Below are 144,179 nucleotides of genomic sequence, written 5' to 3'. Positions count from 1 at the left end.
CTGCTTGAGCCCAGGAGTTTGAGGTTGCTGTGAGCTAGGCTGACCCCACAGCACTCTAGCCCAGGCAACAGAGCGAGACTCTGTCTCAAAAAGATAAAATAAAATAAATAATAATAATAATTCTTATCAGAAAGTTTGAGAGCAGGTATTTCTCCCTCTATATTTTAGACTTGATTTTCTTTAGTATAAGTTTCAAAAGGATTTCATATGCGCCATGTAGAAACTACTACCATCCCTCTCATAAAATGTAGAGTAACTTACCTTATCTTGACAAAAATAAAACCAGTATATTTTATTCCCCTTCAATCTTGGCCAGAATTGTAAGAATACAATTTTATTTGTCTCTAAATAATAATATACTTTGTTATGTTAAATCATCCTTGCATTACTGATGTAAGACATCTTTTTTTTTTTTTTTTTAAAGAGCCGGGATCTCACTATGTTGCCCAGGCTGGCCTGGAACTCTTTGGCTCACGCAATCTTCCCATGTCAGCTCCTAAGTAGTTGGGACTATATGTGCCACTGCACCCAGCTAAGACATCATTTTTTTTTTTCCTTTTCTGGATTTAGTTTGCTAAAATTCAGGTATTTTACATTTCTACTTCTAAGTGAGACTGGCCTGTACTTTTCTTGTGTTCACTTTTTTGTTTCTTTATGTTCTCTTCAAAAATGAATTGGAAAAAATTATTTGGGGAACTTTCCCTCTTACTCTAGTCTCTGGAATAGCTTGTATAGGATATGGATTATCTGTTTCTTAAAGGCTTGTTAAAACTTGTTAGAAATATCTGTATAATAAATAATGTTGTATGTGCCTTGACTACTAAGTCAATATATTTAATAACATGATCTCTTCAGATTTCCTAGTTCTGATTGAATTATAGTACTTTTGTTTACTTTATTTAGAAAAGTGTTCCCATTATAAAGTTGTTTTTAGCATTCTCTTATTATTTTTAATCTCTTCTGCATTTTCTTTTTTATTCCTAATATTATTTGTGCTGTGTTTTTCTTGATCTTGCCAGAAGTTTATCTATTTTATGTCTTTTCAAAGTATCTGTTTTTTTCCCTTTTGTTAACTTTTTCATTAATTTTCACCCTTATTCTTTCTTCTTTCTGCTTTTTAGGGGGTAAGTCTTTGTTTTGTTTTTTTAACGTCCTGAGTAGAAAAGTTAGCTTTTTTTTTTTTTTTTTTGAGACAGAATCCTGCTCTGTTGCCTGGGCTAGAGTGCTGTGGCATCAGCCTGGCTCACGGCAACCTCAAACTCCTGGGCTCTAGCCATCCTCCTGCCTCAGCCACCACGTCCCGCCCCCCCACCTTATGTTTTAGGTATATCTCTTATAAACAGTATTTAAGTGGATCATTTTTGTTTTTCTTTAAATTTAATCTCTGCTGTTTAGCAGGGATATTTAATCTGCCTATATTTGTTGTGATCACTAATGTAATCAAATTTATTTTTGCCACCTTATTTTTGCTTTTTATTTGCTATATTTTCCCTCTTTTCCTGCTTTTCATTGTATTTACTTGATTTTATTTATTCCTTCTATTTTAATTATTTCTTCATATTGATTTGGAAGTAATATATTCTATTTTTTTCTTTCAGTGATTACGTTTATAATTTTAATATGCATATTTGATTTAACAAAGTCTAAAGTTAACTGATATATCTCTCTTCTCCTTCTGACCAAAATGTCTTAGAATATTTTAGCCCCGATATCCAATCCCAGTGTTTCATGTTGTCTGTCTAGTATGTTATCAGAATCTACCACTTAATTCTTTTTCTTGTTGTTTTTTTTTTAGTACTTTGTTTTAAATGAGACAATATCGTTATTGCTGCTGCTTTTTTATAGTAAAGGCTTATAGAGAGAGATTTATTTACATGTTTTCAATCTCTCTGCTCACCATTGCTCCTTGCATCCCGTTCCTTTCTTCTGGATTTAGTTTCTTTTATCTTGAAATATATCTTTGGTCACTTCTCTCAGTAAAGGTCTGACAGTAGTAACTTCTTTCAGCCTTTGTCTGGAAGATGTATTTATTTTGCCTCTTCTCTTGAGTGATAACTTAGTTGAATTCAAGGCTAAAGGCTATTTTCTCTCAATACTTTGAAAATATTATTCTATTATTTTTTAGTTTATTTTGCCTTAGAAACACTGTACTGTGCAACAAAATTATTTTTTTTTGTATGGGTAATCTGTATTTTCTCTCTGGTTGCTTTTTTTGTTTGTTTTAATGATGTGTTCTGTAGCTTCACTATTGTATCTTTAGGTGTTGATTTGTGATTATTTATCCAGCTCATGACTGTGCTTCGATCTGAGAACTTAAATGTTTCTTTCAGTTCTGAAAAAGCCCCAGTCATCAATCCTCCCTCTTCCTATTCTGCCCTTGACTTTGTTGTATCATAACATCTCATGTTGCCCTTCCTGTTTATCTTCACGTCTTCTGTCTCCTGCCCCTCTGTGCCATGTTCTGTGTGATTTCCCTGCATCCATCCTGTAGATCCCTAAGTCTTTTATTGGCCATGTCTAATCTGCTGGTTTACTTATTAATTTGAGTGACTTTGTGTTTTCCTTCTAAAACTGCTCTTTGGTTCTCTTTCAAATGAATTTTTATTTTCAACAATGTCATATTCATCCAATGGTTGCTAGTCCTTCTCTTATCACTTTAGTAACTCTTAACATCTATATATCAGATTCTTTTTTAGGTTTTCACCTATTCCTAGTTCCTGGTACCCGCTGGCCCTTAGATTGTAGTCGCTGACACTTAGGCATGCATGGTGGTTTCTTTCCTCACGTGGTGGGAACTCTATTTTGAGCTCATCTTTAGCAGGGGTTGTTTTTGCCTCTGGGAGTCCATGTATCTTGGATTGTGGATACATTTTTGGAGCACTGCTTTGCAGTTTCTTTCTGCTGACCAAGGCTTAGTTGTTTTAGGATCTTGAATGAGTTTTAATTTTAATTTCTCTATTTGTAACTTCCAAACTATTTAGGTGGTATAAACTTAATCCCTGCACTTGCTTTTAGCACAGGCTCATTGTTTTGATCGCTCACACACAAGGTTTTAGTTATTTTCACAGAGCCCAAGCCAGACCTCAGGCTACCTTGCTGTTTCTTTGGTGAGCATAGTTCCTCCTGTCCCCTTTCCGTGGACTGGGCAGCTTCTTACAGGGTCCAGTTTGGTTCACTTCCCTCCTCACTTGCAGAGGCCCAAGTGGTGTCTTCTGTCCCAGGTGGGTGTTGACAGTCTGACCCCTAGTTATTATTTCAAGGGCTGACAGCCCTCAGTGGGCACAACATCAACTGGAGGTTTCTTCCCAACCCTGGAGATTCTGCTTTGTTTCTGGCACTTGGGGGTTTCCCTTTCCTCTTCTTGTCAAGCTCAGCTGTGCATGAAACCTTTTTAAAAATTTTTTGCTTTAGATTATTCCATCTTTGTGTGTCTTGTAAACAGGAGCAGGTCTGCATCAACTCAGCCTGCTACAACCTTTATTCTGTACTCGCCAGCCCAGAATAGTAACTGGTCCATACCAGATGCTGGATGAATGAATGAATGAATGAATGTTTCATTTCCACAAGCAGATGGAAGCCTCCTATCCCTTTGGGAGCAAGTAGAATTTCCTTTTCTATGGGGACACACGTGAAGAGAGTTCCCACTGAAAAAAATGAAGAGAGAATAAGACTTCTTATGTGCTTTTTCTTTAAGTCCTGGAACAATAGAAACAGTTAGCTGCCTTGCACTGCTTGATAATACGAAGGTGTACTGACAACTGAGTTCCCATACTGTTTGCTGGTGGCTTCATGTACCATCATTACCAGGAGGAAAGATGAAAGGATCGCAGAAAACAGGACACTAGGCCTGTTTACTTCCCCCTTTCTTCCCTGTTTTAAGAAAAGCGTGCCTTTGATAAGATATAGCCGCAGGCTCTTGTTTTACATTTTACGTCAACTGCTGTTGTCAGAGGCTGGTTATTGATGCCATGCCCTGTTTTAATTCACACCTCTCTGCTAATCAATTACAGCGTTTATCCATTAATCAGGAGTTCTGACAGGGTCAATAACTGCTTTTGGCTCTCGTGCAGGGCTGCACGTTATCAAGCAAGGAGTAAGGCACAGGAGCTTACTTTAAAACACGGTGTGACTTTCCCAGGCTGGTGGACTTCCGGAGCAATAAACATCTAGTGGGGATTTCATATGGTGGGTTTTTAATATATTTGGTCGATGGGGTTTTCTCACTGAACACTTCATTAGCAGGGCTCAATGTTAGTGAAGTGTGGACAGGTGTGCCTGTGTTTAAGAAAAACAGAAACATCAAAAGGTAATTATTCCCATCACATACCAACGACTGCATTTACCTAAAAGTAACATTAAATCATGAGCTTCCTTCATTCCTATTAAATGTTTACAAATAATATCTTCTTGGCAATAGGGTTCAAGAACAAAGAAACTTAAAGCCAAAATGTTTGGAGCTGCTGCTAGATGAAAATCTGAAATTTAGATTAAATATTGCTGTAATGTGAGTCAAGAGGAAAATATGTTATAAGCAAAAGCTGAGTTTCTCTCTATAAATTTTTTTAGGCCCATCTTTGACATAGAGTGTTTTAATGCTTCATGTTCGTGTTCCCATACACACATATAATTGGTTACAACAGATGTTGTAAATTGTCACAGAAATGAAAAGTTTTCATTTTAGAAGGGTAAGGAAGTAACAGAGGTGACGTGGTTTAATTGGAGAGTTACAGTTTGGGTAGTTAAGTTACCATACATAATGATGGTTACAGGTTTCAGTGATCTTTTTTATGACAGATGTACCAACATTTAATTGTTTTTCATCAAGGGTGGAGAGAAAAGACACTTGTGTAGATTTTTCAATTCTGCTACGTGTCACTTAGCTGTCCTCACCATTGTCTGAGCTCCTTTCTCTTATCCTTTTCGCCGCAATGAGTTGTGTCATTCCCTCATGGTCAGCACTTTTGTTGTCTTTGTTTTTTGCTGTACCTCAGAAGTCCATCTTTTCTTTCATCTCCTTCCCATTCATGCATGAGGGAACAGTTGTGCCCTGTTGTGGGGATGTTCCGCTGGGTTTCAAACAGTAGGGTTTCTTTTTATTCTCTTCTAAGTAGTACAATGGGGCTGAATGTCTGTTGCAGAATGCACACACTAATATGCCAGGTTATTTGGTTTCTAAGAAGTCAATAAAAATACTACATTTAGGCTCGGTCCTTGGCTTGCTTTTTCTCTGCTTGCCTTTCAAGTCTTCAGTTATAAATCTGTTTGTTTGTTTCTTGATTGTAAAATATAATCTTCCATATTAAATCGAAGCATGGGATCAACAAACACTTAGAGAAAAATATTCCTGGCGGTGGAGTATTTTCACACCAGGCAGGGTTGGCAGCCGGCACCCTCCCTTGCTAGGAGTCTGGAAACAGCCCCCAGGACTAATTAATGGCAGCTACTACTCAGAGAAGATGAAAAAAAGAATGGATTCCAAGTTGGTCTTGGCAAAACTTTCCAGTGTAAGAAACTAGCACATCTCTGCATTTACAGGGGTGCAACTGTGATTGTTTTCATTCAGACCATCTCACCTGATTCCTGTTTTGGGGGGAGAGGCAAATGTAAGTAGAGTATAACCGAGTTATAAACACAGACTCAAAGGCCATCGCAGCAGCAAAAGGCTAAAGACAATAAAAAGTTAGAGATGTCTTAGGACACTTTGTTCTCATATTCAGGAACAGTCTTCAAAATCCTCCTTAATGAGGTCATAAAAGAAAAAAATGGAACAAGTGTTCCTTGTATACCTTGCTGGGGCATGTCGTCAGGGTCACTTGCCACCAGTATCCTATTTAAAAAGGGATTGGGGTAGTTCAATCAAGCATTGCATTAAGAGAGAGACTTTGATTAATTCCTTCTCTTTTCTTTTGTGCTACCAATAATTTCAGTAAATTTGTGATACTTTCTTCTTAGCCATTGCTGAGGCTTAAAGTTCTTGATGCATCCTGCTGAGTATTAGCATTTATCGGGCCTACTTGGTTATGGGGAAGAGGAGCGTATGTTGCAGACAGCTCTGTAATCCTTGACAAGCCAGGCTGGTCTCTAAACATGACCGTCATCTGGGATCTTGCCTTGGAAAGAACCTGCTTTCACGTTGGTGGCAGAAACAAAATCTTGATGTAAAAGAAGGAAAGACTCAACAGTAAGTAAGATGGTGATTTTCCGTGGTTAACTTCTTTGAGATCCTGGACCTGCCTGTTACTCAGAAACTCAAAGCCTGGGCAAGTTTCAGGGATGGCTGTCAAGGGGAACAAAAGCAAGAAAAGGAAAAGTGAGGGCCAACAATGTGAGCTTTCCCTCGGGCTGTTGTGGGAAAGTTGAAGATCCTGGTCAGGATCAGGTAGGAAACCAGATTCCATTGTCATTTGTTTTCTTTTATTTACCAGCTTTTCTTGTTTTTGAGAGGCCTTCAGAGCCATGAAGGGACATTTTAGTACCTCGCTGAAGAAACCCAGTGGGGAATGTTAATTCTTTTGGTTGTTTTGGTATAGAGGCAGGTTAGGGTATATTTAAAGTGTGTAGTTTAAAAAGTCAGTCATATACTGTTGTATTTTATAAGCTGATTTTGGAAATGTATGTGATATTTATTTATTATAAATGCAAGATGTAATCAGTATCTATACATGTCAGTGCCATCAAAAAGTTGGATTTGGGTTCTGATGGACTGGAACGGCTCCCAGTGAGGCATTGTGGTGGTTGTATAAATCCTCCTTCATTTTTGGATTACTTATTTGATACACTGGTCGGTTCTTAGGGCTGTTGCTTTCTGTCCTGTTAATCCAGCCACTGCACATGCGCATGAAGGCAACAGGTTGATAATCCTGACTTAAGAAGATAGTTTTGGGTATGGATAGATAGAATCTCTTCTTTTCCAGTCGAAGCATCTGTTTTTCAGTTGAAAGTAGTGTAGGTGGGTTTATTTTCATGAACTTATACATCAGATATGTTTATGTAAACAAGGCAAGATATCAGAATTAATTTTAGAGTATGTTTCCTGATAATTACTACTAAAAGTTTAATAGCCAATCATAAGAGTTTTTTTAAATTATTGTTTTGAAGTTAATAAGATGTTATAATAGATTTCTCATTGATTCTTTTTTGGTAGTGTTTCCAAATTAAGAACCCATTCGTTCATTGACTATTACTTGTTAAACTCCTACTTTATGCCTGGCTCATGGTATTATAACACCATTGTTATAATTATCAATGTAATTTGTTTTTAACTTAATTTATAATGATTATTGTAAATGAAACCCCTAAGTATCCTAGTTTTTGATAATCAGCTTGAATTCTCCATGGGGGTGAACATGTTCTTTCTGATGCATATCTCTGAATGGATTACTCGGGCCTTAACCTAGTTCTTGGAATGCTAACTGAAGTTGTGTGATTGATAGATTTCTCAAGATTTAAAACTGGAGAAGTCCATAGAGGCAGAAAAGGTGTCATGGAAAGGACACATTCTGTCATGTACTTTTCCTCCCCTGAAAAGGGAAGAGCCAGCAGCTCAGGACTTGGTGTGAGAATTAAATTCCGAATATGGTAAAGCCACAGCAGCGCAGGCCTGGCCCAGGTGCATTCTCCATGGATGCCCCTCGCCCACCCCAATTCCTAAGAAATTGATATCGATGGGGCATCAAGCAGTTCTCATTTGCATTACGCATGCTGAGGGGCAGGGAAGTTGTCTGGTCCTTCCTTTCTCTGTGCCACAGAAAAGGAGTATATTCATAACCTCATTCCTGTAGAAAATACCCCAAAGACTTTTTAGGTCTGGGGATATACCTGCCTCATTTGCTTGTTTGCAGCCTAATTGCAGATGTTTTTAATACTTCCTACGGTAGATTTCCCTCCTCTTCTGAATGCTGCATTTTTACAAAACCCGCATGGTAATTGCTGAGAAAAAAGAACTTCCTTAACAAAATCAAGCCTGCCTCCACATTTCTTCCAGGATTGCAGGTTCTTTTTCAAAGGTCTCAGCGGGCAGGCAGGGTGGAAATTCTTCTCATAAAATCTGAGGATCTTGGTCCTCAGGGTACCTCATCTCCTGAAACCAAGTAGAAAAAAGGAATAAACACAAACACATCTCACCCTCCCTCAAACAAACCTCCTTTGGGTCATATCTAGGATCCAGGAAGTGGCAAAAGAGGCTACCTGGCAAAGGAGCCGTTTCCTCTGAAAGATAGACAAGCAAGAGATCTGGGTTTGTGCTCTCCCATGGCCAACTTGTAGTAAACATGAGCTGAAGAAAATTGTCCTTTTTATCTTAGGATAGATCGATCCTACAGGGAATGATACCTTTGGTCTTCTGTACTTAAAGAGGACATTAGTATTAATATTACAGATCCCATTATACCATTATACTTCTTTTAATGAGTTTTGTGATGGGTATTCCCCAAAGTCTAATCAATATAAATTGGGTCCTTTGGAATATTTAATTTAAACACACTAGTTTTCGAAATATTCAAGACAGTTGTCGTTCTGCTTTGGCATGCTGAGGACTTCTTTCTACATAACTGTGTTCCGGAGGTTTGACAGGGCCTTGCCATGAGAGCCGCGAAAGCAGAATGTTAAGGCCCATGGAATTGTTGTCTTCCCGTAGATCTGGATGAAGGGCTGCTTTAAAAGGCCTCTCTCATCTTAAGCTGGAAACAAATAGCACTGAAAAGAATGCTCTGGACTGTTTTCTCTTGTCTTTTAAAAGTGTAAACCCTAAAGGGGGGAGAGGGCTTCTTTGTATTGCTGTGGTATGCCTGACACATTGTTGGTGACCAGCAAATGTACTCGGCCATTTATATGGAGATAATGTACATGTGATCTTAGCCAAAAGGCCCTCCGCTTATAGGTCAATTACTAAAGCTTTCTTCAGCAGCCTTTTAGATGGGGCTCCTTTGTCAGCCATCTGCTTGAGTATCAGTTATGCATAAGGAAAAGTCGCAGGGAGTGGTGGTTGGTAGTGGTGGCAACAGGAGATGAACGTATCTCTGAGGTGTGGTTTCCTCTGCTCAGTAAGATGTGTGCCTTTGGAACATGGATCTGTTTGGGGCTGAATATCTTCAGAGTTTGATGGGCTTTACAAATGCATATAAGTGGGAGGAGGGGCAAGAGAGGCCAGAAGAAACATCCTCTGCCTCCCTTACCCTCCAGAGTGGATGACGGAGGCAGGGACGGCCTTGGGCTCATTGGTGAGGAACTCAGGAGTCATTGAGAGGACTCTTTTCCTTTCTCTGTCAGTTAGAGAAACGTGATTTTCTTCTGCTGCTAAAGTTTAGGAAGCCGGGAGAAAAAGGAGCAGAGAATCCTGGACCACTTTAGCCTGTCCTTGAGTATTCCCCGCCCCCGCCCCACTGTGTTCTTCCCCAACTCCCGGTGCCACCTCCCCAGCCGCTGGCTGTTCTTTCTGTGTCACCATGGTCACTGTCTCCCCCCACTGTTCATACTGGGACAGTGTGGTCAGTGTCCCCCCCACTGTTCATACTGGGACAGTGTGGTCAGTGTCCCCCCCACTGTTCATACTGGGACAGTGTGGTCAGTGCACCTGACCTTATACTCTTAGTGTGGTCACGGCAGTGGATCTGTTCGCTGACAGCTGGAGTGCTGTTGGAGCCCATCCTCCCAAAGGCTTGTCACTGCAGCTGTGGTCTCCAGGAGCATCCCAAGGTGCTCAGGAAACCTGCCCCTTTGTCACACCGCTCAGGCTTTACTTTCCTGGGTTGATGTATTCCATTCTCTTTCTGGTCTCATTTTTAAAATGTGACTTGCACTTGTGGTAGAACCTATCTCCACCGCAGCCTGCAGGTGCACTGTGCACCTGGGACAGGCCCAGCACCAGGCAGGAGCCTGGGCAGAAAGCTCTTGGCTGCCTCGCTGGCTAGACTCTTTGTTAGTGACAACCTGGGACTGCCATTGCAGCACTGTCCCCTTCCATCTGCCTTCAGGACAGACAGGTCATGCTAGGCCAAGAGGAGGGGCAGGGTGTTCCCTCCCTGTGTGGAGATGGGGCAAGACTGGGGGACAGCGGAGCCTCTGAGCCGAGCATCTCAGAGGCTCAGGGAGCAGCAAAGCAGCACCAGATGATTCTGCACCAAAGCCAGCGGGGAGTCCCAGTGGGAGCCTGCACACCAGGACTGTGCAGGGAGGTGGCTGCCTGGGTTCTCCTAAAGAAGGGGGCTTTGGGAAGGAGGTGAGGGCGTCCAGGCTTTGTTATACTTTGTTAATACAGGCCAGATACTGGCAGGTGGCACTATACAAAGAAAAATACACATGGACAGAAATGTTATATGGATTGGTGTAGTCAGAATAGAGCTAGCAAGCCTTGTTTAAAAGTTAAGATGACTTTCATTTCTTTATGTAAATCAAACACCTAGCAGCAGAATAAATGACTATGTAGCCCACTTTAAAAAAAAAAAGAATAATGCCTCAAAGCACTGAAGTAAAACTTACTTATGATTTCACTGAAAGACCAGCAGTATTGGCAACTGGTTAAACTGTGCTAGGTGACGAAGAAGGCCGTAGACTAGTTTCAGGGTGCGGGCACATGCAGGTGGAAGCTGAGGAGATGGTAGCAGGATGGCTCTGATGGACAGGTTCGGGAAACACGGACAGTGGACTCCTGGATGGGGGGCAGGTGGGGTGGGACTCAAGATGTGAAGAAGGCTTCTGTTGTCATTTCTGTCCTCTTTGTTTCCGGCTAAGAAGTAAACTGCATAACACACTCCACACTAAAATGGTTTGACTTTGCTTTAGCGTATCAGGACCTGGCACTTCAGTTCTTTAGTGAAAACTGCCATGTAACTGCTTCTCCCCTGGAGGCTAATGCGATGACATATTTTGAAACACAGGATGTGTAGATATCCTTGCACTAATAGTGCTAGAGGCTTTGGATTTTTTGCAGCATATTCTGTTTGGGCTTTGTTTTTGTTGGGGGTGTATTTGTTTTTTCTTTTTCTTTTTTCTTTTCTTTCTTCCTGTTTCCTTTTTTTCTGGATGCAATATGCTCTATAAAGACCCCTGCATCTTCCACACCAAATTATTTTTAAGGATTTCAGCATTATATGGCAGCATTTAAAGGTGTTTTTTCTTTCTTTGTGTTCAGAGAGAAATTGGTTTTTTGTGTGTCTTAAGCTATGTGGACAGGAGGATTAGGATAATGAGTCACTGTTTTGTAATTTTGCTGTTTTAAATGAGTTTTACAACTTGTAGCTGGCTTCTGTTCTCAAGGAACATATGCGTAAACTTAAGGTGTTATGAATATCTTGACAGCTTAAAAATAGAGCTAAAATATGAGAATATAGTCCTGTAATATAAGAGGCATTCCTTACCTTTTCCCTACCCATCAGTCTCAACAGGGCAACTTTATACTTGACCCAAAGATATTTAAAAATACATTAACTTTCTTCAAAACTTCTGACAGTATCACTGTTTTTCATTTGAATGATTAAAAGAAGCACATTGGTTAGTAGGTAAGTAGTGTAATTCTACTTGCTCTTCTAACTTATTAAGTGCTTTACAAATTATTATTAATATCATATGGTTAAGGAAAGGAAATTTGTATAAAGCTAATTTGAGATATTTGGCTTTCATGATCATTTATATATTTAATTAGAATCTATTATATGCCAATTATAGCATCAGGGTCGGCAAAAAAAAGTTCTTCCTGAAGTCCTGGCTCTTTTTTTTTTGTTTTTTTTACAAATAACTCCTTTGTTTCCTTTATTCATCTAACAGTTGTTTATCTACATTCCTGTCATAGCATCTTTTTGTTTCAAATCTGAGTAATCATTTTATTATTTTTACAGTCCTGGCTCTTGAAATCAGTTATTTGTCTCTATTTTTGCTCCCTCAAAGATTACCTCCTGTTCTGTGATCAGAGATTTATATTAATATTTAAGATCTTGATTTCCCGATGATACAATATGCAGGAGGGATGGCTAGAGAAGAGAAACTCTTTAAGAAACTGCAATTACTGGGAAGTTGACTACAAGGGAAATTAACAGACTTGTCCAAAATTGTTCCTGAAGACACAGAGGGCTGCTAAGGCCGGACTGAACCCCTGTCGTAATTTGAGCACTTAAAACTCTTTCCACTTTATTGTCAAAATTACTGCCTGAACTTCCTCTTTCTCCTCATTTGCCTATTTCCCTTGCTTTTTATCTTGTGCACGGCCAGTGTACAACATAGTGGTGTTTAACTACTTCCTGAAGGCATTATTAGTCATCAAGCGCACCAGTTCATTATCGATGTAGATAAATGGGCATTCAGCCCATCAACTACAAGTTGGACTAATTTGGAAAATATGGTTCCTTCACTCACAAGAAACAGCTCATGCACCTCTGGACATTTATAAGATAGGCATGCGAATTTCTCTATTCATTCTAAACTAGAATTGGTGTGTCCTGCTTGATGCTGGAACTGGAATTTAATTCACAAGGACAAGGAAGCTTCACCTAGAATATCTGTCCACATAAAAAGCGGCGGGGACTGCACAACTTCCGTCTCCCTTTCTGTTTTTGGTGGACTTTTCTTCCCTGTGATTGTCGTTGACTGGAACGCAACCCTGAATCTTTCACCAGATGTTGTCGCACCATCTTAAACAGAAGAAGAAAGTTCTAATGGATGTTTTGAATGTGCTCAACTTTTATTTTGTTCAGACCCAAACTGAATGAGGCAAAGAGGTTAAAATCTTTTCCTGTTCCATCTGAGTAAGCATGAAAACCTACGATCCTTAATCTGTTAAAGGAAAAATAACCCTCCTCTGTTTGTGGGATTTCTGATTCATTTCTTCCACCCTGCCTCCGGGCTCTGCATTTTTTTAGTCAAATACTGTCTGGACTTTTGTGAGCCAATAACCTCCCTCCTCACCTCTTCCCCTCTCCTCCCCCTCCCCTCCCCTGGGATCACACAAAGAGCAGGGAGCCCACAAAAGACTGAGTTCCTGGGTTTTGTGTTTTAAAAGGAAGACGAAATGCTTGCTGGACTTCAAAACTGATCTGTTAAAACTTTCCCCAAAAGGAAGTGTGTTGGCATCAGGATAGGGGGAATAAGGAAAGTGAAGGAAATTGAGATTTTCAAAAATGCAACAAAACAGAGACTATAACAGTTGGCTTTTGTGATTTGCACTAAACTGACTTCCCTTTGGTGCAGTGCAAAATAGTAGGTGTGGCAGCCACTTCAAACCTCCCAAGTTAACAAGTGAGAGCTAGGGAGCCCTGAAAGCTTGCTACTTGCTGATGTCTCTGAATAATAACCCAGGCTGGGATTGAAAGCAGAGGCCTTCAGTCCCAACCATTCTGCCCTGTGACTTACATTGTCTCTGTGGAACTCTGGGTCTCCACGATGCACATTTGTCTATGGCTGAACCTGTAGACAAATATTTGAAACCAGGGTCCATGGGCCAAATCCAGTCTGCCACGTGTTTTTGTACAGCCCTCTACCTAAGAATGGTTTTTCTAGACGAATGATTTGATGATAGCGAACATTACCTTTGAACCCCAATTATGCAAAATGCTATTCCCCCACAAAGGAATTCCATTCTTCTCATGAGTAGAACTATATTACAAAAAAATTGTACTCAATTTTATTGTGAATTTCATTAATAAAAAATCTGTAGAAATTTACATTCTGTCTTGCTATACTAGTACCAATATATGTCTGTCTCTCAGCCCAAAGTCTGAAATATTTGCTGTCTGGCCTTTTTCAGACAAAAGTTTGCTGAGCCCTGTTCTACTTATTTATTTTTTTAAAAAATTATTATGGGTACTTAATAGTTGTATATCTTTATAGGGTACTTGTGATGTTTTGATACACACATATAATGTGAATAAATCAAATCAGGGTAAAGGATGTGTCCATCACCTCAGGCATTTATCATTTCTTTCTGTTGGGAATATTCTAATTCTACTCCTTTAGTTATTTTAAAGTATACCCTAACTTATTGATTAAAGTCACTTTGTTGTGTTATCAAATATTGTTTCTCTATCTACAATAACTATATTTTTACACCCATTAATCATCCACACTTTAACCATCATTCTACTCATGAGATCAATTGTTTTTAATATTTAGTTCCCACATATGAGTGAGAACATGTGAGATGAGCCCTGTTCTAAACTATCACAAATAGAGACAATTTTGAAGGGGAAAAAAGACATTCTCACTGTCATTCTTGGTCTGAATCTCTATTTTGACTTTTTTTTTGAGAGGGAAGTTTTTCTGGTCAATGTGAATGTGAGTTGCTTTGGCTTGTGCAGTACCCTGAGAAAACTGCTATCAATTGTGAAATACGGCATGATATTGTCAGCAGCTGCTTGTTTGAAAATTTAAATTACAGAATAAAATAGACCTGTATTTCCATATATGATACAGGCAGCAATAATAGGACCTACTTCATAGGACTATTGAAAGGATTAAGTGAGATACTGCAAAGAAGGAACTCAATAAATGTTAAAAAGAAAAAAAAAAATCTACCATTGAGAATTTAGGTTTGTTTGTCTTAGTATAAGTCCTGGTACCTTTTATCTTAACATACGATATCTGTGTACTAATAAACTGTAGGTACCTAAATATGCTTCTCATAAGCTTCAGTTAATACAAAGTATAATCTGGTTGTATCTCTTTTTAAATTTTCTTTTAAATTCTGATTTTAAAGGAAGGGTCTTCTTAAAAGAAGACCATATCTGTTTGAAACAGAATTATTACTTAAGTCCTATACATTTCTAAGATAATTTTTAAAGCATAAATAAATCTCATCAGCAAAAAATGGAGCTTTTTGTTCAGAAAATTTTAGGATATTGGGGGTCTAACCATCTGTCACAGGCTACAGCATCAGAAAAGACACCGTCTTGGTGTTTTATTGTGTTTCCTAGATGTGGCAATGGTGTTTATGCCATGAAATCAGCAAATAAGAGGTATACGTGGCATTTGCAAGGGGAAAAAAAAATCTGTGGTGCTAATTGCAGAGATGAAACATGGGCCCACCTGTGTTCCTCACTCTGTTGCTCCCACAATGCATTTTTTGACTCTGGAGTTTGTCCTTCCCCCTCCAAGGCCTGATTCATTGTCACCTCCTCTGAGAAGCCATCTCTGAGTCACCTCTCCCCCATCACCCCCTCCTACCCTTGGGCTTCAGGCCACTGTTTTCTACCCCGTTAGCATTTTGAGTGTGTCTCCCCAGCTGGACCTCAACTTCCCCAAAAGCCGAATTCTCTCCTCATTTTGATATCCTCAGAGCCTGACTTAGGTGCCCAATGTCTATTTGCTGAGTGAATGAAATACTGAATAAAAATTGTCTAACATTAAAATAAAATTAAAGGGGAAAAAGCCCTTCTGATTTTCCTCTCTTTTTTAGAAGGAGACTAATGTCTACTTTTAGATAGTCATGAAACATTATTTTAGAGCTGATTAAAAATTCACAGGTAAGCCCAAGTTTATATATGCCTCATCCAATGGTTAAGTTCTGAAGAATGTGGAGGGCATGAAAGAATAGATATAAATCTATCTTTATTTTCTTCTGGCCCGGCCCCTTAGCATAGAAGCAGCTCCCTGGTCTCCTTGCAGATGTGTTTCCTAGATGTGGCAAAGTGCCTGCACCATCTGTTTCTGTCCTGGGGGACACGATGTTCCAGACCCAAGTGTTCTAGCTCGTGGAGGTCAGAGAGGGGAAAGGAGAGTGTCTTCTCAGTAATAGTTGCTGTTATCAATCAGACTTCATATGCATGTGGTGCATCATTTCATTGACCTCTCACAACACTATTATTATATCCAACTCATAATATGCATCTGAGATTTAGTGAGGTTAAGTAACGTGGCAAACTGAACTCTCAGAGTTTGTAAGTGCATCCTGGTCACCAAGTCCCTTGTTCCTCCCATGACCCAGAGTAGAGTCATCACAACTCGGTGTGGTGAGGCTCTCAGCTGAAGGTGACAAGGCAGGCAAACCGCAGCACGGTTAACTCCTCCAATTTTACAAAGGGCTGGCTTATGTGTGCTTCAATTCCTTCTAACCTTTTTTGGTAGCTTATATGGAATTACGTATGAGTTAAATCCATTGAGTACCATGTGCTGGAAGTTCCAGGCAATGAGAAATGAGCTTCATGGTAATTGAGAATGAAGTTAAGGAAGAAAATTTTATTGTTAATCAAGGGCTTAATTGCCTCTGGGACATTTTAAATAAATGCCGTGCAGTACTTAAGGAGCGATGTTCTGTAAGTGAGATGCAAAAATTCTTTAATTAAACCATCGTGGGTATTCCCTGATTGAAATCTCTGCCTTTATCTTAATATTTAAACGTTTGTAATTCATGTAACAACTCAATCAGGGATGGAGTAAATTAAAGGCTCCTTAAAAGAACAAATCAATTGTATAAAATTGATTAAAATTATTTCTGAGATAATCTTCCTTATTGTATTGATGAGAGCATATTTTTGGTGCATTTTACATTTAGCTCTCTTGTAGAGCAAGCCTTGTTTCTGCCTGTAGGGGACAGATTGTGGCTATGGCATTGTATAGGGCAGACAGTTATTAGAAGAATTTGTCTGAGAAACGGAACAAATGGAAGGGTTTCTTGCATTGAGAAAGCAGACATTTTCCCAGACGATGACTTGGATGGTCCCTACAAGAAACTTGGTTGGTCGGTTAGTCAGTCAACAAACCTGAGTGCAGCCTTGTGCAAAGCCTTGTGCTAGATGTTGACAAGCTTTCGTCATGGTCAAACAAACAGAACTGACCTAGAGATTCAAGGGGACTTGCCAGCCTGTCATTGTACATGGAAAAACAACAAAACAAAAAAGCCCAAAACTTTAGTATTCAAAAGTTTTGACTTACTATTATATTATAGATCACTCAATGTATTAGTGGCCAGGGTGCCTGGCATGGAGCTCAGTAAATTCTTGTGAAAAGAAGGAAGGAAAAGAGCAGAGTTGGGATAGTTGTGTGTGGGGAGAACGGATTGTGCATCTGTCACCACACTGCATGACGTACTCTGACTAGTTAGACACTCACCTGTGACTTTCATGCCATTAACAGAAGTTGTCATGAGAAATCAAAAAATACATTGGTGGCATTTTCGAATTCAATCATAGTTTATTTTGCCAAAGTAGCATTTTGATTAATTCTTAAAAAGAGAAAACTTGTTCTCTGAAGTTATCGAAATCTTAAAACACAGGATCACTTCTGTTTTTAAAAATTTATTTAGGTCAAATAGCAATCTACAATGAGCTGAAATAGTCATCAAATAATGGTGTTTTGTACAGTGGGTTCGTACTGAAATTTTTACCTTCCACTTTCAGCATTCACGACATAAAACAAGTGGGGCCCTTTAAAAGGGGTTGCATTTTCAAATAAACACCCTTAGGTACACCTTGTGAACTGAGTACTTGAGAAAAGGAAATGAGAGAGGAAAGGAAAATATTTGAAGTCATATTTTCATGAAGGGCTTTGTGGTGTTCAACACATGTTGGCAGACTTGGGCCAGGCTCAGAAATCACGGTTTGGATTCTGCCTCCTCTCGTAGGACCACACTGGCCAGTGTGTCCCCTGAAGAGCCTTTCTTCCTCCAGAATCCCTGTTATGGGCACACAGAAAGCCCGGGTGATGCCCGTCAGCTGCTAAAGGGTCTTTGTGATGGTTTAGATGCGAAATCACATGCAGTGCTTGGGCCGTGTTCTGGAAGCCTGTACTATTACGTCACTGAGGGTAAAGAAATCCCTTTGGAATTCTATGTGATTGATAAGGAAAACCCCCATCCCATCTATTACTTAGCACAGCAGCCACCTGAGACCCCCACCCCTCATGGAAGACCCACATTAGCATATTACTAACCTAACTCCTGGCACATTAGCATAACACTAAACCTATTACCTGGTGCAGACACTAACCTAACCTATTACCTGGTGGGCATTAGTCACCTGAGACCCCTCCCCTTGGATCACCCCAACTTAATAAAAATGGGAAAAATTGGGTAGATGGGGCTCAGAATTTGGTGGCAAGACCCCCTCTGAGCCTGCCAGCAAATAAACCTTGATTCTCCGACTCTCCGTGTGCCGCTCGGTTTGTCCTTGGGACTACTCGCTGTAACTCTTGCTGTAACATGATGATTCAGGGTGCTTAATTCCATTCTAATTTTCATGCCCTGGAACAATTGTATTTTTATAAACCTGTACAAGGACAAGTTTATCTGCACATAGTCTATGAAGAAAGGAAAAAGAGCCCTGTGTACTCCAGAACAAAACTAGATGCTTTCTCAGTTACCAGAAACATGTCTTGCTCCTCAACCTATTTCCAAGTGATTGAAACTTATTTTTAAAAATTTTAATGTGCCAGGAAAACAAAACTCTCTTAGTATTCTCTAGCCTTAATTTTTCATGATTCTTTAATTTCATAGAAGATATATTTATGAAATCATTTTCTCAGACTCTAGTGAATCTGTCCTTGACAGCTAAATGGCAAATGCACAATTAGCATGTGTATTTAGAGGCTCAAAATTCTCATGACAGGTTCTCCCCTGTACTTTGCAGAGCAATGAGCTCTATAAGAATCTTTCCTTAAGCCCCCACTCAGTCACTGGCTTGGATGTAGAGGGTCTCAAGACATCTCAAGAAAATCTCCATCTGAGTGAGCATCATGTCGCAGGGCTCTGGTGTTAGACGTTTTTGCAGCTGCATGGGTTCTATTTGATCACTTCCCCTTCCATCTGCCTTGTCCATGCTATGTGCTGGTCTTGCCTTAAATCATATACATTTGGGGAAGGTATCATTAGCAACTTGACACCCGTATTATGACTGAACGAGCTGGAAAGTCGGCATGTATAGATTCTGCATCTCTCAAACTAAGATTTTGATTCCTAAACAGGTCACCTGTAGACTCTTCCCTGAGGTTTTGGCTGCTTGGGACACAGATTGTAATCACAGTAATTAGCACTGAATTTTCAAGTCTTGCTCTCCAGTTTGACCTGGCAGCATTTAAACAGCATGCACACAGCTGGATCAATGGCAGGAATCGAAGGGCACAGTTGTGGGGCTGCTTCTGGCAGCCTGTGGTTGGCACCATCCCTGGGGAATTCCAGGAGAGCATCAGGGACACGAGACAGGGCAGAGACCTGGGCGCTAGAAGAAAGAAATATGGTATCGATAAAGCACCTGTTGTCGATGGGAATGACATTAAAGATTGTTACTGGAGACAGATTGAAGTACAGACTTCTGCCTGAAATTTATCATCAATGAATTCAGTTTTTTCGCTCTTGTTTAATGGAGTTTGGTGTATTCCTAAAATGTCCTGTATTAAAAGTTTACACTTCCTTTCCCTAAGAGAAAGAATCTACAGATTAATCCTAAAGCTAGTGAAAAAACTATAGGACACAAAACAAGATAGTTTGATGGCACAATTGAGGCAAAGAAGCACCAATGCCCATTTGAATTACCTGGGAAGTTTGGTGGTTTTGGAGAGACAGGGAATCCAATTCAGCTAAGCCATAAGGCACTCCTCTGCCATCCACTTGTCCTTCACAGTCCCAGGTAGTGTGTCACCTCGCCAGGCTTCGAGGAAGGTAAGAACATGGCAGTCAGGGAATGTTGGACCTTCACCCCCAACCCGGCAAGGGCCAGTGATTTTGTAGGAATGCTTGAAGACTGACTGCTGAATAATAAATAGGTTTAAACTTACAGGAAATACTTACTGACTTCTCAACAAAGAACCATTTGAGCATATATAGTATCTCTAACTATATGACCAATCTGGTTGAAAAAGCATGGTAGGCTTATAAAAAAAATGACATTTTTTTAAAATTTGGTTCTCCTAGAGACAGGAAACATCATTGGTTCAATTTTATCATTTTATATCAGTAGTTCATGTAAAGTTAAACTTTTGAGGGAGAACTTTTGTATTTTTCAATTGTCAGCATTTGCACTGACTTAAGTTGCTAGAACATTTATGTGCAAAATGAGGTCAATTTAAAATGAACTGTTGTCACTTGACAATCATTTTATGATTTGAATGTTCCTCTGAAATTGGACCCTCACTTTTCACACATAGTTTTCAGGGCTCAATTACATTTGCCACTAATTTGTAGCTTGGAACGTATTTATCAATGCTGCTATGAAGTACTCTGTTCCAGTGACATGGAGTAGAGCCTGTCCACCACTCTTCATCTGTTTCCAGATGTACCTTATGCTGAGAGTAACTTAATGTCCTTCTGGAAAAGTTCCTTACTGTCTGACAGCTCATTCAGGCATGCAATTAGCGTTTTTTCCTGAAATTCTTTTGTAAATCAACAGGAATCCTTCTCTCCCATTTTTTATTATAAAAGGAGAAATGAGGGTAAAATTTACACACACATATTGTTATTTTAACATCTAGTCTTACGTCTGTTGAGGAGTTGTGTTTTTACTTAAAAATATTCTACCCAGCATCAAAACCAGAGAATGATGCCTGTTGCCAACCTCTGTCAACGATGGCTCTTCATTGTTTTAAAAGCACACAGCAGCAAACACTATGTTAAACAAGTCTTGGTTTTAAAAGCCAAATAAGACACCTAAAAGTCTCCGCACTTTAATTTCTATTAAAAAAATGACTTAAGTAAATCGCTTTAGAAATCTATGCCAAACTGTTAAAAAGTACTTCTCACATCTTGCCTTTATAAGTAACTGTGGAATTAGACACACCATAATTTGCTCTGTATTTTCTTAATAAGTCCAAATTTTCAGAAAGCTTCTATTTTTATGTTATGGGTTCTACAGGGCTGTTTCATGTTGAAGAGACCCAGCCAACATTATCACATGTTTTTCTTAAGTGCCAGAGATTGGGACAGGGACTGTTTGATTTGGAAAACAATCATTTGTTTTCCTTTTTCTCCTTCCTTCTGTGTTTATTTCATTCTTTGGCTGGGAGTTGTGGGGTTTTTTTCACTTAAGACTTTTGCTCTCCCTCCTCTTTTCTTTCACTTTACAATTTGCACTAGAAGAGGGCAGTGGGCTTTTTGTTTTGGTTTGGTTTTTTCTTTTCTTTTCCTTTGCATATCCCTTCCTTTCCATGGAGAGATTGTTGCTGACCAAATTTAAAACACTACAGTATTTAGGATCCCTGCAGGGCCATTTTAAGTATTTGGACCCGTAAAGGGCCCCAAGCAATAACTACCTGAATTGCTTTTAATTACACAATATAGCTGCATCATTTTACTTTAGATTCTTTTTGATTGATGCTGCAAGGCAATTGTAACCACGGATGATGGGATTAAGTGCCTCTTGAAGTGACTTTAGCTTCTTGTGGGAACAAAGGGAAAGAAGAGAACACTTAGTCCCTTTTTGCCTGAGCTGCCTTTTTCTTCACTTGCTATAAAGAAATACAATTAACAAACATTATCCCCAGAGGTAAATTGAAATGTACATGCAGACAAGAACTGCTCTTGACTGCAATTAGACATATATGATCCAAGGTATTCTGGCCATTCATTAGTGCTAATTGTTTGAGAAACAAGCCCAGAACAAATGATTAAAATGTAGGCACCATAACTGGGATTATTAGCATGTGTGATAAAATGCATACTCTGTGGCTGTACCCATGAAATGCTTTGCAAAGTAGCTCTAATTCGATGAATGCTTGGTTCAGCTCTGTGGTGAGCTCTTGGTGTTTGCTCAAGACTTGGTGATGTTTATAACAAACAACTTATATCTTTCTTTCTTAATTGGTGGGAATTATAATGCAAATGTTGGTATTTTCTAATTTAATATCCTGTGGCTTTCCTGTGCCTTTGGGTTGTTGTTGCAGTCTACTGGTATTGCTGGGAATCAGGGTAAACTGGGTTCTTAGGTTTTGCTTCTTTGCTCCACTTTCTTTAAGACGGATGCCAGGGAGAACCACTTGCTCCCTTATTTGGTTTTTGAATAGACACTTGTCACATCTACACCACAGTTAGGAAAGTTCTGCTAGATCCTCTGGCATTCAGAACTTGGATGACAGTCACTGAATCTGACAAGGGTCACCTGGTCAGACAGAAACTAACTGGGAGTTGGTAAGTGCTTATGAGCAGTCAGCATTCTGCAGGGTTCTTAAGGCTGAAAGGACTTGGGTTTGGTATCTGTTAGTACCAGACCTACAGGAACTAAGCCTTCCAGGACCTGTATGAGTGGAGAATGCCTAACCCAACCAAGTTAGTTAAAAGGACTAAGGGCCAATTCTGAGAGGTAGATGGCAATTAAATTCCCTCTGGAAATGCATATAGAGCCTTGGGGTTAGCAAGTCAGCCAGAGACATGGAAGGCACAAAGGGGAAAGGAAAGAAAAGATGAGACGGAAGAGTACAACAAGGGAACTAAAGAGGACTCATTGGGAGTGTGTCAGGAAGGCGAGGCTGACGCCCAAGGTAGTCTGTCTAATAATGGATGTTTCAGACCTCTCCATTTGTAGCTCAGTGTTCCTCTGTCCTCTGCTCACATTTCTGCAACCAGGGTCACAAAAGGGACCATTTGGAGATTGTCCATTTGGTGCCACAAAAACTTGCAACAACTTTTCAGTTTCAAGTAGTCTGTCCTTGTCACCTGGCATACTTCTGAGTCACCTACCTCTCAGCATATCATCAGCACATTCCAAAGGAAGACAAATAAATATCAATGTTAGTCTAGATAGAATGTAAAATTAAATTAGCTTTCAGTTACCATATTCCAAAGACAAACACAAAAGATTTTCAGGTTATCTAGATCTCTGAATGACCTATTCCATCTTTCTTACCATTATCACAAAAAACTGAATTAAGTCACAAATAAACCACAACATATATTATTATAGACATTGTTTGTAGAAAAGATTAACCTCTTAATTTTTGATTTTATTCCCTTTGTATTTATAATAAAAATGTGTTACTTTCTGAATTTGGCCATTTCATTCCACTGAAAACTAAGTAACAATATATATTCAGTAAGAGTAGATTTTTTTTTTTAAACTAAAAGGGGAAAGAAACTGTTTTTGCACTTTGACTGGTGCATTGCTAAGTGTGGCACTGAATTAAGAAAAAAATCCTAACCTCCCCTAAAATTAGAGCAAGTTCTAGGAAGTCTTCCGTTAAATAGATATTTAAAGGAATTAGTGCTTATGGCACATTAAACATACTTAAAAAAAAAAAACTATGTTAGAAAAATCTTCATGATCACATCCATATGTTTAGTTTTAATTTTCATCACACTTAGCTCTGAATAATTAAAGGAAAAAACAATCTTAATCTTATTGTGGGTCCCACAAAATCAAAGCCACATACACGTGATGCATGATCACAGCTTGTATTCACAGCTTTCGTGTGTGTGGTATGGGCCTGGCAATTAGACTCAGACTGTGTTTTTTCTAAAAATTATTCAGCGCTAGAGAGTGATCAATATTAAACCCTCCCCAAATCTACAAATTGGAATAATTAAAGGACTGTGGCTAAAAAAATCAAAATTCTAAGCTGTGTAACATTTTGGCCTCGTTTCATTGAGATTGACACTTGAAAGAAATTTTTGAGAGAATCTAGGAAGAAAATGGAGATTCCATTAACCCAGATCATTTTCATCATGACAGTTACCAAAAAAAAAAAAAAAAAATTAAGATACGGGAAAAACTATTTTCTCAAAATTGCAGAGCCATTTTATGTAGGAAAAAAAAATTCTCCCATGATTACTTTTATATCAGAGAACCCAGTCATGGGGAGATGCATTAATGTGACACATTTAGCAGCCTTTGGCTTTTTGAAAAATGCTGTAAAAGAATCCATGGTTACATCTGTCAGGTTGATGGTCTTCTTTTGTGACCTTTAAAAAAAAATTAAGGAGAAATTGATCTTTCTAGTTCACATTTGCTCAGTTACCTCTAAAGCTCTGAACAAGCCAGGAAATAATCATCTTACCTTTAAATATTGTTTTTGACATAGAGCCACTCAGTATTAATGGAATCTCCAAATGGAAAAGTTTGGTGGATGTTTCTGGTGGTCATCTGGTAATAATATATCTTAAACTCTCACTGGCTGTTTTAATACATTAGCTACTAAGTATCGTCTTTTCTGTAACTGGTTTTAGAATCAGATCTTGTAGTCAGGAACAACAAGGAGCAATCTAACCAGAAGCCTCTGCTCTGCATGTTCACGGACAGGTTTCCTCTATTCCTTACACACACAGTTTTAGGATCCCAAATTATAAATCTCTACAGAGGCAAAGGGAAGTGGGGCTGGCATGTCCTTTAGGTTTTAGTTACAATTTACCAAACACTCCCACATCACGTGCTTGAAGGCGCTGTGCCTTATAGTTCCTGATGCTGGGATTATACTTGGGAATCCATCCATTACCACTTCCTGGGTCCAGTCCTGAGCAGTCATTCCTGGACCAAGTTTTCAGCGACATTAACAGTTAACTATTAATGAACAACATCTTTGGCTCCTTTGTGTTTCCAGGAGCCCAGGCAGAAGCAGCCCAGAAACAGAAGAGATGCTAATCGCATTGTGTACCTAAATGTGTTCAATGAATGAGTGCAGGTTTCCCTCTTGACCTCAGAGTCAGGAAAAAAAAGTCCCTCCAGTTTTCCCTTCAGATAAAACTCTGCTCATCCTTCTCTCACCAAAAGTAGAGCAAGAGGGTGGGATTAAGGTGAATACCCACTACCAGGCACATGCTCCATTGTTATTCCCTCTTCAACACAAAACAAGGAGCTTTGCAGAAAAACAAAAAGCCCCTCTCCTCCTTCCCTCTCCCCTCCTCCTCCCCCGCCCTGCCCCCACACCCCTTTCTTTTATCTCACCCCCCCCAGCTTTCCTTCCGTGACCCATCTCTTACCCTCCCTCCTTGTCCTTTGCCTGGTTCTCTCCCTCTCTTGCTCTCAAACACTCTCCGCCCCTGCTCTGCTGATCTGACTTAGGCTTAATTCCTGTCACACCCTTTGCTTATCCTCATCTTCCTTTCAGAAAAATGTCAGAAGTGCTACCAAGTGCCCAAGTGCCACGAGGTAGAGCCACTCTGAAAGATGCCACTGCCACATTTATTAATAAGGTGGGCCCATATGGGATAGAAACATGGGTGGTTTTTGCAGAAAACTTGCCCTCTTTGGGATCCATAAATGGTCATCACAATTGTACTGGGCTTCCATGTTCCTGGGACTTACCCCCACATCAGTCACCCTCCTACCTGGAGGACTGGAGTTCTGCGGCTGTACCAGCTGGATTCAGTGAGTGGCCACGAGGGGATACAAGACAATTAGCTTCTCGCCCTTGTTTGTACAGCCCTCCGCCTGCCCTCAGCAAGGGCTGGCTTGTGGTGGACTCAATATTTATTGAATGCATGTTCAATCCTGAATTTGAGCAGTACGTTTTTGTTTATGAAATGATAGCATAGATGTGTCGAGGCAAACAGATTGGGTAACTGTAATTTCTTTTTTTGTGGTAAAATATACATAACATAAAATTTGTTGTTTTAACCATTTTTAAGTGTGCAGTTCAGTGGCATTAAGTACATTCTCATTGTTGTGTAGCTGCTACCACCATTCATCTCCAGAACTTTTTCATCTTCCCAAACTGAAACTCTGTACCCTTAGACAATAACTCCTGTTCTCCCCTCCCCCAGCCGCTGGCAACCACCATCCTACTTTCTATCTGTGTGAATTTGGTGAATCTAGGTTCCTCATATAAGTGGGAATCATACAATATTTATCTTTTGTGTCTGGCTTATTTCAGCAAAATAAATGGGTAACTTCAATTTTCAAAACGGATGTTTGTTTTCTCATTCTATGTGAAAAAAGAGTTCTGTCACTGGGGTCACTTGCAGGCACTTGCTTTGCCCCCTGGTACCCTGATGGTCTCAGGAGCAGTGCTCTACATTGACGCAGCATGACACAAACTTTACCGAACCAGACAAGAATAAGGATTCTGCTCTTTGTTCTCCTGCTGCCAAGTCTGTCCTTAAGCTGCTGCCCACTGCTTTTCCTGGGGTTTCTGTGGCAAAGGGAGAGGCAAGAGTAGACCAGGAGGGAAGGTCTTCCCCAGCACCCCTGCTTTGTACGTGGCTCCCCACAAGGATGCCCCATGGCCTGTGGGTTGCCCCCATCTTGTGCCTGGGTCCTTCCTTAGAAGTGAGCCCGCTGCGGACCACAAACTGCTATCCTACGTGTGTCTGCTTTGGACACAAAAGACCATTTCTTCATTTCAGCACAAAATGGAGCACTTGATTGAGGTGTGATATAATTGCTTCATGGGTGAGTTTACCCTGAAAATGTCTTCTCAGCTTTCTTGAAACAGGCTGCACGCTTATTTGTATTTGCACCACATGCTAATCTCACGAATGGCCCCGTTCCGCCAATGGGAGGACAAATAGCTGTTCTTTTGCTCTCATGTCCATGGAAAGCTCCCCCTTCTCCATGCACTGTTGCCATAGTAACCAAAAAATAGTTCTTCAAAATAGGGAAGGAATCTCTCAGGGTACTTGGGAACTTAGCAAAGCGAAAACATAAGTAGGCCTCAATTATTATAGATGCTGGCATAAATACCTAGTTATTAATAGTTAAAGCGTGGTTGAAATTGGTAGGTCAATGTTGCTGACACTTGGAGGGTAGAAAAACAATGGGTGGAGGGTCTCTTATCTTCCCTCGGTGTTAAAAATTTTTCTATAATCATTGGCATTGCCAGGTGAGGTCAGAACCAGGGGCCTTACAACATAGAACTTGGTTTTTCCTAGTATATAACCAAGGAAGAGGCAATGACAGAGGGCAGTTATGCTCCTTCAGCCCCCGCAAGGGGTTTAAAGTACAGCCCTGAATAGAGGAATCCCTTGGGAATCTGTTGTATCACCGTGGATGTGTACAAACTTTTCTCTAAGAACTTTTGATTTTCAACCTTTATTAGCTCTTCAAGTGTAAATCTCTTTAAAGGAGCTTAAAGAGACATAGCATTCCTGTGTTATATCCTAAATGGGAATTTGTTGATGTATTATTATGATTTTTTTTTTTTTTTTGAGACAGAGTCTCGCTCTGTCGCCGCAGGTAGAATGCAGTGGCGTCCTCGTAGCTCACTGCAACCTCAAACTCCTGGGCTGAAGCGATCCTCCTTCCTCAGCCTCCTGAGTAGCTGGGACTACAGGCTCACGCCACCACTCCAGGATAATTTTTCTATTTTTAGTAGAGACGGGGTCTCAAACCTCTGAGCTCAAGTAATCCTCCTGCCTCCCAGAGTGCTAGGATTACAGGCATGAGCCACCCACCGCACCCAACTGGAAAGGTTATTATTGATTTGCTTAGAAGATCAGAATAAGCATAACGTTTCTATTAGCCTAGCGTTGATGCAACATTTGGTGAATGTTAACCTTTAATATTCTTTTTTGAAATTTCTATCTCCTATCTAAACTTTTTTATGAATTTATTTTTACGTTCTGTTTGTTTGAATTAAAAGAAAGAGTACAATAGTTTTTGTAACTTATTATTACAGTACAGTGTTATTATTATTACAGTATTACACTGTATTATTATTACCACATAGGAGCCATTCTAGTATTGTTATTATTACCATACATGCGCTGTTCACTAGAGATCTGAGTTACATACACATCTGACCTAAAGACGTTTTCAGGAATGTATCTCGTCCATAACATGGGGACCACCTGTATAATATTAAAATTCAACTACTGTTTTTTAAAAATCCAATTGTAGCAAGACCCTGTCTCTGCAAAAAGTAGAAAAATTAGCTGGGCATAGTGGTGCGTGACTATATTCCCAGGTACTTGGGAGGCTGAGGCAGGAGGATTGCTTGAACCCAGGAGTTTGAGGTTGCTGTGAGCTATGATGAACATCACTGCACTCTAGCCTGGCAACAAGAATGAGAGTGAGACTCTGTCTCAAAAAAAAAAAAAAAAAAAAAAAAATCCAATTGCTAGATAAACATTTCACCTAAATAAAAATTCATTAGTTAATTGGCCAATAGTGAGTTGGCACAGTACATGTGAAAAGTGTCTGAGCCCAAGAAGGGTTCTTTTTGGCTAGGAGTTTATGAGAACTCTAAAAGCAAAACATCATGAGGTTGGCTCTTTGCTGGAGCACTGATGAGTTCTCAGCAAAGGAAAGGCCAGATTGGTAGTTGTTAACTTGGGATTCTGTCTGTACCATCTTTAGTTTAGTCCTTCTTAAGATTTCAAAGTTTTTATCATAAAACATTTTGCTAGGCCGGGCGAGGTGGCTCACGCCTGTAATCCTAGCACTCTGGGAGGCCGAGGCAGGTGGATCGCTCAAGGTCAGGAGTTCAAGACCAGCCTGAGCAAGAGTGAGACCCCATCTCTACTAAAAAAAAAAAAAAATAGAAATTATCTGGTCAACTAAAAAATATATATAGAAAAATTAGCCAGGCATGGTGGCGCATGCCTGTAGTCTCAGCTACTCGGGAGGCTGAGGCAGTAGGATTACTTAAGCCCAGGAGTTTGAGGTTGCTGTGAGCTAGGCTGATGCCAACGGCATTCACTCTAGCCCGGGCAACAGAGTGAGACTCTGTCTCAAAAAAAAAAAACCAAAAAAAAAAAAAAACATTTTGCCAAATGCTTTTTCTGCATTAATTGGATGACCATGTAATTTTTGTGAAAGCTATAAATTTGAGTTAAATTAGCTCCAACTAAGGGAAATGTGACTTTTTAGAAAATACATAGTCCATAAAATTCAGCACTATGCCCAAATTGGAGGCACCAGTCTTGGCAGCAGCAAAATTCAACTGATGCAATTATTTGGGAACCTCAGAGCTCATGGGTCATGAGACGGTACTAAGTCGAGGTAGATTTACAGTCTTTCTCCCTTGGAGCTCTATTCCTTACTGCATTGCACTGAAGCCAAATAGAAAGTTCTCAGAATAAAGAGTTGGAGAGAAGAAAGGAGGGAGGAGCAGACAGAGGCAGGGAAAGTTGTGGCAGAGGTGGGCTCTGTCAGGGAGACAGGGAGCCTGCTTTAGACCACTCCTGGGCTAGATTTCAAGAGTTAAGTAGTGGGGTCTAACACAGATATCCTTCATATGCTGGGTTGCAAATGTACACACTATAATTTTCTGTAATTTCATTTCAGTCTGAAATTCCCATTCCTACTTATTGGTAAAAAAAATACCAATAAATTTGCCTGTTCAAGATGACTCTGTTTCTTCTGGTTTAAGGTTTTTTGTTATAAATAGTCCCTTTTTCTTTTCTTTTTTTAAAGATACGGTCTCACTATGTTGCCCAGACTGGCCTCAAACTCGTGGGCTCCAGCAATCTTCCAGCCTCAGAACTCCCAAGTAGGTGGGACTATAGGCATGCGCCACCACACCCGTCTTTTCTAAACACAGTCTCTTTTAAGTAAATATTCAGTGTTAGGATTTCTGCCCTCCCCTTCTTTCTGGGTAGCAGGAGGCCCAGGAGGAAGCCTATATAACCATGTCATGGCAGCCCTCTTTGCTCATGTCTCTTGGCCCTTGGCCTCTGGTCTCTGATGCAGTGCTAATGGTCAGGGGACTCACGGGCTGTCCTTTGGGTACAGGAGAAGAAGCATGGGGCATGTCCCCATGAGATGCGACCATGGCCGTCCTGACTGGGCGGGCTCCCTGCTTCTGCATTCCCAGATGTCGCTCATCCAGCGCCAGCCCTGCCTTCACCCCACTGCCTCTGATATAGCCGCCCTCACACCTGTACTCTGACGACTCCCTTGCAGGCACACTACAGGAGGGTCAGGCAGAAACTTCTGGATTCTTCCTCACCTTGGGGAATTAGTAGCATGCTGCTTTAGCCCCTTCTCTGCCCAAGCAATCCATATTGTGTCTGCTGTCCTCCAGTGCCCATGTTGATGCAGAACTCCCATGTAGTATTCTTCCGGAGTTTGAATGGGAAGTGGGCACAATCGTTTCCAGCCTCAGCTTATCTTGGACGTTTCCATCACCTCACTAGCCACCTTCACTACCCTGCAGGTTCCTGGGATGGGGAGTAAACCAGGCAGAATCTTCACCCCATTTTATCACTTGGACTTTCCCCCTCTGAACCCTGCTCAGTATCTCAAAGGCTTTGGCCCTGCCAGTGACAAGGACTTTCTTCTAATCCCCCATTCCTTTCTCACTCTGCCTCTGAGGAGCTCTAGTTCAGACCCTTAAGCTGTTGCAAATCAAAAGACTTCCTTCTCCATTAACAAAGGCAAGTTTATTATCTCACTGTGGACTTGAGATAACAATCTAGTTTGAAGCTCTTCTCAAGGACTCTTAGTATTCACACCGCTGCCCCCACCCCAGCCTCTGCAGTGAGGGCCTCTGATTCAGTGATTGGGGAAGATAGAGCAATGTGATTTGCAAACAAGGAAATCTACCACTTATCTCATTATTGTTCCCATCACTTGATTAATGGAAAGTTGTGTAATTGATACCCAACACCCCTGCCTAAATACAGTAGGATTGAATTCTTGTAACTGTTTTTTTTTCTTTTTTTTAAGTTTCAGAATATTACAGGGGGTCTGGTAACTGTTAATATCCATCAACTCCAAGTCCTTCCTAGGATCAGTAAGACACTGGTTGTACTTAAAGCTTCTGGTGTGGAGATTGGAGATTCTCATCTTTGGCTGTACTTGGGAGTCTCTCTGGAGGCTTTGAAGACATACTAATGCCTGGGACTCACAATGAGACTGATTTAATTGATTGGGTATATGGCCCGAATTTTTTTCCCTCAAAGCTTCCCAAATGATTGTAATGTGTACCCAAAGTAGAGACCTCTATACTAGCTATCAGCTAAGTAAAGAAATCATTAACTTGGGTTTGAAAGTCAAATTGCTGACCCTCAAAAGGACATTAGCTTATTTGATTATACTGCATTTTGAATATAGTTAGCAGTTTGAGTGTTAATTTTTTTTTTATAAGAAAGACTTTTATTTGAATGGATTTTTTTTCAAGTTTGCTGAATCTTGATTGATTTTCATTACTTTCATAGCATCTACTTGTACATAATAGAGTAGCATATGACTCATTAAGAGAAATTTTTATTGAAACAAAATTTCTTGCATTAAGGCATTGAATACATTGGAATCATCTCGTGCAGTGGTCCTCCAGCTAGGCTGCACATTAGAGTCACATAGCCAACTTTTAAAAGTCCCAAAGCCTAGGTCTTATCCCAGGCCAATTACATCAAACTTTCTGCAGCTGGGGCTCTGGCAGCAGTAGCAGCAGCTTTGAAAACTCTCCAGGTGATTCCAATATGTGCCAAGTTTGAGAACGGATAGCCTCAAACTCATGTGATACTTATCACCTAAGTATCTTGTTAATATGCAGATTCTGATTAGGAAGGACTGGAATGGGACCCAGATTCTGCATTTCTAACAAGATCCCACATGATAATAGATTCTCCCCCAAAAGATAGGATTCTTATGTGAGAACAGATAAGAGACCAATGGTGTTTGTCTGCAGATTCACCTCACTTAAGTGGCAGGGACCTAGAGAGCTTAAAAAAAATACCCAAGCCTGGGCCCTATTACCAGTGCATTTAATTTAATTGCACTGGGTGGGGTCCAGAATTTGGCACTTTTTAAAGGCTCCCCAGGTGATTGTTATATTGAATCTTAGGCTGAGAATCCCTGTTGTGCTGGGGACTAGCTATGCCTCTAGTTATAGAAATGGTTAATTGACGACATCAGGTGAAGGAGGAAAGGGAGGAGACAAAAACAAGCAGAAGTGGGCCCCCCTCTGGGATGGCATATCTAAAAAAGGTCCCTCTGTAGAGAAAACTCAGCATAAGGCTACCAGATTTTTTTCAACTCATCTTAAGCCCCTGCTTTGCATATTGTTTGAATACATTTACATGTTGACAATCAAGAGGCTCTAACTCCAAATATGTAAGATAAAATAAATTCGATCTTGTCACCTACTGCAATTGTTTTCGTACACAGTAGTTAGTGCTGAACAGAGCTCAAGTGCAGAACAGATTTTGGAACAGCCGGGGATGGGGGAAGGAGAGGACTCCCCAGCAGGAAGGGAGGAGGAAGTGGGCTCCTGCCACCTGCCCCATGACAGTCCCCTCCAGACCTCAGAGTCTGCAACAGAACCAGAAGCCTGAATTCCCCCTACACCTTCCTTCCTTTTATTATTTCAGTTCTGTTGCCTTTGATCTTTTCCCCTCAAGCTTCCTTAGTGCTCGCCTTGAGCCTTCCTGCCTCCAGTTAACAGGCCGTCCTTCTGGGTGTCCCTCCCTGGACCTTTTTGGGCATTTGCCCCCACTGTACACAGCGCAGCTCAGCACCACTGCATACAGTTGTGCAGGGTGTGCCCTAAGAGGGCACCTAGTGAGGGGCATGGGAGGGGCTGGGCCTCAGCCTGTCTCCTCGCCCTGAGGCTTGCTGCCACAGGAGAGGGGGTGCCTTTCTGCTCTTCCATCCACAGGAAGGCACCAACAGGCACCTTTTTCCAGTTTGTACATAGGTGTTGCCATGTGTGCTAGTGGGGGCCTGGGGCAGGTCACCCATTGGGTGCTAAGTGCTCACGGAATGAATTAATGAATGAATGAACAAAAAAACAAAGTGGAGGCAATGCCGATAAATAAGAGACTTTCACAGTCATCTAGGTAAAGGTTAAGAAGGCCCTAAACTAGGGTGTAGTATGTTATGGAAAGGAGGGGATGAATAGAGGAAAGAAGCCACAGGCCAGGATTGGATTAAAGGTTCAAGGATGGCAACAAGAGAAGGAATAAAAATTACCTCCTTCCTGTTGTCACCACTAACACTTGACTGTAGTCTGGTTGCAGATGAGTCCTACATACCCACTTCTGGAGAGCTGGCTTTGAACAGGAATGGCAACCTCTGGTGTATCGGCCCTGTGCTAGGCAGCATGGGGGAGATGAGACCGCCCCCTCGCCCCAGAGGGCTTATGATCTAGTTGAGGATGCTAGACACAAAATTCCTGGTGCTGGGCTGTGTCGACCAGCAGCACACACGGGTGACAAGTGACAATAATATTAATAGAAGCTATATCTGCAAGCTACTTTTTTTTTTTTTTTTTTTTACTGTTTATGGTGCGCTTTCCCCCGTGTGAGGTAGCTGTTATGTTGCCTCTCATTGAAGAAACTGATGCTTGCTTCTCATCCCATCTTCTGACTGCCAGTTAAAAATATCAGGTTGACCATATAAAATTTTAACATTTTATAGGTCAAAAATGGTCAAATATCAGCAATTTCATGCAGTTCAGCCTAATGCTTTCCCCTATATTATGCTGCCACCTGAGACCTTTTAAGTGCTTTTATTGGTTTGTTTTCAGCCAATTAAAAAAGATTTTTGATCACTGATTGAGTCTCTCACTAGTTACAGGTCTACTCAGATTTTTTATTCTTTTTAAATTTTAATTTAGTGTTTATTTTTTGAGACAGAGTCTCACTCTGTTGCCTTGGATAGAGGTGTCATCATATCTCACTGTGACTTCAAGCTCCTGGGCTCAAGGGATCCTCCTGTCTTTTTTTTTTTCTTTTTTTGAGATAGAGTCTCACTCTGTTGCCCGTGCTAGATTGTTGTGGCATCAGCCTAGCTCACAGCAACCTCCAACCCTGGACTCAAGCAATCCTCCTGCCTCAGCCTCCCGAGTAGCTGGGACTACAGGCGTGCACCACCACACCCAGCTAAGTTTTTCTATTTTTTTGTAGAGATGGGGTCTTGCTCAGGCTGGCCTTGAACTCCTGACCTCAAGCGACCCTCCCGCCTCAGCCTCCCAGAGTGCTAGTATTTCAGGTGTGAGTCACCATGCCTGGCCAGATTTTTTATTTTTTAATTAAATTTTTTTCTAACAGATGAGGTCTTGCTTGTCACCCAAGCTGGAGTACAGTGGGACAATGAAAGCTCCCTGCAGCCATGAGTTCCTGGGCTCAAGTGATCCTCCCACCTCGGCCTCCCGAGTAGCTGGGACTACAGACATGCACCACTACATCCAGCTAATTTATTTTTATTTTTATTTTTTGAGGGATGGGGGGGCCTCACTCTGTTGCCCAGGCTGATCTCAAACTCATGGCCTCAAACAATCCTCCCACCTCAGCCTTCTGAGTAGCTGGGATTATAGGGTTGAGCCACTGTGCCTAGCCGTATGTTTTTTACTTTTTATTTTTATGATTTAGTCTTGGTAGGTTTGGGGTTTCTAGGGATGTGTCCATTTCATCTAGGTTATTCAATTTGTTGGCATATAATTGTTCATAGTAGTGTCATGATCATTTTTATTTCTGTAGAATCAGTAGTAACGTCCGCATTTTTATGTCTGATTTAGTAATTGGAGTCTTCTCTCTTTTTTGCTTAGCCCATCTAGCTAAAAGTTTGTCAATTGTATTGAACTTTTCAAAGAACCAACTTTTGAATTCATTAATTTTCTCAATTTTTTTTACTTCTCTATTTCATTTCTCTTTGCTATTATCTTTATCATTTCCTTCTGCTAGCTTTGAGTTTAGTTCCTTTTCTAGTTCCTTAAGTTGTAAAGTTAGGTTGTTGATTTGAGACTTTTCTTGTTTTTTAATATAAGCATTTATAGCTATAAATTTCCCTCTTAGCACTGCTTTCCTTGCATCCTATAAGTTTTGATATGTTGTGTTTTCATTTTCATTTGTTTCTAAGTATTTTTTTTCTAAGTATTTTTTAATTTCCTTTGTGATTTATTCTTTCATCCATTGGTTGTTTAAGAGTGTGTTAATTTCCACAAATTTGTTAATTTTTCAGTTTCACTTCTGCTGTTGATTTCTAACTTTATCCCATTGTGCTCAGAGAAAAGATTTTGTATGATACCTATCTTTAAAAATCTACTGAAGGCCAGGTGCAGTGGCATGCATCTGTAGTCCCAGCTACTTGGGAGACCGAGGCAGGAGGATCACTGGAGCCTGGGAGTTCAAGGCCAACCTGGGTAATAGCAAAACCCTGTCATTAAAAAAAAAAAAAAAAATCTATTGAGACTTAATTTGTGGGCTAACATATGGTCTATCCTGGAATATATTGCATGTGCACTTGAGAGGAATTTGTATACTTTTGTTGTTGAGTCAAGTGTTCTGTGTATGTTAGATCTAGTTGTTTTATTTTAAGTCCTCTGTTTCCTTATCATCTTCTGTCTGGTTGTTCTACCCATAATTGAGAGTGGGTTATTGCAATCTCCAACTATGTTATTGTAGAACTATCTATTTCTCCCTTAAATTCTGTCCATTTTTGCTTCATATATTTTGATGGTCTGTCATTAGGTACATAAATGTTTATAATTATTATATCTTCTTGCTGTATTGAGCCTCTTATTAATATACAATGCCCATCTTTGTCTCTTGTGACTTTTTTTGATTTAAAGTCTGTTTTCTTTGATAGTAGCATAGCCACTCTTGCTCTCTTTTGATTACTATTTGCATGGAATATCTTTTCCCATTCTTTCCCTCTCAATCTATTTGTGTCTTTGGATCTAAAGTGAGTCTTGTGTAGATGCGTATAGTTGGATTGTGGGTTTTTACCTTTTCTGCTAATTTCTCTCTTTTGATTGGAGAGTTTAATCTAGATTGGGGAGTTTAATCCTTAATTACTGATAAGGATGGACTTATTTTTGTCATTTTGCTATTTGTTTTCTATATGCCTGATAGCCTTTTTTGTCTTTCATTTCCTGCATTACTGTCTTCTTTTGTGTTTAGTTGATTTTTTTGTAGAAAAATGTTTTAATTTCATTCTCACTTCCTTTTGTGTATATTCTATAGCTGTTTTCTTTGTGATTACCATGGGTTTAACATTTAATATCCTAAAGTTATAACACTTTAATTTGAATTTATATCATCTTAACTTTAATAGTATACAAAAATTCTATGCCTTTCCAGCTCTGTCCCCACCTCTTTTGGTTGTTAATGTCACAGAATTACGTCTGTATACATTGTGTCCCAAAACATAAACTAATAATTCTTTTAAATGCCTTAGTCTCTCAAATTATGTAGAAAATAAAATGTAGGGTTACAAACCAAAACTACATTAATATATTAACTAGCCTTTAGATTAATAATTTTTAAAAATGTAATAATCTCTTAAATCACATAGAAAATGAAAAACTTAATTATATGCCATCATTATAGTAATACTAGCTTTCATAATTGCCCATGATTTTATCTTACAGCTTTATTTCCTTATATGGATTCAAGTTACTATCCAATGTCCTTTCATTTCACCTTGCAGGATTACTTTGAGCATTTCTTGCAGGGCAGGTCTAGTGGTAACAAACTCCTTCAGCTTTTTTTAAAGCTATCTGGGGGGCCAGGTGCGGTGGCTCACGCTTGTAATCCTAGCACTCTGGGAGGCCGAGGCGGGTGGATCACTCAAGGTTAGGAGTTGGAGACCAGCCTGAGCAAGAGCGAGACCCCGTCTCTACTAAACATGGAAAGAAATGATATGGACAGCTAAAAATATATATAGAAAAATTACCCGGGCATGGTGGCGCATGCCTGTAGTCCCAGCTACTCGGGAGGCTGAGGCAGGAGGATTGCCTGAGCCCAGGAGTCTGACGTTGCTGTGAGCAAGGCTGACGCCACGGCACTCTAGCCTCAGCAACAGAGTAAGACTCTGTCTCAAAAAAAAAAAAAAAAAAAAAAGATATCTGGGGATTTCTTATTTTCTTCCTCACTTTTGAAGGACAGTTTTGCTGGATATAGGATTCTTGGTTGACAGGTTTTTTTTTTTTTTTTTTCCCCTTTTAGTACCTTGAATATATTGGCCTATTACCTTTTGGCCTCCAAAGTTTCAGAAATCTGCTGATAATTTTATTGAAGATAACTTGTATGTGATGATTTGCTTCTCTCTTGCTGTTTTCAAGATTCTCTATTTGTCTCACTTTTGCAAGTTTGATTCTAATGTATTTCAGTGTGGGCCTCTTTGAGTTCATCTTACTTGGAGTTCATTAAACTTCTTGCATGTTTATATTCATGTCTTTCATCAAATTTGGATAGTTTTCAGCTATTATTTTTTTCAAATACTCTTTCTGTCCTTTTCTTTCTTTCTCCTTCAGTAAGTACATATATTGGTGTGCTCGATGGGATCCCACGGTTCCTTTAGGCTCTGTTTACTTTTCTTCACTCTTTTTTCTGTTTCTCAAACTTGATAATTTCCACTGCCCTATCTTCAAGTTTGCTAATTTTCTTCTTCTGCCTGCTCAAATCTGCCTTTGAATCCCTCTAGTGAAAGTTTTCATTTCAATTAATTGTACTTTCTCAGCTTTGCAATTTCTTTTTTTTTCCTTTTTTATTTATATAGTTCTAGTTGTTTTAAAATCTTTGCCATCAGATCTTTTTCAGGAACAGTTTCTATTGATTTATTTTTTCCCTTTGGGGGAAAAACAGCCATATTTTCCCATTTCTTTGTATGCCTTGGGATTTCTTTGTTGTTGAAAAGTGGACATTTGAATCTAAAAATGTAGTAACTCTGGAAATCAGATTCTCCCCTTCTTTAGGGTTTGTTGGATTTCTTTTATTGCTTTTGTTTTTGTTTTTGTTTTTGTTTTTGATGGTTGTAGGCTGTGTCTCTGTGCTGAGGATCAGCCTGAGGGGTAAATATAAGGTTTTCTCAGGTCTTTTCTGAGCCTTTCCCTGGGCATGCATGGTCATTTTCTAATTTTCCCCATATATGTAGTTGTTTTTGGATGTCCTAGTCTTTAATATCTGGTTCCTAAAAGGGAAAAAAGAAAATTTTGGGGGTAAGGGGCTAGCTGTTTAAATCACTTGGAAGTCACTTCAGCCCAAGAGAGAGGGGCTTGCAACAATGGAGGGAGATGCAATGACGGTGGCTCTCAGCCTCTTTGTCTACACATCTGTGATCAGAATCAGTGATCAGAGCACAGATTTCACAAATTCCTAATATTTGGAGGACACAGTCCCCCCCCCTTTTTTTTTTTTGCCCACCCTGGCTCCCTCAAACTATGTGCAGGTTACACAGCTGCCTACTAAGACTGAGGGGTGGGGAATGGGTAGCTACAGCTGGGCCCAGAGCTGAAATTGACCAAAGTTAACCACCATTTAACATCCAAGCCTTTCCCTGGAAGTTTCAAGTCTGATAGATTCCAGAGTTCCAAAATAGTTACAACAGATGGATTTTTGCTAGTGCAGTTGTCTGAGTGAGGAGACAGAGTCTTAGGGCTGCTACTCCATCATCTTCCCCCTTTCTTAAGTTTTTACGTGTGTGGTTACACTAAATTCTGATGAGCAGAGATTTTGCCCCAAGGATTTCTTGGTATTTTTAGGGGAACACAGATGTTGCAAATTTTGGACTCCTGTGTGAATGATAACTAAACTGTAGTTGTTGCTGTTACATCATTATATTTTCTCCCTGTTTTTAGATAAACCAGATATTTTCAATCAATGAAAAATGATGGCAGATATTTCAGGCATTCTTTAATTAGCTGGCCATAATATGTTTTATATTAAATGAAATGTTTTGTAAGACATGTACACTTTGAAAATCCAAATATATTTCACCATACCTTGCATAACACAGTGCTTATGTTGTAGAAAAGTAAGACTCAGAGTCAAGTTTTAGAGTTTATTAAGGTAAGGTTGTTTGCAAGAAGGAATGAGGAGGCGGCCCATACAAACTTGTTAGGCACCCCTGCCCAAAAAAAAGAGTGATTTTTCTTGAGATACATTAAGTCACAAGGACCACTAATCATGGTGAAATGTTACAACTGTTCAGAATGTTTGGTTGTGTTAACTGAGGATAACTACTGATGTCAAGAGCTTTCATGAAAGTACAACTAACATATTTTGGAAAAAGATCATGCTATTTATCCAGGGGAAGTAAAATATTACAATGTTTCTAGTTTTCTGGGGCTTTAACCTTCCTTAACTAGCAGTTTTCATGACATATAGCTTCATCTCTTATGGGCAGGGCTGCCTTCACAGATGTGCAACTTACGCTCTTAAAAGGGCCTGGCACTTGCTTTAACATTCTGTTGCCATCATGATTTCTAATAAATTTTAAACAAAGAGCTCTGCGTTTTCATTTTATACTGGGCCCCACAAATTATGTAGCTGGTCCTGATTATGAGAGCTGATTTCATCTTTCTTCATCATATCTTACGGGGTAAAACATCATTTTCACAGGATAAACTATGGACCAGGTTAGGGGTAAGGGCTGTGGTAAGCTGAAGAAGCTTCTGGCCAACTCCTTTTATTTCAGGAGGCTAAACTTAGTATGGTAGGAAAGGGAAAGAAAGCGCATAGTTTAGGAGCAGGCAGGGGCTACTGACAGCTAGTGTTTCTCCATTAATAACAGCAGCTGCTACTACTTCTGCTACGCCCACCACTATATCAAGCAGCTAATATCTGCCAGGCTCTGGCTAAGCACTTTATGTTCATTATTTCCTTTAACTTAATCTTCTCAGCAACCTGCAAAATGAGTATTATTTTTATAGATGAAGAATCTGAAGTTTCTAGTAATTAAGTTGCCTACCATTACAGAGCTAGTAATGGTCTTTTCTCATTCACTGTCTTTCTACTCACTTAGGAAGTAGCCAGCCTATCTGGTCTGTTGTTAAAATAGAACTTGAATTACTGATTTACCTACTTAAAAAGATATATTCGTGGGGAGAGGGCCATAGACTAATGCTTATAATTTTTTTTAAAAATTCTACTTTTGTACTTATATACAACATTGTAGACTGTATTGTTCAATACTTTTTAGATATACATCTTTTTTCTTTTTTTTTTCCATCTATGAAAGCTATCTGGACAGTATACTAACACCGGAAGTGTTTTCCAGGGAGAAATGGGTACACCCTCCTCCTTCTCTCAGAAAACTATATCAACAAACAGTCCTATCTATTTTTTAAACCTCAGCCAAAATGACATTTTGTTCATTGTTTATTTCACCTATTATTGTTTTCCTAGCTTTTATGGGTGATTGTGTTCTGTCATAATTAAAAAAGATTATCCATGTGTTCTGTTTTAATCTTGCATTAAAATAAGGTTTTTCACAAGTTTGTAAATATATAAATTCTATTCTGGAATAACCCCAGTTATGTCTCCTGCAGGAAAGCGTCTCCAGCAGCTCATGTCTCCAGGCTTAGATATAGTTCCCTGTGGAATCACAAGTACATTCCCCGGAGGGCAGTGCTCTACGTACCTGGAAATGATGAGAAGAAAATAAAGAAGATTCCGTCCTTGAACGTAGATTGTGCAGTGCTCGACTGTGAGGATGGTGTGGCTGCAAACAAAAAGGTAATGACATGATTTTAGGATGGGAAAAAGGAATGGATTGAAATTTGGTTCTCTTGCCTTGGCATTGCTCCTATTTGGAAAGATTCTACTGTACTTATCTTTTGCTGATTACTAAGTTTTTTGACCTAGCCCTTACATGGGTTTCAAATGTGTGTGTCTCTGTTCTCTGAGAGAAAGGAAGAATTCGACCAAAATATATTTTAAAATTATGAACTTCAGTAGATGTGGCTATGTGTGTATAGATAAAAAGATAGGCAATCAATTTTGGCCATGATGCTGGCTGCTGTAGGTAAATGAGTTATATAATGCTAGAATTGTGGTGCAAATTTTTCAGGCCAATAAAATGCAACTAAGAATTTATTTCTTCTTTTTTACCACTAGGTATATTAAGTAGTGGTCTTATCTCTTCTGGGACAAGTGCCAAGAAAATAAATGGTAGCCTTCCACAAATAAATCACCATTTTCCCTACTTAACTATAGGGAAACTACACACAGAACCTTAGGGTTGGTTGTAGCTTCTGGCTGATTTCCTCATGGCCTGACGAGGGAAATGAGCCTTAGAAAATATCCAATTTGTAAACAGGTACAAAAGGTTCTTACTGAGTGGTTGCATAGTGGGTGCTTTTTGTTTCATTTTGTTGTGCTTAACTTTGTTTTCTATGTTTTTATAATGAGCGTGGATTTGTTCAATAATTAGGTGAAATATATAAATGATTATAACAATAACTTATGATTGTATGGAACTTTTTTAGTTAAAAGCATGCATTCACTCAACCTTTATCTACAAGGCCCTAGACAATAAGTTGGGCTGGGAATGGACTGTGGAGCCAGCCATCTGGATTGATGCCTATTTGGATAGTTTCTTGCCCCAGGTGATCTGAAACACCATGGCTGTACTATACAACTTTCTGAATTAATTGCTTTCCTTGGAGATTCTAGCAAACAAATATTTGCCTTAATTAAAAAAAAAAAGTTCATTTCCAGCATCTTCGTAATGGTCAAACCAAAGCTTTCCAAGTATTTGGAAAAGGATTAGAATAAGCATGTGGAATCTAAAGCCTCTACTCAACATCTTTGGCATGTACCAAGGAAAATACAATTAATCTTTTTTCTCCCAGAGATTAAGGTAAATAAGCCTTTTTCTGAAGGATATAATGTGATTCCAGTATACGCCTTCTCACAACCCATGTAGTGCACTCTAAGATTAGATACTGAATTGTAATTCCAGTTGTGTGTGACTTACGGCAATTCAGTTTACTTCTTTGCCTCAATTTCTTATCTATACCGTAGGGATGACAATATCTTCTTTTGTCAGGGACAGGGATTATTATGAGAAAAAAGTTGATAAAGTGCCTGGGAGTAACTTGATTTCTTATAGGAAGTAGATTAGATAAATCCTATAGTAATCATGATTAGAGGGCAATTTATGTTAGAATTGTAGCACAGTGAGCCACTAGATGCCCTGATAAACTTAATTATATTTCTTCACAAATCTTGAGGCTGTCCTCCCATACCCACCTGAGGATGTTTCCTGCCACCCAGATGAGTTGGAAATATGGTCCATTCTTTCCTTCCTGTTTATCTGTGTTCTGAAGCCATCCTTATACCCAGAGTAGTAGCAGCTGAGCTACTTAGGAGAAACCTAAGGAAGAGAAGGGGAGAGAAGAGTTACTGGCCAGTGGTGCCTGCCATCTTGGAGTGTATGTCCACACAGGGTCTTTATTAGGACATGCCAATTCTCCAAACACAACTGAACTTGCCTTAATTATTAGACACACTCTTTTATGCATGCTGAGCTTGGAGTCAACTAAAATTTTCTTCTTTACCCACAGAAAGTTCTGGAAAGCCAGGCTGGTACTTGTAAAAAAAAAATTAAAAAGAAAAAATTTCTATCCAGGACTTAATGTTCATTTCATATATATCATTTCATGACCTTTCAAAGTCTTTTTAGATTTTGATTTCATCATCCAACATTTATATCACCTGAGAATTTGACAAGCACACTATATGAAAATTTATCAAGTTTCTGATGGAAATACTGAAGAGGTTGGAGCCATATGCTGTATAAGCATGCCACTAAAAACTTCTGTTCAAGTTTATTGAACAAACATTTATATAAGGCTGACTAAATGCCAGGTGCTGTAATTTGCCTGACAACCCAATGAGGTACTATTAATATTATTACATTCCTTTTACAAATAAGGAAACTGAGGCACAGAGCAGTCAAGTTCATGAATAATACTAGGAATGTGATTATTCAGTCACCTAACTCTCCTAAAATCAAATCTTTTCATGAGATATATTATGAGATTTTTATCAAATGCCTTTTCAAAATGAAGATACATTTTCGATTTACCTGTCTAGAAATACTTTCTCACCCTGTACCTCCGCCTAACCAGAAAAATGAGATCAGGTGGGTGAGCTGTGTTCTTAAGGAGCCCCATGTCAGCACCTAGTAGTTACCACCTCTTTTTGAAGTGCTAGAAATACCAAAATGGTTTGCTGAGAATTTTCTATGTGGTAGGTGCTCTATTACATATATTATTATTTACATTGTCTCATTTACATATATTATTTACCTATATTAGTTCTGTATATTATTTATATATTATCTTATTTACGTATATTATCTCATTTAATCCTGATAGCAAAGTTTTGAAATTTGTTCAAGGTCACATTGCTATTTATTAAATGGCAGAACCAAGATTCAGATCTCCTAGAATTTTTGCCAGGAATCAGCCTCCAGCTCACCTATTGGCATATTCCATCATTCCCTTTTTCCCACTTCCTTGCAAAGCTATTGACTTGACTTTTCTTTATCTTTGTCAACTTCCCGTTCTCTGTGATTTCTCAGAGGTTAAGGGAGCTCTGTGTTTACATCTGCAAATTCTTTCAGTGTCCTGGGTTTGTAATTCATTTAGACCTAGGGACCTCAATTCATTTGAAAGTCCAGATAAGCCTGAAACTCCTCACATATCTCATGTTCTTTTTTCTTTATTGAAGTCACTTCTTAAAGTTTCTTATTTGAATGTTATTCTTCTTGATGGAGGAGATAGAAACCATTTTTAGAGAGCTTATTTTTTAGTAAGAAGAAATCCATATTAAAATTCTCATTTCAGATTATCTAGTTGTGTAATAGTTTTGCTAGACTGAACTATCATTGCCTAATTCAGGTTTCTTGAATTATTAAAACCTAGTCACTTCATTTTATATCTCTTTATTTTTTTATTAATAGACTAATTCCATATTTCATTTGATTGACTCTCTGTGGAGTGTGGGCTTATAATGAAAACAATAGGAGTTTCCACAAAGCAGTTTATAAGTATATAATATGTTCCAGCAGGCTCTAATCCTGTCCTGCTAATCCAATTTGTGTTTAAGTAGCTCCTTCATGTCAAGGATGGCACCACCAGCTCACCTTCCCAAGCATGGATGATGGAAAGACTGTCTCTATTCTCCTCTTATTTTCTCCTTTTCATTGTTAAATGAATGAGGAGGTATGGGGCTGTCCAAGCCACTCTTTGCTGGGCTATGGTAAAAATAAGCCAAGTAATGCACAGATTTCTGGTGAATCACCATGACACTGGGCAAGCCCAAAAAAGTAGGAGTGGAGGAGGTAGAGGCAAAGTTGCTATTTCTATTCAGTAAATATTTAAATAATCATTTAAGTGTACGTAATATTTACATTTAAATAAATACTCAATATTAAATACTGAGTACCTACTCAGCTGGACAGCATGGCAGGCAGGAGGGATACAAAGATGGTGGCAGATCCCCAGCCTGGAGGAGTCACAAGTTGGTGGAGACAGACAAAAAGGTAAAGTTATAATCCAACAAGACAGGTCTGTAAGAACACATTCTTTTTTTAATCATTTGGTCCTAAGTGGCTTTTAATTGCCATTTTGATCTCTTGCTTGAAACATGAGATACAAAAGAGTGCTTCCCAAATTCTATGGTGAGGAAGCAATTTGGTTATTTTTATTTGTTTCCCTTCCTTTCTTCCTCCCTTCCTTTCTCCCTCTCTCCCTTTCTTTCATTTCCAATCCATTGTAGAACAATACTTCTTTTTGTAAAATGCAACAAAAATGAATTGCTATTTAATAGAAAAATTAAATGCTGCCTGGGTGTCATAGCAACGTAAGTGCTATAGAAGTTTCTAAACTCTTACTCTCCTATATTGTACTTACCACATAGTGGCGTGGTAAGATTTCATGGACCAAGAGTGGGCCACAGACCATACTTGGAGTAGCAGCGACTTGGTTGCATTAGGAGTTTATGGTCATAAGGGTCTTTCACAGACCCTTCAGGAAGCCAAAGGACTGACTCTCATAGGATAATGTATTGGGACAGCAGGTTTTCTCTATGAATGTCATGAAGTTTGCTAATTTTGCTATTTTTTAACCTTCTCCCTCAACTATAGTAGACAAATAAAAGACTGTAGAGACAGAAAAATACCACTTTTTCCCTTAAGCTCCTTTATAGATTTCTTAACATGAGGGGGCAAGATACAGCCATCTTAGAAAGATCTTATTTATTGTTCCCTCAGGAAACCAGAGAGACAATTATCTTTCTTAAGCTGCTAAGCAGTAGATTTTTACTTTGCATCCCTCCCTGTGCTGGGGACTTGAGCAGTTCTCCCTCAAGCACCTGAACGAAAAATGGAGTAAGAAAAAGACCAAGGAAGGCAGCAAACTCCGCCTGTGAGGGTGGGAGCCTGGGAACAGTGCAGACCAGGTGGGCGCTGGGCTGGGGTCTAGGCACTGAGCAAGACCCACTTACAGTGAGCTTTCCCCACTGTGGGGAACTAGGAGGAGGGTGGGGTGGGGGTATCTGGGGAGAGCCGGAGCCACCCTCAGTGGAGGGCTGGAGGGAACCGGCTGGCCAGGTAGGAATTAGAGTGGTAGCTTTCTTGCCTGCCACCTGCTCCATGTGGCAGAGGACCCAGGGCTGCCAGGAGGCCTTCTTGTCGCAGCTGCCCTCTCCCGTGAAAAGTGAGAGGAAGCTATTTGTCTTCTAAGCGGCCGTCAGAGCTTCAGCAGCCCCCAGCCACCCCTCTGGGCCGTGTTCTTTGAATGCTTCTGCTCCCTCCATCAGTCTTGGATATCAGGACACCCCCAAGGTCTAGTGTGGAGGAGACAATTGGAGGCCACATTGCCACCATGTTGCCAAAGTGCCTCTTCCCCAAACAATAATTCCCACAAGGACTCCTCTGCAGAACCAGGGAGTCATTCCATTTTCGAGTGTGAGTTGCTTGTTAAGAAACACCAAATATCAATCAAGATTATTGGCCTGTTACTACTCTTTGATTAATATAAATATGACTTCCTTGTACTTACTGTTTTAAGCCAGTTAACTTTTGGGTTACTCTGTAATGCCTTTAATTGCTGTACAGATGGAAGGTCCTTTTCCACCTGAGTATGTGTATTCTTTCTAATTTGTGCCCTCTCATTTACACTTTTCTTGTGCACATGCACACACATACACACGCATACACAAGCATATAGACACTAAAGCCCCATTTGTACTTACATATGTATACCATACACATACACAAATCCAGTTGGCTAAATTTTAAATTCCTCAGTGCTGTCACTTTTGTTGAAATGAATTAGTAGAGTGGCTAGGTGTATTCTCCCCACAGGGAGACAGCTAACTGATGTGCAGTGAATGATTAAATGTGCACAAGGGCGTGGGGAGCTAACTCCTCTTCAATAGGGGTGTGAAATTAGGATGGGAAGGCTCCTCTCCCAGGTGCCTTGCCTTTATTAAAAGACTTAAGAGCTTGGGAGATTTCTTCAATAGGAATTGGGATATCTGTGAGTCTTTCTGGAACAGTATGGAAAGCTGAACTGTGCTTGGGAACTCTACAAGGTCTTTTTGATCCTTAAAGGTTCTGATATAAAAACCTATCCAGGCTTTTACAAAAGTCGTAAAGTGTTTTCAGTCTTTTTTTAATCTCTTCATACCCTTGAATAACCTTTCCTCTTTTGAGGGGTAATTGTTAAAAAACAGAAAACAAAAACCAAAAAACTTTCCCCTCTTCACTGTTTTATTTTTCAAACTAGGCATCTTCTTAATGCAAGGATTCAAATATCTCTATTAGGGTCATAATAGTCAGCAATTTCCACTTAATGAGCTCAACAAAGTCTCTCTACAAAGAGATGCAGGCTTTAAATTGCCAGTTATTTCTTTTCCTGCAATTCCTAGGAATCCAATTAAGTAAGACTGAGTATGATCTATAATAGGGTATATCTGACTACAGAAAGCCCAGGCCTAGGCAATAAAACAGATCTTTGAGCTCCAGCTCAAAATTAAGATTTTAAAAAACGAAAGAAAAGATCCCAGCTTAAATGATTCGAAGCTTTATTAATGTGGGAACTGTAGCCATTTTCTCTAAAACGAAGTAAGAGATAGCTTGGAGACTATAGTGAAAATCATTAAACTTACTCCAAATTTAGCTACTAATTAAAATCTCTTCTCTTTTATGGTGGGACCAAGACCACAGGTGATTTTCAGAAAATAAATCTAAGAGATTTCAGTTTGCTAAATCTCTGTAACCAAGTGTGTATAGCCACTAGCAAAATAAAGGGGATCTAGCATGAAATCATGCAGAGAAACGTGCTTTATATTAAAAACCAGTATATTTTTCAAGTTTTCTTATTTCAGTAGCCACAGTTCATAAGAAAGTATTAAATACCACTGTGGGGCTTTTGTTTGTTTGTTTGTTTGTTTGAGACAGGGTCTAGCTCTGTTGCCTGGGCTAGAGTACAATGGTGTCATCATAGCTCACTGCAGCCTCAAACTCCTGGGCTCAAGCAATCCTTCTGCCTCAGCCTCCTTAGTAGCTGGGATTACAGATGAGTGCTGCCATGTCTAGCTAATTTTTTTATTTTTGTAGGAACGAAGTCTCACTATGTTGCCCAGGCTGGTCTTGAACTCCTGGCTGCAAGCAGTCCTCCCACCTCAGCCTCCCAGAGTGCCAGGATTATAGGCATGAGCCATGGAGCCCAGCCCCACTATGGTTTTAGTAATAAATCAGTGGATATATTTGATGGTTGTGGTCCCCAACCTGTGGACTGTGGCCTGGCCTGTGGACTGGTACCGAGCTGTGGCCTGTTATGAACCAGGCCACACAGCAGGAGGTGAGCAGCAGGTGAGTTAGGGAAGCTTCATCTGTATTTACAGCTGCTCCCCATCACTTACCATCCTCCCTCTGCCCACCCCCACTCAGTCTGTGGAAAAATTGTCTTCCATGAAACTGGTCCCTGGTACCAAAAAGGTTGGGGATTGCTATTTTATGGCATAATTTAATATTCTGATTTAGACAATTAAGAAATAATATTGTACTTTTGCCATGTGTTTTTAAATACATCAGCACTTCTCAGGGTGGTGATAGTGGTGGTGGTGATGGTGGTTTAATTCTTATTCTATACTGGTTATGGAGGCTGAGGAAGATAGTGTTTTATTGATAAAAGAAGAAGAAAGTATGGCTTGTCAGGGGCAAATGCCAAGTCAGGAATTAACCCAAGACATAGTCTGCCTTTCTACTAAAAATACTCTGTATCAAATATGTTTTTGTAATTTTCTTCATGTGATGCAATTGTGATAGTCATTTATTGGTCAGAAATTAACCTCCTGAAGTTAGCAATTGAATTGGGCCCTGAATTCCCAGCCAAGTCTAATCTAAGAAACAGCATATTCTTAGACAAATTATTGATTAACTCCAGATAATTAGACCAAAAAGACCTCCCTTTGTCAGAAGAGTTCAAAAGCCTCGAAAGATGAGCCAGGAAGCTGGCCTGAGATAAAAGGACACTTTTGTCTTTGGTTTTCCAAAGACTGCTCAAGTTTTCCCATTGGAGGGTGAATTTTTGGATTCTCCCAAGGTAGGAGTACAAAGCTAGAGTTGAACATGTAGGCATTCTGAGAAGCATTTCATCTAACTTCCCTTCCACAGTATCAGGGGAGGCTAATAATCCAGCCTGTCTGGATTATTAGCAGGTCTGCAGGGCAAAATGTCAAGAGTGTTTCTTTCCGAGAGCTATGGATGGATAGACACACTGGGGAAGGCAAAGTAGAGAGTTAGGGCCAATAAATGGAAAAAAAAAAAAAAACTGTTCCCCATAGTCAGAGCAAAGGGAGCCTGAAGTGGGTATGGAGAGCCCAAGCTTGGAGTTAAGATATGAGAGGCTTAGGGGAGAACTGGATCAAGTGAACTTCCTCTGATCAGGTCCCTAGGATGGGAGCTAGGACTAGGCCTTTTCATATTTTTGCTGGAGAAATGCTGTGCACAACAGCCTTCAACTTTGAGGGTCAGAAGGGGTATGAGGATTAACACACTAACACACCTCCTTCCTGAGTTTGGCTAAAGATGGTGGTCTTCTTGAATTTTGGCCCATTTCTAAGCCAAAGGCAGTTTCCCACAATTATTCTTTCTAACACTGCCCCTTCCTAAGGGGGCCAGGCCAGGCCTTGGAGCTGACCGTGGTGCTGAAGGTGGCCTGAGAATAATGATTATAGAGAAAATTTAGCAAGTATTTCCTGGGTGCCAGCACTGTTTCTGAGTGCTTTGTGTGGATTAACTCATTGCATGCTCACAGCAACTCTATGAAAGAGGTGCTGTTATTATCTCCATTGACAGATAAGGAAAGTGGATTACACAGAGGTTAACAAACTGGCCCCAAGATCACACAATTAAGAAGCAGGGAAGCCAGGCAGTCCACACCCCAGATGTGCATTTTTGATCACTACATTTGCTAATTAGAATTATTAACAGAGCCATACAGAACCTGCCGAAATTTCACTTGTCCAATATTCTAGCAGAGAAAAGAGCCAAGGTTCCCCATCTCAAGTTGCCAGGCAGGTTGCTGTGGGTTGGCATTTTGGAGAGCCAGACACAGTAGTGAAGACTACTTGGGTACAAGCAAAAGTGGGCAGCCCACCTACTCCATCAGAACAGCCATCACACCTTAATGTAATGACTTGTTCCACATCTGCTTCCCTGGTAGAATCTTGGCTTTGCAAAGAGGATACCATTCTATCTCTCACAGTTTGCCAGAAGTGCTGGTACATAGTAGGTACTCAGCAAATATTTAATGAATAAAGTAGTTGCATCTGATCAACATATGATAACTGTTATTAACTTACATATTTCAGCATTAATAGAAGCACCATATTGTAACATTTTAGTCCTTTTGTAGTTTGTATTCGTCATGCCCCATTTGGGGGTTTATATAAAGTTCAGGGTACATCTTAATTTCTTATAGATGCATCTAAGAGATAAAAATGGAAGAAAGAACTAAAGACATGACCTGGACAATTTAAATGCTTGAAACGTTTATGACTGAATTTTTGTTGTATGTTAGGTTTAGAATTCTGTGCTATATTTTAGATTTGAGATCTTATAGTATCTCAGAAAAGTAGCTCCACTGACATGAAAGTCACTGTGAACTATCTCGTTTTTAGAGGGTATATATATAAGCGTTCTGTATTAACAGACCTTGTGGTGGCAGTTAGAGCATATTCCAATCAAATTTCCTGTTTCAGAGCTGAGTTTATTGCTATTTGGTATTTGATTTTAGTCAAACCATGTTTTTGTTATGCTGTATTAACATGTAAAAGGTTTCTGTGTCTGCCATGTTAACTATTTTCCAGTGTGTGTTTTTAAACAACACTCCACAGCTGAGCTCTTGGAGGACCAGGCCTATTTTGACAGCTCCCCTTAGTCCATGTATCACCAAGCTCATTCTCTGCCAATATGTTTCACATGATTTTGTGGACATGTGTAGCGCGCCTGTGCAACTTGCAAACACCCATACATTATTACAATAATAATTGGGTTTTGATGCAACTGGAACTCAGTACTACCAAGCTGCCAGCATTTCCTTTTGGCTACCAGTACTAGGCAAGAAAATTATAGTCTAACTGTCTTCCTGTTTATTGATAAACAAAGTGGCCAGCCCAGCAATGGAGCCTGATTAGCAGTTTGCACCCTTTGTGAAAGGATAAACAGAACCCTACTGTTTTCTGTGTTTGACTGCAATTTGCATCTTTAAAGAGGTTGGACTGCCCTGAAATTCATGTTCCACTTCCGAGTGCCTGAATATTCTTTGATATGTTACATGTCAGCCTCCTTGTTTTCTTCTCCTTCATCTTGAAACAATATTTGCCAGTGTTTCTCTGTTTCCATCTGGCTTACCATAAGCTTCCCCATAGTCACCTGTCTGAAGGAGAGGAGAAGGGGGGAGGGGTGGGAGAAGAAATATGTCTCTCTTTCACTGCACTCAAATTTTACATTCCTGGAAGGCCCTTTAATGTCATCTCTATTCCCTTTTTGAAAAGAGAGTGATACAGAAACGAAAACCCAAAGACCAAAGAGAATCTGCTTACCAATCTCTTTGGCCCACAGGGTCATTTTTGGGCTCCTTCTCCCTCCCTCATCTTCACCCACCCACCAAAAATTGCCTTTCCCCTTTGTAAAGTGAAATGTGATATTAGCCTTCTACCCCAAGTTTGATGTAGTATTCTATTCTGAAATTTATTCTAACCTAATTAGGTTCTTAACCTAAATGGTAACAGACCGAATAGTTGCCTCCCTCTATAATTATTTTCCAAGGAAAGAAATGAAGATCATTTAAACTTGAATTTTCATGATGTAAAAGAGAGCATTAATACATATAAACATGCATTAATCTGTTTAAACAAACTTTCCCCATAATCCTTACCGTATGTAAACAACATTTGTTCTGCCTTAGAGATATTGCGTGATTGGACCCACGAGACTCCAGTTAGCCCACTGAACAGTTTCTTTTTATAACTTCAAAAGAAATGTTATATATTTATTGAAGGTTGTAGGGTGTTAAGTGTAGTTAGACATAAATTGTACCTCAGCTATTTCGTTAATGCCAATAGGGATTAAATTAGATTTTATAGCCGTTGTAGAAGTCTATTTGGTAGTTAACAAGTGGTATTTTTAAATCCTGGAAAACATAATCCTATTATAAAACAGGCAACTGAATTAACATAACCCAGGAAAGGACTCTTCATGGATTAGCATTTTTTTGACAATGACAAAGAAAATCATCAAATTCTATGGGGTTGTTACATGCTTTTTTCAAAAGTAAGAACAGCCAGTTGGGAAAAGGGAGCAAGATAAATGGCCAAACATGCTATTACTTAGAGACTGTGTCTTTTTAAAGGGAAGGGCAATAGAGGCTGGGAAGTAAAGCTCAGTGTGACCTTGTCTACATTATCTGCACATGTACTAGTGTTTGAAATGGGGCCTTGCTGATTTACATGTGGGCACCTCACCTTCGGTTGAATATAGTTATTTGTATTCAGTAATTCCCTACTCCTGGTTTCCTTATATAGTCACCAAAGAGCAAAAACGTCACTAATAATATGAACAAAAACACAAATTGATGTGTGAATAAATTTCTGAACTTTCTATGAAATCGGTAATTCTTTTTCAGTTATTGTTAGACTCTAGAAACTGAGAATTTTAGAGCTGGAAAGGCCCTTGACATTTACTTAATTTTTATAGTCCTATTCCAAGTTTTTATACACACATACACACACATACACCAGCATATGAGTGGCCTTTTTGTTTTTTAAAAAGAGCCTTCCTTAAGTCTTAGCTATTGGTTTTAATTTGTTGGTGAGGGTGATTATTAGAGCTTGCAGGACTTGCCAATTTTCATTTGCACGGGTATCATCTTAGCAGATAATCACATGGGTATCAATCACTGGCGTATCATTGTGTTAGATAATTGCACGGACATCAATCACGTGTGTATCTGGAGCAAGTTATCACATGGGCATCAATTTCATCTATCTGGAGGAAGGTAATTGCATTGGAAGCAGGGAAGGGTGTTTCTGCATGGCAGATAATCACACGGGGATCAATCACGTAGGTATAGAGGTAGATAATCCTATGCATATCTGTCACGTGTACCAGACTGGCTAATTACATGGATATCAGTCATGTCAATGCCCTGGTTTTCTGGTACAGGTTTACATGTGAAGCAAATGTGTGTTTGCTTATGTGCCCACGCCAAGTCAGGGGCCCACCGGTGGCTTGGCCTGCGGTCCGTAGCGTGGCCTTCCTTAGCAGAGTGCTGGAAATGCCATGTTTACAGATCCAGTTGATATTCTTTTGTTTTAAGGCTTGGCTCCTACTAAATTGGAAATGTTCCTGGGAAGAATGTGAATGAGTGTGGAGGACAATTGTGGTTTGTTCCCCTCTCCCACTCATATCCATTTTTCCTCCTTCATACCTCGGCACCTGATTCCGTTCTTAGCTCATGTGGTTTGGGTGTGGCTGCACCCCCAGTGGAGTCTGGGACCCAGGGCCAACCAATCAGTGAGCTACATTCCACTGGCTACAGTGATTAGCTCAGGCCAGGACACGTGCCAGCTAGTCCAATCAGAGTGAGTATCAGACTTCTGCAGGAGAAACGAGAGGGAGACTGAGTTCTTTTATCCCTGGATCTCACAAGGAAGGTGGTGAGCCTGGCGCTGCCACAGCAGCCATCAGTGCTTGGGGGACCCAGGCGTGTCCAGGGCCTTACACATGCAGCCAGAAATGAAGCCTCCTGGAGAAGTTAGGGCTGAGAGGTGGAGAGAAACCCGTCCTGAGGATGTTGCTTGTACCTGATTCCAGCAGTGCTGAAGTGAGGTCTGTGGCCTGAAATGCTCACCTGAGCCAATAAAGTCCCTTTTGGGTTAAGCTAGTCAGAATTGGTTTTTTGCACCCTTGCTTCATTAAGAGTCCTAATTGATAGGATAATTTCATCTGTGCCTTTCCTGAGAAGAAGGCTTAATAGGAGTGGGCCCACCAGAAGGAGCAGCTCTGAGGGCAGAAGTGAGGGCAGAAGGGGAAGCTGAAGCTTTAAGAACAGTCACCATCGCCCTCAGTCTGGGCCTGGAGCTGTGCTTGGCAACCATCACCAGGCCTCCCCCTTCACCTCCCTGTTGGAGTGCCCCAGTCTCCTGGCCTCTGAGCATCTGAGCTCAAGCTGTGAGGAACAGTTATTAAAGACTTTTAAATGCAGGCTTAATGTTTTCCCTTTTCCACCTGCCTATTCTTATTACTTTGATATTTATCAAATACAATGTACTAATTACACATTAATGTTAAAGTGCCTTTTCCACCACCAAAATAAATGAAAAAAATAGGTGTCCTCATGGCAAGAACCGTGTTGTTCTAAGGCATTCTTTTATTGACATTTTAGTAGCTAGGTAGATTTTTTTTTTAATCAGCCTGAATACTACATCTGATGATTATTGCTTTGGGAAAGAGCCAAAAGTTTTGGAAAAGAAAATAATAGAGAAAAAAAAAAAGAATTCTTGAAGTAAAATTTACCATTCTCCTAATTAAAATGTTTCTTAGAAGAACCAAATGGAATTTATATGTTTTGTTTACAAAATTGTATGTGACAAGCAGCTTGTGCCTTTTCTCCATCAGTTTGTATTCTTATTGATACCATCACTTTCTGCATATGCTCAAGTTTGAAATCAGAAGATAGCATGACAATTCATAGAAACACCTAATAAGAGAACACAAATCACTGAAATTTATTTAGGATCTTTAGTCAATTTGGGCTACTCTAACAAAATACCATAGATTGGGTGGCTTAAACAATAAACATTTATCTCTCACAGTTCTGGAGTCTGAGATCAAGGTGCTGGCCAGTTACTGGTGAGGACTCCTTTCCTGGTTTGCAGTTGGCCACCTTCTTGCTGTATCCTCACATGGCTGAGAGTGAAATTATTCCTCTTGTGTCCTTCCTTATAAAGGCATTATTCCCACTTGTAAGGGCACCACTCTCACTTATGTGGGGCTCTACCCCATGACCTAATTACCTCTTGAAGGCCTCTCCTCCTAATACCATCACATTGGAGATTGGGGGTTCAATATAAGAACTGGGAAAGGGGAGATGTATTCAGTCCCTCGCAATCCTAAAACCTCATTTTAATTTAATAATGCCAAACTCCTTTTTGATGTTATTGGTAAACTTTAGAGATGGCAGAATGTACCATCTCTGGTTGAAATTCACCTGTTTAGGGGGGGTTCAGACTCCAGTTGAAGTTCACGTAAACAATAGGATGGCTAATAGTAAAAAGGGGGAAGTGTAAATCTTGACTCATTCACAGACTAATCATTTCCTAAGTCCCTTTCACCAGTGAGGTACACATGTTCTCACTTGCTACAGATAAATATTTGTGAAATGAATGTATGTATGAATGAATAACTGAATAAACTGTTGGTCTCTGGCTGGAAGACATCCCAAGAACTTAAGATGTAATATGAGAGTTGTACAATTTATTCTCCACTGCAAGCTTCACATGTGCTCCTCCCTCTGCCCAGCATCCTCGAGTCTCATGGGGAACATCCTTCCTCAGGAGGCCTTCCAGGACCCCTGAGACTGAGTTATTTCTCCTGCTCTATGTGCTGCATGTGCTATGTGTACTTTCTCTTCTCTAGCATGCATCACAGCTCCAGTACTTGCACAGTGCTTATCTTTCACACTAGACTAGAAGCTCCACAAGGGCAGGGCTTGAGTCTATATTGCCAGCACTCAGTGCTGTGCCCAGCATGAGCCACTTTTGTGCTCCACGTGGAGGTGGCAGTGGTATGATCATGGTGGACTCTCAAGATCTATTCCATTTCCCTGCAATCAAACATCCGATAATGCAGTTTGGGCAACTCAAGGGCTAAGTCTGACTAGGGCTAGCCAATGCAGGGTAATTTAGTCCTCCTTGCCAGCGATTACTTTTCATCACCAGCGAGATACGTGGAATGGCTTGCTGAAGGTTTCTAGTAAACTTTACTCTTAAAAGAGAACCATGGAGAGTCAGTCTTCTTTTTCTGCTAACAGTGACAAAGGGGCATGTTGCCACATTCACTACTAAGGACAGCTTGCCCTAGAGCAAAGGTAACATTGTGGGTGGCCAAGTGAGTAGAGATTTAACCAGCATCCTTGTTAACATTGTTAAGCTGCCGGCTTTACCACCCCATCACTGTACATTGTCACATAAATGTCCTTAGTGTTTAATTAAGCCAGTCTGAATTGGGCTTTCCAATCTTTGCAGCCTAATGTATTCTAACTGAAATAGAACTGCTATGGAAAGCATATGGGCTTTAGTGTCAGACAGATTGGGTTTGACTCTTCTATCAATGTGTACTTATCTGACTTTCCTAATAGGTGCAGTGGAGAAAGTAATACTTCTCACATGGGGTTGATGTGTGGATTAAATGAAAATATGTATGTAAAACACTTACTGGAGTGCCTAAAGTACTCAACAAATGTTATTTCTTTTCTATTAGGAGATATTTCACTTGTTGATTTTGAGGGTCCAGTGGGTTGAATTGATCAACAATGAAATGAATAAATTCCCAGGTCCTTTGCACATGAACTGTCAAGTAGTTTTCAATCTAGTATGGGAGTCAGACAGACATTCACAGGCATAACTGCAGTGGGGTTTGATAGTAGCCCCAACTGGAGAACAGTGTCCGGCTGAAGGAAGGGAACTGTACTGCTCAGAGCACATCTGAAAGCTGGAGTTCAGGTCTTGAAGCCATAGACTAGAGGACAGGAAGAAGTTAAAGATGCTGAGGATGTTGTTAATCCTGAAGAAAAGACTTGAAGCCAGAGAAGAGGGAGTTGAATTGGTATACACTCCTTCAGGGGGCAGAATGAGGACAGACCCCATCAACAAAGGACTCGGATATAAATTTTCGCTCAACAGGAGAAAAAACTGTCTGAGAATTAGCAGTTTGTAAATGGGAGAGCGTGAGTAAAGCAAAGTAGAGCCTCCCCCTTCCCCAGCAGCCACTCATCATCAGCAAGTGCCCCTGGGAGGAGTTTGGGCCATGAGACCCCCAACGGCTCTTACAAAGATCTGGATTTGACATTGAACTATTAACAGACTCTTGTGTGGACCACTGCAGGTGGATTTAGAGAGCTTCTCTGTTGGTTGTGCTATTGCTATTGTTTTTCTGATTTCCACCCATCCTTTTTCTGACTTCCTCTCCTGTTGCCACCATGACTACCACCCCACCCCATCCCCCAAACTGACCTTTCACCTCTGTTATTTCCATGCTTCCTTGATTACTACAGCGATCATATATGTACAGACACAGTAATGGGATTTGTGTGGCTGCAGTGCAGTTTTTAGGGAACTGAAAGACCACCTGCTCTACAGTCTTTCTGTCTGGGCTGCCATGATACCTAAAGTGTCTCCATTTTCCTCATCTATCTAGAAAATACTTGATAAGATGTCAGTATAGTACTTGGTAAGTTGTTAATATATTACCTGGCAGGGATACCATATTAATGCCATATGCTTTTTTTTTAAAATTGTGACAAAATATGCATAACATTTTTAACCATTTTTAAGTGTACAGTTCAGTGGCGTTAAGTACATTCACGTTGTTGTGTGATCATCACCACCATCCATCTGCAGAACTTTTTCATCTTCCCCAATGGAAACTCTGTCCCCATCAAACACTAACTCCTCCTCCCCCAGACCCCTGGCAATCACCATTCTACATTCTGTCCCTATGAATTTGCCTACTCTAGATACCTCATGTAAGTGGAATAATATACTATTTGTCTTTTTGTGAACTGGCTCATTTCACGTAGCATGATGTCCTCAAGGTTCCTGTATGTTGTAGCATGTATCAGAATTTCCTTCCTGTTTAAGGCTGAATGATACTCCATTGAATGTATACCCCACATTTTGTTTATCCATTCATCTGTTGATGCATACTTGGGTTGCTTCTACCTTTTGGCTACTGTGAATAGTATTGCTATGAACATGAGTATACAAATATCTGTTTGAATCCCTGCTTTAATTTCTTTGGCATATACCCAGAAGTGGAATTGCTGGATCATCTGGTAATTTTATGTTTAACTTTTTGATGAACTGGCATACTGTTAATACCATATAGCTTTTTAAACTATATGTTAACCAAGGTGAAAAAAACCAAGTTAATTTTGATAAGAGAATCAGAAAATGTAAGTATCCAGGGCCTGTTGAGCCCTGGAAGTCATGGATAAAAACAATAAAAAATGAAATAAACACTCCTGGTGAGAAAGGGAGAGGTAGGGACAGGAACCTTCCACCACACCAGAGTGCCCTGTGTTGCTCATGCACCCTCAGGGCACTAGCACTGGGAAGAAGGAAGGGTAAAGAGGAGGGGGCCTCAGAGGGAGACTCTACTGAGTGCCTGCGGGGATTATTTCTAGGTGCTTTTGCATCCATTAACTTATTTAATCATCAAAACACCCCAGCAGGTGCCCTTATTTTTATGGACAAGTCTTGTCAAGTACTTAACATTTTTAATTTTTATTGCTTTTAACAGCAATGAAGAATATCTTGAAAAGGGAAGAAATCATTCTGAATCCACCAATCTCACATAAAATTCATTTCAGTACTACCCTATTCTTTTCCAGTCTTTATCCATTTGCAGCCATAATTTTTACATGGTTGCATTGTTATAATTTTATATTCTGCTTTGTAAATTGCTATAAAAATCTTTGTATTTATTATTTTAACAGATGTGTAATATGTATCAAATGATTTCAATTCAGTTAATGATTCCCCTGTTGCTAAATATTTAGACTATCTCCATTTTTCACTATAATTTTATAATATTATATAACTTAAAATTTTATAATTTTAGCAATAAAGAACTTCACATATATAACTGTTTTCTTTCTTTCTTTCTTTTTTTTTTTTTTTTTTTTTTTTTGAGAGACAGAGTCTCGCTCTGTTGCCTGGGCTAGAGTGCCCTGGCATCAGCCTAGCTCACAGCAGCCTCAATCTTCTGGGCTTAAGCGATCCTCCTGCCTCAGCCTTCTGAGTAGCTGGGACTACAGGCATGCACCACAATGCCCAGCTAATTTTTTTCTATATATATTTTTAGTTGTCCCGATAATGTCTTTCTATTTTTAGTAGAGACAGGGTCTCGCTCTTGCTCAGGTTGGTCTCGAACTCCTGACCATGAGCTACCTTCCCGCCTGGGCTTCCCAGAGTGCTAGGATTACAGGCGTAAACCACCACACCCGACCAACTTTTTTCTTTTTAAAATTTTTTTTTTCCTTTTCGTTTTCTTTTTTTTTTTAGAAAACATTTCTGGCACTGAGATTACCAGATCAATGGGTAGAAATATTTTTTTGGCTGTTATATATTGCCAAAATGTTTTACAAAAGGGATATTTAAAAAATTATTTTTCAAAGATGGATAATACATTTTCAGCAGCGATATTGGGGCATACCAGTGTCTCCATGTTACATATTACTTTTAACTTTGTTTTACTGTTTATTATATGTAAAATTATACTTTATTATTGCTTTAATTTGTTTTTTTAATTAATTGCATGGTTTTCATGTGCTTAGTAAGTGTGTTTCCACATATATTTTGTCTCTTTACACTCTTTGCCCAGTTGTCTATTGGATGATTTTAGAAGTATTGCATTGTAATCAAAACCTGAGGCACCAGAAGCAAAGGTGGATTCTGGTCCTACCTTTGTTTGTTACTTCTTTGATCTTGGACACATTATATTTCATTTCATTAAGCCTCAGATTTTTTTTTTTAGAGATAGGGTCTCTCTCTGTTGCCTAGGCTGGAGTGCAGTGACACATTCATAGCTCACCGCAGCCTCCAACTCCTGGGCTCAAGTGATCCTCCTGAGTAGCTAGGACAACAGGCGTGTACCACCATGCCCAGCTAATTTTTAAAAATTTTTTTAGAGATGGGGAAACCGCAAGTTTTTGATCTTGAAAAACAGAAACAATAATAATACCTACCTCACTGGATTATTGCAAAGATCAAATGAGATAATGTGTATGAACCACTTTAGCACAGTCCCTGGCACATAGAATATGCTCAATAAATATCGGATATCTTCACTGTTATTACTTAGAGGCATTCATCTACCTAATTTCTCCTCTTCTCCTTTATCATATTCTAAATCTTCTGTTATATTACCTCTCACCATTGGGTGGTTGAGTTGCTGGGAATTGGACGTAAGGGTGATGGGATTTTTGCAGGGCAAGCCCTGCCATCTGGTTTGCACGTGGGATTGATCTGGTCAGACTAAACAGCATTTTCACTACAGATGGCTATATCTGCATCCTTGTGTATGTGAATGATGGTCCACAGCGGAATTGCAGGCTTGGAAGGATATACAGAGACCCCATTTTAGCCACCCCAGTGCTTCCAGTTAGCACTGGTGTTCACACAGGATTGTGGAGGTAGAGTTACCCCATTTGCAGTGATATTCAAGGAGGAAAGTAGTCTCATCTCCAGCCAGTTCAGCCTCCACTGCTAATTCCTGTGACTGATCTGCTACTGCAGTTGCAAACCACATTCTATTAATTTCTCCTCACATAGAACAAGAAGGGCCGGAAAGTCCAATCCACATCTATTCAGCGCTTAGCAGTTGATAGATGCTTTCTATGTGCTTTCTTACGGAGACTTGGCCCCTGGCATGGGCATGATGACTAATCCATGAAGGTCTGATTTAATGCAAAGTCTATTAGGTAACATTGAGCTATCTATAAGCATGGGGACCCAGCACACCTGTGTTCCTAGCGGCCAACAATCACAGGAGCCAGAAAGTGGAAGTAATACAAGTGCCCACTGACAGATGAATGAATAAACAAAATGTGATATATATGTCCCTAAAAAGGAAGGAAATTCTGACACATAGCTACAACATGAATGAAACTTGAGGACATTATGCTAAGTGAAATAAAGCAGACACAAAAGGACAAATACTACACGAATCTATTATGTGAGATAACTAGAGTCGTCAAATTCATACAGAAAGTAGAATGGTGGTTTTCAGGGGCTGAGGGGAGGGAAGAATGAGGAGTTGTTTAATGGGTACAAAGAAACAATGGTGATACAGCACCTCTTGTATTTTCCTGGAAAGAGTTGGAACCCATTCAACTAAGTGAAGTGTCCCAAGAATGGAAAAATAAACACCACATGTACTCACCATCAAATTGGTTTCACTGATCACCTAAGAGCACATTTAGGAATAACATCGATCAGGTGTCGGGCAGATGTGGGTGGGGGAGGGGATGGGTGCACACATACATAATGAGTGCGATGCGCACTGTCTAGGGGATGGACATGTTTGAAGCTCTGACTCGGGGGTGGAGGGGCAAGGGGAATATACGTAACCTAAACTTTTGCACTCCCACAATATGCTGAAATAAGAATAAAAAATAAAAAAAAATTTAAAAAATGGGTACAGAGTTTCAGTTTGGGAACATGGGAAAAATGTTCTGGAGTTGGATAGTAGTGATGCCACTGAACTATACACTTAAAAATCGTCAAAACAGTAAATTGTTAGGTCTGTTTTACCTGTTATATAATATATAACAAGTATTATACCTAATATATTTAATAATATTTTTTTAAAAAGGAAAAGAAAAATAACTGGCTCCTAATCAAGAATTTAAAAAACACTTAAAAATAGCAGTAACTTACGTGAGAAGGTTACAACTCAAAGCAGAGGAATGAATTAGGTTAGATTGTAGCTTAGACCCAAGAAAACCAACTCTATCAGAAGTGTAGGAACTTAAAGTTCCCTATGGTTGTGGCAGACTTGAGAGGGGCTTAATATCCATTCTCTTGGCAGAGGAATAGTCTCCTGGGTCTGTGTGTGCCGGTAGATCTCTGGCATATAAGCGGCTTCAGTCCCAGAGATGATATCAGGAATTTATAGATTTACAAGCACTGTTGAAGTATTTGAGATGGTTGTTTGTTAGGTCAAGATTTTGAAGGACTTAAAAAGAAAATGAATGTGTTAAATTCATAAATATAGTTTTGAACATTTAAGGGAATTTAATAAAGTTGTAAATGGTGTTAGTTGACCTTTTAGCTTATTTAAATCTATTCAGCATAACATGATCAATTTTATTTGTAAATAGAATAATAAGATTGTAGGCTGAGCACAAAGGCCTAGGGAAGATGGATTTTTGAATTGGTAGCAATTGATGGTAGCATTAATAAATTTATTATTAATTTTAATATTAAATTAAAAGTAACCTACATGATCTTTTTTGTGCACAAAAGCTGCCCTGGTACATCAAAAAACTCATATTGACAGCTCCACTCCTAGTCCTTACTACTCCGAAGCATGGTTGCTGACTTATTTGTGGGTTTAGTCCACTAGTACATAAATTCCTAAAGGCCAGCAGCATGTTCTTCATATCCTATGTACCTAGCATAGCCAGAGGCACACAAAAGACACTGGATAGGTGGGTTGGGGGAAAAGAAATGCTTGAAGTTATGCAGGTGCTATGCTTGTTAATTTTGTACACACGCACTTTCCACGTACCTGCAACATCTATTTTGATATCTATTTGGACATTTGCTAGATGAAGCCATCCATTTATTTTAATGAATTACCATAAATATATTTATTATATGATAAGTATAATTCAATAAAGAAATTATGAGGACCATTTAATTTATTTAAATTAAATATTTTTTTATTTTTACCTTCCTGTAGGGACCTTATTTAGTAGTGTCTACACAGTAGGTGTTCAGTCCACGTTTGTCCATATACTCTCCTGAAAGCAAATGTTACTTTGGTGAGCCTTCCTTCCTGAATGGCCAATGCCATGTGGAAGACCGCCCTCCACCACGCTCAAGATCATATTGTCCAGAGATACTTCATCTGGATGGAAGCATCAAGATTTCAAGCTTGGTAACAAATAAAGAGAGGGTTCCCAGAGTATCTTAGAAAGGTTGGGTGAAGAAGTTCCCTTTCTGTGAGACAGAGCTGTGTCTTCATGCCTGGCTTCCTCTTTTGGCACCTTTCCCCTTGTGGTGGGACAGACCCTGAAGTGAAGAAAGGGACGGCTGCAGGCCCTTGGCTATCGCACTGTTACTGATTGGCTGTTCTCAGCAATTCTGCCCTTCCATCGAGGGTGTGATGGCTGGCGCCTCTGGCAATGAGCTGGCTGCCAGGGCTCCATCTTGGCCTTTCCTTGCTGCCCTCCTTACTGCCCTCAGAGTCTGCTGACATTATTACCAGTGTGACATGTTCCTTTTGACCATGATGAAAACTCAGGAAGACATGCCAGTCTGGCATTGAGAGGACCTGAAGGAGCTTTAGGAGAGAAACATGAAGCTGGATGAAGCCACCAAGCAGACTTGTCCTTAGGGAATGGGGGCTTTGGCTCATTCATACAGACTAGTGAGCTCAAAACTCTCAAGAATAACTTGTGCCCAAGTTTTGTTGGTCAGTGGAAATGTCTATTCTATGTTGGAGTAACATAGGAGGTTTTTTAAATTTTGGTGTAACATTGTTGGTGAAGTCATACTAGCTAGATAAATGACTTACTCAGGAATTCATCACACTGTGAAGAGGAACCACCATCTGGCAACACAAGGCTATCACTAGAGGTGACAAAGGTGGGCAGAGTTAAGTGCAGTCTCTCTTCTCACAGGGCTTATGGCTGGTGAGACAGACATCAGTCTATTGGTCATTCAAATCAATGCGTGGTTGTGAACTGATGGGAAGACAAAGTACCGGATACTATGAGAGTATAAAAGAGGACTCCAGGCTGGAGAGAAGGAAGCCTTATGGAAAGGGCATTTGAACTAGGGTCTGAAGTATGGGCAGGAGATAACTAGACTAAGTGTCAGGTACAGGGGGAAGTGGAGCAGAGAGAGAGCTTCTGGGTGGAGGGAGAGGTGTGTGCAAAAGACCAGTGGCAGCAAGAAGTTGGCACTTCCAAGGAACTGGGGGAAGAGCAGTTTGGCTGGAGCACCCAGAGCCCAGGATCATGCAAAATGAGTCTAGAGAGGCAGGTAGCGCTAGATGATGCAGGATGTGGATGAGAGTAAGGATTTTAGATGTATTCTAAGGGTAATGGAAGGCTACCATGGGTTTTAAGCAGCAGAGAGATTACAGAGTACCATTCTGGATGTGACAGAATGGATTTGATGGAGCTGGGCAGGAATGGATGGGAAGGCCATCTGCAGGCTGCTATGATGTTAGTGAGAAGAGAGGAGTGTGATGAGGAAGACAGATGATGTCAGAGACAGAACTCCCCTCCCCTCTCCTCCCTCCCTTCTTCCCTCTCCTATCTTCCCTCTCCTTTCTTCCTTCCTTCCCCTCTAAGCATAGACACCCTGTCTTCTCTAAAAGGCAGAAATGGATTCTTTTTCTTAGAAGACCTTTCCAGTTTTCTAAGTACAATTCCTTTCTCCTACCCTTATCAGGCAATTCCTCAAAGAAACAGGAGCTTACAATTCTATGCCAAAAAAATTTTAGGAGAGCTGCGTTCCAGTTCTGAAGGAGCAAAGGGCCTTGACAAAGGCATGGACCCTCTGTGCCACTGTAAAACCCCTACATCCAGGCCCATTAGAACCCCCAAAGTGACCTGATTTCCATCAATCCCAAAGCCAGCCAAGCAAGGTCACGTTTATAGGACGCCCTCCTGGCGACAGTCCGGAAAACAATAAAAACAGATGCAGACCCCGCTGTGGTACAGAAGCCCACTTTGGAAACCAGGGGGTCAAGTGCCCATTATCCAGGTAAGCAGCTCTCCCTGGGAGACCAAAAATGCATGTCAACATGCCAAGTGGAGAGGGGCTGGAAATCACACGGGCCACCTGGGAAGGGAGGCCTCAGCCAGGCAGTAATAATAAAACCGGACAATGCCACAGCGCTGGCGTGGCTCAGCCAGGAGCCAGGGAGGGACGGGGGTGGGAGGAAGGGCCTCCCTTCCTCCAAAATCAATGTCCCTGTTAACTTGGGCAGAAGAAAATCTGACAGCTCTGGAAACCTGCCCATCTGATGAGAAAGAGGAAGCTGAGAAGCGGTTGGAGCCGGAGAAAGCCCAGAAATGGCAGGCGGGATCAGTTGCCCATTGGGGACCTGGTGGCAAGAGCTCTCTGCTCTGCTTTTACTGATGCCCAGGAGGACAGGTGACACTGCCAGCCCCCACACGACCTCCAGCTGCCTCCCAAAGCAGCCCGCACCTCTGGTGATCCTGGCTGGATCTGTTTTATAAAAGATCCCCGAAACAAGCAAGCACTCAGCTTCTGAACCCAGCTCCCTGGGGGCTATTCCGTTTTGTTATCTGGGATACACCTAACCAAGAGGCACCTGGAGTAACTGAAATCCACAGAGAAATAATAGTCTTGACAAGACGATTTCAGTGAAAAAACACCCTTTGTATTGATAAAGCGATACCAGCCAATTGGTCCATGATATTTATTTAAGGTCTCTTGTATGAAGAGAGTAGCATGAATCCACAGACCTTTATCCACAATTCCAAAATCCAAAAAGCTCTGAGAACCATAAGTTTTATCATAAGTTTGTAGCCAACTCATTGGGCAGCAAAACCTGACCTAAACTGATCTGAGACTATTTATAGACATCATTCCCCTCAGTGTGACTATTCCTATTAACACATTTTGCTCCAGGTTTTTTTGGGGGGGGTGGGAAGAGGCGGGTAGAATATTAAATAGACTGTCTAGTACCATTTTACCTCTTTAAAGTCCAAAAAATTCTTAATTCCAAAATACATTTTTCTCTAGGGTTTTCTAGTAAGGGATTGTAAACTTGTTATGGTTTTGAGGACTTACGGTCCAGTGGAAAAACAAGAAATCCCAGAGAAGATGCAGTAGAACCCTTTGTACTATAAATAGTTCATAGATGTATAGATGTTTGGGGTTATGGAATTTCAGAAATTCCTTTTTATATAGTCTGAGTACAGATATCAATGGAGATAGCCTATGGTGAAAAAAGCATGAGTTTGGGAATCAGAAGGTGCCTGGGTCATTAATTGCCCACGTGGCCTTGGGCAAGACTTTTCTTGTCTTTGGACCTCATCCATAAAATGAAAGACTTGGACAAGATTTCTGTAGACACTTCTGGTTTTCAGATTCCATGTTCTATGACCTATCTGTAGGGAGGGGTAAGGGACCAGGTAGCAAGAAGCTCAGAAAAGGTCTCTTTTCTCCATGAAGTGAGAAAAGGAAGAACATAATCATATGCTTTGGCCCCTTACTGGGGATAGAAATAACACAAGCTGGTTAACTAGGGTTCGGTGACTCATGCCACCGGTTAGGGAACTACTCACTGGGTGCTGGGCAGTCAATACACTGAAGACTCTGGATGGTAACAGCCCTGGTGACGAGTGAGGCCGACCTGTCGTGCCATGGCTATGACATCGCATTCTGCTGAAATCGATTTGGCTCCATTTCATGCATACCTAGCAGATTTACCAGATTGTGAAAATGAATGTTTTCTATGCGTGTGGCTGATTTTTGCATACATCTGTTCACTCATCTAAACCTTAGTTACATCCTGCTGAAGAATGAAAGGCTATAATTTCTTCTTTTTTTAATCTGGAGTGGAACAAACACCATGATTTCTGCTTTAAAATTCTGCGCCAAAATGGTGAACCACTTTCATTATTGTCTCAGGAAGAAAAAAATGAAGCGATACGGTCATGTTTTCTTGTGGATTTGCGAACAATCCTGACCTTAATGGGGGTCTCATGCCTAAGAACATGGTCCTCAGAATAGAAATATCCAGTGGTATGCACAGAGAGTATTTAACCATATTATTTGCATCTGACACTAGTTAAGCTCTTGCTGGCTTGTCACGTTTCCATTTTAGATGACAGTGCTGTCTTCACATGTCAGTGGTCAAGAGCAAGAACAGTAATACTAGTATTTATTCAGTATTTTGCATTTCTGGGACATTTTTAGTGTGCTTAGTTAGTAAACCACAAATAATCTCTGCTTAATAGCGTGGTGCTATAATCTTTAGTGTTCATGGCGACAAATATGCTCTAGTGACTAATGGGATGAACTTTGGAATTAATCAAGCTCAAATTTGGGCTATGCCTCTGCTGCTGACTTACTGTGTGTCTGATTTCAGCAAGCCTCCGTGTCTTCATGTGTAAAATGGGGATAGTGATGGGCTTGTCTACACAGTGGATATGAGGATTAAATCAGAATATGCATAGCACAGTGCCTGGCACGTAGTAAGTGCTCAATATACCTTACCTGTAAACCAGATGTCAGCCACTTTGCTGTCCCCAAGTCCTTCAGCCTCTGGGAGTTACATTATAGCACAATAAACTACTTAAAGTGGAAAAGTCTATAGGCCATCTCCATGGACCAAGATCCTACCGCCTTTATGGACCTGGACTCCTTCTCTCCTTCCTTCTCAAACTGCCAGAACCTCTCCATTCTTCCTGCTTTATTTTGCAGAGAAATTTGGTTTTCTTTATCTCACTCCTAGTCTGTCCCAGCCTGAGCCTGAGGGCTAACTTTCCATAGCAAATGGCCCAGCCAGGTTTTGTTTGTTTGTTTTAACTGAACAGAAGATAATTCTTTCTGCGCTTAGCTTTTCTATGTTAACTACAGTGAAGGTGATTATTAAAATAACATTTTTTAAAAGGCAGTTTTCTCCCTGAAGAATTCTGATGCCAGCTGTTAAATTGCCATTTCCCCTCTCCTCATCATAGATATTATCAGTTACTACAAACCCAGGTTCAAAGGCTGGTAAATCCATTAGAAAATCAAGGAAGTTACCCAAGGTCATATAGTTGGAAACAGACTGAACTCAGAGCATAAGAACTGAGCCTCCTAGGGTTTTCTTCATTCCAAAGGCAATGTTCCTCCTTTTGAACATTGAAATAAAAAGTAGGGAGAGAGTGAGCCAGGGTGGGCCTTATAAAACACATTTCTTGAGTGGCCCCAGGGGTAGCACACCCCACATGGGTTGCCGCACTCTGCCTCTGGGGGGGCACTTCAGACTCGGCTGCTCATTGGGGCAATTAGATTCACTCCATGGAACAGTTCTGGGGAGCTGCTTTCCCAAGAACAGCTGGTTAGAACCAGCAGTCCTGGAAGGGAGCTAGAACCCTGCAAGCAGCACAATACAACTCGTGTGTGTGTGTGTGTGTGTGTGTGAATGATGTACAGAGCTGACACGTGGGGATGGTGTAGATGAGGGAATGGGTAGACCTATAAAAAGTCCAGAGAAGACCTATCTGAGCAGAGCGGCCTGACTGCATTTCATGTAGGTACAGTTCCCCATACTTCAGTAGTTTCTGAATTCTAGTTAAACAGCATAACATAGTAATTATGTTCACAGTGATTAACATGGTATTTACCAAGTACCCGAATGTTCAAGGCATTGCCCTGGTTAGTCTTGGCAGAGGACAGAGAGATACAAAACAGCGATTTTATTGTTAACATTTTCCAAACTGAGCTCTGGTTGTAACTTAGATACTTGGCATAAACAATACTCATCAAGGACCAGAAAGATTTGGTGATTTGATCTGAGTTGAACTGATTTGTTTACCAAATAGGAACATTTGACATCAAAATGCGAAATTTGGAACAGATGTCTGTTTTCCCAGATGCTGAGGCCTACCCCCAAATAATACTTTAATGCACTATTTAGGACAGTTTTTTTTTTTTTTTTGATACATAGTGTCTCTCTGTTGCCAGGCTAGAGTGCAGCAGTGTCATCATAGCTCACTGCAACCTCAAACTCCTGGGTTTAAGGGATCCTCCTACTTTAGCCTCCCAAGTAGCTGGGACTACAGGCGTGCACCACCAAGCCCAGCTAATTTTTCTATTTTTTGTAGAGATGGGGGTGTCACTCTTGCTCAGGCTGGTCTTCAACTCCTGAGCTCAAGTGATCCTCCTGCCTCAGCCTCCCAGAATGATAGGATTACAGGGATGAGCTACTGTACCGGGCCCATTTTTTGCTTGAAAATGGCTCCCAGTGACTGTGCCCTTACTTTCGCTGGTCATGACCACAGTGGAATTGCTCTGAAAATATGCAAGCATCTTAGAATCCCAGAAGTTGGGTAGGGCCTAGTAAAACAGGCCCTGCTATGGCCTGAATGTTCTTTCCCCCCAAAATCTACGTGTTGAAATCTAATCTCCAATGTAATGATATCTGGAAGTGGGGCCTTTGAGAGGTAATTAGGTCATTAGGGTGTTACCCACATGAATAGGATTAGTGCCCTTATATAAAAAGGGCTCCTGTGAGCACCCTCACCCCTTCCACCCTGTGAGAACACAGCTAGAAGGTGCTGTCTGTGAACCGGGAAGTGAGTCCTCACCAAACAACAAATTTGTCAGCACCTTGATCTTGGACTTGCCAGCCTCCAGAACTATGAAGAATAAATTTTTATTGTTTAGAAGACACCCAGTTTATGCTACTTTGTTATAGAATCACAAATAGACTAAGGCAGGCCCCAAAGAAAATAAGCACACCAGTTTTTTCTAGTGCCTTCTGGCTGGGATTGCATGAGAAGCGGGAGGGGGTCTGAATGTATTCTACTGGCAGGATTTTCTTTTCCTCTTGTGCATCAATAATGGAATAATGCCTAAGCAAAGATTCAAGTGACACTGTAAATATGAGTAAGGGCCATGTGATTATGTAGGCATTTGCTCATTCTTCTCAGCCAAGTCAGCCCGTAGCCAGATGCTCTAGTTTCCTCACCTGGATTCATCCCTGGTAACTGTTTCCTCCCCCGGGGGTGATTTTCATTGAGATGGTAGTGCGTTTCCTAAAAAGGATCATAGATTGTGTATCGTGTGCCCTTAGATATAGAACGACTCTCTTCTGTTTATACTTCAACACATATGTCTTTATCTTTAATGTATGTGTGTGTGTGAGAGAGAGAGAGAGACGGAGAGAGAAAGAAACAGCACAATGGAGAGAGAGAAGATACGAAAAGTTAAGCACGGAGCTAAAGTTGAAAGATCTGGATTCCAGTTCTTGCCCTATCTCTGGTCAGATGTGGGAACTTTATTTAGGTGGCAGAGGTCAGCAAGCTGGTCACCAAAACCCACTTCATCTTCCTCTGGGCACACAGATTATATTTCCCAGCCTCCTTTGCACTTATGTAGTGCCTTGTGATTACATTTTGGCTGACAGAATGCGGTGGAAGGGACGTATACTACTTCCAGCCCTTGCCCATAAAAACTTTCCACTCTCTATGTTCTTCCTCCATCCTCATGCTGATTGTTGGAGAGAGACCTTGGGAATTGTGGGTTAAAGATGATAGTGCCACTGGCAGCCTGGGCCCCTGAAGACTGCATGGAACAGAACACACACACACACACACACACACACTTCCACTGATCAGATTCGATGTGAACAGGAAAAGCACTACCATTGTGTTAATCCTGTATAATTGTGAGGTTTCTCTGTTACAGCAACCCACATGCTGTAGCTAAAACATGTTGCAAAGTCATTTTTAACCTCTTCTTTTCTAAAGCTGTAAGGTAAGATTTGCTTCTTACAAAGCTTCACTTAATCCACTTGAGATTGAAATGTGACATGTGTAAAAATGCTTTCCTTATTGCATGTTCTTTTCTAGCCCTTCCCCGGGCATTTTTACTTAGTTGCAGTAATAATTTAAGCATAATTTTATATTTTAGCTCTTTTTTACTTAACACACCACAAGCATTTTTTCACATCGCCACAGTCTCCATAATTATAAATGTTAATGAGTGCTTAATATTCCATAAAGGTGATGTACCATGATTATCTTTAAAAAGTGTGAGATGTTACTATTACACCCTTTTTTGAGAAAATCCAACTTATAAAACAAAAAAATTCTCTACAAGGGGACTTTTAAATACTGAATTCTTCTTGTGTGTCTAAGGTATAATTTAAATTACAAAGATGTAAATTACAAAAATGTAATAGAGTCTCAGTTACCTACTGTACAAAGCAAAGTACCTGTATTATTACTGCAAAAAATATACACATATAATATTAGAGTTCTCTGGAGAAGCAGAACCAATAAGGATATACGGAGATATATAAAAGAGGATTTATTATGGGAATTCGCTTACATGATTATGAAGGCTGGAAAGTTCCACGATCTGTTGTCTGCAAACTGGAGAATCAGAAAAGCTGGTGGTATAGTTCAGTCTGAGTCCACAGGCCTGAGGATGAGGGGGACCACCGGTATAAGTCCCTGAGTTTGAAGGCCCAAGAACCAGGAGCTCTGATATCCAAGGGCAGGAGAAGATGAGGATCCCAGTTCAAGAAGAGAGAGAATTTGTCCTTTTTGTTCAGGTCACCTTTTTGTTCTATTCTGACCTTCAACAGATTAGGTGATGCCCGCTCACATTGGTGATGTTTTTTACTCAGTCTATTGATTCAAATGCTAATCTCTTCTGAAAGCACGCTCACAAACACACCTAGAAATAACGTTTTACCAGTTACCTGGGCATTCCTTAGCTCAGTCAAGTTGACACATAAAATTAAGCATCACAGATACACACCTGTAAAGGTGGACATTTGCACTCAGTGGCTGCTGGCTACAGAGAATCCCAGATTCCCTAAAGCAGGTCTCACTCAGGTGATCTTTCCCAAGTGTCCGACCGTCTCCATCTGTTTTCCCATCTATGCTGTATCTTACATAGGCTTCTGGGTCTGTTTCTTAGCACAGGATGAGGGAGCTGACACTTCTGCATGACTCAGAAGCTAAAGGGCGGGTTGCCTTGTCAGGCAGCAAAGCACCTGAGCTTTAAGGTGACCGTTGCACATGGGCCAACCAGGCACTGCAGATTATGCAGGGGGCAGGGATGGGGGTGTTGCATTCACATGCACTCATATTTACACCCATTGTATTTGTACATTCCCATATTTTTAAAATCTTCACAAACAAGAACAACAACAATAATAAAAATGGAAAAAAAATCCACTCAAAAACTTATCACAGTAACAGTTCATGTACTGCTTTCATATACTTTGTTCGCCTCCTCCCTTGCCGGAGTGTATGCCTAGCTGTATTCATGTGAGTACAGTTTTGTTTCCTCCTTTGGTTGTGTGACCCTCTACAGGGATCACTGCCATGTTATTTCATAGTCTCAATCTTCCTACAAGGTTAACATTGCACTATCTAAATTCTCACTGTTGGAGTAGTCACTGTAACAACTTGCAGAAACCTTTAACCCAGAATTCACCATCTGGATCAAAATTCCTACAAGATTTGCATGTGTGTGCTGGCGAAAACATTTGGGTTTCGTGTGAATTCAGATTAGAGGAGCGGAGGGTGCTCAGCTGTTCTCCGGCCGGGATGGCACCATGTGTTGTTTAAATGTGTGCATTATCGCTAACGTCCATCTTGTGTTATTAAGTGAAAATGTCTTCCAAGAAGGATCCTTAGCATTTTGTTTCATTGTTTATGTATATTACCATACATGTTTAATATGGCATAGAAAGAAAACATAAATTGTATCTGCTACTGTACAGTATCATGTACTGTACAAAACACACCCGTGAGTGCCCATTCATTGTTAAATAATTAGTTGATTCATGTTTTAAATGCTTTATATGATGTAGAAAATACTTAGGTTGTATTGAGGCATTTAAACTTTCTTTAAATGTTATTGGAAGCAATTGATTGGGGTTTTGGAACGGGCTGGGAACACAGTACCATTAGTTCCATATATAATAATGAAATATAGGGTTCCCACTACCCAAAGACTTGCTATCTGGACATTTTCAGGTGTGGATTAGATTTTGGATATTTAGGAGTGTCCCTAAATATATTTTTCTGTTTCCCTTACTTGGCTCTGAGCATCTTAAGGTCAGGAACCATAATATATTCAGTTCTGTATGTGCAGCACCTAACATGGTACCTGGCATTTAATGGTTTGATTCACATTATTGTGTGAGTAAATAAATAAATAGATGTATCATAATTTATCCAAAATTGCTGCTATTACTGGATAAGTATATCTTTAATTTTCTTTTATTTTTCTCTTTTTTTTTTGTGGAAAACTAGGCTTCTTACTCTCTGTGAAGGGCATAGCCAAGAAATTTTGGCTCTGCGTGTATGTGGTTGACGCCCCTCTCCCCCCTCCCCAGCTCTCCCAGGTCTGGCCTAGCCTGGTGGTATTGAGTCCAGACTCTGCGGGACCTGGTTCCCTTCATAAAAGGCACATCGCCTTTGTTTTCTTTTTTGCATGGACAATAAAGGAGTGAAAAATAAATCCCCAGTGAGCTTACATTCTACTTGGGAGTAAAATAGCACATTCATTTCCTGGAGAGCTGTCCAGTCCCCCGTTTGAGGACTGCTGGCCAGCAATCAAGCAGGAACCCCGAGCATAACCAGGAAGGTATCTGTGGTAAACCCTAGTGAGTCATGCCTCCCATATCCAGCCCACTAGGCCTTGTGACTTGCCCTGGCCAGTGAAACACATGAGGGCTTGCACATCTGGAACCCTGTGCCCTCATGAAGGACCCCAGGCTCTCCTATTAGAGACATGTAATGACAGCCTGTGCCAACATTCCAACAGGCGAGTGGGGCTGTCTTAGGTCACTCAGTCCTTGTCACGCCTCCAGGTAACTGTACCCACATCAGTGACCCCTGGTGAGACCAGCAGGAGAACCATGGAGATGAGCCAGCGTGAATTCTGACCCACAGAATCATGATAAAATAAAATGGTCATGGTTCTAAGCCACTAAGTTTTGGGGTAGTTTGTGGCACAGCAATAAATAACTAATATAGTAGTCACACCAATTCCATATGGGTAGGTAAGAATGAAAAAGTGAGAGCAGAGAGGCAGGACTGGTAGCTGGGAGGCTTAAAACTGGGGTAGGATCAGAGTCATGAAAGGAGTCAAGGACATGGTACAGAAGGAAGGCGTGGTGACTTGAGCGAGCCATGCCCAGCAGGGCCAACCACAACACAACCACAGGTCATCCCAGAGGACTTGAGTAAGTCTGGCCATTTCTTTGGTGGTGGCCACAGATTTGTGCTGATCCCTCCACGTTCTCCAGCCCCATCTCCGCTTGGACAAATGGTACACGTTTTCAGTGAGACGGGGAGTAAGGTACAGTGCATGGGAAGAGAGAGCGATCACAGCTCTGACCTTATTAATACAGTGCTCTGCCCACCAAACAACTGTGCCCCAGAGTGATGAGGAATTGGGGAAACCTAGCTGTTTTAGGGGTCTTCCCTCTGTTATAGCCTTCCTTGCCCCTCCCCACATCTTCCTCCCTAGAAGAAACTACTTTTAACTATTTTAACTTTCTGACTGTTTACCTCCATGTTTCTAGGTAGTGTGGTTACACCATTATTTCTTGATTTTTAAATGTATCATCTGTTGACTTCCTTCTATGTAAGATGAAGATTGAGGTCTCTTGCCCTTCTCCCTCACCCTCATCCTCCCAATATATTTTGGGATTGTATCAATATTCAGTGTTTATATAACATGACTATGTAAATATGTTCACAATAAGCCATATGATTTATATAATTATTTTTGTTTTCTTGTTTTTCCTGAAGTTAATAATTGTCTTGAATTTATTTATTTCTTTAAAAAAATTTTTATTAACTCAAGTCCATAGTTTACATTAGGATTCACACTTTGTGTTGTACAGTTTATGGGTTTTAACAAATGCATACTGCCATGTATCCATCACTACAGTATCATACAGGATAGTTCCATTACCCTAAAAATTCCCCTCTGTTCCACCTATTCACCCTGCTCCCAGGGATTCCCTGGCAACCACTGACCTTTATAGTTTGCCTTTTCCAAAATGTCATATGGTTGGAATCATACAGTATGTAGCATTTTTAGGCTGGCTTTTTTCACTTAGCAATGTGTATATAAGGTTCATGCATGTAAGGTTCTTCCATGTCTTTTTGTGGCTTGATAGCTCATTTCTTTTTATTGCTGAATAATATTCCACTGCCTGGATGTTCCAGTTTGTTCATCTATTCACCTATTGAATTTGCTTTATTTCTATATATCTATCACTAATTCCATTCCAACCTCTCCAACAGAGCTGCAAAATGTCTTTAAATACATCAAGTAACCTAGAAGGTCTAATTTTTTTCCCTCAAGGTGTCATTTATTGCTCCAACCTGAGCTGGTTGCCCACTAAATTGTTACCTGGTAGTCTCCCTTCCTGTCCTCCTGGGAAGTCCTTCGGCCTGATTTCTCAGTTGGATCTTTTGTTTATTGGACCTCGTGTCTTTTTCTTTCTTGGTTTATTCCCTCATTTTAATGGAGTACATCCTCTAGTCACATCCTCAGAAAGGATATATGGGAAGTAATTTTTTACAAAAGATTTGGCACATATGCAAAGATATTTATTCTATCCTCACAGATCAGACTTTTCTAGACTTAAATCCCAAGGGAAAAACTAGTTGGATTGCTGGTGGCTTGGCATAAGCATGCTCTTAAGAGATTCCAGAATGGCTAGGATTCTATTATTTCTTAAATCTTTGGTCTAATTTTTCTTTTCTCCTGGGTTGAAAGCTTTCTAACTAATAGTCTCCCCACTGAATCCTTTTGTAATTTGGTTTGAATTGGCCTCACTTCATTAGTTGAGCATGGGAAATGTTAACCTCTGTGCAGAGATATATGTTATAGCATAAAAATGGGTATGTTCACTTATTACCATTTTTCTCCCCACTTTTGGATTGAAACAAGTATAGAATAATTAGAGAAGAGACTATTTCTGGCAAATGAAACAGTTAATAGTTGGAAAGGTATCTTTTAGTGAAGGTTGTTTATAAACACACCTCTTGTTGCCAAGATCTTAAAGTTTAATTGATTAGTATCACTCCAGCCCTGCCTTTCCTCTTCTACCCTTTGCTTTCATCTTTCTTATTTATACATATACACTTCCCCCATGACACACACACACACACACACACACACACACACACACACACACACACACACGCCCCTCGTTGTCTTGCTTTCTCTTTTCCTCTTTATCTCGGTCTGCACAAGTTTGTGCACGGAATTGGCTTGCCTTCTAGCTGTTTTGTCCCCACACTCCATCAAAAAATATTTTCTGCATCTCTAATTTCATCAAGATATGCCTGACTGAGAATGTCAAAACCACTGAGCAGAAGTGTTTAATCCAAAGTTGGCTCTGCCGGTGATGATCAGCTGAGGAAACAACCTTGAATTTTTTCCTAATTATTTGTTAGGACATAAGTTTTCACTTTATGGAAGAGATTCACATCCTGCTTCTCGCCCGCTGCCCCCGCTCTTTATTGGGCAGGGCCTCCCACTGATTTCCAATAGAGCTCTCTGCACCCAAGACAGACACACGGAGAATAAAGCTACCTGCCCATCTGTGGGAACTACCTTCAGCAACGGCTTTCCGTAAGCCGATAGTCACTTCACGGTTTATTGAACAGGCAGATTCTGGCCACATTTACATAACTTCATAAATTAAGGTTTGGAAGGTTGAGCTGGTCACCAGCAACAAGCTTGGGAGGAGTCTGGGCAGTAAGAAGCTGGGGGCAGAAGATCATAGTTCCAGTCCCAGCTCAGTGTTTGGATGGCTGTGTGATATCGGGAAATTCTGTTAACCCCTCTGAGCCTTAGTACCGTCATCTGTAAAATCGAGATAATAACAACTACCTCCCAGGGTTGCTGCAAGGATCAAATAAAATAAGTGCCTGGGAAAGTACTTTGTAATAAATGATAAGGTACCATGTAAAGATTCCTTCTTATTAGCTGAGCTTAGAAGTAGGAATCCAAATGATACATTTTTGTTCCAAGTTTTTTTTCCCTTTGGTTTAGTCTTCTTTTATATGAGAGATGATTTGTTGTTTAAAGTATTTATTCATAGAAAGATTATGAAAGGAAATATTTGGAATATAACTAGTGGGCAAGGAAGCTTATGTTTTTCTGGGATGAGAACACCATGACTTGTTGGCCTAGCATAATACGCTCGTAATCTTGTGTCATGAGGCGCACCCACACGCTGAGAGCACATTGTGCTCAAAGGCACGCTTAGTGAATATTTGAGAACACTGGTGAGGGAGAGCCATGTGCTGGGAACTGGTCAGGTGGGTTGCACAGATAGCAATTCCTAAGTGGGCTGTGGTTGCAGTAAGTGCCGCAGAAACACTGGTAGAACCCAAATGGAAATCAGAAAATAGGCGGGTCTTCCTGCCCATTTTGGCTTGTTTACCAGCCCCCTTCCTGCCTGCCAGTGACACCAGGTGCAGGGTTTGCAGCCCCGTGCCGGTGGACAAAGGGCTGCCGCTCACCAGTATATCGTGACTTGTGATGGGCAGTGGCTTGCAAGAGCTTTCCAAAAGGGAGAAGGCTGGACTCTTGATAGATCAAAGACCTTTATGATTTCTTCACAGTTTGGAAGAAAGCTACTGTGTTGGTCAATTTTATGTGTTACTTAGCTAGTTATTTAATCAAACACTAATCTAGATGTTGCTGGGAAGATATTTTGTAGGTATGGTTAGGGGATGACCCCCCAAAACACGAGTGCACTCCCTCCAATCAGCTGAAGGCTGTACCAACAAAACTGGGGTTTCCTGGAGAAGCAATTCTGCCTTAGCGCAATAACATAACTCCTGCCTGAATTTCCAGCCTGCCGGCTTGCCCTGCAGATTTTAGACTTGCTGGTCTACAATCTCATGACCAATTTCTTAAGATAAATCTATCTGTGTGTCTCTTCCTGGTCCTATTTCTCTGGACAGCCTCTATTGATATAGCTGCTGTCTATCCAGAGATTGCCTTTTCTTTGACTGTTAGAACCCAGCTCTTAGCAGTCTAGGGTCCAAAATATTTTCTTTTCACTAGGAAAATCAACTGTATTACTGGAACATGTAATTGGAATCATGTAATTGAATCCCAAATTATAATCCAACTCTGATCTTCTTGAAATCGACTGAACTTTGATAAAACCAAAGTACATATTTTATCTCTTTAAAAATCTTTATCAGTTTTACCTCGTCAGAAACCAGGAGTTTAAAACATCAGCATTCTAATCCCATTTCTGTCTTGGTTCTCAGAACCGCACGGTCTCTAGTTGCTCCCTCTGATGGTCTCCCTGTTCGAACACATGCCCATCGATAAGGAACCTCAGTACCTCAGTGAGCTGGCGGTCGTCTGGGGCGTCCAGGCAGCGAAACTCAGGTCACAAGCTTTGTTTCAGTGACGTCTTTCCTTCGATACTCAACTTGAAAAAGTTATCTCGTAATTCCAGGTTCCAAGAATTTCTCCCCGTTAAAATAACTGTTTTTATTTTCAGGGCCAGTCCTGGAATCCTTTCTGTACATTCTAGTCACTTTAACTCTGAGTCACAAGTGTTCTGAGCCTCACCGTTGGCCGTGCCCAGGCAGCCCAGTCAGGGCCTGGGTTCCGTGAGTCATTTGCCACAGATTTCACTTTGAAGCAGTTCCCAGTGGGGTTACGTGTGAGCCTTTTCAATTGTCCGTGACTGTGTTCCGTATACACATATCGATTCCCATCTCTAATTCCCAGAGCTAGTGCCCTGCCCTTCTGTCTGGCTTGGGTGGAGCCCCTGAGGGGTGGGGAAAGGACCTGGCGCCACTGAGCAGACGTCCCTTAATGGTAATCCTCTAGCGAGTCAACGGCCTCCAAAGAGACCATGAGCGTGGCCTTGTTGATGAGGAATGTAGTCACAGTCACACAAAAAAGTCCCCAGTCTCTGCTTCAAGACCCCATGCCTGGCCCATCATCCCTGCTGCAGAAAGAAACTGGACAGGACCTCCCCTCAGGAGCCTGTCAGCCCTTGTCACTAATCAGCCCAGGGGCTACTCAGAATGACTGGAGGCACTCACGGCCACCCCCTACCAACCGCACTGCCCGCTCTCAGCCCCTGCCACCTGGGGAGCCCCACACCAGGGCAGGGCAATCAAGCCTGGCTTCTGCATGCCGTGCAAAGCTTGCCAGCAGCCAAGCTCCTGAAATATTTATATTTATACATGCGAGGCTCAGACTCGTGCTTTCTACCACCAGAAGCCATAGGATGTGAGGATCGGGTATGGTTTGGGAGGGTTCATTCAGCCCGTGCCAGCATACCCATCAGCCACGGCTCACCTGGGCGCGGGAGCAGACATCTCACTCACCAAAATAGCCGACAAGTTGGCCATCGTCACGAATCCATGCGTTGGAAGAAATATACATCAGAAAATTACATAGTCTCCTCCTCCCGTTTATGTGGAGATTTTATTTTATTCGTGTACAGGGAAAAGTCAAAATGCCCGCCCGATGGCTGCCCCTCTGGGGACTCTGGATCAGCAGATTGCAGGGTGGCTGAACACAATCTATGTATTTGTTTTCAAAGATAGCATGAAGTACACCATAGAGCTTTTGTGGCTACCTATTCTCTTTTGAAGAACTGTTTGAAAACTAGATGATTGACAAAAAAAAATCTATAGAAGGGAGGGAAACAGGAAGATCCACATTTTCAGCTGAGATAGATGAGCACACTAGAGACTCAATTAGCAATGGTTCCCAAATATTTCAACAAACACACCTTAAACAAGGGTTCTCTGAATGAAGACAATGATAAAAGCCTGCAGGTTAAGGAAATTTTCTCATGGCAGTGACAGCTGTCCCCACAAAAACAGCTCAATTTATCTCAAAACTGAAGGTTTCACTAGCCTGGGCCTCTCATCAAAATTGGTTTTGCATGCATGGGAATTATTTTTAAGTACTCTAAAATGGTATCATTTCCTAGTTGCAAATTATTTGGGTGTATTTTGAAGCTAATTAAAAGGGAAATGTCCTATTTTGTAAAGAGCAGCATTTCTACATTTTAAAAATCAGATGTTCTCAGTGGGGAGCAGGGTTTTATCTTTGTCAGTGTTGGCTATTGCTAAGTGCATCCCAGATTGAAAATCTAAATGAAATAACTACAAGGAAAGGCATGGGGTAAGTTTATGTTGGAAAAGCAGGAGGGAGACACATACACATATATAATACATAGACGATTTATCTGTGAATTTAGAAAGCCTTTTCATGTCATATTTTTTTTTATCTTGCTAGTTACTTATTTCACTGTGCGTATTGCAAATATGGAGGGCTGCAGAGGTGCCAGGCTCCATCATGGTGTCCAAAAATTGGCTTTGTACATATGCTAAATTAGAGATTGGCTGGCAGAAGCAGTTCGCAGATCCTAGATTGGCAGGGATTCCTCATGAAAGAAGACAGGGCCGTGAGCCCACGGGACTTACACTGAAACCAGCAGTAATGCAACATGCTCTATCCTACGTGCCAAAACCTGTTTTAAAATAAATTCTGAATCTATACCAGGCATCAGGTTTGGCCCAGGTAACATGCCCCCAAAAGTCTAGTCCCTTTTCCTTTTTCAGCAGGAAGGGATTATGTTGAATCTTTCATGAGACAGAGGTTTGAGATTCTTTACCAGAGGATCTGGGTCATTTTTGTTGCCTCCTCCAGTGCATAGGCCACCTGAACATCAAAGGAGGAAGGTAGGAATCTTACAGACGAAAACCTTTCTGTTTTTGTCTTTCTTGGAAATAAGCAAACTGCCAAGGTAGTTCTGATGCAAGAAGAATGAACGCAGTGAAGAAACATATCAGACAGCCGGAGCAGAGAAGTCTATGCCAAAAGGATCTGCCATCTGGGTCTTTTTTTCCTCACTATGTCAACCAGAAAATACCTCTCTCATTTATGAGTAGCTAGTTGGTGGCTTTACTCTTCTATATATAAGAGATATATATCTCATTTTATGGACAGTGATGAGTTTTTATAGAAACAGCTTTGTCATTGTTGTTGTTATCATTGTTGATCTTGGTTTCCTGCTTAATCTTAGAGTTGAGCACTAGAAAGGAAGTGAGGAAACTTATTTTCTAGACCAGCAGGTGCATTTGACTCAAATGATGACATTGGACACTTCTATGAGCCTTTAAAGTGGGCACAGTAGCTCCAATTACTTTACCTTTCCTCTGAGGATATAGTGAAGAATTAAGAGCTGAACACGTTGACCTTAGTCCCAATCAGCTGCCAAATGTGAGAGCTGATCAGAGGCTTCCAGCCTTTGAGATAGTGTTTAATCATTCACTCGCTTGAGTGTGCAAGCTCTGTGAGAGCAGAGAGCTTGTCTGCCCATAGCACATAGTCAGTAAGTATCAGTGAATATATTCATTCGGCTGATGATCTCACTGCAGGGCACCAAGAAGGCTAACATGCCAAGCATAATTCACAGAAGAGCAAGTTTTGTGTCACATTCTGTATCACGTGTGATGCAGTGAACAAGTGCTTGGATGGGCTTCAGCAGACTTTCCTTCTAGTCCTGGTTCTGCACCCAGTGTAAGTGTCAGAGTGACCTTCAGTCGTTTGTTGATCTCTCTAGGATACTAGATAATTATGGAGCTTTTTTCATCCCTAAAATTGTCTGATTTTGTGATTCTGTACCTTAGCCAACCATCTAAAGATGCATTCTCTGGATGATGAATGGTATCTACTAGACCTAATTGGAAGAGCCAGCATTCTTGGTGGAAAGAATTAAGACAAGCACACGTCCTGAAGACAGTGGTTCAGAAGTGTCCTCTTCCTCTGCCCCTTGGGAGGTGGTCTCACAGGAGAGGTGAACAGCAAGGTGGGAAAGGACAGGTGCTGGTTTACAGAAAGAATGGGGAAGCTGACTGTGGCTCCAGGCAACACTATGGCATGTAATATAGTATTTAGAGCTAGCCAAGAACTAAATGATGGACTTGGAGGCATGCAAGCAGTTGTGGGTGCCACTTGGGCCAGGAATGTAGCAGAGGAGAGTCATTCGTGAGGTTAGGGTTGTCCCAAGTCACCTTGGGTCTGGGAGTCTTTGACAGTCCCAAGCCTTGTCTCCTAGGACACAGAGACACCCCTAGAGATCTTGCCAAAGATCTCAAATAGTCTAGGCACTGTTCTTCTAAACAGAAGTAGGTAGGAGAGGGAGAGATGGAGAGATGTTTTCTAGTAGCTCTTTTAAGCACCATTTATTCATTCATCCCACTATTCATGGAATATCCTTCCTGTAGTGGACTAAATGGTGGCTTCCAAGAGATACATCCATGTCCTGATCCCTGGAACCTGTGAATGTGACCTTATTTGGAAAAAGGGTCTTTGCAGATGTAGTTAAGGATCTCAAGATAAGATCATCATGGGTTATCTGGATGTGCCCTAAATCCAATGACAAGTGTAAGAGACATCAAAGACACACAGAGAAGACAGACATAGGGGAGAAAGGCACATGAAGACAGAGGCACAGGTTGGAGTGATGAAGCCACAGGACTGCTGGCAGCCAGCAGAAGCTGGAGGAGGCAAGGGAGGATTCTCTAGAGAGGGACCACAGCCCTGCAGACACCTTGATTTCAACTTTCTGAGCTCTGTAACTGTGGAGAGTAAAGTTCTGTTGTTTTAAGCAGTCAAGTTTGTGGTAATTTGTTACCTCGGCAGCCCTCGGAAACTAGATGAATTATCATTAATGGCTATCATTAATCAGGAGCTCCAATATCTCTTTTCCTATTAATATCATGGTTGGTCTTACTACTAATAAAAATAAAAGAATTCTAACTTAAAATATATAAGCAATATTAAATAGGAATATTAGATCTATTTTGAAGCAAGTTTTTTTTACTCACATAATACCTGTCAATAAATACAAACCTCTGAGTGAACCACCATTAAGTTTTTTTGGTAGAAGGAAACACCCCACTATCAGAGAAAATGGCTTCATTTTGGTATTCTTCCATCCCTGGCTTCGTTTTGGTAACTGTTTGTGTTCCAAATCCATACTCTTAATCTCTCCATTTTGGGGTTTTTCAGCTTCATAGAGCAATAGTATCAATAAAATTCTGCTATTTTATTATACATTTATCAAACAGTTGACTGTCTGGTCTTTTGGCCAGAATTTGTTGGCCTGTTCTCAGAGCTCTGTTACAACACATCTTTTGATAACTGTTTTCCAACATAGACTTCATTTTAATTTTAGAATATGATGTTAATCAATTTACTAGCTCACAATCAAGGATGAACAGCTTACATTGTTTGTAGCAATATTGGATTTATTTATTTCCAAGTGGGTGATTTTTAAATAACAGCACATTGTTTTCTTGTTTATTTTTCACAATCCAATTCCAGCAGCTGAGCAACTTTGCTTTGATGATTGACTCCCATTAGGAAAACTATGAAAGCAGTTACCTTGTACTGGTCTTGATTCTTCGTGGCAGTTCTACATTTCCATGGTTCAGGACCATTGGGTTGTGCCACTTGTTTCTCCTTCTACATCTTCAAATGATCTCTTGGAAGAACCCATTTTAGGCCCCACTGTTGCCTTGGTTCTACTTCTTTTTCTTAGTATTCAATTTGATACAACGAACATTTATTAAATACCTACAACATGCTGGCTAGGTAGGAGAAACCAACATATAGATGGGTCATGTCAGTAGATGGTGATAAGGACTGACAGTGGTAAATACCTAGAGAATACACACTTAGATTGGGTGTGGGGTTGAGCCAGTGTGTTCAGATTTATATAAACACTGAGAAATGCCCTGTAAAGGACTTCTGTTGTCAAATACACTTGTTTAATCCTGAGGTTATCTTCCAATGGAACTGAAGAACTTATCCCTGGAACCTGTAAATGTGTATTCACACATTTGTTACTTGCCACAATCAGAATTAGGAGCTGGGGTTTCATAATAACCTTTGGTTTCTGGTGTCATAGAGTGGGAGCAAAATGTCAATAATGGCACTGTGTGACTACTAATGGAGGACGCCTGAACTTGGGATATGTCATATCAAATCTGTTTAAAAAAGAAAAGAAAGAAAAGGAGGTAGGAAGGGTAGGAAAGAATAAAGAAAAGGGGGGAAAAACCCCAAAGAATCTATTATATAACCATTACACGTTAATGGAAAAGTTTAACAGATCTTGAAATATTGTCATATATTATTTCATCAAGTAGTTAATATTTTTTTCTTCCACCTGTTCTTATTGTTTAGAGGGAAATAGGGATTAAATAAGGCCTAAATGTTCCATTAGATTAGAATCTTTGAGTTGCTACCTTAGCTACATAATGGTGTAGAAAGTGGTAAACCCATTTTCTCCCAACTTACGAGAAAGAACAAACTAAAAATGAGTGAATGAATGAATGAGTTAATAAATAAATAAGCCATTAGAGTCACCAGCAAGTCCTGTAATCAACTCCCCCAACACATACAGACAAAATCATCCCTGAGCATGTAGGTAGCTGGCACTGCCAGAGCCCCTGAGCATCAGGCAGGTGTGCAACAAGAAAGGGCCACCTGTTGCTTATTATGAGACCCCTGGGCGCTTGGAGCCCTGCCTCCCTGGGAGGGGCGATGCCTGGGAAGCGGGGCGAGTGCGGCTGAGTGTGCAGTGGGAGGCAGAACCAAGCCAGAGAGTCCTGCAGGGGGAAAGCTTCTGGCCAGTGTCTAGCTCACGCAGCTTAAGGTGGTCCAAGAGGATCAGGAGACCCTTCAGGCCCACAAGAGCCTTGGGAGGAAACAGGCTGATCCTTGCCGGGGCTGCCATCTCCACAGAAAGCAGGAGAGCCTGGGAGGTAACCCCATCTCACAGAGGGGGCAGCTATGCCAGGACACCTGATGAGCCCACAGCCTGGGAGGTCATGAGAGTATGTCCCATTCCAGAAAAGATGACTCAGTTCTGACCCGTCCGAGGGCTTATGACAGAGAGACAGACCCATCAGGTTATCCCAGGTGGCCTGCAGGAGCCTCAAAGTCATCACTGCAGGGAATGCTCGCTCATTCCCCATTGCTGAAGTGTGGCCCTCAGGAGGGAGCTCCTCCCCACGCCCGTCACATCTCCTCTGAGCCAGGGTGACGCACTCAGTGGCAATCCTGGTCGGTGCATCTCTGCCACTTCCTTTCTCCTTCCTCAAGGCCCCTGCTCCCCAGGGACACCTCGCTGGGGCCAGGGTGCTGCATCAGTCCTGTGCAGCCAGATGGGTAAGTCAGGCTAACTCCAAGGCTGTGTGGCTCTTTCACTCAATCTCGCTTTTATCAGAAATGAAGGAGACATTCTGAGGCTCTTCCTGCTGACTCTTTTGCTGTGTTTATTAATTGGTTGAGAATTTTGATAGTCAAGAGATAGTATCTATTGAGACCCTAAACAAACACATCTAAACTGAACCAATCTACACACCCCCCAAAATTCCACCTGTTATGCTTCCCTCCATGGTTGGAACATGCCTCCCACCTCCTAACACGCACACACACACACACACAGCGGAATGAGAAAGAGAAGTTTCCAGGATCAGTAAAAAGGCTCTGCTTCTCTACTGTGACATCTTCCCAGGCACTCTTCTTGCCCCTGCTGCACACTCTGTTCTCACCATCACCCCATCCCACCCGCCGTGTGCGCTTGCTTAGTCTCCCCCTTTGTGTCAGTGTACAGGTTAAGCTGCTCCAACAAACAGACCCAACGCTGCAGTAGCTCAAACCAAATGAAGTTTATTTCTCATTCACCCAACAGTCTGGAGGTGGGTGGGTGGTCTGAGGCAGGTGGGAAGTGCTCCTCCTGCAGAACATCCAGAGACCCACGTTGCTTCTCTCTCGTTGCTCTGACATCCGTATCTGCGTGGCCGAAACTGGCTTGCATTACCATGTTTGAGTTCCAGCCTGTGAGACAGAAGAGGAGAGAGGAGAGGGCAGGTGGCTTCCTTTCAAGGGATTAAACATCGCCTGTACCACTTCTGTTCCATTCCTATGCTAGCTACAAGTAGGCTGGGACGTGCAGGCCCCAAGGGTGGACACATGCCCAGCTAAAACTCAAGGGAACAGGGAGAGTGGGTGCTGGGGCCGTCAGCAGTCTCTGCCACGCCCCTGTGCAACTACCTTGTGAGGTCTCTGCTGCTATATGTACATCACCCTGTGTTGCATTTCTGTTCACTGCAAGAAGGGTGCATTTTTATACCCCCAGGACCTAGTACTGTGCCTAATATAGTCGAGTAGTTGAACAAATGAGTGAATGAGGAAGGCACTTTTTCCCCCAGCACACCAAACCCTGGACCCAGGCAAGAGTAAAAGAGAATTAAAGGGGACAAGACTTGAGGGTGATTGTGAAGGTATTACTGGGAACAGTTAACCATGAAGTGCAGGTGGTAGACTGGCAAAAAACCCTGAGAGTCAGCTGACCGCCTGGGGGCCAGGACTCAAAGACATGTGAAGGCAAACCAGAGGACAAGGACAGGGGCCAGGTGAGGCACTGTCATTAGACAGGGGAGTTTCAGGGATTGAGAATTAGGGAGGAGGCAATTTTGAGAAAGGTGAGACCAAAATGTGACTAAGTCATCAGGGTGGGTGTTGGAGAACTCCCAGGGTCACGAGAGGGGATTTCACTTGGAGCTATTTGGAGAAGCTTCCACTTATTAGCACGGTGGAGATTTGAAAGGGTGACACAACTGGATGGCACGGACCCCCTATGGCAGGAGGAGTGTCTGTTGGGCAAGCGTGGTGGGGAACTGTGGGGTGGATGAGAGTGAGACTTTCGTTCCTTTCAAGAGAGTGGTGAGACAGAGTCAGCGGGGCAAAGCCAAGTGGTTGGTTTTCCAGGGAATGGTTGCTAATGTAAGGGTACTTGTAACATTCCAGAAGCTACAGCGCAGTACGGTAGGAGGTTGGGCCAGGAAAAAAACAGGCCTAAGCCAAATGGAGGTTCATGAAGAAGGGACTCAGGCAATGTTGAGTGACAGTTGATTAAGAGGACAAAAGAAGCAGGTGGTTGGGACTTAGGAGTGATGGCCTGGGTCATGTATGGCCGGCTTCAGTGCTCCAGGCCGTGATGCCATGGTATAATGGTGCCACGGGTTACAGGTCTCTCTTTTGTTTTTTTCTTTTTCTTGGAGACAGAGTCTCACTCTGTTGCCCGGGCTAGAGTGTTGTGGCATTAGCCTACTCACAGCAACCTCAAACTCCTGGGCTTAAGCAATTCTTCTGCCTCAGCCTCCCAAGTAGTGGGGATTACAAGCATGTGCCACCACGCCCGGCTAATTTTTTCTACATATTTTTAGTTGTCCAGCTAATTTCTTTCCATTTTCTAGTAGAGACGGGGGTCTCGCTCTTGCTCAGGCTGGTCTCGAACTCCTGACCTCAAGCGATCCTCCCGTCTTGGCCTCCCAGAGTGCTAGGATTACAGGCGTGAGCCACCGCGCCCGGCCTCTATTAAAATACATATATGCATTTCACTATTCAGAAAACAATGCCGTTTAAGTAATTAAAGTCTTTCATTATTGGTGCTGGGGAGATTATTTCATTTCTGCAGTCCTTAAATTGCTTAGCTGTAAAATGAGGGGTTGGTCTCAGTGGTCTCCCATGCTGATGCGTATCATTCTCTTCCTGCTCAACTCCCAGATTCTTCCCTTCACCTTTGGTGCACAGGTGGGAACAGGAAAATAAAGGTCAGGGTATAAGTTGCCAACCAGGAGCAGAACTTACCACGATTCCAAGTGGCTTCAGCAACGATATTCAACAATAGTGTCACAAATAGAATGTCACATACTAAAACAGATCTAACTTGTGAAGATTTATATGATGTGAAAAATGCCATTTAAGGATTTATGGGGAGTGCTCAGGGGGCTTCTGGGTTCCTCGTCCCAAGCAGGCCTTTCTTCCCCTGAGCTGTGGGTGCTGCTTGTGCAACAGGCAAGGCATTTACTCGTGTGCCTGTGGGACAGGTCCTCAGCCCTTGCTGTCCATCAGAGTCACAAGGGGAGCCTTTAAAAGCGCCCACGTCCAAGTCCCACCCAAACCCATCAAATCCGGTAAACCAAATATCCGCAGGAAGAGCAAAGACAAAATTGCTACCTATCAAGAAAGGTATATTACACAGCTTCTTAACCGTAATGAGAACTATATTTGTTAAATTACAAATATTATTTTTTACTTACATTTCTGATTTGTCCTCTCTGTCAGGTGCTTTTAAGTTCTCAAAATCCCAGTGCTTTTCTATCCATTAATGCTTCCTTAATAGTTTAAAAATGGTAGATATTATCTGTTCTTTGAATATGCATAAATAATTATATATCAGATGTACTTTTAAAGGTAAATATTAAGTTTCAGCTAACTTTTTAAAAATATCATTTTCATCTACAGTAACAAAGATTGAAAGTTTTTATATTTAAAACTAAAGAATAGTCAAAATATTAGATATTTTCCATTTTCTACCATCAAATGCATACATACTAAGTTGAAATATTAGGCCAGAAATCTGTTATTTCTATTCAAAAAGAAGTAACAAAGGTGAGTATTTCTACTATTTGGAGGAGGGGATTCCCTTAGGACAACTGACCAGAGGAGGGGTATGCAGAGAATGTTAAATGTTTAAGACAGAAAGAACCTCAGAGTTCATCTTGCAGGTTTAGGAATTGAGGCCCCAAACACCTCAAATTCTATTTCAGGAATGCCACCATTTGTGGTATATTTTTCATGGCAGATAAAAATGGTTTGCTAAAAAAAAAAAAAAAAAAATCCTGAATATATGTATTATTTTTTTAGCTTTGGAAGAACGCTAATGCTGACTTTTGCTAAATATGGTAATCTTCTCATATTACTGTAAATTTACTATAAATTGTTAAACATTTAACATTCCTAAAACTCTTTTGGAAACTGAGCAATTGGTATTAAGAATGGTTAGATTTAAGAAGACTATACTAAAAGCCATATTGTTAAGCATATTGAGTGGATGAAAGGTTAGTCTAGCATTGTAATCAACTACACCTTTTTTCCAACCTCCATATGGGGTCAGCCAATGTAGCCAGCCACCAGGAGTAATGCACTCACAGGCAGGGTACAACGTCTGGGAGAAGAACAGCAGGAACTCCTGCTTAGGGCTTGGAAAGGGCATTGCCCAGGCTGGGCATGGTGGCTCATGCCTGTAATCCCAACACTTGGGGAGGCTGAGACAGAAGGATCACTTGAGGCCAAGAGTTTGAGACTAGCCTAGGCAACACAGCAAGACCCTGTCTCTATAAAAAAATTTTAAAAATTAGCCAGATTTAGTGGTATGTGCCTGTAGTCCTAGCTACTTGGGATGCTGAGGCAGAAGGATCTCTTGAGCCTGGGAGTTGGAGGTTGCAATGAGCTATGATCGCACCACTGCATGCTAGCCTGGGCAACATGGTGAAACCCTGTCTCACACACACAAAAAGGGGAGGCATTGCCAAACCTGGGTATGTCCGTAGGAGGGCGACTCAGAGGTGGGAGGATGTTGAGTCTGTGTCAGAGGGTTTCAGAGAGACAAGTATTAGAACAAGGAGTGTTAGAAGACAGAAGACTTGGGGAAACGTAGTGACCATCTTCAGATATCTGAAGGTCTGTCCAATGGCCATGTTTATGCACTTGCCCAGAGGATTGAAGGGACTCTTTCCCTGGGCAGAGCTTCTGTGGGTAACTTCAGAGACCCCTCCCAACTCCAAGACTCTGATTCTCTGTAATTCTTACCTAAGTTACTGATCATGTTTATAAGATATAAGAAAGAATCCACCATATTTGGCTACAAGAAACTGACACACATGGAGAAAATATTGCTTCCTCCGTGTGTGTGCTTGTTGTGCATATGAATGTGTAAGAGAGAGAGAGAGAGAACCAGGCTATTGTGTGTGTGTGTGTGTGTGTGTATAGGTGTCTGTAAGAGAGACAGACAATGGAGAGTATGTGTCTATGAGAGAGAGAAACGGACCATGAGGAGGTGGGCAGAGTCCCCATCTGTCTCTCCAGCTATTGGCACAAGCACACAGTTCCCAGGTCGGGCAGCTACGCTGTGCGTTGCCCCATGCTAGGAACTCTGAGGGCTTCCAGTCGCAGTCCCGACCTCAATGTGTGTGTCTCATCTATCCGGTTATAGGATGAGAATAACAACCCTGAGATGATTAGAGACACCAAGAGGCCTCATTAAAGTCTTTCTTGTAGTTCTCATGTCTTCATTCTCCTCCCTATCCCTTGCTCTCCTTTCTTTAAAAAAAAAAAAAAAAATCAATTAAACTCACTGTGTATTAATATAATTGACCCATCTTAATCACAGCCACCTCCATTCAAAAAGAATGGAGAATACATATGCATACAACCTGAAAAAAGGCAGAAAAACTGGTTCCCTACTACCTTCTTAGTTAGACAGCAGCAACGTAGTGTTTGTTGCCAAAACATTAAATATGGCTTGAGAAATAAGCTTACACACAGTCCAAATTGACATTCTTCAAAATCATCCTCACTCCTAAACAATAACAGCAGCAGATGGACAGAGAAAGAAACGGAATGTGGTCACATTTCATACTGTGGTATAGACGCTTTCAGATCGCAATAAGTAAATGGCCACCTGCAACCCGTAGCCTTCCGTTTCTGCTGAGACACTGACTCAGGATTTAGGGATTTAGGTTTCTAAGTTGGAACAAAAGCATTATGAAGCAAGTTGCTCTTTGTAATTTTTTATTGAGAGATGGAGAGCACACTAGGCCTACCTGGATTCCTGAAGAATCCAGCAACGCGACGGCCGTGGTGTCAGAGGAAGGTAGACTTTGTAGATATTTAAGATCTGATTTCATGCAAAAACGAGAGGTCTGAGACTAGATGTTGTAGGAGAGGAAAAGCAATATCTTTTCCTCACCCATCTGAAGGTTCATGACGGAGGCACCTGTAACAAAAGACAGATTAACAAGAGAAAAGTGCCCACATTTATTTAATATAAGTTTTATATGACAACACAGGAGCCTTCAGAAATGAAGACCCAAAGGAACAGGGAAACCTCAGTGTTTATGAGCAGGTTTGATGCAGAGTGGACAGTCATGCAGAAGTGTAATCAGACAACGGGGGTCTGATTTAGTGGTGAGAAACAGGGGGGAACTTAGCAAGGCCTGTTTGTTCAGATTCTTCTTGAGGTCTCTGTGTCTTCAAGGATAAGGGATGTCCCTTTCCTTTGGGTATGGGGAGGGCACCTCTGGAGTGAAAGTTTTATGACCTGCTTCAGGGCAGAAGGGTGGGGGCAGGCGAGACTGACCTTCCTGCTTCTGCTATTTTCTCAAGGGCCAGGGTGCCACATTTTAGGGTAATGTGTCTTGAACCCCATCAATGAACAGGCTAGTTCCCATTATGTGGGAGTGGCCTGGCCCCTTCAGGGACCCTCCTCAGTGCCAAGAGGACCAGGCACTGGGGATGTAAGAGCTACGAGCCACAGCCCCAGTCCTGGTGTGAGCACACTGGGCTAGTGAAGGAAGGCAGGGCCAAGCTGGTATAAGCTCAAAACCAACCCCAAGTGGGTGGGCACAAGGAAATGGGAGTTTAAATGTACATGGCCCTTTTTTAAAAAGAAGTTTTAGTATACATGTTAAAATAAGTATGGCTTTTTTTTTAATCTAAAATTTATTAACTGCTTATGTTAAACCTTTTCAATCCTCACCAGCCCCTGTGTTGATCACTATTACTGTCCTCATCTTGCAGATGAGGAAGCTGAGGCACAGTCTGGTTAAGAGACTGTCCTGTCTCTTACACTGGCAGTCAGCAGGCACAGTGGGGACTTGAGGCAAGACTTGCCGGCTCCAGAGCCGGTTTGGAGGAGGCTATGAGACTGGACCTTCACGGCCATTCCTTTGGAGCCTAAGTGAGCAGGTCATCTGGCCTAGCATTTTTGCACTTCTAGGATTTATCCTAAGGGAATGTTCAGATAAGAGTCTATGGTGAATGTTCTCGGATACCTGTTACAGCTTTGCTTATATAATCTTTAAGGTATCAGGGCAAATGTCACATCCTCAAAGATGCTATTGTGCCACCCTGTCTCAAGCACCCACCATCACTCCTATCCCATTACTTAATTCTGTTCTCTTAATAGGTCTTTCCACAGCCTGCAACTGTTTATTGGTTACTTGTTTATTAGCTGTTTTCCTGACTAGAATGTAAGTTCCCTGTAGGCAGGGAGCTGTTCTCTCCATTACTAAAAATAGTACCTGGCACCTAAAGCATAGTCAATAAATATCTCTTGAATGAAATGAATGAATTAATGGCAAACAACTGGGGAAAATTTAAATCTTAATCATTAGAGGATTGCTGAGATAGATGGTGGCAGATCCATGCAATAGAATACTTTCAATCATCACAAAGGATTATGCACAGCATGCCCTACATAAAGAGGTACCCTCCCTGTTGTGGAACAAAAAAGACAGGTGATAGAATGCATGTGTAATGTGATCCCTGTATTGGCCAGGGCTCCTGGTAGCCAACCACAGAATCTACTCTACTGAATTTAAGCAGAAAAAAAATGGTTTTTTGTAGCCAATTGGGTAAATCATCAATGCTCTAGGGTACCAGGAGTTCTGCAGACAAAACACAAGATTGGGAGCCCCACACATGAGTTCTTCCTCACCTCGATGGCTGACCAGTTGTGTGGCCTCCAGAGAAGTCTCTTAACTGCTCTGTTCGCCACGCAGATGTGGATAATAAAATCTACACTGTCCACACCTTAGAACAGTTGTGAGAGCAAATGAGATTGTAGGTATGAAAGCCTTTGAAAAGTTTAAAAAGGACTGTGTATACATTTACATCATCATCAGGTGATTTCGAACATCTGAGGACATGAATCTTATTCCAAAGCCATTGGCATTGCTGCCCCATTGGGATGCCATTGGTCCTCTCCTTAGCTAACTGGATATCACTAAGCGTTGAGTTGCCCCTGGCAGTGGTCTGGATAAAAAGGCTGGTAATTCCGGCAGTTGTATTTGCTAAGCTTGTTCCGAAATCATCTTCTGTGTCCTCTTGTGACTTTAGTCACTCTCCCTGTGGTCTGACCTGTGTCTCTGCTTCAGGCCTGCCCTTTTCTCGAGGCTCACTAATCTTGCCATCTTCAGGAACAGGCTGCTCTGATCTCTGGGGCCTACACTGTGTTACCACAAAGCTCGGCTTCTTCCCTGAAAGTCTTCCCCAAGCAGCGTCCTCACAGCCAAGAGAGCTGACATCTACAACACCAGCGTTCAGTGTCACTGTCGTGATTTCATGCATGGTTCAAGCAATTGACTAGTTACATATCAAAGGCCAGATTCAATGATAAAATGAATATATTTGGGTAAAATTGGATAATATATTTGGGTAAAATTTCCAAATAATTCCATTTTTCGTATATCCTCTTTGTATATTAAAAAAAAAAAACACCTTGGTTTTCATTGCCTACCTATTGTTCGAGGAAAACAGTATTGCGACATGACAAAGGATTTTAACAAGGTACTGACATCGTTAAGGAGAACTTAAATGTTCCCGAAACCAGGCGTGTGTTGCAAGGTGGGGTGATTTTCCCATTTCCTATGTGTCCAGAGGCCTTTCCTGGCAGAACTTCTAGCCCAGGAGACTTTCATCTTCATCTTGCACGAAGGATACAATTTCGTTTTGACGCACGGTTTATAGAAGCCGTTGAGCGTCCACACAATCTGTTATGCTAAATCACACCTGGTGTCTGCACAGAGAAGGCTCTGGCAAGAGTCCTCGCCACTGGGACCGAGGCCTCTGACTCAGAAGCCAAAACATGGCAGTGTTGCAGGGCGCCTGGCTCACCAGCACGGTAAATTAACCTGCTTGTTCTCACGTTAAATGCTTTATGAAAATTTACTGGGCGCAAAAAGAGGGAAGAAAACCCAAGTGGTTGCGCAGTGCGCCTGCCTGGCACCAGTGAAGGAATGAAGCTGCCGAGAAAGTCGACGTGAAGAGCTGGCAAGAGGAAAAGGTGGAAAGCGGCGGTGAAGATCAAGTGTGGTGCCAGCCACGGCATTGTTGTATCAGCATTGCTCGAGAAAAACATTTAATTATAGAAGATCCGGAGCTCCCGGTGTTTGTGAGCTCGGTCACATGACACGGGCTCTGCCACCGTCTCCGCAGTGCGTGTCTCCAGAGCATGTACGTGACACACTGAAACAGACTGCAAAGAGAGACCTCCGCCCATGTGGCTGGACCCTTGATGAGGGCCCTGTGCTGTAACCAAACCTCAGTTCACAAGCAACTCTCAATCTGCCTTTTCCCCCCAAAATACAGTGTCCTGGTAGCCATCATCACCTCCATTCTTCAGTTTTTCCACATTCTATTTTTCTTTTCTTTTCCTTGTTGATTTTAGAAGAAAATAAAATTGACAAAGAAGCCAGGTACAGTGGCTCACACCTGTAATCCCAGCACTTTGGGGGGGCAGGGTGGGAGGATCGCTTGAGGCCAAGAGTTCGAGATCAGCCTGGACAACATAGCAAGACCTCATCTCTATAAAAAATTAGCCAGGGACCGTGGCGAACACCTGTAGTCTTAACTACTCAGGTGGCTGAGGTGGGAGGATCACTAGATCTCGGGAGTTCAAGGCTGCAGTGAGCTATGATGATGCCACCACACTCCTGCCTGTGCAACAGAACGAGACCCTACCTCGGAAAAAAAAAAAAAAAAAGGCAAAGACTAGGATGGAAAATACTACACTTTAAAATATTAATACCTATAAATTTGTCACCTAAGAGAAACAAAGCCTTTTTTAGTTATGATTTTCTTTGGGAAATAATTAGGAAGCAAAACAAACAAAAACAAAAATATACGGGCCAGGCATGGTGGTTTGCACCTGTAGTCCCAGCTACCCGGGAGGCTGAGGCGGGAGGGTGGCTTGAGCCCAGGGGTGTGAGGCTGCAGAGAGCTATGATCAGCCTGTGGACAGCCACTGCACTCCAGCCTGGCAACATAGCGAGACCACATCTCTAAAAAATAAACAAATGCTCTGTGGAGCCCACCCCCTCAGGAGTTCCTCTGCCTCAGGGGCGCGCCGGTAAAAGAAAATGTAAAATTAAAAAAATAAAAAATAAATAAATGATCAGCTGCTATAAAATAAGGCCATGAGTGTATATTTGAGCTACAGATAAAAAAACATACAGAGGTAGAACCAGCTGGTAATATTGCATGGAGAGGTTTTTTTTTATTCCTTTTAGTTTTAAAGCCTCACCTACTTAAAAGTAGTTTGTGAGAGTAATGATCCAGTTTCATGTACCTGCAAGAAATATTTCTTCGTGTTCTATTTCTGCCAATACATAGCTTATTGTGTTACCTGACTTCTTCATTCGTGGCTGCCGGGAGGACTAATTAACATGCTACGACTCTAAAGCATCCTTGTTTGGGAGGCTGCTCTGCCACACAGGGTAATGCTTCCTCAGGAGGGCAGGTCACAGACTTGGACCTGCAGCGAGCTGACATTAGCGTTAGCTCGGTGTGTTTAATTGCAAGGCTGTGTGTGCCTTGTCGTTAGACATTTATACTTCTGTCTGTAAACTTTTATAGCCCCCTACTTATGAAGACAAGATTCTTTGTGTCAGCACCTTGGAGAAGTGTTGTGGAAGCAGCTGGCACACAGATAGGAATCTCCCCCAGCAACGTGGGTGCAGCCAGCGCGTTCATCAGCCACCTTAGGGCAGCCTCAGGGATAAGCAGGCCCAACGCACCTCCAAGACTTGGTGATGGCCAGGGAAACGAGCATTTTCCTCCATAGAAGTCAAGAAACCTTTTGCTTTTTAAAAAATTGGTTCTTGATATTTAGGTTAAGGGGACAATTTGGATCAGATTTTGGCGAACATATCTCAGGTCGGCTGGAGAACTAGAGGAAGTCATCAGTCAGAATAGGTTGTGAGCATCACTCTAAAACTGCTCAGGCCGGGGGCAGGGGACACGTCTGTCATCTGACTCCTATCTGGAACCACGGCAAGTCTGCCTCATTAAATCATGCGCGGATCGCTCTTGATTTACCATTCAAAAGAGTGAAAGGCCCGCAGACCCTGCCCTGCATGGGTGATCGGTGGCACCTGTGGCAAATGGCACGTTTTCATCCTTATAATGAAGAAAGGTAGGTGCAAGGTCCTTTGATGACACTGTTCCCTTTTGCTTGTTTACTTTTATTCTCCCACGCAGACTGCGACCCAGCAGGAGGGCTTTTAAACCAAAACAGTTAATTACCTCCTCTAACCCAGAGAAGTCGGGAAACATAAATATAGCGAGTTGAGAGGGAGAGGGCAGCTTTGCTTGGGGCTGTACTTTGTACCAGTCGGGGAAGGGAGCCACCTTCTCCATCCTCACCCGGCTAGGCAGAGCAAGGCCAATTAGAAGGTGTGCTTGGGGGGGGGGGCCTGAGTGCCACTGTGCTGTGGGGTTTCCAGGGCTCTCAGTGCCCTTGACTGAGTCCCCCAGATCAGAAACCCACGTGCAAACACCCATTGCAAAGCAAAATCAGGCAGCTTCGGAGCTAGAGGCCCTCCCACCATCAAAGGAAGGAGCTCTTGGGCAGGTGGGATTGAGCAGGGACCTTCTCCACTTTGTGGGGAGGGGCGGGGTGGATCCCCCCCCAAATGCAGTCAGGGGCTCAGGGCCGCCTCTCAGGAGATACTTCTGCAGTGAGTGGCGATTCCCAGCCTGCCCCACCATCACCTTTGCTTCCCACTGGAATGGAGCCTCTGCCCTCGTATTGCTCCATCATGGGCTCACTCACCCCTGCCCCTTGGGAATCCCCTTGCCTTTCTGTCACCCTAGGCTTAAGCACCCTCCTGACCTAGACTCACATGTGGGGACTGTCCGCGCCTTTCATTCCCTCACTATTCCTGCCTCTGCCTTCTTCCTGCTCCCCACTGGGTGCTGACGCCTCCTGCCCCTACTGAAATCCCCCCAGCCCATCTCAGCCTGCCGTGTGGCCTCCCACCTCTGCATCCCAGGGTCCCTGGTATCTGTTCTGCTGCCTCCACCTGTCACCCTCTTCTCCTTCTATGGGCCTTTCATCACCACAACTAGATGACAAAGGAGTACAACAGGGAGTGATTTATAGCTCGATTCCCTCCCCCAACACCTGTCCCCAGCACCTGGTGTGGTGGATAGCATTTGATTAATCCCTCTGGTTAAAACATTTTAAATGTACCAGACCAGGGTCATCAGGCAGAATCTGGCCACAGTATTCAGGAAGTTTTCTATTCAGAATCACAAACATTCTTAAAGAAAAGGATACATTCCCTCAATTATCTAAATGTTTTCAAGTATTTGGCCTTAAATACAGACGACAACTAGATGAGTGATTGTGTTTTCGGTTTTCTCTGGATCCTTCCCCTCAAGCGGGCATGGCCAGGGCCGCTCAGGAGAGAGCCTCTAAAGTGTGTGGTTCTTCCACTCCTGGATTGTCCTGCCTGGAGCAAACCTCCCGGCTCCCTGTGCCTCCGCCGCCCTGCTAGAAACCAGAAGTTATAATGCTGCCCTTCTGAGGCTGTGAAAACAAAGAAAATAAAATAATAAGAGTGGGAAGAGCCGTGAGCTAGCAGATAACATAACTACAGACAAATCTGAGCATGGCTGTTGTTACAGGTGTTGAGAAAGGCAATGCAAGTTTTTAATAGATAGATTCATCTTTTTAAAAAGTTGTGTACCAAATGTCCTTCAGAGCCACACTGAATCATAAAGCTAACCAGAAATGTAAAGACCATAGGTAACACATGCCTACCAGGGCATCTTCTCGGCACTAGCTCCATCTCGTCCCATGGGCTTGGGTTTGTAGCACCTTGGAGGCCAAGGGGGATACCTGTCAGGGCCCCCCCAAAGACAGACCAAGGCCAAGGAGGTAGGGAGAGGGCAAGGGAAAGAGGAGAAGGGGGACAATGGTGGACAGGCTGTGGCAGCAGGGAAGCCAGCACTGGCCAGGGGCCCGGGCAGGGCTGGGTGATGACGCAGATGGAAATAAGCCCCTTCCTTCCACTCGAGTTTTCTCTTCCTAGGAAATTTTCATTGTATTCTGTCAAAAAATAAAAATATCACAAGCTTCTCTACCTTATACCGTATACAAAAATATATACTCAAAATACATAAGGGAGACCTAAATGCTAGAGCTAGAACTCTTAAACTCCTAGAGGAAGACATAGGCATAAATCTTGTGGCCTTGCATTAGATAATGTTCTCAAAATGATCACAAATGCACAAGTAACAAAAGAGAAAAATAGATAAATTGGACGTTAGTAAAATGATAACTTATGTGCTTCATAGGACACTATCAAGAAAGTGAAAAGACAACTACAGAGTGGGAGAAAATGTTTGCAAATCATATATCTGATAAGGAGTTAATATCCAGAATATATAAAGAACACTCATAACTCAACAACAAAAAGACAAATAACCCTGTTTAAAACTGGGCAAAGGACTTAAATAGCCATTTCTGCAAAGAAGATATACACATGGCCAATAAGCATAGAAAAAGATGCTCAGCATCATTAGTCATCAGGGAAATGCAAAGCAAAACCACACTGAGATGCCACCTCACAACGCACTAGGATGGCCGTTATCAAACAAGCACATAAATAAATAAAACAGAAAATAACAAGTGTTTTCGAGGATGTCCAGAAATCTAAACCCTGGTGCCTTACTAGTAGGGAGGTAAAATGGTGCAGCCATTGTAGACAGCAGTTTGGCAGTTCCTCAAAAAACTAAACATAGAATTACCATATGACCCAGCAAGTCTACTCCTAGGTATATACCCAAAAGAATTGAAAAGAGGGACTCAAAGAGAAACAGTATCCCATATTAACAGCAGCAGTAACCCCAGTGTGGAAACAATTCAAGTGTCCATGATTAGATGTGTAGATAAACAAAATGAGGTACATACATACAATGGAATATTATTCAGCCATGAAAAGGAATGAGGTTTGGATACATGCTACAACATGAATGAAACTTAAAATGTTGTTATCCTTAGTGAAATAAGCCAGAGCCAAAGGACAAATATTATATGATTTCACCCATAGGAAATGTCTGGGATAGACAAATTCATAAATACAGAAAGTAAATTACAGGTTGCCACAAGCTGTGGGCATGGGAGAAGAGAGAGTCTTTGCTTAATGTTATCGAGTTTTTGTTTGGGGTGATAAAACATTTTGGAAATAGTGGTGATGGTTGCACAAACTGTGAAAGTAATCAATGCCACTGAATTGTATACTTAAGAATGGTTAAGATGGAAAATTTTATGTTATATTTTAGTCCAATTTTTTTTAAATGGGCAAATGATTTGAATAGATAGTTCACCAAAGAAGATACAAAACTGGCCAATAAGCACACGAAAAGATGCTCAATATCATTAGTCATCAGGGAAATGCAAATCAAAACCACAATGAGAGACCACTTCACACCCACTGGGATGACCATAACTGAGAAGGCAGATGGTGATCAAGTGTGGATGAGGACGTGGAGCAAGTTAACCCGCACACACTGCTGGTGGAACTGTAAACTGGCTCAGCTGCTTTGGAAAACAGTGGACAGTTCCTCAGAAGATTAAACACATAGTTACCATATGACTCAGGAATTCCACTTTTTCTTAAATATATACCCAAGAGATATAAAAACATATGTCCACACAGAAACTTGTACATGGATGTCATAGCAGCATTTCTCATAGTAGCCAAAAAGTGGAAACAAGCCAAATGACCATTAACTGATAGTAAGCAAAATGTGATATATCCATACAGTGGAATATTATATGGCAATAAAAAGGAAGTAAGTACCGATACACGCTACAACGTGAATGAACCTTGAAACATCCTAAGTGAAAGAAGCCAGGCACAGAAAACTACGTTATTGCATGGTTCCATTTATAAATTCCAGAATAAGCAAATCTCCAGGCAGAAAGTAGACTAGTGGTTGTCTAGGGCTGGGAGGGTTGGGAGAAAATGGGAGTGACTGCTAAGAAACATAGGGTTTCTTTTGGGAGTGATAAATATATTCTAAAATGGATTGTGGTGATGGTTGTACATCTGTAAGGATGTGCTAACAGGCCGTTGAATTGTACACTTTAAATGGGTGAATCATATGTCATGTGAATTTTATCTCATTATAGCTGTTACCAAAAAAATCACAAACCTAACAATGATCTTCCTCCAAATTATTTTCCACAAATAACAAGTAAAGTGAAGTTTAAGTCACTAACTAGTTTTTAACTTTTTATTGTGGAAATATTCAAACACATACAAATGAAAAGAGAATAGTATAAAGACTCAATCTGCTCTAAAAATTATCAACAATTTAGAGATAACTTTCTTAAAATTTTTTCCCAAATTTCATTACAAAAATTTCAAACATCAGAGAAGTCAAAAGATTGTACAGTGAATACACATTTACCGACCTCCTATATTCTCCCATTAATGTTTACTCTGCCTGCCTTAATGCATGCCTATTCATCCAGCTATCCCTCTGTCCATCCATCCATTCATCTTACTTTTGGTATTCATTGCAAAGTAAGTTGCAGACAGCAGTGCACTTCCCCTTAAACACTTCTGCATGGGTATAATTGACTAGAATTCAATGTTTGTTTACAGTTCTCTTCATGCTTTTAAGGTGAAATTTATACAGTGAAATGTACAGATTTAAAGTGTGCATTTCATGAATTCTGACAAATGTATAGGCTTCTATGACTCAAATTAAAGCCATTGCCCTAATGTCTTTTAAAAATATTTTTAATTGTTCAGAGACCTTCAAAATAAATTCTTTTCCTAGATTTATTGTACTTTAAAGTTGTTTTTTTGGTTTTCTCTTTTGCACTTAAATCTCTGAAAGTCAGAAATACCAATTATATATTATAAACTACCCATCCATATACATCCTGAGTCTTCTTAGTCCTTTGAATGAAAGCCGATTTAGCATTTTCTTATAAACCTGTGTTTTAATGTATCTTTCATGGTTAATACATCAAAAACTTTGCTCTCCCAAAACCTACACTTTCAGAGTAAACAGGAGGCCTGGCATGTAATAATTTGTGAGATGAAATCAACACATGAAATTTTAAGCCAGTTAACACACGGTATGTTCAATATTGTTACAGATTTTCTTTTTTTCAAAAACAGGCAAACCAAGACTTCTTTTTCATGTGGAAAAAATAATGGGCTAGAACACTCAACACCATCACCTTGCCTAATGAAACACACTACCAGGTTGTAATAATCAGTGAGAATTCATTTGCTTTTTTTCCCAATGCAGTCACTACAACAGTCTCTGTGATCATTAGTATAGTGAATTTTTACACATTTATGAGAAAATCCAATATAATTGACTAGTGATGGTGTTTTATGTCAAAAGCACTGCTGTTTTTTTAATATAAATGTATAAAAAGAAGTTATGTAAAAAAGGAGATCCTTAAATGGAAAAATTCATTCCGTTTTTTATTTTAAACCAAACTTGATCTTGAAATTTTCAAGAAGATTTTAATAGAGATGCTGATCTCGGGACCTTCTCCAAATTTGGACCCCTCCACACCTGTGACATCATTTTACAAATCAGAGAAAATGGAAATGAGATGAGAGGGACAAATCCAGAAAAAGATAGAATTTACTAGTGTTTTTGAATATGTGGCATGTCTATTTGCCTTTTGTAGGATGAAAATATTAATTGTACTTTTTTAAAATCACAAATGTTTTGCATCTCCCTGGAGTCTAGAAAGTCTTTCCTATTTCTTAATTACCAAATCTCGGGGTGACCGCATAGCTTGCTCCTGTTGCACCCAGGGTTGCCTGCGATTTCCTCTGAAAACAACTATACATTAACATTAAGGTTTGGGGGGAGGGTGGAAGGCAAAGAGAAAGGTGATAATTCAGATGTTATGAAACTGTGATAATGCTATTATTTAAGGCACTTATTTGGGTATGTTTATACTTTGTGGTTTTATAAATAAGCCCAAGGGGCTCCTCTTGGTTGTCACAATCCTCCTTGAATCTCGTATCCTGTCTGTCTCATCCTATCCGACAGTAGAATTGATGCCGCTCTAATCCCTGGAAGTTTGGAACTAATGAACTGACTGCTGAGCTGCCGCCACGGAGCGTGGTCCCAAACTATACTGTACTTCACACTCGATTTATTCTCCAGATGGCGAGACTGTGCCGCCCTGCCGCGAGGGACCACCTCTTCCACTGGAGTGTAAAAGTGGACGGATGTTGTTTTCTTTGCAAATTTGATCATTCTGAGCTAGAAACTTGCGAGGATGATTAGTTATTAGCTTTAATGGGTGCCAATTGAACCAACTGCACGCATATTTTCTCCTTTAATTTCGGAGTCTGCAGGTCTCGGTGCTGGTTGATTTATCTGCTTTCTTACGTCACCAGAGCATGTCTCTTCCCCAGGTGATAGGAATCCAGTCTCTGAAATCATAGCACGCCTTGGTTCCTGGCCCAGACAGAGTCACATAATACGGTGGCTTATGGATACGGATAAGTTTATTAGCCACTGGTCCACTGCACTGAGCAGCCCATGGCACGAAATATTGATTGAACACAGGAACTTTGGGAACACCATTTTTTAGAACAGGGGCCTGCAAAGATTCCAATATGTGCCAACTTTCTCCGTGACCTCTACAGACCCCACCTCTGGGATCAAACACGATACAGAGCACACTGTGGTAGTCAGTCTCCAAAGATCTAACTTAACTGTTGATAAGGGACTTAATTCCATTATTCAGTATTTTCCAGCTTGTCAGATGTTAGAGGGACAAGTCCATTCCGCAGTGAGAATGGCTCACCAAGGCTGTCCTGTGCCATTAACACACTTAGAATACGGTCCCTTTTAAACTTCATTTTGAACAATCTGTATTGCTCCCAGGATGTAAGAGCCCTCAAAAAACTCTTTTTTGAATGGCCTCTTTCACTTTAATTTCCTTTTTCTTCTTTCTCCAGGAAGCACTTACCTCCCAATAACCACAGCAGCTCACTCTGAGGGCCCTTGCAAGAGACCTGTGTCTGCCAGGCCGCCTCTTGCAAATCCACCTAGGGTGGAGATTGGAGGATGGTCAGGGCCAGCCAGGAGCCAAAGAGAACGAGAGAAAAAGAGAAGGAAATTGTGCAGGGGACGAGGCGATAGAGGTGAGGGAGATGTGACAGAGAGATGGTAGCAGGCAGTAAGATGGGTGTTGCACAGAGAGAGAGAGAGAACAGAATTTGTTTCTTTTCACAACTGGGTGGACTGTGACTCTTTCTAACTTAAGACCCAGAACTAAACTTAATTGTTCTTAGAAACTGCCTTCCTCCCAACCCAACAGATGGCATGGGTGTGTTTGCTAGCACAGTAACATAATTTTACCCTTAAAATACCAAAAAGGAAAAAAAAAAAAATCAACATGCTTGTTGGTTAGTGTAAATTCAGCAAAGTTGTTGGATATTTTGGGATACATACCAGAGGGATGCACACTTAGTTTATGTAAATTATAACAAGAAACAGCCTGTTAATAAGAGTGTTGTGTGGCAATATACCTCCAAAGCCATCATCTTTTTTTGGAAAGGTACAGAATGATGAAGTGGAAAGAGCTTGGTTTTCATTCTGAGCCAAAAAAAAAAAAAAAGTCTAATATAATGCTGAGTATTCACTGCTCGTTATTATAATATGAAAAGTACTAATCAGATTATGCCTAAAATTGGAATTAGGTACTTCATTTGCAATTTTACAAGGGCTGAATTTTACTAAGTAAACCGGAATGTGCTGAAACCATGGCAATCTGACTTTAGATAAAAATCACAAACAGGTTTAGAACACGAGCTTTGAACAAACAGTCCCCCCTTCAAATCCAAGGGAAACAACCAAACAGCTTAACACCAAAATTAACGTTAGGTGGGGAACCTGCGGCCTTTGGGCCACACGTGGCCTTCTGGATCCTTGAGTGTGGCCTTTTTGACTGCATCCAAATTTTACAGAACAAATCCTTTTATTAAAAGGGGTGCAGCAGAGAAAGATGAAGCTTTTCTTGCCTCCATTAGTGCTCAAAAAAAGAACAATCTTGAAATCAGAAGGCCGCAGGTCCCCCAGGAAGTCGATGTTGCCAGGGATCCTGTGTCAGTGAGCACATGCAGATTAAAGTGGAGGATGGAGATGATGAGTCAAAGAATTTCAGTTTTAAATGCAGATCGGCCTAAAAAGATCTAGTGAGTTCCTTTATTTTCCATCCACTCTGTTCCCTTTGCAAGGCTGACTTGTTATTGAAAGGTAACCTGGAAGTTGAAATGTTTACAAACTAGAGCAGTCCCCAGGTTTTTTTTTTTTTTTTTTTTTTGAGACAGTCTCTCACTCTGTTGCCCGGGCTAGAGTGAGTGCCGTGGCGTCAGCCTTGCTCACAGCAACCTCAAACTCCTGGGCTCAAGCAATCCTCTTGCCTCAGCCTCCCGAGTAGCTGGGACTACAAGCATGAGCCACCATGCCCGGCTAATTTTTTCTATATATATTTTTAGCTGTCCAAATCATTTCTTTCTATTTTTAGTAGAGACGGGGTCTCACTCTTGCTCAGACTGGTCTTGAACTCCTGAGCTCAAACTATCCGCCCGCCTCGGCCTCCCAGAGTGCTGGGATTACAGGCGTGAGCCACCTCGCCCAGCTCCCCAGGTTTTTGTAGCTGTAGAGGCTACATGGAGCCTAACACAATTTAGGCTCTCGCGGCCATGGCTCTAAATGCACACACTGCCCAAGGGCTGGAAGCAATTCTCCCAGCAGCTCCAGACAACCTTAGAACCATGATCTGGAGCTAACTTCTGCCCTTCACCTTCAGGACTTTTCACATTTAGTAACTGTAACAAGAGTGGAGATAGCTGTATTTTACATCTGTGGAAAAACCAAAGAGATGATGTGAAACCAAGACATTTTTGGCTGCATCCTCTCTGACTTGAGCTAGTATAAGCTGTCTCTTGCTTTTGTCCAAGCTTGGCCTAATTATTGGCAGTTGAAGCTCTGTATATCAGGGCTCCACAGAGCTGTCCTAAACTGTCCTAGGTACTGTTTCCATCTGGCCTGACAGCTCTAAGCTACCGTTTCACCACCGTTTAACTCAGACCACATTTGGGGGCCTTCCTTACCTCCACTCCGTCATAGACCTACATCCGTCTGGTTTAAATCTATTGTCCTGGGTTGTCCTGTTGATTGGATTTAGACTCAGTACTGGCTTAAATAATTCTTTTTTGTCTCTGCTTTGGTTTGCTATTTTCCTAGATAAGTATTGCTTTTCAAATGGCTGTATATGGCTAGGACTTTTTTTTTTTTTAAACCACATTCATCAGCACTGAAAAGCTTTAAAGTTTTATTAGTATCATAAAAACCCTTCCCAAATGAAACTACTTTTGATAAGTGTTCATTCTGACAATGAGAATTTGTTGAGGGCTGTTGGCAAGTTGGAGGAATTTTTTTTGGAAACTAAAATTGGCAGGAAGTAATGACCCCAAGTGCTTTCTTTTCTCTGGACTCCAGCCTCACTCCCTCAATGTTCTCGTTTCTTGCCCCCACCCCAGTTCATCACCCCCAACCCAAAGCCAATAAATAACAGATCTGGCCTCATACAGTTTTCCTAAGGACAAATTCAAATACTGAAGCAGACTTTCAACCTTCCCGCTTTTCTTAACTGTGGAGCAAAGACTGTCAAATCAAAGAAAAAAATAGATTTGTCAGCCACTTCATGATGGGATTTCTGGGTGATGTTATTACCTTCTACCTAAATAAGTTGGAGGTTTTTTTTGTAGTATGCAGTGTCAGATTGCTGTGAGCATCTTCTTAATTGAATGTCAAGATTCAACTCAGTTGCAAAAAATAAAGTAAAAAAAAGAGTAAAAAAAGCATGATGTGTGGCAAAAGAAAAACCAAACCTTATTTTTTCTATGATGCAAATATGCTGACAGACAAGACTGCCATGATCCAGATGTTATACAGTTTCTTATGTTTATTAAATGAGAAAATGCAGGTAGAGAACAAAGAACCATGCTTAGCTAATGCTCAATTCAATGAAAAACTGCCAATTAATTATTTTATAATACCTTGGAAATAATGCTAATGAGCAAGATGACACTACTGTTTAGAAGTTCACCAGTATGCATTATGCCGGATCTCGGCTATGTTATAGCCGTCTTGAAGTCTAGAACTCAACCACCTATCAGATTTGATGATTTCTTTCAAATAGTTATTTGCTGGACAGGAAATATGTAAATATATTGGTGCTCAGACTCTGAATCCATATAACAGTTCCATTAGACCATTCGATTGTGTTCCCCTCAATGATAAAAATAAACTCAGGAGATACATTTTTATGGACACTTATAGAATGAAGCTCGACTGAGAATTGTAAAAACTCTTGAAGACTTCGATCTGGGCCCAACTGAAAAGTGTGTGAGAGTCAACTCAGTGTCCAGTGGTCTGGCCGAAGAAGACCTAGAGACCCTTCTGCAATCCCGGGTCCTTCCTTCCAGCCTCATGCTACCAAAGGTGGAAAGTCCTGAAGAAATCCAATGGGTGAGTAGTGAATGCTTTGCTTTAAGGCTCAGGATCGCCTAAGGAGTAGCAAAAAGAAGGGATTTGGGTGCCACAGGTTTTGAAAATGCATACACAGAGCAGAAAGGAGAGGAACTGAGAAAAAGGAATTGAGTGCAAGGAACAAGGAAGACCTGGCTTTGCCCAGAGTGTTCTATCAAGGAGGATCTGGCTTTGCCCAGATTGTTCTATGGAACAACTCCACTTCTGAAATGATGCGTCTGCTTCCTAACTGGATTTGTGGTTTGGACAGAACAGCCTCCTCGATAGCCCTCCCATAGCAATCCCTAGAAACTAGGTTGCCTGAGAATTTCATCCCTTCTTCTGCCCTGCCAGGTCCTAAGCCAAGGCCTCCACCTGGAAGAGCCATGACGTAAGTGGCTCTTAACTGCCGTTCATTTGAAATCATCACAGGCAGTGAGAGCATGTCAGCTGCATATGAAAAAATGAACCCAAAGAAGGGGAGGAAAAGGTCACTCCTAAGGGCAGCTAGAGGAATAAACAGGAAGCTTTTAACTAGTGGTTTTAATTAGCACAGATATTATTTCCTGAACAGTTCTCTAGTGCATCCTTTTTAAATTGCTGACAGGTGTGTTTGTGTTTCATGACGGACTTTTCAGTCAATAAAAACCTGAAATGTAAAGTGGTTGGCATGTAAAATTACTTAAGAAAACTTCTGAAAGGAGCCTAATTATACTATGATTGTTTTGATTGTGAAGGAGGGGGCTAGATTTTATTTGGGGGTTGCTATTATCCTGTAGATCTCTGTTGAATAAAATAGCATTTCCTTGTGCCATTCCAGGGCAGAGAGGCTGTGAAATACGAATGCTGGAAGTATCTGTGGTCAGGGTGAGTGGGCAGTGGTGGTTTTGAAGCCACATTTAGAATTATCTCAAAGGCTGTGGGAGCAACCACGGCAATACGCTAAGAGGTTGTAACACCTGACGAAACTGCTCACCTTTTTAATGCATCCGGATATGATGGGTTGGTGCAGCCCGGTGCCATGGCCGCTGCCACATGTGGCTACTGAGCATTTGAAATGTGGCCAGTGCAAATTGAGATGTGCTGCAAATACCAAATACATACCCGATCTTGAGGACTTGGAAGCCCCACACCCAGAAAAAAAAAAACAATGTAAAATATCTCAATTAATTTTTATATTGATTACACATTGCAACGATAATAATTTGGATCTACTGGGTTGAATACAAGAGATTATTAAAATTAAATTCACCTGTCTCATTTCACTCTTTTAATGTAGCTACTAAAAACTTTAAGATTATGTATGTAGCTGCCATTCTATTTCTTTGGGACAGCTCTGTGTTGGATTCTTCTTGAAGGCCCAGATTCAAGGCCCAATATTTACTTACTAAACTGGAGTTCTTCTCTCCAAGGTTACCCTGAGAAGCTGGGAGATACTGGTTAGATTATGTTAATATCCTAGAGGGCTTTGACCCCATTCAGATATGTCTTCAGTTGATTGAAATGGACTCTGGAGTCACTGTTCTCTTTTGGTTTCATAGTTAATGCCTATTTATCACCGTTATTACCCTGAATTTAAGATGGGGGCTAGGAGGACCCACCCAGCCCTCAGCTACGGCTTCTGTTTGCTGTTTGAAATCCCTGGATGTGAGAAACCTACTGAAATCTAAATAGGACTTCTAGTTAACAGAAGTCTTTTTGGCTGTTTATTTTTCCCTCTCCGTTTGTATTTATGCGAAGCATAAAGCCCAGAGCCCGATGCACAACTGAAAGATGGGCTTACTTGTTTTCTTTTGTGTGAGAATCTCTTGCTCGCCTTTTGTCGCTAGTGTGGGTTCTTGTTTGACTGGCACGGCTTATTGGACTATAACAAGCGTAACTCTGCCTCCTTTGTCGTGGGACAATTCTCCCACAAATCCCGAACAGTGTGCATTCTTCCAGCACACTATCGGGTGTGCACTGGAATTGAAGGCATTGCTGAGCCCTGCAACTTTGTCTCCTCCCCACTCTCTTTGTGATTTCTCCCCTTTCTCTCCTCCCCCCACACCCCAGCCCCTCCACCTCGCTGAAATGAACACTTTACCAGGCCGGAAACATTTAATCGTCTCCTTTTGAAAAAATTAATTGAAACTTCTCCACTAGTTACCTTTTGTGTTAGTACTTAATGCAATTTTTTAAGAAAGAGGGGGAGGAGGAGGAGGAGGATGGGCTAGAATATTTAATTTTTAAATGCCTCTATTGGCTTAAAAACAAAAGGCATTAGAGGTTTTTCTCACTAAGAACAGAGACTCTATTGTAAGGCGTTTACCTAGTTTTAAACTTTTTGATTTTTGTAGTTATAACCATTATTGCAAAGAATGGGGCAAGTAACTTCACAAGTTTTCTTTTTTTTTAATGAGGGGGAACAATGCCCTAGTACACATTTGACAACGAAATCACTAATATTTCACTACCGTTTTTCTAGCTTACATGAGGCAAAATCATGTTTTATTTTCATTTACATCAAATACTGTGCATTTTGTCCCCTTACACCATAGTCTCCTCATTCCTGCTATTTTGGTGGAGTTTGAAAAGTTGCTGAGGAGGTGATGATGCTGTCCGAGGGGGCGGGGGCAGTGGGAGCAACTGGGAATAATTCTTCATTACTGAAAGGTGTGATTTATTTTAGCCTAATTGTAAAGTTACTGCAAATTGCTCAAAAGCTTTTTAAAGATCCCAGTGATTAGATTTTGGGGGGGGGGGGGTGCACAGGCGAGGAGGGGCAGCTAAAAGGGGAAATAACACCTCTAATCCCGCTTCTGGTAAATAGGCTGCCAGCTTTTCAAATGAGTTTCCTTTCTATTAGTCAGAATATTATGCTAAGCCTTAAGCATTAGTTTTTTTATGTTGCCATAGCAGCCTTATTCCTGCAGGGTGGTGACCTGTGATGATTACAGTACAAAGCTTATAGGGTCTTGAAACCCCCTTTGAAGATGAAAAGTCTTTGATGGTTTATATTTATGCAAATCTCTTAGATATGATTTACCCAACTGAGACTGAATGGAGAGATGATTAAAATTCCCTTTTCCTTTGATATCCATTAATAGCTGAGTATTCCTTAAACTTAAAATGGATATATATGTTTTCATCTTTATTTACAAAAATATCTTTATCATACCTGTGTTTCTTTTCTATCTCCCCACATCTTATTAGATCTAGATAGACATAATAGATTTACAATTTAGAGTGTGTTTTTCCCCCTTTTGAAAGGTGGGGGTGGGGGAGAATCTGTGCAAGAGCTTTTGTATGTTTCCAGATGATAGATTTTGGAATTTGGGCTACCCCACTGGCAGCACAGAGCTAGCTGTGAACTGGTCTCATGGAAAAAATTGGCGAGCTTTGGTCTTCAAAGAATTAAACTTCCTTTTTAAGGTCTTCCTAGGTAAGCTAAAAAATTATGAAGAAAAGCCTTCTGAACAAAGGGTAATGGTGCTATAATAAATAATATGGATTCTGCGTAGAAGGCCGCTGAACACTGATGTCAGCGCTGGGCACAAAACAAAAACAGGATGGCAGGTAGAGCAAGACTGCATTGTTTTAAGGGCCTACCATTTGCATTTAAGGAAGTGAGGCTGAGAGGTCTTAAGTAAATACATTTTCAGGGAAGCATTTAAACTGGAGAATTTCTCCTTCCACTTCCAACTCCTAGGCCTCAAACTGCTCCTTTGGGGAAAAAAATTGTAATGCTTAAGGTTTTACTGTTTAGTTTGCTGGGAACTTTGTTACCTTTTTTCTTTGGTCTTTCTTCTTTTTTTTAATTCTTTTGTGTGGACGAAAGAGGCTAGGATATTACTTCCTCAGGTCAAAGACTTAAATACTACTTATATGTCTACATTTCAGTGATTGTACATTTTTTCCCCAGTAATCACCTATGACACTTTTGGTTTTAGTTTTCAGACAAATTTTTGCTCTACTTAAAAGGCCGAAAACTTGAACAACCAATGAACTTAATCCCTTTTGTGGAAACTGCAATGGGTTTGCTTAATTTTAAGGTAAGAAAACTGTAACATGGTTAATAAGTTAGTATTTTATTTATCACCTCAAGAGAATGTTTTCAAGTTTAACATCTACTTAAAATATTTTTCTAGAAATATTTATAAGCAAAGGAAATGTACAACACTACTTGTTCTCTGTAATAGTCCAAAAACCAGGTTGTCAGCATCTTAGAAAACAGAGAAATTGGTTAAGTAGAAAGGGAAAGCTTCCCAGTCCAAAATAGTTAAATGAAATATTTTAATTAAATAATCACTGTGTAAATATATGCTTTGAATTATTACATTTATAGACTAAATGTACATGAAAAATTTATTTGGTCACCCTTGTGAATTAACTTTGAGTTGTTCTTTTCTATCAATTGCTTTTTCATTAGGAAATCTTCTGGCTTCTCTGTAACAACATTATCCATAATGTCTAGCAGATAAAATTATTATTTGTAAGTTCATGTACACAAATAATTTGTAGTATATTATTTTAATTTGCCACATTACAACATAAAATATTTTGCAATATACATTCAGGAAGATTAACTGAGCCAAGTGTTTTCAACCATTGTGTGGCTGCATTAAACTACCTGCCTTAAATTCTTAAATTCATAGCTAGCTCATATTTTATCCCCTTTATCAGTGGGCATTTATAGTGTTTTCCAAAATAAGCCCCTCATTCCACCTGACCTGTGAACGTCAACCTAGCACCCCCTTCTCAGAGTTCCTAGCCTACCTTTTTTTTTTTCCCCCCAAAGGGCAAGCGAAAAGAAATCACTCAAAACAAAGAAAAAAAGGTGGCTGAACTGTACTGGAGAGAGAATGTGTGAGCACATGCTCCAAGAGGAAACTGAGATGTGTGGGGCTGTGCAGGAGGACCGGGTGCAGCCGTTTGGGGAGCTGCTTCTACCCTCGCCTCCTGAGCAGCTGTTTACACAACTAACCACAAGTTCTCCCAGCCCACCCTAAATCCTCAGAAAATAATCAAAAGCACATCCCTTAGATGCAACTAGATGCATACAGTGATTTAATTTTAAGTGCCGTTTCATCATTTTATTCCATAATGTACTTAGAAGCACTCACGACGCCTGAAATTAATCAACAGGGTTCCCACCGGTTCATCATTTCTATCCCACCCACATATATTAGAAGGTTATATCTCCACCTTTCAAGATGCACAGTTATGTCCACAACAAATATCATTAATCTTGACTTTCATATATAAATGTCAAAGTTGCTTTATTAACATGTCTTGGAGGACTTGTTGCATTTTTATTTTCCCCTCTGGAGTTGTAGGTTTTTGTATTATATGTCTTTAATCCTGAGACCATTTACTTGATCCTAATGCAAATAATCCAATTAGTTTGATTTTATAATTCCATGCTTCTATCTTAATGGTTTTATGTTTATTGAGAGTCTCTTAAAGCAAAAACAAATTTTGGAAAAATATAAATAAGGTAGTACAATCAAAATGAGTTTATTCAAAGTTTCTCTAGAAATTGGATAAGCTACAATTTGAACATTATAACTATATTAATAAATTATAACCATATGAATATTATCCATTAAGCAAAGCAAATATATACAATATACTTATCTTGGATGCTATTAAATACCTTTCAAAAGGGGTAAATTTGGGCTGCGTTTTTAGGACTGCTTTCAGCTAAACTGTGTTAAGAGTCAGGGGATTCTGTTTCTGACATACACCATGCTTCACTTTCTCATCAATGCATTTCTGTGAGACTTGGTTCTGTTCTGCTCTTTTACAGGCTGTGTGTGAAGAAACACTAAAGACTGGGCCTCAAGTGGGTCTTTTTCTAGATGCAGTCGTTTTTGGAGGAGAAGACTTTCGAGCAAGCATAGGTGTCAAAGAATTGTGTGTGTGTGTGTGTGTGTGTGTTTGTGTGTGTCTATTTTTTTCTGCCCCTTAGGAATGGACATTTACATGACAATGTATATTTGCCAACCATGATAATGGTTTTTCATGACAATGGAATGGGACAATACTTCCTGATAATTTAGGGCCTCTGTAGCTGTCCTGCTTCCAGAACACCATATTATTACTTCTGTTCATTTATAAAATACATAACTAAAAAAAGCCTGTTGCAGCCTCAGGCATGCTCAGGAATATACGGCACCTACTTTGCTCCTAATAAATATGTGAACAACCCCACTGTTGCTTAAATATTTTGTTTTCACATCAGTCTGAGGGCTGTCTGACTGTAATTTAAGGCAATTTCACATTTGCCTTAGTGAATTGTTTTCTATATTATATGTAGTATGTAAATATTATTTAAAATAGACCTTAAATTTCTCTTAAAATATATTTCAGAACTCTTATCACTGAGTATTTACTGAGACACTGTGCTGGTTTTCACTGATTCTCACCATCCCTGGAGCACTGGACTCGAGGTGTCGGGTATTTGTCTAACTAGAGACTCAGGCATTTAGAAAAGAGACCAAGGCCACAGGTTCTGAAAGCCTTTTCAGAACCACAGCCACAGTGACCTGCATGCAGACAGGCACGTTCCCTGACCAGTGAGTGTCATGGTCCAAATATAAACAGTGACCCGCCCCCCTCACCCCAACAGGATGAAAAAAGGAATTTGTTATAATATCAGTCTTTCCAGGAGACTTTTGTGTATCTAACAGTTCAGACACACTTTTTGCCTCCCTCAAAATGAGATCCCTTCCATTTCTGCAAGTTCTCCATCCAAACCCTGAAGCAGAAGTATTTGGCTTAGAACCTCAGTTAGGACAGGGCATTGCAACCACAGCACACGCGATTCTGTGCTCAGTGTGAGAAGTTAACTGTTTCCCTGCACGGCTGCTTGGCCGCCTTTCGTGGTGCTATCTTTGCACTGACATTTTCAGGCAATGGTAAGAAGGAAAAAAAAAATGTATCAGGAGTCACTTGTGACCCTGAATCTACCTCCTGAGGCAGGGGAGGGGCCTTTTCTTAATGCTTGTAGAAGCCACTATATTGAAAGGTGCCTTGCCAGTTAAACAGACACGTATGACATTTACCTTTGCCTCCACAAATCCCTCTCTTCGTTTATATTTGAATAATGATTTTGCTCAGGAGCAATTCCCAGGGAGACATAGATGTCTTTACAAACTGAGTTTTTATAATAACTGTCTGGGTTTGGTTTCCCAAGCTAAAGCCTCCTTTTTCTGTCAACCTCCCATTTTCAGGAGCAACAAGTAGTAAAGACACCCAGGATATTCTCTACGCCCGACAAAAGATCGTTGTCATAGCGAAGGCCTTTGGTCTGCAAGCCATAGATCTGGTGTACATTGACTTTCGAGATGGAGATGGGCTTCTTAGACAGTCGAGAGAAGGAGCTGCAATGGGCTTCACTGGTATGATTCTTAATGATGTCTCAGAAAACAGTGTCTAGATTAGCAAGCATTCCAGAAAAACTGAAATTTAACCAGAAACTACTATTTCTAATGTCATCAGATAGCTCATATACTTATTCCACTATTTGAGATATGAAAAAGCCATGCAGGGCAAAAACCAGCCAAGCACACTGTCATGTTTTTCTTTGGCTCTGCAAGTCAAAAATAAATCACTTGTTTTAATTTCTCTTTATATGAGTTACCATCTTTTCTCTGTCCTCTAAATTTTTTTGTTGCAGTTTTGGCTGGCCCGAGGGGAGCGATGAGGCTGTTACAGAAGTGTTTTTGAGTGAATTGCCATAAAAATTTCAGTTGCTAGATAGAAGAAAAATATCCTAAAATATTAACTCATTTCTGAAAAATGTTGGTGATGCTGTCTTTGATTTGTTGGTTTACTCATGACTAGTTTTTGTTTTTCTGCCACTTCCAGCCCCTCCCACCTCTCAGTAAGTATCTATGCACCTGGCAACACCTGCGGGCAGCGGCTGGCACTAGGGTCAGCAGGTCCCTTGCAGTTCGGTCTGGGGCACAGGCAGGCATCTGGTGATTGCTGTACCCGATTACACAGACCCCATGAGCCAGAAAGCAACCGCAAATTGTGTTTTTCCAACACAAATATATTTTTTGAAAAACTACAATAGGATTCCATGCACAAACACATGTGCAGTTACATACACACACACACACACACACACACACACACACACACACACACACACACACGTGCTGGCAACCATGGAAAAAAACACCGTAGGCTCTTGTTTTTGTGATGAAAGTTCTAAGAATATTAGTATCAGAAATGTACTCAAGTAATAAAGAATAGAGACAAGCATCCTGATATCCCTTTTATAAATATTTTTGAAATGTACCTAGTTAGGGGTTACTGATAGAAATATTTCATAAAGTGGCCTTAAATGTAAAAACATCTTAAGGGATGATGACTTAACCTGAAATAAAAATGGAAAGACTTAAGAAGCAATTTTAGTTATATTAACAAGTTATATTAGAATTAGAGCTCTGACATTTGTTTTTGTGTTTTTAACATAAAGAGCTGAAATATCCCCTCCAATTTTTAAATGAATAAATAAATGTGATCCTTTCTAGATAAATATTTTTCAATGATCTGTACTATTATTAAATGAATTCCCCCCTATGTTTCGCAGTGATTGAGAAAGAAAGGACTCCCTCTACCACATCCATGGGCTGTGCTTGTCGCTGGCTCTTTCCAACGACTGGTTAGGATGTGGCCCAAATGGAAAAGTTGGAGAAAAACTCCATGAAATTTATCTAATAGACCCTGATGTTGTTGGCCCAAAATGTGTGGCATTGGCTGCCAGGCAGCCAGATGTTGCTCTCAAATGGGAACTCATTCAATAAAAAAGAGAAAGCATTGACTTGACACTGGCCTCTCTCCCCATCACTCAGTACAAGCAGGGTTTCCCCAGCCTCCTCTGGGGTAAATGTTTGCTCCAGAACTTCTAAGGGAGCTTGAGAGTCTCTCCACGATACAGCACTGAATTAAATTGGTCCCTAATTCAATCGCAGAAGACAAGCTATTTCAAATCAGGTTTAAATTTCTAGACTGTGCCCAGCTCAGCACGAGGAGCTTATGGACCTGGCACTATTGTTTCTCCACAACAGGGAGTATTAAATAGCAAAAAAAAAAAAAGAAAGAAAGAAAGAAAGAAAAAAAAAAGGAAAAGAAAAGAAAAAGAAAAAAAAGAGAAAATGGAAGCGGGGACAATGGGAGCAGGGAGGGCACAGGCCCATTGTACACGCACGTGAACGAGGCGGTGAACCAGGGAGCCACACTCCACAGCCCTGCTGCAATTTTTAGAGGGAAGGTCTTTGTTGCCCTAATTATATTTCTACAAACCAACAAAAGGTAATCAATCTGATAATGAGATGGGAGATTATTTGTAGTAGTTTTTCTTTAAAAATGCCTTTAAAATGAGTATTTTAGACCACTCATGATCTGTTTGTCCTAGTTGTTTGGCATTTAATTGCCATACCTTGGGCTTTGCATAAGAAGAGGGGAACAGAAGTAATAAAAAGAAGCAAAGGAAAAAAGGAAGAGAGGGAAGAAGGGAGGGAGGAAAGAAGGAAGGAAAGAAGAAAGGAAGGAAGGAAAGAACACATGCCCTATCTGAAGCAGGTAGTTGAAATGTTTAAAATCCAATCAAAGTATTGTGTTATCCATAACACTGATAAGGAAGACTAAAGATTTCCTGTGCTTTTAAAAATTATGTATTTTTTAATGAGTTGTAGTTTTTAAAAGTTAGCTATAGTTTCTTTTCTGTGGTCATTGTTTCACAGGGTCACAATCATGTAGATTGATGTTAAATCAATGCATTGGATGTGTAATGGCCATTAACTTTTGGTTTCTTTTTATTAAAAAATTCCTAAACTAAATCTTGGAATAAAGCTTTAACAGCTGACTTAGTCATTCCAGTTACTCCAGTACTACATGCTGAGAAGAAAGATTATAAATATGAAGCACTATGGGTTTTCTTCTTTTTTGCAATCTATTGTAGAAGACAAAAACGACACCATCATACAGTTACCTAAAAGACTTGGCAGGTATTGATTTAAAGCACGATATATCAAGTGGTACTGTAACAAGGATTTCATGGTCATCAATTTTAATGTCTTCCAATTTTGCACCCTCTCAGTAACTTGTCAATAACAACTCTTCTGTATAAAATATTTGCTCCGTTCCCACATGGCATTAAAGTCTGTGATACAGTTGTTGGAATACATGAGATGCAACAAAAGAGAGCATCACATATGAATGTTCATAAATTTTCTAAAACCTAACACATATCTTAAAATTAGCCTCATTACTAAAATGTAGGTCCTTGAGAGCTATCAGTAATTTCACAGTATTTTAGGTAGTTTATGTTTGCTCCTCAAATTATAATGCCTGTACCTAGAAGTTCCCATGAAATCTGGCTTTTTACACATCAGTGTAAATTATGCACATAAATTATGAAATTCAGGGCTAACAATTAGTAGGAAATGACTACCAGAACTGACATCCTTTATTAATAATATTGTAACAACTATTAGATTACTTAAATATAATCTCAATGTCTACTATTGAAAACAGCTCTCATTTGTCATCACTCATGTTATTTGGTCCCAGAAATTATTCCTCAAATAATTTAAAGAATCTGTATTTATATAAGTTTTTAGTGTTTTATTAGTATGCTGACAGATAAGAATGAAATAGCAAACATGAGGATGTTTTAATTATGCCATTGTAAAGAAAAATATTGTTACATTATCTACTTAAACTGTTTTTCACAAAACATTTAAGAAAATTTTGTAAACATTGTCCTTTTTTCTATTTGATAGAATAATGACAGTAACAGGAATTGGCATTTTATAAAACATCAAGAATATAATTTGTATTGGCTAAATGTTAAAACAACTATTTCAAAAGCAAAGCCAATTGATATGCTAACAAATATATTTAGCAGAGTAAATGATCATTAAGTGTACATTCATTTTTAAAGAGCCAAATATGTCTATAACCTTATCATGTAATAAAATATAATCTCATCATTATTATAACATTAAATTATGTTGCATTTTATTAATGACCTAATTAGATTCCACACTTCCCTGATTGTTAAATTGTTTTTTTAACGACTGCCTGATTTCACAGAATCCTGTGACTCCTATCTTTTGTATGATGTTTTTATTTAAAATCCTTCAACTTCAGAAAGAATCATAAATCTTTTTGGAAGATGATATTTCTACAGAAATAAGATTTCTTGTGGGCTACTTAAGACACTATAAAGGGGGAAGTACCCGGACTTCATTCTAGAAGCCAAAAGGGAAAATCTGGATATATTTTTAGATAGACAAACTTTCTGTAATTTTCTATTTAAAAAATTTTAAATGGATTATAATCTAGAGACCACAGTGTTCAAATCTGCTGTCTAGCTTACTATACTGAATAAAATATTTTCATTGAAATCCAATTTTCTGTTAGGAGTTAGAAATGATGAATTATGTTCACCTAAAAGAAAATTAAATATATTATTATAAGACAGCATTTGATATTAGTATAGTTGTAACATCTGCTTCTGTAAGCTTTATGAAAACTGACAATGTCTAAAAGAAATCATGGAAGGTGGCATAATCTTACAAAGTAAGCAAAAGACAACTTATACAATTTAAGAGAATTCTCATTTAACTTTTTCTACTTCAGTTAAAGATAATCGCTCTGATTTGCAGACATTACCCTTTAAAGTCCCAGCCAAAGCAGTTATTCAACGAGCTGCCTAGTCAATCCACCTGTAACTAAAAATTAGAGATTATCTGCACTAAAGTGGCATTTCTATAGGATCGGAAACACAATTACTTCCGTGGTTGTATTTGTTATGTGGTATTCTGGAAAAACCTGTCTGATTGCAGTTTTTGTTTTGTTTTTTTGTTTTGTTTTCTAAAACCAAAGAAAATTCTAATTTTGCTATTTAACATACAGTCTATGAGGCATTCAGAAACCTCACTTGGTAGAAACATTTCGTTTAAACAACTGCTTGTTGTTTGGTGGTTCTGGTGTTATTAATCTTCTTGTAGGTAAGCAGGTGATCCACCCTAACCAAATTGCCGTGGTCCAGGAGCAGTTTTCTCCTTCCCCTGAAAAAATTAAGTGGGCTGAAGAACTGATTGCTGCCTTTAAAGAACATCAGCAATTAGGAAAGGTAAATGTTTTGTTAATGCCTTGGGTGAAAGTGGTGTTTAAAATACCATGGGGAAGAATGAAAAAATATACATTATTTGAATGGTTTAAGAAAACTCACTGTATTTGGGGAGAGCTGGAAGAGGGGGAGGGAACAACATTCATCAGTGAGAAAATTGCTTAAGGTAGATTTGCCCTGCCCATGTTCCTAAATATTTCACTAACTGGCTATCAAGTCTCTCATTTTATTCTTTTCATAAAATGTATTGACAGCCTTAGAGAAAATAGAAGTCTGTTTAGTTTTTCTCTATAGACTTCGATGCAGCATTCATATGAAAATAATTTTAGATCAAAGTGAGAACAAGCTGTAATGAAATAAACACAGTTTGACCAAATGGTTCTTGTGGAGGAAAGAAATAAATTTCAAGTTATTTTAATTTGGGGGAAAAAAAGTACAAAAAATCTCCTCTGGTTTAGTCATTTAAGAGTGGGAGGTTGTATATGTGTTCGTACCAATTTCTGGACCTGAGATTTGGATGGAATGGGAAGCAAATTAACACTGGAGTACGGTTGTTCCTAATTTAGTGCATCATTGAGCCTCGCGTTTCCTGCTCTGTGGGTTTCTGCTATGTAAATATTGCAGTGGTAATGCACAATCTGTCTCCACTTTGTGCCAGTAACACTTAAATTAGGTGTCGCCTGAAGGAAGATTTTATGCTAGTTGCAGCATTGTCAGTTAATTATCTTAAAGGTTATTTGCAATAATACCGTTTGCCTCTTTTTAAGAGGCTAGGAGGGAAAGTTACATTTATAAATCTATCCTAGAGGTAATCTCTGAACTCAGCCTTGTGACTTCCAGAAGGAGTGAAGTTTTGATACCTCCGATGCAAAATTACTCAGGAGAGAAAGAATATTGAAAAATTATTAAGGTTCTAAATGTTAAACATTTTCCCCTACAAAAAAAAAAAAGAAGAAGAAAGAAAAGAATTGGCCTTCAGTGTGAACCTGTGACATCCATATATCCATGTGAGAAGTGTCCCTTGCACTTTTCACTGACAGCCAGAACACCTGAAAATCCCAGGACTTGCCAAAGTGGATAACAGTATTAAATGGGTCACTCCCTAAGGATGGCTGCCTTCAACCCCGACCATGCACACATGCTCACACTCACACACTGGCAAGGTTCATCTTTGCACAAATTCACACTTAACATCCAAAGGCAGAATATGTGACATTGGAAACATCTGATTTGGACTTACACCAATTTCATGATAAATAGCATCCTTTCATTTCACATCAGCAGTAACCATCAAAAAATAATGCATTTTATAGAAAAATATTTTTAAGTCAACATTGTGTTTTATGTCCATTTCTATGTCTTAGCCCCAAAATAAAGACACATCCCCCCCATGAATAAATACAGATATCTACCTAGGGAGAAGAGCCATGGACTCTCTCATTCACACATGCAAATAACTCCATCCACTCCCCTCTCTCTCACACTTGCCCATGCACAGACACACTAAATGCTCTACCTATCTGCTGTGTACCTTATGCCAGCTGAAGATATACACGTGATAAACACTTCCTAGTGAAATAGTAAACTGAGGCAGCATATGGACCATTAAAACGACAGAGTTCCAGGCTGCACTAGCACTGCCTCCATGACATGTCCAAACTAGGTTTTACATTGGGTAGCAGCATCAAAGGAGGCCACTTGGCATTATAACAGATAGGAGTATGGGAGAGGTTACCCTAAATTTCAGTAGCCAGCAAACAAAAGTCAAACCAGAAACACATGCTTTTCTGGCATTTAAGTTCTTGAATGAGGAAAACTACCTTTTTCCCATTGTATCTTGAAAAGTGTTGTTCCCAGGGAAAATTGTCCCAAAGTTACCCATGCGTTTTGATGATGGCAACTTAAATGTTAAATTCTGAACTGGGTTTTTTTTGTTTTTTTAAAAATAAGAAATACCCTCTTGTTGGGGTATAAGCTTGTACAACAGTGTGGCAGGATGGCTTTTCTTAACACAGAACCATAGAAATTAGAGCAGAGGGGACTAACTATTAGGTAATTTCTTCCCTGCCCCATTCATGGAGGTTTGTTTCCTACAGCAAATTCTCCTGGTGCTTTGTCCAGCAAGGTTGAAATGATTCAAGTAATGGGGCTTCCAGTAGGGACATATGGTTATTTTATCCAGTTAGCATGTTTCTTTCACTTTGCCTATAAACTGGCTGGTCACAAAAATTGGATCTGCAGGTAGGTGACTCTGGGTCTTGAGGGGATCTTGGGGTTTAAATAATGTGGGTTCTGTTTGTAAAGATTTCATATAAATAGGTTGCTCAGTTGTATAAAGTATTGCTTCCGACAAACATCTAATCTGTTTTATTTCAAATGTGAATCACTAATGAAAACATGAACCTTCAGATACTTGTCCAAAGCACAGATGACTGTCTCAAAGATGGGAAACTGATGGTTTGTGTCCTAGTGAGACATCATAAATTTCTAAAAGACCTTTTTTTACCCTCTGATGAAATTTTCATTCAAGTAATGCTTTTAAGTAGAAATGACCCAAGAAGACAAAGTTACATATCTTTGCCTTTCTCTACTTCTTCCTGTCCTATCTTAAATCATATTCTGCCCCAAAGACCAAAGGTATAGCTGAAGTTCATAGCTAATGCTGGGTCAATTTGTGTTGTCTATAGTAGTAATGATGATGATGATGATTATTCAAAAATAAAAGTTCTACCTTTTCTTTCTGTCCTCTCCAAATGACAAAATTCAGGGGATTACTTAGATCATGAGCAGCTAGATTACTGGGGGTCTGGTCTTTGGTGTCACAGAATTTTTTTTGTTTCATTTTAATTAAAAGTCCTAATGAAATTAAAAAGTTTAAAGTCCTTAGTGTCATGTTGGGTGAAAAACACTTCACATAAAAACAAATAATCATCAGTTCATATAATCTATCACTATTTGGCAGGTAGTGATACGTGCGGCTGCTTTGTGTCAGGAAACTGAAAGATATTTTCAGGCTAAAGAATTTTGCCTGGCACAGCAGTCCCCACTAATAAGAATCAAGGCTACAGACTCATATTAGGGACTCCAGGTTATCTTCTCTTATTAAAATTTGTTGGAAATTTTATTAACTATTCCACAAATCTATGCTACTATGTTAATTCCCATAAACTATTTTTAATTTAGCTGATATCAGTTGTGAGGTCTACATCCACAATATTAATGAAACTGACTCTTTCTTCCTTCCAGTAAAATGTGTTTTGAGATATAACCTGCTTGTCATTTAGTTTCAAATTATTTGGTAAAATACTTTAGACAGGATTAATCATTTCCATATGATTTGTTTTAAATTTATAAAGGATTTTCTTAAAAGTTAATTCCATTTTTTGTCATTTTTTTATAATGTGATTCCAATAATATTTGAAAATTCTTTTTGGGGGGGATCTTTTGCTCTTTTTTTATTGCTAAATGTTTTTTTAATTTCAGAAGATTACAGGGATACAAATGTTTTGGTTATAATGGATTGTTTTTGTACTGCTTGAGTCAAAGTGAAAATTGTTAATTCAAAACTGAATTTAGTATTCCTTATTAAAGAAATATGACTTTATCAGTTTTTTATTAAGAATTTTACATAGGATGAAAATTGGTTAGTTAAAATGAAAACATCTCAAGTAAATAGTTAATATTAACTGATATCAATAGAAATTATAATTTGTGTATAAATACAGCTTACAGATTTTTACAACATATATACATTCAAGTATTATGATCTCACATCTTTCTTATGAACTTAATGCTAATTTTTTCTCTTTCCAAATTCAGTAATACTTCTTAGGCAAAAATGACAGCTAAAGGAAACAGTTGCTTTTTTTCAGTGATCACTAATCACAGGAAATCTTAATATAAACATTTACCATTTCTTTCCAAATGGAGACTCTGACAGAAAAATGTGAAGGAATAGCAAAATGTATAACATGTGATAGAATTTTAATGGTACTTTGCTAGAATATTCATATTTCTGCAGTATCTGGCTACACATACAGCTTTGCTTAATTTTTAGTTTTCCAAACACTCTGTTTTATTCATGACTATATGTAAGTGCTTTATTTGATTTTGGAAGGATTTCACTTTTTCAATATTTTCCATTCATTATAGCTTCACAAGCTGGCCAAAGACCAAGGAAGGGGAGTGTTCATCTTTAAATCCTAGGTTCAGTTAACAATTATAAAGGTTAAAAACAAGGTCACTACCTGCCATAACAACTGTAAATATCACACATAACTGAAACATTCTAATTTCACTCATGACAGAACAAAAGTGCAAATTAATAAGCACATCCTCTACTGGAGTATAAGTTTGGAATTTATAAAAGAAAGAAAAAAGAGTTTTTTCCTCCTTATGTAAGTCTTTTCATTTAGAAAATTTACAAACAGTTAATAAGTTCCCCCCCCCCCCATTGAAAGCAAATAATTTTCATAGGTATCTGATTTCGGCTCGCACACCTTTCATTTGTGTTTCCAAACGCAGGGCTTTACAAAAGAAATACTGTTTGTTCCAGATGGCCTTCTAGAAGGCTCCCTGAGAGAACTCAGGAGAAGTCTCTCTAGCCAAAAATATTGTTTCCGCTTATTCAAGTGCCAGAAATCCCACTGCCACTCTTTCACGCAGATCACATAAACCATCTAAAGATTTGGTTGTTGTCTTTGTCAGCTGAAAGGGTTGCTTCCACTAATAGACGGCAATGTATCCTCACACACCCATCAGCCCCCACCAGCAGCCTTCCCCCTGGATTTGTAAGCAGAAACACTAAAATCAGAACCCAGCCATGTCTGGTAAAAGTGAAAGATGAAGGAACATAACTCTACTTTTGAGATTCTTAGTAACTGCATTTTTCCCTTTATTTCCTTGTTCATTTAATATTTTCAGAACTATATGCCATAATTTTGACTTTAAAAAGTCCAGTTCTTAGAAAAACTGAGAGTCTGCCAGTGGTGACTTTAAGATTGGTTTGATTAACACCAAATTGCAAATTTTTAAACATTTAAAGCAAAGTAATGAAATTCTAGTGCTGATCATGTCCTATTTCACGTTTTTATAGTGGCAAGTGACTGGCTCACAGTATTAGAGGATAAGAGTTTTTTTAAAGTAGGTTAACTCTGGTATCTTTTAAAATTGGTTGCCTTGTCCTTAATTTATAACACATTCTTAAGGCTATTTTAATGAAAATATGTTTTATTCTGGTTTATATTTCTCAGGATTTTTTCCCCTCAATTGCAGTTTTTAAAAATGTCATTCTTTTAGCTGGATGAAATCTCAGAAATCTTCTAGTCAAATCCCTTCAGTTTATAAAACCCCAGCAAGGGTTCAGAAATTGCCCAATGTCACTCCTGGCCAAGGTGGTGATAGAACTGTCACCAGAACTAGGGCTCAGTTTGTAAATAAAGATATGACTATAGTTAGCATTAATGTGGTTTTAATTGGGTTTCAATGAATACCCACACTAATGACCAAAACAAGATAGAGCCTTAAAAGTATTTAGTAACAAAGTATAAATTTGGGTATTTCCAATGAATATCTTTTGTTGAGCATGAGCAGAAACTGACGAGGAAGGAAAGAACCCGGAGTGTCCGTGTGCCTTCCCAGTGTTCCCCGCCGTCACGCTGTCCTTCCCACGCCGCTCCCTCCTAATCAGTGCTGCCCTGTCTGTGTCCCCCAGGAAGGCTTCTTGGCTCTGTTCACTGCAGACCCCACTCCCTGTTATTCGTTCCCATTTGTTCAGTCTCCCAAAGTGGACTGGATGCTCCCAGGGGAGGTGGGGGAGCCCTTGGCAAAGAGGACAGAGATAGCCCAGAGCTCAGTTTCCCCTCACTCAGAGGATGGGTAACCAAGGTCATGTTCTCAGTGCCGTCTGTGCCAGCACAAACACGCGTGGCTCGCGGTGTCTGGGACCGCAGGATCCAAGTGAGGGCTGAGAAAGAATCGTTTTGCTCCTTGAACGTCCTTCTCTCTTTCCCTCTTCCTCTGTTTCCCCCTCTGATGTACAGGGCTGTATGTATGTTCTTCCTGTTCCTCCCTCATTCTCCTTTCCCCGAATTCTTTGTCTCCTCTTTTTCTGTACATCTTTCTTTCTCACCACCTCATCTCCCCACTCTCCCTCCATCCCTCGCCTGCTCTCCTTTAGCTGATTATAACTGAGAAGTTCAGAGCATCCCTTTAATTTGTTTGTTGTATTTATTAAAGAATTGTGTCATTCTTTTTTATATTAAAGTTAGGTAAATGGAATTTTTATTTTATTAAAAATATAAGTCAAGCGTTTCTGTAATTCTCTAGTTTTTTCCACTTTTGGTTAGTGGGCCTCAGAAAAAAGTGAGGCAATTTCTCACCACTCCCCTAGAGAATAAAGAATTCTCTCTGTACCAGATACCTCCCCTGCAGTAGCTCGGACAGAAATAGGTACACAACACATTGTGTAGAAACTACTTAGCAAACTGATTCCCAAATTCCTGACAGTGCTAAAAAGAAATATTCTGTATGCTTTTAACAGTATATACAAATACTTTTGCTGCCTTCTAGAAAAATTGAAGGAAAATTTTTTTCATCAGTTACTTCATCAGTTTTTATTCATCAGTTGTACTGTGAAAAATGTATCAGTATTTTAGTAAATCTTTCAAAGTGTCTTCTAGTTAGTGTCAGCTCATTTAGATTTGTTTTCCAAAGAAAGAATAAACGTACAGTATCTAAGATAGAGGAATTTTAGTATTCTTGGTCTTAGCTGCAAACTGCTATAAATGACATTCATTGTCTACTTTGCTCATAGGCAATAGTAGCTTAAATTTGAAGTGAAATATTTAAAATTAAATAAAAATATTTAAACATTTGGCCTGTTACACATTTATCTGGGCTTTAAAAATAAAAAAAATTTAAACAAGATTTCTAGTTTCAAAAAGAAATCTGAGATGGAGGTGATAGTTGCAGAAGTCTATATAATTACTAAAAAATCAACAAATTATACACTTACGATGGGTGAATTTTATGGTATGCAAATTATACTTCAATAAAGCCATTTAAAAAACTGAGAAAATTAAGCACAAAATGAATTTGCTAGCAAATGTGATAACTCCTTTAGATTTTAATATGCTTATAAATCCAATTGTTTTCACCCCACTAGATAGCTTTCTACATGCAGACTTGGCTTGATTTTTCCAGATTTCCTTATCAAAAAGTATTTAAAATAAAGACTTGTCTATTCCTGTCTGATCATTCTGCCTAAATATTTTTTTAAGATAAATCTTGCTGCCTACATGTTGTAGGCTCTGAAAAGAGTTTTAAAAGTGAAGGCACTCTTAGTCTCCTCAATTAGTTTTTAAAGTAAGGATGGGACAGGTGAGGTGGCTCACACCTGTAATCCTAGCACTTTGGGAGGCTGAGGCAGGAGGATTGCTTGAGGCCTGGAGTTCAAGACCAGCCTGAGCAAAAGTGAGACCCTGTCTTTACTAAAAATAGAAAGATTAGCCAGGCACGGTGGCATACAACTGTAGTGCCAGCTACTCGGGAGGCTGAGGCAGGAGGATCGCTTGAGTTCAGGAGTTGGAGGTTGCAATGAGCTATGATGATGCCACTGTACTCTAGCCCAGGTGACAGAGTGAGACTCTGTATCAAAAATAAATAAATAAAATAAAGTAAGGTTGGCTCTGGTCCACTGAGACCCTCCATCTGGGCAAGTAGGTGACTCAGTGCTGGTCCTGTATTAAAATAATTGGCGCAAACATTCACCTCAGATCTCCTCCCTTCTGTTCTGTGCCTCAACCTTTATTGCCTCACTCCTACCAAACCCATCTTCCAGTCCTTCTAGTCTTGTCTTTGACGTCCTGAAACTCTTGCTAAAGGCCCCAAATTAATCTTACCAAGTATAACACACAAATCCTTCCGTTTTCCATGTAGGGCTAAAGCTAAATAATTTCATGCTTTCTTTTTATTTTATTTATTTATTTTTTGAGACAGAGTCTCACTCTGTCACCCGGGCCCAGAGTGCCGTGGCGTCAGCCTAGCTCACAGCAACCTCAGACTCCTGGGCTCGAGCGATCCTCCTGCCTCAGCCTCCTGGGTAGCTGGGACTACAGGCACACGCCACCATGCCCAGCTAATTTTTTCTGTTTTTAGTTGTTTGGCTAATTTCTTTCTTTTTTAGTAGAGATGGGGTCTCACTCTTGCTCAGGCTGGTCTTGAACTCCTGAGCTCAAGCGATCCTCCCTCCCGGAGTGCTAGGATTACAGGTGTGAGCCACCACAAGCAAGGGCCTATGGTTTCTTTTTAAAAAGAAAAATGTTAATGCTGTCTATTCATTTTACACATCCACTCAAATTCCCACATTCCAAGGAATTTCCTCCTTTTTAACAAATGCATCTGGCCATTCCTCTTCCCTACACCTCTTCCTTTTCCTGTCCGCCACCTGCTGAAAAGATTCTGTCCTCTGTCCAGTGCCGCCTCCACTGTAAAGCGGGCTCCCAACTGCAGATCACCTCCATTTGATTATATCTCCTCCAGCTGATATTCTAAATTTTTAAATTCTTTAAAATGTATTTGTTTTCCTGCTGATGTTCTGCCAAATATATAGCACACCTGAGTCTAGCTTCTTAAAAAGATGAATATATCTGTGATTTATAAGAGTTTAGTGGGGGAGGAAGCTGCAGGCATGAGTCTGCCTCTACTCATTGTATTTTCAAAAAGACTGATGTCTCTCAAACTCTTGCAGCTCTCAAAGCTACTCTGAAATCATAAAATCTGGTTATAATTCCAATGCTCTGCTTCTTACTGGGCCTTTCTGGGATAAGTGGGATTAAAAAAATCTAACAGTAACGGTAGTACTAGTGGCACTGGTGGCAGTGATCATGGTCGTGGTAATAGTAATCAGAGGAGAAATTACAGTACCGGTAACGGCAGTGGTGGCAGGCACGGCAGTGGTATGTCACGGCAGTGGTGACAACAGTGGTGGCGGCAGCAGTAACACCTCCCATTTGCTGAGAGCCACTGTGTGACAGCCCATTACTCACGTTATTCAATCCTCACAAGAACCCTGCAAGAGAGGCAGTGCTACCCCCATTTTACAGATAAAGAAACTGAGGCTGAGCAGTGTGACTCTACTGGCTGTGGACTGCACAGCTAGGAGAAGGCATTCCTGGATTCAAATTCAGGTGTGGCTGAGCCCAAAGCCCACGTTCCTAACGTCGGCACCAAGCCGCCTCAAAGGGTAAAACTCAGAAAAAACCAAGACCCTTTTCCTCTGGGTGGCTTTGTTACCCTTTCATTCCAGCCACAGATACTGAATGCCACCCCAGAGAGTTTCCTATCTCTGTTTGGCGGAAAGTCACAGAGGGGCTGCATGGAGAGATGGTCCCCAGTGTCCTCCGAGGCCAGCACTGGCCTGGCAGGTAGCACTGCACCTGGAGCACGGGCGGCTCCGGACGGCTACGGGGACGGCAGGGCAGGCTGGAAGGGAGAAGGAGCTTCTCCAGGCTTTTCCACCTTTCGGAATTGGAAGAAGAATCCACTAAGCTGCCCAGGGAACAGGGTCCCCCACACCCCACACCCCACACCCTCCCTGGGCCTGTGCTCCCAGGCAGGCACCGAGGGCCTTCCCGAGCGCTCGCCGTGCTGCTCCGGCCCAGTCTTTCCCCAGCTCCCCAGTCAGGTGCAAAACCAACCCCTTCAGATACTCCGACTGGTACATTCTTATGAATCATTTAAAGGGCGTCCCCACCAAAGGCCACGGAATGTCATCTGTCTGAATTCCAGTGATAGTGGTAACGACAGATTAGCACAATGTGAATTGTCCCTGTTGAATGACTTCAGTTGAACTTTCAGAAATTTCACGTAGAGATACATTAGCATCTGTAAATTATCTGGCAATAGGAATAAATGGCTGCTGAATTTTAATTCAAAATATTATTAAAATATCTAGCAAATTATCACTATAATTTAAAGTGTTAAAAAAAGAAAAATATATTCTCTATTTCCCAAGTCTTCAGTAATATTCTTTTACTATCTTCATGACAATTCTTAAAGATGTTTTTCCATCAAAGGGTTACTGATATTCAGAAGCATATACAAGGATCAAATGTCACTGCCTTTAATCTTTCTGACAAATGCTTTGAGTGTTTTGAAGACTTAAAATGTCACTCACACATTGTATTAGTGAATTTCAGTATTTCTGATATCATAATAATTATAGTAAGAGCTTTCAAGTGGAAACTCAGGCTGAAATTGTTACATTTCAGTTTTTCCCAAATTCAGTTGTTAAAATTGCATTTTCACATGTTTGCTTATCTGGACATTACCTATGCATTGTTATTTTTTTCAGCCTCATCCTAAGTAGTGTCTCTGAAATAACAGTTTATATAACATTAGTTATTTTGTATAAATAACATCAAAATACAACTAAAAACACATAGTATATACAAAATAAGTGTATAACTGCACTAAAATTTTTTTCTATAAGCATCTCAAATGCCACAATTATCAGCCCTACTTGGGGTACACTGATTAGTGGCAAGAGTTTAAGATTTGGTGTGAAAAGCCTTAGATCCTAGTCCTGGTCTCCTCCTAAGTTCCTTTACAAGGTTAACTGATACCTAACCCCAGTTTTTGCTTCTGTGACACAGATAATCATGCCTTCCCTACTACAAGTGAGAAAAGGTCTTTGAAAGTATATTGTAATAGTATAAAGTACTATCAAATGAAACCTCTCTTTTTTTTGTAAGGGGTCCTCCTAATAACATTGCCCTCCTCCAATACTCCAGGGTTACTGAGGGACAAGTTACCTGGAGTATAGGCTGTAGTTGTTACGGGGATCTGCATATTTCCTCCTCAAGGGAACATTACCTCCTTTTTTCCCCACCTCCACCTGCTCCACTGGTACCCAGAGAGCCAGTGCTGGGCAAGGCCAGGGTGGTCCATGCATCATGGTCCCACTTGGAAATACGGCTGGGCTGGGCCTGGCCAGCTCATCACTTTCCCATTGTCAGATCCTCAGCCACCTCTGGACAGAGGAAAAATGCCTAGAATGGCAGAAAGTAAACAAGTTGGTCAGCTTCCTCCCCTTGGGATCCAGGTAGGAGCAAGTCTGGGTCCACCAGTGCAGGCAGCCAGAACAGAGGAATGCCACCGGGTTTCAGTCCCGCTTCATCTAGCAGGGATTAGGTCTTTATGTGCTTTGTCATAAGGAAAGTCGAGCACCTAATGAGTAGCAGAACCAATATTTTTAAATGTCTCTCTTCCAGATTGCTTTAATTTAGACTAGATTAGGCTCCTTTTCCTCAGGCTCTAGAGAAACCCTTTCAGCCACAGACAGAGCCTCAGAAAGATCCAGTGTCTCACACTGTGCTCTCCTTCATTGGGCCTGTGTGTTGAGTCACTGGCGACCAGAGACACAGGGGCTCCTGCACAGCAGAGAAGGCCAACGCCATGCACACTTCTCTACGTGCATCCCTGACCTTCTAAACCTGGCTTCCCGATATCTGTTCCTGGAAGCCCTTCCCTGGCCAAACCACCCCAATTTTCATGGTTCCTTCTCTCTGCAGCTCCTTGGCCCTTAAGCACCACAAATGTGACATACTTGCTTGCACTTTAACTGTTAGTCATTTGCACGCGTTAACCTGACCCTAATCCAACATTATAATTTCTGGGGTCAGCCACTGTGTCCTCCCAGAGGCTCAGCAAGTGTTGGCCATCGACCAGTGAATATTACCAGGCCCGGGGCATAGGAAGACATGCAGATGAGGGGGAGGTGAGGGTGAGATAGCAGCTGGAAAGGCTGTGGGAGACCAGGGGCGATCCTGTCCTTCCATCACTTGCCCCTCGGTCACCCAGCTCAGGCCCCACAAAAGAGCCGAGCTCCACTTAGAGCCATCGTGTGCTGTCTCTCTTCTGCCCCCTCCGCTGGTCAGCTGCCGCCCCGTAACATCTCAGTGTGAACATCGTGTCCTTCAGGAAGCCACCTCTGGCCAGGTCAGGTCCCCTGTGGAATGTCTCGTACCACAATTGCTTTGTGAGCACACACACTCACTCATAAGTACATGATCATTCCCATAGTTGTCTGTGTGATGTCTCTGCCCCCAACGCCATTAGACCGGAAGCTCCACCTGGTCAGGGACCATGTCTGCCTTGTTCCCTGCTGGGGTAAGTCCCAGGGCCTAATGTGTGCCAGGTACACACCAGGCCCTGAGTCCGTGTCGGATGGGAAATGAGCTAATGGTCACGGGTATGAACCTGGGGGTCCTGCACAGCTTGGTGGGGTGGGGAAGCAAAGCACCAGGTCCCTGGGACCCATCAGGATGGCACTCACTGCACATATCCAGGTGACTTAGGGACCTAGCAGCCATGTGCAGTAGCAAAGCTGTGCCCAAACATGGTCCCTTCCTAAGGTCCAAAATGGAAGAGAAAAATGACCCAAGTCACTAACTATGGAACCTCTGTCTCCCTGTCTGGGCAAGCTGGTGTTGCTGCTCTTTGCTTTGTTTTCTTTAGTCATTTTCATCATCACCGGGTCAGTGGTCACAGAGCATCTCCTACCTACCTGGCATGTACAGGGTGCTGGGTCCCAGGGGTTCAAAGGCATGTAGGGCCTGGCTCCTGCCCTCAGGGGCCTCAGAGCACGGTGAGAAAGACAGCAGTGTAAACAAGAAATTACCATAGTGGGGCAAGGGCTGTACCAGGAGGCTGTATACGGAAAGGCAGGCGAGAGATCAGCTCTACCAGGGAGGCCTAGAAACACTTCCCAGAGGTGGCATCTCCTGGCATCTTGGAGCATCAGGAGTTTGCCAGGCAGACAGGGAAAAGGCCTTCAGAGAAGGGAAGAGCATGGGGCAGGGGGTGTGCGTGTGTGTTGGGGGACAGAGCTGATCTCCCCATGCGGAGCCTTGGGGTCTCCACCAAGGAGACTGCACTTGGCCATGTCAGTCCAAAGAAAGCCAAGGCAGAGTTAAAGCAAATGAATGACCCCATCAGGCCTGTCGTAGAAAGACAATAGCAAGACCCCAGTCCGGAAAGAGCCACTCCCAGACAGACACCCCACACTCTCCCCGTGACACTGTGTCTGCCAGCCTTGGAGCCGGGCGGCCTCCTCACTGAGCAACCAAACTTACATCCCTAGAACAAATGTCACAACCAAACTATGAGGGAACCAAGGCCACTACAGGGCCTGTCCAAGGATCTTCCACGTGGGACAGGTTGAAAGTAGGAAAGAACAATGAAACAGTGCCCACACGGGGGTCTCTGGGAGCACCGTCCTCCCCCTCCTCTGAGGAGTGTCAAGGCGCAGCTGGCTTTGTTAGTGGGAAGAGCCACATCACAGGGGGTCACGGCGGGGGCTGAGACATTTAGTGAGTACAGGGCGCAACCAAGATCTTGAAGAGAAATTTGATAACGGCCAACCCTAAGAGTTAGGAATTCACTGGGCACTGTGGCGAGGTAAATCATTCATTGAGCAAAGGACTTAGCACCACATAGGAAAAGGGTCTCGCCCTAAAAATAAGGACTGTCACAACTGTACCCAAATATTGTCATTAATACTGACAGAGAAATCTCTCTCTTAGGGAGTCACAGCAACACCATCATCAGAACGTGCCAGAGAGAACTCCCTGAATGCCCAAAGAAGTTATTTGAAAACAAAGTGAGTAGGGAAAGAATAGGATCAATTTGTGATTTATAGAAAATTAATCTTTTAGGTCTATGTGGAAAAAAATTAAGTACTAAGTACCAAGAATGGAAAATGTATGAATATTCCCTATAGATGCGATTACTGTTGTCATCATTTGCCATCATTATCAACACTCTTGCCATCAGATGGTAAGTCAGATCCTCCTCATGAAGAACTTCAGGGTCTGACAAAGCCCATGTTATTTCAATGCATATCTTATCACCAGGCGCTGAGCGAGGTGTTAGAGAAACTACATCTCAGTAGTCATTGTCCTTCCTCTGCAGAGAGTGCGTGTGCTATGGTGATCTTGCCCCTCACCGCCAGGAGTCTGAAATCACAGACATGTGCATAGTAAGATGTGCCAAAGGGATTGACCAGGGACTGATTACAACAGATGACGCAATAGGAAATTGTTGAATAAAAGCCCATTGCGTATGGAGCTCCACGGCAACTCTGATGTTGTGCTAGGTCCAACACCAGCCTGTGTGTACAGCGCACAGAGATGATCCTGATTGGGAAAGAGCCCTTAGATCTTTCCTGTGCTCACCACCCTGGCCTTTTCTCTAATTCTTGTTGCATTTTGTGGCTCTCTGATTCTTTTCTTCCCTTCCCCTCCAGCGAACTGTAAGCTCCTGAGGGCAGGTCAAGTCTTACCCTCTTATTATCCCAAGTGACTCACTGAGGTTGTGACGACCCAGAGGAGCTGCTCAGTCCACACTCAATGGATGAATGATGACTAAGCACATTCAGTTCTTAGGCATCTGGGAGATGACTTATAAGAGAGGCATCATTTACAAAAGGCTAGCAGAGGACTCTTCACTTTATACACCTGCATTTCAAAGCTGGCCTAGCCATTTCTACCCAGAGGAGCTAAAACACAGAGGTTCTTAAACTTGAATGTACATTAGAATCAGCCAGAGGATTCCTGGTCAACCTCCAGGCTTTCTGCATAAACCATGTAGAATTAGACTGAGGGATCTGCTTTTTTTTTTTTTTTTTTTTTGAGACAGAGTCTCACTCTTGTTGCCTGTGCTAAGAACACAATGACATAATCATCATAGCTTCCTGCAACCTCCAACTCCTGGGCTCAAGTGATCCTTCCTCCTTAGCCTCCTGAGTAGCTGGGACTACAGGCATATGCCACCATGCCAGGCTAATTTTTCTACTTTTTGCAGAGACAGGGTCTCTCCCTTGCCCAGGCTGGTCTTGAACTCCTGGCCTCAAGTGATCCTCACAGCTTGGCCTCCCAAAGTGCTAGGATTACAGGCATGAGCCACGCGCCTGACCTTTACCCACATTCTATTCTTACTAGCTATAGGGCAGACTTGCACAAGTTTCTTAAGCTCGCCATGCCTCAGTTTCCTCAGTTATAAAGTGGGGATGGACACAAACTCATAGAGACAGAAAGTAGAATAGAGGCAGAAATAGGGAGTTTTTGTTCAGTGGGTACCGAGTTTTAGTTTTGCAAGATGGAAAAGTTCTGGAGATCTGTTGCAAAACAAGGGGAACACATTTAACACTACTGAACTGTACACTTAAAAATGGTTAATAGGAAAAAGAAATGGCTAATAGGGTAAAGTTTTTGTTGTGTGTTTTCACAACTAAAAGAAGGAAAAAATGTTAATGGGGATGGGTAATAGTGTCTACTTCAAAGTGCTGTTGTGAGCATTCCATGAAATCAAGCATGTGAAGTGCCAGGCACAGGCCCTGGACTAGTAACTGCTAAAGAAATTACATCTATTATTATTGTAGTAGTCATGGTTGTTAAAGAATTTAACCATGAATAAGTTACTATTTAAAGGTGTTTTAAACAAAATTATAGTCTGAATCTTCAAGGGGATGCTTTTTGAAATGGTATGCTTTTCAGGAAAGCACTGGGCTGTGAGGCTGTAACTTATCTATCATCACTCAGTAAGGAATATTTCAAACCTTTCTTTTTGACAAACTACATTTTTCCAAATCCTGACCAATAGACCATTTACCTTTCACACATAGATCCATATGTGAAGAAGCCAACCATATTATAGGTTGACACGTGAAAGCCTGAGGATGTTCATATCAGACAATCTAATTCTTAACACCAAATCCTCAATTTGAGATGAAGGAAACATAGAACAGAAATGTTAAATTTTGTTTTCCACTTTAAGCTTAATAAAGGAAATCAAGCAAAAGCTGCCACCATGGAAGAAAGAAATGATCTCCCTGTCTTGAAAAACTACATGAAGCATTTTTCATCTTTGATGTGCATGTGGAACCCAGCGCAGACTTGGGAACATGGCATAGACCCAAAGCCATCATTTGGATTCTCTGCACATCATTTTGATTTCATGTGCATCTATGCTAATTTCGTCTCCCCAGCCTATTATTTAAGCCTTAGCAGGACAGATGTGCTGTTTTACAAGGCCATAATCCACTTGGTGGGCGGATAACCAAGAGGCCTTTGGTCTTCGTCATTTACTCCACTAAGAAAACTAGACGACTGCCTTTGTAAAACAGAATGTGACCCACGCACGCCATGTAACACCAACCCACGGGACCTCCTCGGAACTTCTAACCAAATTCATAAAATTCATCCTGGTCACAGAGATGACCAAAATCAGCTCTAGGCTGAGTGGAATTAGGCAAAGGCCAATATGGGAGCACAAACAGTAAAAATGACACAGTTGGGAAGTGACTTACAGTACAGGATTTTAGGCCACACCAGTATTCACATGAATCAAACTTATTCTAAGGCTGAGATTAGGCACTACTGGTAGAAATTCCAATCCTAGGGGGCTTTTAGATCTCTCTTGATTGAAAGATAAATTCCAGAGTCATTGCTAAGAATCCCCCGCCCACATTTTTTTTCCTCCATCCTATGTGTAACGATAAGGGACCACCCCACAGCCCTATCCCAGAAGCCCTGAATACGGACAGCACCGACTGTTGAGACGGTACTTGTGAAATCCAGACCTGGGCTGCGGTATCTGCAAAGGGACTGTCATCAGCAGGGATTAGGACTGCTCCAGCCCACCTCCAGATCTCAAAAGACTGCCTGCTCCCCACTCACACCAGCATCCCTGCCAACAGGTAGAAGGAAGAAGAATTAAGATGATTGTATGCAGCAAAAAGAAGTAACTAAAAGAACCTAAATAACCAGACATTAACTTCGGGTTCTGAGCGTGCTGCTTTCTGTCCATTTAATTTTTCTTTTTCTGATGCACTGAAGAAACTACCTTATTATCTTAACATGGGGGTCTCTGAGGAAGGCTCGAAGTTCTGAGACCCAAGTATTAGCCCCAGCTCTAACTTTTCCTAGTCACGTGACCTTAGAAGATCACTTAACTATTCTAGGCCTCAGTTTCCTCATCTAGAGCAGGGCTTAGGTCACATGACACAATCAATAAGCATTCATAGAAGGTTACAAAATGAATCTGTAAAACAGGAATGTACCAGGAGATCTCAGAAATGCTTTCCAGGATTAACATTCAACTGACCTATGATTTCTTTGTGACAGGCTCACATCCCTGGTAATTCTAATCCTCTTCTGCCAGCATGCACCAACAGATTCACCTCTGTACTCGGTGCAATCCAACCTTGCACCTTCTCATCACCTTATAGTGTTACCCCTCAATTATGTTACAGCAAGAAGCAAGCATTTTGCTATTAGCCTGATCATACAATTATTTTTTTAAGCAATAATCAGTTGCCAGCATATATAGTCCTGCATTTAAAGTTCTATGCAGTATTTCAAAAACCTATATGAGGAAGTATTTAAATTTTCCTTCCATAGTTGTTTTCCACTTGATTTCAAGAGTTAAATGAACAGTTTCCCATATTTTGTGTCTGATGTGTTTTTCTTCTTCATTAAAATGCTTAAGGTTTTTTTTTTCCTCTTCAAGAGGAAAAAAGAAATCTTTCCCCTGCAATTTACTTTGGCTTTCTCAAAAGTTGGGTAGGAAAGTCAGTATAATTCAGGTGGAATCTAAAATGTTCTTGTTGTACAAGCGTGCACAGAAAGGAAGCCTATAATTGCCGCGCTTTCTTTCAGGAAGTTTGTATTCTCTGTTTTCCAGGGAGCCTTTACTTTCCAAGGGAGTATGATCGACATGCCATTACTGAAGCAGGCCCAGAACATTGTTACGCTTGCCACATCCATCAAGGAAAAATGATCTGGTAAATGAAGCTCTCATCAGGTGGGCTGAACATATACAGTGGGTTTCTTAAAGACAAACCATAATACACAAGGCAACTTGTTAGTATGCTGGATTGGGACCTGACTCCATTTACAGTTCATGGTAATCATGATTTTTTTGTTGTTGTCTTACTGGCCAGTTACTCCTCTAAAAGTGAACTTTTTCCTTTTTGGGTCCAAGCTTATGATTTTGTTAATAATGCATTATAAATGTGATGTGTGATTTCACTGGGAGACAAAATGACAGGGAAAGATGCACTGTGAGGGGAAGTTAGGTCTTTAATGAAACAGACCTTTCTTGAATATACATAGTCCCTGTCCCCTTCTTATGTGAGTTAATGTCTCCCACGTTGTTCATTTGTACAGTGACACCACAAATAATTTTAAGAAAGGCAAGGTCTTTAAAAAATAATAACAGAATTAAGAGGTCATGTCTGTTTCACTAGTAATCTGCTAAAACAACAGAGATGACATAGAAAAACTTACAAAGTATTATATTGGCTCATAACGCTATCTTCTAAAAATAAGGTTTCAAAACTGATCACTCTTAACCTCCACCCCCAAGACGAAACATCCGCATCCTGGATGATGAATACCAAAGCTCTCACCCTGGGCAAATGCTCTGGGTCAACAGTTAGCCGGCAGTTAAAAAATAAATGTGCAGAAACACAAGACCGTCCATTCTCCCCCTTTCTTTTCCCGTTTAACTGTTTGCCATTGAGGCCATTTCCCCCTGTAAATGTATGGCCCGGACAGGACTCCCTCAGCCATAAACTTGTAGTGTCTAAGACACAATGCCACGAGCTGGCGCATGTGGCCCCTGCGAGATTTGCATCACATTAGAGATGCTGCTGCAGGTCAGATGGGTGGTGTGGTTAACGGGCTTAGTAAAGCTGTTTTGAAGAGGTTAACCCAGCTTGTAGTAAGGGTAAATAAACATAACAACCAGCCATTGTTCCCTATTCAGCATGTACTCTTATATTGAAGGCTAAAGGGTATTGAAGCTGCGGAGGATCAACTTGTGCTTGCCAGAGGACGCCAATGAAGTTTGAAACACCAACAATCAGAGATTTTGTTTCTGTTCCTCATTAAATCATGAGCTTTTGTGCCGAGACTCTGGACGACTGTTCTTTAAGAAATTAACAGAATGGGAAGTTTTAAACTCTACACCAACCTTTTCATGACCTACACAGCAGCAACGCTGCTACTCTTAGACAAACACCGCAGGGAAGGCTGTTCTGTTTATTTAAATTTGTAAATAGAAAACAGTTGTTTTTTATTTTCATTTTTTTACCTCCTCCTATGCCCTTTTTGATTATTCCCTACATGGCCCCTAGTGTGTGCCCCAACCAGGGGTCTACTTTTCCCCACTTCTCCCAGTTCCTACAGGAAACCCAGGAGGTGAGTCGAGTTGAGGGTTAGATTCAAGGAGAGGCACCATCACCTCAAAGCAAAGTCCAGAGTCCCACCACTGTCATGCACCCCTGCCCACCGCGGTGCACGGCAGGGAGGGCAGGAAGGGGAAGATCCAGTTCCCACAGGCATGTGGAGGGAACCGGATCCAGACTGGATGGTTCTGGGGAGACACATTCTTGGGACTAATGTTCCCAAACGTGGGCTCCCAGGAGACAGCTCTTCAACTGAGATGGCATGTTCTGCTGGGGTCCCACCTTGCCCTCTTTGGTGCAGCCTCCTCAACCCCTCATTAGAGCATCATCACTTTCACCTTGGTGGCCCCGGACTGCCCCAGAGTTACTGGAAGGGAAGGTGGGGGCTGGCCCCATCCTTGCTCTGAGGGCTGCAAGGAGGAAGATGGCATCTCGCCAACCTCAGAGACGACTGGCCTCCAGCCAAACTGTGCTTCAGGACTCCGGACAGGGGCAGCGGGCAGCAGTTACGGAGAAGCACCCCCAAGGCCCACTGTGGCAGCTGTGCCCCACCTAGGCTGGAACCCCGGACTCAGGCTGCACGCTCTGCTTAGAAGGCAGAGATAGGAGACAAAAGGAAGGCCTCTTCTCCTTTCCCCTGCCCTACACACCCCTCAGGGTGTCAGAAGCAGCACTGGCTCGCCCGGCACAAGCTAAAGAGGAACATAAAAGCCGCCTTCGCACTTGCCTACAGACAGCCCTCACTTGAACTTAACTGTCCTTCCCATCCTCTGTCCAGCTCCAGAGGAGCCCTTGATTTGAGAGGATGAAAGGGCACACGTTCTGGTCTCCACCCCAGCTGCACAGCCAGCCCCTCAACCCATGCCTGTGGGCCTCCACAAGCCCAGGCTCCCTGAGAGCCACTCCCAACTCTGAGCGAGCCCACATGCCTGCCGAAGGCACCCCTCAGCCAGGTCTCCGGGCAGTGCTGAGAGCCACACCGGCCAGGTCTCCCGACACCCAGCACCAGCAGGCCCACGGGTTCCTAGGTCCCCAGCCATGTTCACCGCGCCCTGGCCCTTATCCCAAACTGCATGTTGTTCCGACAAAACCACCTTGCTCTTTAAGTCTCCCCAGATGTCATACTTAACCATCTTACCCATAACCTGGTGGTCTCAATGATGGTAGGATCATGAGACTGGGACCCACCAGAGCCAAAAATCTGGACCAAGCTCCCACTCTCTAAACACAGACCCTAATGAGGGCCCCTGAAGACAGTTCAGTCATGGTTAGAGGCCCACTGTGCTTTATTCCTTGAAGAACAAAACTCCAGGACAGAGATGCTGGCAAACAAAATGTATTCCAGCTCTTTTCCCACCCGCATTCCGTTGGCGCCGTGGGTAGCTGTGGACAGGTGGGGGAGCATGCCGGATGCCCACCAGGGGGCCAGGGGGACAAGGAGGTCTGCCCACTCCCCTGAGCTAGGAATGGACTACAGGAAGAGGACCTTGCAGCTAATCTGATTAATTAGAAACCATACCTGTTTATATTTTGTGTGGCTCATCACAAGCCGCTTGGCCATATCACCCCCCTGTTATTAATTCTTGGGGGCTAAATTATGGGTAACACTATTAAAACATTATCAGAACTAATGAGAAACAATTACTTAGAAAATGAGCCGGGACAAGATTGAGTTGAGAACATCAGTGGTGATCACCGTAGATTAGTTTAATAAATCATCAGGTGCTAGGCAAGACTGACTGTATGTATGCAAAGCCCCGTCACGGGAAAATGAAATTGAGATTTTTTTTTTTTGCATAATTTTTTCATTAATCTCAATAGGACCCGTGTGGTGTAGATTGCTTTATTCCCCTAATACCTTGCCTGAGGGGGGGTGCCCAATAATGTCTTCATTGTTTTACTGAGGTCTTAATGACAATCTGTGACAACCTCATTTTAATGTATAGAGGATTATATCATAGTCATGTTTTATTGAAATGGTGAGGGGAACTCCAGTCGGAGTCCGGCACTGTCCCTGAGCGCAAGTTAGGAAGTTCCCCGGCATCTGAGGCTTTCCTTTCCCATGTCCACGGAGGGGCTGGGAAAACAGCGTCCTGCCTCCGATTTGAATGTGAAAGTAACTCTTTGCCTGGTATATTTCGCCGGGTAAATAGAACAAACCATGTCGGTTTTTTCCCTCCTCTCTAAAATAGTCGTGCCATTATCATCATTAACACTTCTGCACCCAATAGTTTTGTGGGAGTTCGGGAAACTAACTTTCTTTCTGGGGGACACTGTCATTTTCTAACGATGCCATGAAGGGAAAAGAGAATTCAGGTTTTTGTTTGTTTGTTTGTTTGTTTTTTAATTTGAAGGACATTCTGCTTTTATAGTTTCGGTTTACCTTGGAAAGCTGAATCTTCCGTTCTTATTTTTTATGTTTTCCTCTAGTACTGGGAAGGCAGTTGATGGTACGAAACAGGTTCTAAGATTACCAGAAGGACCTCGTGCACATGAATGCTGGCGAGGGTCACCCGACTGCTCCGTAAGCGCAGAGCTTGTGCCCCGCGGGGCTCGGGGACAGGGACCTCCCAGCGCAGAGCCTCCCCGCCCCCGCCCCCTGCGAGGTTTTCACATTACATCTTTGGGGAAAAGTGGCGGGAAAGTAATTACCAGACCCCGATACTTAAAGCCTTCGTCTTTCTTGCCGCCCTTTATTTTAAACTGGGGAGGGACGGAGTAGCTAAGAGAGCGAACAAAATGGAAAATAAATTACTCTCAAATACCTTGATACCGGCAAGCTCGCGCGGTGGGACCAGGCAGCTCTTTGCTGTTCTGGACGGGTGACTGTTGTCGTTGTTAGTTTGTTTAAATTCCAGTTATAATTTGGCAGCATATCACCTTCCGAATGAGTACGAATTGCCAACGACATAAAGCGAGAGATCTGCAGGAAGGAACCGAGACCATCGTTAGCGCCTTTTGGCGGTGGCAGTTTGCTGCTGATGCAACTCAGTTTCAGCTGAGCGCGCGAAGCCTGCAGGGCATACTTATTTATTTCGACAGACTCTTTCGGGATTTGTCACTCGCACCTTCCCTTTTAAAATTATCTTTACTTTCTACATCGTCAGTGACCCGCTGGCTTTTACTTTGGCTTCTTCCGACAAGAAGGGGGCAGCGAGCCTGGGGCTGGCGCGCGGGGTCCTTAGAGGTGCGCCCGTGCGGCGGGGAACCTCGGTGTCCGCGTCCCCTTCCCCGAAGCGTGCAATCGGCGGGAGCAGAGACCCGGGGGCCCGGGCGGCACCGCCCGCGCTCTGTCGGGAGGCCACGGTCCCTTCCCGGCCAGGCGCAGCCCCTGCGAGGTGCACGAGTGGAGCCGGCGCTCGGGGCGCAGCAGCCGGTGGCGGGGCCGGGGGAGCCCGGTGGGCCGGGACTGCAGGACCCGCCCGCCCGCCCGCCGTGGGCCGGCCGGAGCCTGCGAGCCTGTCGCGCAGCCCGGCTGTAATGGTGGCAGATCAAAGGCCGCCCCGTGTTCCCGCGGAGCCGGGGACAATCCTGCGCCTTTGTGCGCTGTTGCTAGGAGCCCAAGAAACTAAGAGAAAGTGTCAGGAGCATGTTAATCAGACTCGTTACAGTGTAACAATAACGTCTCTCTCGGGTCTCCCAGGCCCGCAGCACCCGGACGCACCCCACGCACAGGCCCGACACCTGCAGCAGGCCCGTGTCCCTCCAGCCCCGAAGTCGGCTCCTGGGCCTTGCGCAACAACGAGGCCCAGGGGGGCCTGCAAGCGCCAGGCACATCTCCCGGGTCATGATCTCCTTGACCGGACTCTCCTAGCTTTTCAGTCCTTGAGTCGAATTGCCCATTTAATCTTGGTATTCCAATCAAGAACACCAAGCTATCCCTTTCAGATAGCTTTTTGAAGTGTTTTTTCAAAATTATTAAATCAACTTTGCCAGTTTCCCTTTGACATCCTTAGAGGATACTGTAAGTGGTAATCCCCAGTTTAAGAAAGAAGGAAAAACAACTCTGCAGAGAGTAAAGCTTTCTCAGAACTTTTTCGAGGAAATAACTTCATTCATTCATTTAGTCATGCAACAAACACTTGTTGAACTCGACTGGGTGCCAGACAGCTAGTCTGAAAGTCATAGAACTTGTTCCAGATGAACTTTTCTTTTAAAATTAAAATGCTCTTGTGGAAGTCAAAGCAGAAGCAAAGGTGTAAAATAATGTCAAGTGTTAAAACAAAAAGAAGTGTCACTGGCTACAGGAATGATAATATCAAGAGAGGTGCGAATTAAGAACTAAAGAACGTTTCAAAAACTACAGGCCATATGCTTTGAAACCAGCCACTTTTCCACCTCTTTCATCTCCCTCCCCACCCCCCTTGATGGGAAGGAGCTCTGCCAGGCTGCAGTCTTGAAGCCCTTCCGAGTCCTGCCTGAGGTCTGAGGAGGGAGGCCCACCCTTCTGCGTGTTTGTACACAGCCTCTCAACTTGGGAAGGAACACATTCCGTCCTGGCCCCATTCCCCCCTTGGCCATACACAGGGAATTGGAAAGCTGTCCTCAGGCTTAGGGCAGAATTTGGCCAACTCGAGGTGCTTTTCTCCCATATGAGCTCTTATTCGAGAACCAACCCATTCAGGAAGGGTAGGACAGAGCCAGATTTCTGGAGTCTAACTGTTGCACCCCAAGTCACCAGGATAAGTAGAAGACCGCTTTGCAAATCACCTGGACCTACCTACGCTGGAGGAGGAGTCCCATAAGTATACAAGACTTCCCCATTGGTCAAAATCAGTTTCTCTCATGGTTGTGTGCAACATATAAACATATGGAAAACTGGACATGTTCCCCAGAGATTGGAATCTTAGGCATGAAAGGAACTTTAGAGATTGCTTTCATTATATAACTAAAAGATTTGATATACTGAAAACTCCATCTTATGAAAAACAAGGGGGAACCAAACACTACATCACCAATCTCCTTCATAATCAGACTCACTAATTGAATCAAGAGAAAAATGAACATTCCATTTCAGATAGCTCTGTAGCGGAGACTTGCTTCAGAAGACTCCACATGCCAGACATCTGGCTTAATGTTAGAGGGGGGGTGCCTTTTGAGTTCTGTGAAAGGAAGAGTATAAAAACCGACATGCACTTCTAGCTGAGATTTTCTGGGAGAACTGTGTTCTTAACCCAGACTCCCAAATGAGGAGAGCAGCACATCGTTTTCCCCAGCTCATGTCCAGGGCCTGGAATCCGTGCAGCGGCTCTCAGGGGAGCTTCGCGATGCTTCTCTCAGGCTGGCCTGAGGGAGCTCCCCACCAGTGTTCCCACATCTGTGACAGCACCATTCTCTCAAGGGGCCCTGGCCACTATCCACGCTGATCTTTGCAAAGCCTTTGCACAAGCTGTAACCCCTCCCTCTCCATCATAGCCAGCAAACTCCTAGCTGTTCTTCAAGACACAGCTTCAAGGCCACACCCCCAGAGACAACTTGCTGGTCTTCCCTCTGTTCTTCCATTGCACTGGATCAGATTTCCATTGTAGTACTCGTTGAGGGGTGTGTGTCCCTAAAAGTAGTGCAGGTGCCCTGAATATTGAACATTGTCACACATTTTGGATCCCTCTCCTGCTCTCATCTGTCACCCCCAGCACAAGCTTGCTAAAAATGTGTTCATTAATCAGGAACTGAAGTCTTTTCCCCAGCACATTCAGGTTCTGATGCTCACCTTACAACTAATGGGTTATGCTACATTCACACACAACAGTAAGTCATTTATTCTCTCTGAGCATTGGTTTCCTCAACTATATGAGTAAATGTTCCTAACTGCAACAGTTGCTGTGAGGATATGGTGGTCACAGAGATGCACGACCCAGATCACCCTTTGTGGCCCTATTTGATGGTTCAGGGGTACAGTCAGCAGACAGCCTCCAGTTGCCTTGTCCAAGGCCCCACCTTCAGGGAACCCAGCCATTCTGGCCAGAGTTCGGATATCGGACAGGCCATTATGCCCCAGAGCTCCCAATAGGGATGACCAAGATGTTACTGGGTTTGCCTGGTAGTTCAACTTCTGCTTCACCTCAGTCCTCATTCCTTCTTCCTTTACGGGGCATTGCTCTGTAATAGCTTGCACCCTAATGTCTGTCTGAGCATATGCTTCCAGAAAGCCCACCCTGTGACATAGCATGGAATGCACGTCTGTATTTAAAAGCACATGGTACTTGCCAGGGAGTTGGGGAGGGTTGTGGTGGGGGAGTTATTGTTTAATGGGCATGGAGTTTCAGTTTTGCAAGATGAAAAAAGTTCTGGAGAAGGAGTGTGGTGACGGTTGCACAACAGTGTGAATGTACTTAATGCCACTGAATCGTATGCTTAAAAATGGTTAAAATGGTAAATTTTGTTATGCATATTTTACCGCAATTTTAAAAAATGATTTTTTTAAGAAAGAATGAATTTAAGATAAATATAAATAAAAACTAATAAATAAATAGAGTATTTTTTTTGAAGCATCATGCTTGGTACATAGTAGGCATTCACTAAAGACCAAAAGGTTTCTACCAAGGGAATAAACCTACACTGCAGCAGAGGATGGGAAGTGCATTCCTATTAAGCGAACCCCATTTTCTCATTTACTTTCATTGGTAGAGAAAGTATAGGTTCTCACAGGAAAAGAGATCGGTGGGGCAAATTCCTGGGCATGCTGGGTGTGGCCAGGATGAGTGGCTGCACACTCTCGCAGCCCTGTGGATTCTGCATTCCGGGGAGCTCTGTTGCTCTTTTGGTGTTAAAAATCTCCTAACTCCATTGCTAGCCTACGTTAGTTTCTCTCAGTGCTGGAGATGTTCAGACTGTAAACTCCTATCTCATCATTTTGTCCAACCCCCTGAGTCTGCAGACACTGAAGCTCTGGGGGATTGTTCAGTACCAACTCCTGGTTGGAGGGGGCACCATTCACATAGAAAAAATACATTGCTAGTGGCACCTCTGGGAGTTGTGTAACTATTGGCCCCAGCAGGGCACTTGCTCAAGGTCACACTGCTGGCAAAACCAAGACTACAACAAAATCTCCAAACTCCCTCCACTAAACCGCACAGCTCCACCCCCCACCCGCAGAACGGCTCAGATTCACGGTTCCCCATTTCATCAATACTGAAGAGGAAGCACCAGGTATTTTTTGAAACAATGAGGGAAATAGGTAAAGCCTCCTTTTCAACAACTGCTTCCCTCAGAGACAGTACCTCACCCCAGCAAAGATACTGGAATTCATCACAATTCAAAAGAGTCCTCTGCCACCAGGCCGATGTCACCTCCCAGTAGGCCCTGACGTCCCCACAGCCTGCAAGGCCCTGAACGCCACCCAGACCACACAGTCCCTGGCACATTTTGTAGGATTTTCCACTGGGGGCTGGTCTGAGTGGCTGGGGAATGTCTCGGGTTGTCAAAGGAAAGAAGCGCCGGTGCAGGAGTGAAGAGGCGGGTGCAGACCTTGCCAACAGAGGGTGCGCCGGGCTGGGCTGGCTCCGGCCGCCTCTGGGCTGCAGGGTCTCTCCTGTGCCATCCTGCATGGCCTTCGC

The 144,179-nt window shown here is 41.4% G+C and overlaps 1 protein-coding gene across 1 annotated transcript; it reads left to right on the top strand.

The window, feature by feature from the left end:
• The first annotated feature begins 39,990 nt into the window (after window positions 1-39,990).
• CLYBL (citramalyl-CoA lyase) lies at window positions 39,991-136,349 on the top strand. Its single transcript, XM_045567219.1, has 8 exons — window positions 39,991-40,177; window positions 105,050-105,238; window positions 109,168-109,269; window positions 111,027-111,120; window positions 112,453-112,620; window positions 117,250-117,374; window positions 135,117-135,216; window positions 136,223-136,349. Exons 2-7 carry the CDS (start codon window positions 105,200-105,202, stop codon window positions 135,210-135,212), a joined length of 624 nt encoding a protein of 207 aa, XP_045423175.1. The 5' UTR covers window positions 39,991-40,177; window positions 105,050-105,199; the 3' UTR covers window positions 135,213-135,216; window positions 136,223-136,349.
• The last annotated feature ends 7,830 nt before the right edge of the window (window positions 136,350-144,179 follow it).

This window comes from Lemur catta, chromosome 13 (genome assembly GCF_020740605.2).
Source record: "Lemur catta isolate mLemCat1 chromosome 13, mLemCat1.pri, whole genome shotgun sequence".
NCBI lineage: Eukaryota > Metazoa > Chordata > Mammalia > Primates > Lemuridae > Lemur > Lemur catta.
The sequence above is the reverse complement of the archived record's forward strand: the minus strand, read 5'-3'. Positions and strand labels throughout refer to the sequence as shown.

Excerpts from the sequence above, each read along its gene's own strand:
- CLYBL (XM_045567219.1), top strand. The coding sequence starts at position 105,200 with ATGCTACCAAAGGTGGAAAGTCCTGAAGAAATCCAATGG. Across the intron at positions 109,270-111,026 it reads TGGGTTTGCTTAATTTTAAG|GCTGTGTGTGAAGAAACACT; the intron begins GTAAGAAAACTG and ends GCTCTTTTACAG. Across the intron at positions 112,621-117,249 it reads AGCTGCAATGGGCTTCACTG|GTAAGCAGGTGATCCACCCT; the intron begins GTATGATTCTTA and ends ATCTTCTTGTAG.